Here is a 144179-nt window from a genome sequence, read left to right on the forward strand (position 1 = left end):
CTTTTAGTGGAGTTTTCAACCATTATACAGGTATTACTTTAATTTATGAGTTGTGCTTACCCCTGCAACCATGCTCTGTGGATAGTCATGTATCCAATACACAGAGTAAAGCGGCCATGGTATATTAAATTGACAGTGCCTATGTCGACATGGCTAAAACATCGACACGGTCAAAAGATCGACAGTCAAAAGGTCAACATGGTCAAAAGGTCAACATGGTCAAAAGGTCGACATTAAAAAGTTCAACATGACAAAGGTCAAGTTTTCATGGATTTTTAGGGTGTCTATGTCGGCATAGGTTGACGTTGATGCCGTATAAGTGTACCGCGTCCCCTCACATGGAATCGCACTATTGTAATCTAATGCAGGCTATGTAATTGTTTACCATCACATGTTGAACTTTGGACTGTCAACCTTTTGACCACATCAACCTTTTGACTGTCGACCAATAGTTGTTGACCTTTTGACTGTCGATCTAGAAAATTAATAGGATAAGAGATTCAAAAAGTGAGAGATTTGGTAAGAAATCTCCAGGTTTTTTTTAAACTGTAATCATTTACACTGCAAAACCAGTTTGACCTTGAGGTGTAAATGATTGCCGCTTTAAAAAAACTGGAGATTCTTCCAAATCTCTCACTTTCTAAATTTCTCATCCTATTAAATTTCACCCTGTAGATCTAATGACTAGATAATGAGTAAAGCAGCTCTGTGTCATATTCATGGGTAATAGAAATAAACACATGGCCATTTTAACAGGATAACCCTGTATCAACATCCACTACTAACAGATATATTCAATCCCCCGTCACTATTTCCAACAGGGGAAACAGCGGTGGGTGCCTATTCAATGCAGGCTTTCCCAACAGCATTGAAGAGGTATCCCGGCAGAATGGACCTGACTTTAAAAGCTGTTGGGCCCATTTTGCCGAGAACGGACGTGGATTGTCTAGATCAAGGCCGTATCTCAACAATCCATGGCTGTTTTTGCGGACCTACCCACTTTTGCTGAATGGCAGGCGGGACATTAAATCTCGTCTGTCGAGAACGAGCCAGGGTCATGACTGTTGGGACATCCTGACAGTTGTGACCCGGGATTGATTACCCCCTAAAACTGTACTTCAGTGCAATTTTTGTTGTTGTTGTTGTTGTTGTTGTTGAGAAAACAGACAATGGTGTCGATAAATATAATCATGTAGACATGCCAAAATCAATAGCAACTAATCAGAAATTCTTGCAGTTCAGCTTTAACTGATAAAAGCAATTGTTTGATCGCTCCACTTTATTCTCTACCAGTAGATTTATATACAAAATACATCACTAAAACCAACATACAATAATTAATGGAGCTTGAAACGTGCAGCTCACAATGAGCAGTGATTCCTTATTACCTGATTAAGATTTCTTTCCTTTTTATGGTGCTTATCTGGAATCAGATCAACAAGGAATTAGTTGGGAGCCTTCTCTTCAAAATAATAGCCGCAATAAATAATGTACTGTATATTATATAACATATAACAGCAGCACGGAAATGTCCTAGGTATCTACATTCTATGCCTGACAAATATTTTACTACCTCTGGGATAGTGATGAATCTGCAGTACCTGACAAATTAATCTTTTTGAATGATGCTATATAATACAGACATCAGCTCTGTTCCCGGGACATCCTATGATCCAAAATAGAAAACAATTCCTCGCTATTTATTATCGGACACTGTAATACATCACAGTTAATATGTGAAACCTAGAAGATAATTAGTGAATATGTCACATATTTCTATCACTGCTAGTGAAGCAATGCATTGTGGGATTTTTTCCTTTTTTTCTTTTGTAATGATTGACCACCTACTAGTTATCACTGTAGTGTGCCAAATGTGTTTATTTATGATGGCCTCAACACCATATAACAATCAGAAATGTCCATTTAAAATACCAATGCTTTGACCCCTTATTTGACTAAGAGGGATTATTTTACTGAACTTGGTAGATTGCTGTAGAAATTGGACATGCACAAAGGGGAATATAATACAACCATTTTAGGGGTCCTATTGTTAGGTGTGCCCATAACTTGGGTTTATGTAATTTTGTACAGATCAGAAAAAAAAGGCTTTAAGGTAAGGCGGGTCCCTAAATATACAGATAAAGGGGGCCAGGCACCAAACATATCTAGTTACTATTCATAGTGCCATACAAGCGATCTTCGCACCGTCGTAAGTTGCTCCACCCACTTAACCTGTGAACGCCTTTATTGCGTGAAATATGGTTAACATTATATGGAGGATTCCCTGCTGTGGGGGAGGGAGCAGGAGTGGTGTGGGTGGGGGACGGATGGGTGCATGAGTACTGCGGGTGGGGGATTGGTGGGTGTGGTGTTGCTGTGGCCGGGATCAGGGGTACTGCGTATTGAGGAGGTCCGGGTGCAGGGGCACCATGGTTGGGAGCATTAGTGCCACGGGTGGGGGAGTGGCAGGTGTGGGGATGCTGCAGGTGAGGGAGGTTATCTGGTGGTGCTGTGGGAGAGTTGGGTGCAGGTAGGCTGTGGGTGGTGTAGCTGCAGGTGCGGGCGTGCCGCATGTGGGTGGGGGAGGGGTGGGTGCAGGGGTACTGCAGTTGGGTAGAGGATGGTTGGGGGTGCTAATGGGGTGTTGGAGGGTGGGTATGTGGTTGGCATGGGTGAGGAACAGGGTCTGGGCATGCTTTGGAAGGGGCCAGTGTGTCGTGAGTGGGGGAGGGATGATTGTGGGTGTACTGCGGGTGGGGGAGGGGTGGTTGTGGTGTTACCGCAAGTGCATGCAAGGGGGCAGCGGGTGGTGGAGGGGCGGGTGTGGTGATGTCGCGTGTGGGTGTGGCAGTGGGGTGGGTGAGTGAGTGGGGAACTGTACAATATGGACCCGCATGCGCAGTCTAATCCCGAAATCCCGGGATTGAAATCCCGGCATTTTGGGTGCCAAATCCCGGGATCCCGGCGATCCCGGGATTGGCCACCCTAAGTACTATGAATGATAGAAGAAAGTTTGTGAAAAGCCCTATTGTGCTTGAATATATGAGTGACTCTCTTTGGATGAGTGCAAAGAGTTTTCAAATGATGACATGTGTCTTTGGGGAACTGTACAATATGGGCCCGATTCAGGATTGATCTTAGCAAATTGAATTAGGCCCCAGCACTGATGATCGGGGTTTGCGCATGCACATTTCTGCACATGTGCAAACCGCAACAGCGAATGGATTTGGAGAGTTACAAACACACCGGGCCATTCGCTTCTTGATATGAAAATGGGGCATGTCCATGGGAATGTCCAGAGTTTTATGGGCACCCCCTGGAAATGCTGAGCTTACCATAGGTACGTGGACGGGCCAATGACTGCAAGGGGCAGGCAGATGGTGTCACAGGGTATCAGCTGGCTGTCCCGTCTTCGTTCTAGCGCTTGTATAAAGTTGAGACTGACTTTTATTTGCGAAGGCAGAAGAAATTTCTGTGTTCACTGTGTCCATCAACTGCAGTGGCTGAGCTGACCTATCTGTCCACTGTGTATTCACCACAGTGCTGAGCTGACCTATCTGTATCTGTCCAAGCTGTCCTATCTGTACACTCCATTCCCTTCAGACTACTTAGTTTTGTTAATATTCACTGAGCTAGTTTCCAGTACAGGCAGTTAGCAAGTCATTGTTTATTATTTTAATTTTGCAGGAACTTAGTTACATCTTTTATTTAAGTGTGTCACAATGGTGTTGCACTGTGACTCTGCAGGTCCTACCTCACTGCGTTCACATAAATAATATAAGCACTGTGACTCAGCAGTGTGAATTTTCATTTGCGTAAAAAAAAGAAAAAAAGTTAATAAAGTTAAAAAAAAGGTTCAATTGTTTTTAAAACCTGAGTGCACTATATCTTACTGTGACTTTGTTCACATTAATATTAGCAATGTGACCTCCCATAATGTGGGTTTTTTATTTGCAGAAAAAAGTATGTTACTGTGCTATAATAAATAGAAAGTTTACTACAGACAAACATAAAAATGCTAAATTACCACACACAGTGGCAAGGAAAAGCTCAGACACTTAACTTTATTGTGGTGGTTTTATAGCTGTCAGTGAGGCATCTTCTGCCTCTCATTAGGATGCAAGCCCTTCTCACTCAGAGTGTAAAAGTGATGTCAAAAACTGAAAATCAGTACTGTAAACATTCATTAAGGCAGAAGAACACATTTCCCTGATGAGAGTCTATGGATGTCCAAAAGTGTTGTTCGTGAGCACACCGCACTTTCTGATACTGCAGCCTTTGCAAATATAAGGATAACAAGTACAAGTATAACTAATTATATAGAAATGGAAGATGCCACTGTGGAAGTGCAACATGATAAAGGGGATAATTGTCAAGGAGACACTTGTGCTAATGATGATGTTCATTACATCAAGCACTAGTGCAGGGGTTCCCAATCTTTTTTGATTCACGGCACCCTAGAGAATCAGAATTTTTTTCACGGCACCCCTAGGTCCAAAAAAATTAATTTGGTTGGGTTTATATGCGATTCTTAGTGGCAGTTATGTGGTAAAGGGCAGGATTTGCTTCTGTTTGTACACATTCTATGATTGGCAGCCACCAGCACTGGTTTTGCTCATAAATAATTAACCATTAACAATTTGAGTTGGTCCTGGACCACCAAGCCGCGGCACCCCTGCATGTGTCCCGAGGCACCCCAGGGAGCCATGGCACACAGTTTGGGAACCACTGCACTAGTGGAATCAGTTATTTTCTTGATAAGAAAGCCATTGTCATGCCTGGGCATAAAACCCAAAAATCCCAAACTTTTACCCAAAGTTTAAGGAATTATTTTTACCCAAAGTTTGACAACACTTGTTTAGCCATCTGTAATGTTTGTAAAGCCACAGTTAATAGAGCTAGTTATTGCTCTAAACCAGGCATGTCCAACGTTGGCCCTCCAGATGTTGTGAAACTACACATCCCTGCATGCTTTGCCACAGTTTTGCTATTAGAGAATGCTAAAACTATTGCAAAGCATGCTGGGATGTGTAGTTTCAAAACATCTGGAGGGCCAACGTTGGACATGTCTGCTCTAAACCATCTAGAAACCTCTTCCCTCATATCATTTGCAGCAAGTTCATCGAAAGCTTAGAAGAAAATCAGAAATGTATGCTAACGTAATAGCACCAAGCAGTACAGCATCAGCTATATCCCTTTTCTCGGCTAGATACCAGCACCAGCAATCTCCACCATCATCAATATATTCTCTAGTGTTCCGCATCCATTTTGATAGGGCTGGGTGACTCCTCAGAAGAATCCTTGAGCGCTAGGCATTGTGCTGCTGCTTGGGTGGATCTTCATCCCAGAAGGGTACCAGAAGATTACTAATATTTTTAAACAACATTTAACTGTTAAATAATCATTTGAAATAGGAAACAAGTATGGCGGCTGTCACCCAGCTGCATAATGGATCACTGATGCCATGATGTCTATACTAGTAATAAAGATGGAGCCACCTTTGTTCATCCTATGGGCGCACCATATCTTTCCATCTCAGCTCGCCATTCACTGAGAATGGGGCACTTATGCATGTGAGACACTTGCTCGGCCCATTTATGGCAATGGGACGCGTGAGCATTCGAGACATATCCCCGTCTCTGTGAATGGTGTGCTGAGACAGAAATCTCCTGCATGTCGGCTGGATGAACAAAGGCGTCTCTATCTGTAGATATAATATCTAAACCAATAATGCAGTGGCTTTTGGACAGTTATAAGAAGTATCAATGGTATCCCTGCTATAAAATTCCATCTCAGCTTGGTTCCATTATACTAGAAAAAAAAATCTTCAACTCTACCAGAATTTAAAAAAATAACTAATTTCTGGCCTACAAAATGTCATTGTTCCTGTACTTAACCAGACAAGCAGATCTGTGTAAACTAATGACTGTCACAGCCCATTAGCAGGAACAACAGGACCATCTAACAAACATTGCCAGGCCCTTCATAGTAATTCTACTCCTTTACCACAAGCTTTACTTAGAGGCATAATGTTGACCATCTGTTACAAAAACTATGGGATGTTTTAGCAAAATGGCTTACTACACTTTGACTCTGCTCAGGATTTGTGATTTCTTATAACATCACAAATATTGTGAAAGCATTACAGCTGGGTGAATATTAACACTACCCATATGCTGTCTGAGGACCAAGGCACTGCCACCGTGAGTCAGATGATTCTCCTAATTAGACTTTTAAAAAAGCAGCTTGAGAAATTGAAGTAACTTGAAGGAAATTGAAATGAACTCAGACTTTTCAGCACAGCGAGACCCTTTCAGTCATAGTTGTATTTGAACTACAATTTCCATGAGAAAGAACTTTACCAGCAATGACAACAAAGTACAGAGACTTCTATAATGGTGACAAGTAGGGTAATTTAATTTGTTTGAGGACAATGTAAATACTGATAAGGGTTACAGGGAGGATGATGATAATGATGATGATAGCTTGTTACTGTAGAGATCATTGCTAGCATGTTTAGCTTAGCTGCCTTTAGCCCATTAGCTTGTTTTGAGGGGGCTTAAACAAACCAAGCACTTCATCCACAAAGTGGCAGTCCTTGTTGTTGAAGTGCTTGGTTTGTTAATCTATGAATGTCCTTTTAAATATTGCAACTTGCATCAATTGCATCTTGCACCACTTTCATGCCACTGCTGTATGGCAATGTTTAATAGATATGCTATAAACTACAGTGTGTTTATGCAGGTGCTCTTATTCTTAGTAACCAGCAAGATTGCTGTAGCCTTTGGTCTAAAATGGACAAAAACTATATTGTGACCTGTAAATTCACTTGAAAGATAATTTTCCTGAGGTCAAAAATACTGTGAGAACAAAACAACTCCCAAATTATGTTTAACAGTTTGTATACATTCTTGAAGAAAATACACATCCAAAAGTCAGGGCGGTTTTGGCAAAACTAAAAGCACAAACTTAATAAAGATCCAAAAGCAAAACATGGGGGTTTGTGCACATATCTAGTAGGAAATTTACTAAAGATGTTACACAGAAAATAGACTTTGTGCAACATGCCAGTGGCACATGTGGGGATGGGGTAGTGGGATTGTTCTGAGTACATAGAAGGCCGCTCTGCCTGCAAATCCATTGGTGCAACTGTTATTTTTTGTGAGATGAAGAGCTTTTGCTTTAGAGTGCTTTGTGACTCAGTCACTGCACTCCTCTGGGGCAGTTGTATTCATTGCTGTGGTGCATATTTTGGGGGCTACGCTTGAGGCACTTTAAGCAATATGTTGTAAGTGAGCTCTGTTAATTGTTGTGGTATATTTTTTGGGGGTAGGGCGGGGCTGGGTATTTAAGCTGTAAGTGACAGGGCAGGCATCCAACCAGTGCTGTATAATGTACACACAGTTTTTTCCCATAAAATCAACCATATGGAAACTAGAGATGTACAGGCTCTGATTTACTCTGATTTACTCTGATTTCAAAGCATGATCTTATTGGCTATCAACTGTCAACAACTGTCATGTGATTTGGGATAGCCAATAAGATCCTGCTTTGAAATCAGAGTAAATCAGAACCTGCACATGTCTAAAAAGCACCTTAAAATCCTTCATGCCTCAAGAGTATAACCTCATTGATTATGAAAAATTTTTTAGCAGCAAAGTAGCTACCTCCACTCTGTAGATGATACTTACACATTGAATGAAAAACATTTTAATGCCCTCTAGGCCTTGCTATCCAGGTGCCTGCTTAAATGTGTCATTTAATCACAGCCTTGATGTGGAAAAAAATCAGGTAAGCAATCACATCTTTTCATTAATAAATATCATACCAAGCGATCAAGCATGAGTTAATACCGTGATGAAAAATCTGCTTTATCGTCTATGAGTAATAACTGTCCAGCAGCACTTGGTGATCCGTATATATTTTCTTCATGGAAAAAGTCTCTAAAACTCTGAGGCGGTATGGCTGGTTGAGTTAGATTGAAAAAAGATACAGTCCACAAAGAGGCAATAAAACAAGAGAGATCAAGAAGTAAAGAGAATTTATCAGAACCATTTGTCTTCGGGTGCTTTTTTCTCTACTGGGAATTTAGCCCTTTTGAACTGTTATCTAAGAATTACAGCATCCGCAGGATAGCGATCTTCCTATGAACTGCCTGGCTCGGCAAAGTGCACCCACAGCCACTAGTTCTAGAATATAAAGGAAAGGGAAGATATGATGTCTGGTGCAGCAGGCGCACATCATTATTAATAAAATACACTTTTTCTTTATATCAGATTTTCAAAGAAGGATTATTGAATAAATAGGAAAAAGCTAATGCACTGTTCAGCAGTTTCCCCCCATGATACAGCTACAGTAATTGTGTTGTGATGCAGCTGTGAAATTAATTCCTGAGATCTGTCATTGACTTGTATTTGCATAGAAAAAATGTTATACATTTTTTCCATTGTAGCAAAATAATTATTAAAAAGAGAATATTAACGGTTGAGGCATACTTGCCAAGTTATTTCACCCCTCCTGCAGGAGGGGCAAGCCTGTATAGGGGCGTGGACTGTGGGAAAGTGGGCGGATTGGGGCATGGTCACATGATTGTGTCATTGTAGCTCCGCCCCCTCTGTACACCACCAGAACAACAGGCTTGTATAGCAGGGGCAGGGCTAAGATGAGATTATTCAGTGCAAGCATGTAATCGGGTACCCACTAGTTTAATCACTTGGCACTAGGGTCCCTACTACTATCCTATAGTCTTGTGCTCATGTGCACATCTCTGGGACAATTCCTACTGCACTTTTTTGCCATTGAATTTCCTAGTGGACATTTGCAAAATACTGGGGAAATGGCTGCTACACTTCCAAAATTTCCATGGGAAGTCAGAGCCAAAAGAGGAGAGAAGGAGAGACTCACTTCCACAAGCAAGGTAGGAAGTAGGTGCCCTCCCCTGTCCTCTCCTTCCCACCCTGGATTAAAATGTGCCCCTTTTTGGGGTGTGAACATGCTCCCTTTTTAGTTCATCCCCCCCCCCCCCCGCATCCCCCCACCAGTAATTGCCAGGGCCCTGTGTGGCTTTCTATGCCCCTGATTATGGATCCTTGTGAACCAGCAGGCTGGATCTACTTCTCTGCTTTGGCAGTTTACATTTTTAAACGACCACCTGCATAATACAGAGCCTAAAATAGTTTTAATTCTTCCAAAAACTGACAATATCTTCTCTTTTTTTCTTGTTGATGGCAATGATATTTTCCATTTCTATGAGCCATATTTCCAATGTAAGTTTCTGTTCAGGGCTAGGGTTCACGGATAACTGTGGTTTTCAATTCGATTTTCATTCGAAATGCCATTCGATTTGGTCTGGCATTCAATTAAATTTTGCCTCAATTTCTACTATATAGTGTTCACTGGCAAAACTATTTATCTTTTCAAGTTCCACTAAACGTGAACACGTATCGATATCGAATTTGGAAAAATCATTCGATGTCCATTCAGTCTTGATTCGATTTTGCTTCAATAAGCAAAAATCGAATAGAAAAATAGTGGAAATATCACCATGTATACCAATCATTAGTGTTGCAGCTGTTTTTGGAAGAAATGTTCATGGGTGTTTATATCCTCTTCTCAGAGGTTCAGATGGAAACATATTTGGCAGGTATCAAATGAACTGCAGTTGGGGCCTGTTCTATCAATAGGCAAGTTTAGGCAGCTGCCTATGGTGCCATGATCCAGGGGAGCTACCACTGAGTCTGCCTATAACAAAAATAAGGATATCTATGATGGAGACATCTTTGTACGTAATGCAGGTGTACTTCTAAAATGCCACCTCCACACTTTCCCTTGAGGGGCTGGAAAGTGTGTATTGGTTGCAGCGTGGGGTTGGCGGGGGGGGGGGAGGGGGCAGTGGGTTAGTTTTGCTAGGGTGCCAAGAAGCCTTACTCCAGCCCTGACTGCAGCATTACTCATTCATTCACCAATATCCCAATACCAATATGAACCTTTCTGCCAGAGTGTGACTCCTCTGGGTGCAGGGAGTGTATTTGATGCCCCCTTTGCCTGCCTTCCTCTGCACCCAGCAGCAAACCTGTAGTTGCCTGTCTAGATTTTTGGTTAACATGTCTTGCCAGCGCTGTATTCCAAAACTGTGTTTTTGTCAGTCTGGACATTAACATTAGGATGTCATCATTTTGTTATTAAATTATAAAAATTGCACATTTCAAAATTTCACCAAGTTAATGTGGAGTTCTATTTTGTTGATAATAGGTAGTATTGCTAAATTAGTTTTAAAATTCATTCTTTGTATTCTTATTTTAGGTCCTGACATATTGTAAAATATTATTAAATTCTAGGGTCTAGAAAGTTATTTTATAAGGCAATGGAAAGATATATTTTAGATTATATAGTGCACAGCACTGTGCAGGCAATTTTCATTAAATTATATAAATCCCTTCTCCGGTGGAGTTAACAATGTAATTCTCCTGCTATATACATACCTGCAAATAACTACGCATACATTAATGATAGTGTGGTTAGGAGTCAGTAAAACTGCCGGTTAAGGTTTTAAGGTCAAAAAGGTCCACATGAGTTTTTTGTGGGATTTTTTTGGTCCCTATGTCAAAATATTTAGACATGGACATCATATAAGTTTATCGTGTCCCCTCACATGGCTTTCTGCATTCGCTATGCTTCGAGCACAGCGGCGTAACTATAGCACCGCAGCCCCCGCCACCGCGGGGGGGGCGCTGTGCATGTGGGGGCGCCGGGGGCTGTGGTGCTATAGTTAACCCCCCCAATCCCCCGCAGACTTACCTATCGCGCTGGTCCCGGCGGCTCCGTTCTTCTGCTGAGGACCACCAGAAAATGGCCGCCCCCATATAGCACATAGTTCTCTGAAACTGTCTGCTGTATGGGGGCGGCCATTTTCTGGTGGTCCTCAGCAGAAGAACGGAGCCGCCGGGACCAGCGCAATAGGTAAGGCTGTGGGGGATTGAGGGGGGGTTTGCATGGGCGGCGGCGGGGCGGCGGGGCAGGGGGGGGGTAGGGGTGCTTAGCGGGGCGGGGGGGGGCGCCCAAAACGTAGCTACGCCACTGTTCGAGCACTAATATAGTCTAACTGTATGCCCATGTGGATGACAAAGTTTGAACAATTCATGAAAAACTTATTTCCCTCATTTCACTGCCGACCTTTTGACCATGTCGATCTTTTGGCTGTCGACCCAATAGTTGTCAACCATTTGACTGTCGATCTAAACACTGTAGATATACCGACTTGATAACAAATATGCCAGTATGGATTTCTGCAGTAGGCAGCAGTGGGTCTCAGAAGTAAACTCTCAAGCCAATGCAAAAAGTACAGTATATACAACTCAACAAATATGTACCTACCTGACTTTTATGCCAGACTTTGGGCCAGAGGCACTAAGCTTCAAAAGTGATAAAATGGAGAGTGATAAACAACCAACCAATCAGCTTCTGCCTGACATTTTTCAAACACAGGACAGGATGCTCTATGTGAAAAATTTGGTTAAAAACCCCATTATCCATGCCACCCACGCCACCGGGCACCGACCACTCCTTAGCTGTGTCCAGGCAGCACAGTGCTGTGCTTCCCGGACCAGTGACCTCCTCCTCCCTGCACTGTAAATCCTCTTTCGGGTGCAGGGTGGAGGAGGTGGAGCCCACCTGCAGCAGCAGCATTAGCAGCAGCGGGGTACGGGAGGGAGGGGGAGCCACTTTATAGCCGCCTGGGACCCGCTGCACATCTCCGGCCACATTGCAAACGAAAGCTCTTAACTCAAGAGCTGTCCTTTGCAATAATTATCGCATATGTTAGGGCATATGCGATAATTATCTATGTGGTAGCCGGCAATGCGCGGCGGACTGGGGCAGCAGATGTTACTGCATCCCACCGATAGTCTGTGACATGACAGGTAGGAATTGATTGGTTGGCTGTTTATTCCTCTTCAATATATCACTTTTGAAGTTTAGTGCATCTTGCCCATTATCAGTTCTTCTCATAGTTCAATTTCCCATCATTTTAATTCCATTTACCTAAAAGTGACCAGCACTGGGGATATTCACTTTTTCCATTGCAGAATTGTCGGGTTTACCTAGTCCATACCGCTTATGCTTTTACATAATAGGCAAATAATGTATATACAGTAGCTTACTTATAATGAGGTAGAATCCCACCAATGGGGGATTGAGGTTAGCCAGGAAACCACAGAGTATTCAAAGTAGAAATACATAAATATTAGTGCACCTACAGATTCCAGTATACCCGCTATAGTTTTAGAAGAATCTAACAACAAAAAAGCCATGTCGGGATATACACATACTGACGTTCCACAGTAGCTGGAGCGTAACACATTGCATGCCATTGTTCTGTCAATTAACAGTCAATTTAATGTATATATATTGCTACATATCCTTTCCATTAACAACTCTGATTTGCTATAGGTTTCTCAGTAGAAACAGTTTATCTTTCACAATTTTCTCTATCTCAAAAGCCTTTAGCAATAGTTTAATATATACAACAGGCACACCTGAGGAAAGATTGCGTAATATGGAAATCAGAGCAACAGTGAAAATGACTGATGCATTCCCAAATCAGATACTGGAATTTTTATTCAAATGAAGACACAGTCACCTGTCACCTGTCCCATAGCGGGTGCAAAGAATTGGTAGCAAGAAGCCACATAATAGACTCTCTGCCAGATGCACTCAGTTTCAAAAAGTGATCAAATGGAAAGTGATAAACAACCAACCAATCAGCTCCTGCCTGACATTTTTCAAACCCAACCAGTGACATGGCACTTAGCTGATTTGCTGCCGATTTATCCCTCTGCATTTTATCACTTTTGAAGCTTAGTGCATCTTGCCCACAGTAATCTACCTTGCTTGCAGATGGAAATAGTATAACCATTATGTTGTGACAAGTGTCACAACATAACTTTGATACAAACTAAACTGCTAGCTGGAACATAGGCCACACATGGATTTTTAAGGTCAAAGCTACGGTAACACAGGGGGAAGTTGATCAGGACAAAAAGTCACAGACAAATATCACAAGCCACTAAGAAAAATGGGTGTAATGGACTAGCTTGCTGAGAAGAGTTGTTGGAGTACAGCAACAGATGCAGGGTCCCCATTAGACCTACCAGTGATACTGCTTCCAGTGTTGTCAATCAGTTCAAACATGCTGGAATTTATTTGAGCACTGCTCCATGAATACGCATTAAGTGAATGAGAAACAGACCAAGACAAACCATTGCACATATATAATCATCATTTTGCACCAATCATTAAATACTTATGTTTATCTTTAATACAAACTAATACAACTATAGTAAAATCTAAACAGAAACATGGCTTGGTATCCTTGTATAAGAACTTTACATCCACCTGTTAAAAAAAAAAAAAAATATATATATATATATATATATATAGATATATATATAGATAGGGCAAAGTCCGGCTACTGAACATTACATCCTGGGTCATGTTGGGAGGTGGGGATTGTGTTTATTAGATTTAAATTAGCATTTTAATAATGTCTAAATACTGTTTGAAGCACCACCTGTTTTATAAAGTTTTTTTGTAGTTAAACAACTTAAACTACCTTAAAATACACATTTAACGTAAAAATAAAATCTAAAATGTATCTTGTCACATACAAGAATAGCAGTAGTCTATATAATACAGGATACAAGCGGACTCTGGGGCCGAATAAGATACATTCCTTAAGGGGAGGGAAGGGAGTGGTCAGGGAAACAGCCTGCGATTAATGGGCATCCCCATAAAAAAACACTTGCCGTTCCCCTGCATATGACGTCAGCGCCACCCTGAATTCGGAGTACAGTGGCCAACTAAAAAGTATTGGCTTAATTTTCAGAATGCTGAAAAAAAATCATTCAAAATAATTTTGTGCAACCATCAAATGATTTCTCCTCTTGCAGCTGCATGTGGGGGAATGTGTCCGCCCCCCCCCTTTAATCTGGCTATGTTGCTCTAGCATCTAGTTTTGGACCTGGTGCTAACCATATACAATATATAGAGAGTGCCAGAACTTTTTCTACACCTGCTATGATCAGTAGTTGAACACCATCGAATGATCAAAGGATAAAAAATATAACCACGTGGAGACAAATAGTGCACAAAGTAGTACAAAGGAATTCATACATGACAACATTGAAAGTGATGCTGGAATCACCCTTAGAGGCAAGGATAAAGAGTCAATGAAACAAGAAACAGTTGTAAGAATATATATGTAGAAATGACTGTACAATAGCTGTTCATCTGCAATGAATAAGCTTATGGGGTACTTGTGAGTTATCCGGGCTCCCGATTTTGTACTTACGATTTGCATGCGATTTGCATGCGATATCGCATACGATATCGCATACGATATCGCATACGATTTGCGATTTACATGCGATTTACATCCGATTTAGCATGCGATTTGCATAAGATTTGCTATTCATTTCATTACCCCACTATCCCCAAAGTGTGTCTATCAACGTGAACCCGAAGCGTGGTGAGCGCAGCGAGCCCGCGAGGGGCGGCGGTACGCAACCTCCGACCTTTTCATGCCCTACTATCCACTAGGGCGTGGAGTGAGAATAGAATAGTGTGGCGAGCGCAGCGAGCCACCGAGCCCGAAGCGTGGCGAGCGCAGCGAGCCCCGCGAGGGGACGCGGACACCTGTGAAGCCCGCAAGGGCACGCGGATACCTGTGAAGGTGTCCGCGTCCCCTCGCGGGGCTCGCTGCGCTCGCCACGCTTCGGGCTCGGTGGCTCGCTGCGCTCGCCACACTATTCTATTCTCACTCCACGCCCTAGTGGATAGTAGGGCATGAAAAGGTCGGAGGACGCGTACCGCCGCCCCTCGCGGGCTCGCTGCGCTCGCCACGCTTCGGGTTCACGTTGATAGACACACTTTGGGGATAGTGGGGTAATGAAATGAATAGCAAATCTTATGCAAATCGCATGCTAAATCGCATGCAAATCGCAAATCGCATGCGATATCGCATGCGATATCGCATGCGATCTAGTACCAAAATCGGACGCCCAGATAACTCACAAGTACCGCTTATGGTTACTCCTGCCTGGCTATCTTTTCCTATTTCAGTCTGTCTGTAGTAATACGCTCACAAATTATCCCTGGATAGCAATCTTTTAAATTTAAATTTCCACAGCTGATAATTGTAATTAGTCACTTTTGCAAGATCTTGTTTAAGCTCTCAATTGCCGGACATTTTCTTTTCTTTTTACTCCTATTCCTCTTTCTAAATACAGTGTTGAATTTACAAATGTACTCTTTGAAGATTTTGTTGGAAGATTGCTTGTATTCTTCCGTTTTGTCATCTGGGCATATAATCTATTGCAGAAAGAACATCTCTGTTCAAGCATCAGAATATAAAATAAACTTACTATGAATAGAACAGGTAAAGTTCCCACATGTTGTCATGCAAATTGAGCTAGATGTGCCAGCACATACATACATGCATATTCAATGACCTGCTGGATTTTGCGTGCAAAAAAACCTTTGCAACACAATTCTAACCAATGCAGGTAATGCGCACTCCCACTTGTGGGGTGTTTTTCAGTCTATGCTAGTCGCTTCAGGCTCCCTACATGCTGAGTCCTCATTCAAGAATGCTGGGAGGGGAGACCACCGCTGGGAGAGGAGGAGGCTTATGGGGGATATAGTTCTCTTTGCTGCTAACACCAGACACACACGGGGGCTCACATACACTGGGGGTCACACAATGGAATAAGTAGATATTTTGTGCCCCCCCCCCATTAGTCTGTTATATTGTTTTATTTACCTAAATGCTTGCTGAAAGGGGTTTCATGCTCATTGACAGGAGATATATATATATATTGCTGCCTGGAATCTGTAACTTCTAGGTAGCGATATACGCTACCCCAGGGCCGGACTGGGACCAGAAATCAGCCCTGGCATTTTGAGCACAAAGGCCCACCTTGCGCTGTGAAGAGGGGGCGTGGTCTCTTGGAAAGGAGGCGTGGCATTACAAAAAGGAGGCATTACACACCGTTATGCCCATTACACATGGTGGCACACACCGTTATGCCCATTACACATGGTGGCACACACCGTTATGCCCATTACACATGGTGGCACACACCGATATGCCCATTACACATGGTGGCACACACCGATATGCCCATTACAGACTATGGCACAATACATTAAGCCCATTACAAATTTTGGCACACCTCATAATGCCCACTACACATCATGGCACCCACCATAATGCCCATTACACATTGTGGCACAGACTGTAATGCCCACCACAGAATATGACACAATACATTATGCCCATTACCCCCTCACACACACACAGACACACATACACATACATACAACAATTAAACACACTTTTGAAGCTTACTGTAAAAAAACCAGGATGACAGAGGGTTAAATCTTCCTGTCGTCTTTCTAGGCTCCCCTGTGATGTGAAGTAGCAGCAGCAGCTTGTAGAGGGGGAGGGCCGGGCTTGTAATCGGAGTGCAGACTGCAGAGTGAAAACTTCCGTGCTTAGTAGCAGGAAGAGAAATCCATCACGCAGCAGGCAGAGGACGCAGTTATTACTGCCAGCCTGTGCGGACATCTTGGGAGGTACAGATCAGCTCTGTAAGTGAATAAGCTTCCGGCGCTGCTGCCTGTCATACACACTGTGACAGGTAGTACTAGTGCAGCGCAGACCGGAAAGAGGACAGCAGAAATGATAGAGAATGCAGAGCGGGGAGCGTCGTCTGCTCTCTCTGTCTCCTCCGTGGGACCTGTCATTCTCTCTTACACTAATTACCGCGCTGCGCTCAGTATACAGAAAACCGGCCCACAAGGCCATCGGCCCTTCTGGCATTTGCCAGAAGTGCCAGATGGCCAGTCCGGCCCTGCGCTACCCAGACGGACCTCTAGCATATATTCATTTATCCATCTGGCCAGTAGGACCTCTATAGCATCTGTTTCCTCCAAGGTGGCAAACATTTTTGGAGGGACATTTTTAGCAGATTCCATACAAACAGCCAGATCCATTGGAATCAAGACGATGTGCCCCCCCCCCCCCCCCTAGCCGAGGCTGCAGTGTCATTGGCGTATGCCACTGGGTCACACAAACACACAATGCTGTTGCAGGAGACCAACTTGTCAGAATGTGGAGGAAGAAGTCAAGTTGCAGAAGGTAAGTAATTAAGAACTAGTTAAGCTATTTGAAGCTAAACTTCAAATTGCTTGATTAGTCATTGATTTGTCAATCAAGTCCTGCTAATGTTTCCTAAAATATAGATTTTAGGAAAAATGAATCATGCTCAGGAGGATATTTAGAAAAAATGTGAAAACCTAAAACACCACTTGATCCCAGAAACCTTGCCTCTGCAGAGGGAAATTTGGGGAAAACTTTCACCTAATTGAATATGCCCGACTGTCCCCCAGGGGTTATAATAACTTAAAAGTTCGTGCTGTGTTTGCATTCCTGTCTGGGATTGTCTTCTTGTCTGCAACTGACTTTAGCACCTGGCTTTGAAAAAAAACATAAGCTCTCCAGACTGAGGAGTTGGTCTTGTGGGGACGCCTCTCTCTATCTCAGATAAGTGCATTTCTTCTATTATCTTGTGACTGCATTTTATGAAGGATTGTTCCTGTTATAAATTGAAATTGGTTATATCGTATTGCAAGCTAGCATTCATTGTATGTTTATGTCAGATAATAAAGAAAGCAGGAACAACACAGGCGAGTGCGGATTATTAGACTAAAACTAGGCATTTACAAGCAATAGGTCCACATGAAAATGTCGACATGCATTTTTCACATTTTTGCGTCCATGTTGACATCTGTCAACATGGACCTCCTAATAAGTGTCATTTAGTGCAATACTTTGCTAGCCATACTTCGGGCATGCTGTCTAGCTTTGCTCTGCACACTTTACGTTTCCCAATTGTAGTCCACCTGGATCGTATGGACAAGTAATTTGCATAAAGACAAACTCATGGCAAACTTTTCATGTGTTGACCATTGGCATGGTGCACTCGGGTCCCGGAGTCTAACTCTGCACCCATTTTTGCAATACTCCCCTCTCCAGAGTCCCCCACTGTTGCAGCCTTTTTCCACAAATCTCCAGGTAAATGTTGCTGTGGCTATTTTCATGGAGTTTTGTGCATGCGTAAGAAGGAAATCTCCATGGAGATTTATGCATGCTCAATAGAGTCTGTGGCCCTCTAGTACTCCGACTATGGGGGTTATTCAGAGCTGATCCCTGCGAATTTGCCTAGCGATCGATTACCTCGATGATGCCAAACAGCGGCAAAAGTCTGTGATTTTTTTCCCATAACTCGGCCGCAGCTTGTTTGACAATAAATCGCCATTTGGGGGTGGTAACTGTCGCTTTTTGAGGATTGTGAGGAAAACGCCGGCATGCCCAAGTGTTTTCAGGGAGTGAGTGTGACATCATATCCGGCCTCGATCAGCCTCTCTCTGTTGCACAGTTGTGGAAGAGTCAGGGTTATGTACAGACTGCACAGAGTGGAAAAATCATTGGATGGTGAATGTTTTAGATATGGATCTGCAGCTGGCCACTGAGCAACGAGATTTTTAAAAAAGCAATTCGCAGCCTTGCACAGGGCGGCGGCTATCTGATTGGAGGGCTCTGCAAATTCGCTCAGCAGCAATCAAGTCTGCATCAGGCCATATGCCGATGGAGCGCCTCTCATGCAGCACCAGCTCTCACTTGATTCCCTGCACCCTGCACTGACAAGAGCTGGAGGAGAGGTGCTCCATCGCATACCCATCTCCGCTTCAGGGAGGTGGGCAGGGTTAGGGGGGGGGGGGGCTTTGGGCAGTGCCGGGGAGGCGGCAGACAGCAGCGGTGGGCTCATACAGAACAGGGTGCACAAGCTTCTCATGCACTCTCGCCCCCTTCCGTCTGATGGCGGATCCTGGTGGTTGGCGATAGAATCGCCAGGACCCGCAAGCATGAAAGGCGCCCCATCTGTTATAGTATTAAGAAAACAAGGCACTCAACAGTGACTTAAAATAAAACTTTTGCAAAATCCATACTGTATTAAAGGACAGTGGGACTGAATAACAAAGCGCTCCCAAGTAAATTTCATGACTGTTGTACAGGTATTAATGACGGAAGGGGTGTTAGAAGGGGCAGTCAGTTGATACTGGGCTTCAAGTAAAAGTAAGTAAAACAGAAAATTGACAAGTGTCACCCACAGCACCCCCTACTCTGCAGCATTGGCACTTCGTAATACCCTACCTATGGCCCTGATGATATATTTGTTTATAAATGGGTTTCATTGATTGATCGCTAGTTGCTATTTGTTTGTTTTCTCTTTGAAATCCCTCATGTAACCATTGATTCCCCTGATATCACCCCATAACAGACACAACTGTATTTAGAAAGAAGCAAGGTATGTGACATTAGTCCCTTCACTGTAGATACTGTAGGCTGAGCTCTGTACTTGAAGGTGGTCTGGGATCATCCATAAGTCCCATCTGAGGACATGCATTAGGTCAGTAGAACAATAGTTAGATATTTACATAACAGATACTTTGAACAGTATAACAAAGCTTTAGAAGAGAGCACTTTTTTTTTTCGCACCATAAAGTATCCTGGCCACTCAATCATGGAACCTATGATTACATGCACATGCATGAAACACGTTGGAAGGAAGGCTTTAAAACCAGCTACAGCAATGGACACTGGCTCCCAAAGGCAGACTATAGGGTGAAATAGCATATGGCCCACATGGCCCATGTTTGGAATCCTATATTTCAAGAAAACTGGTGCACAAAAAGAGCTTAAAACATTAACCCTTTATTTTATTTTATTTTATTTACTTATGGTATTGCAATAATAATTACAAATGCCATTCACAAACAGAAATTTCTTTTTTCATTTCTTAATAATTGAGCCAATTTTTTAGCAGCTATTTATTTATAATACATTTTAATATACAATTTAAAATACCTTTGCTTATATTCTTTACACTATCATTTGTGTCTCCGCTACAGCCTTGATATGTGAACTATACTTAAACCACTGTATGCATATAGGTTTTGTACATACAGACATTAATATTATGCATTCAACATACATTTTTAAAGCTTGCTGCACTCATTATAATGCTGATAATTGAAAAAACAGTGTATGGATCGACTTTTACAGACATACAGTACTCCTGATAAGCATTCACTAAAGTTTTATTGGTTCTCTAATGAAGTACACTACAGTATGTTGTATTAGAATATAAGAACACACTAAGAATGCTCTGTTAAAAGTTATACGTTGATGCAAGGGTGGATAAGTCATGAGATATCTTGGTTTGGCAGCTTAGCTGCGTTCAAGATGTCCATCCTGACAAAACTGATATATCTTTACCGTACAATACCCTATTTGCTTCCCCAGAAACTCCTTAGCCAGATCAGTTAGTTGATTTTTGAAGTACATTTGGAAGTCCAGGCCTCCCCGCATTGCTTACTTCCAATTGGCAAAAAATAGACGTTTTGGCAGGTTAGAAGTACCTGATTTAAAAGCTTATTTACACACCTACCTCGTAGCGCAGATAAGCGACTGGTAACTCATACCTGGCAATAATCCTTGGATGGATTTAGAGAAGGCCCCTAGAAGATTTACTTTGGAATCCGGTTCAATTATGTCCTATTTCCCAGTCCACCCCTAGAACTGTGACTCTCTCAGAGCTTGGGATGTATCAGTAGTTTTGACTAATTCTCTCTCCTTGCCAACCTGACTATGTCCTTATCAGCCCTTTCTAAACTCATACCTGACTTGAACGTCTCTAGGTGGTCATGATGGGGAATAACTACCATTGCTGATGTAGTGGATGTACTGCAACCACTCCATTCTCTTCCCTCCAGACCCAATACGACTTACCGCATAGAGAGCTGGTATCAGTCATTGGATCGTCTCTATGATATGCTCCATGGGCCCTATCCTCCATCCACCACCCGATATGCTGTCAAAATTAGTTTCAGGAAATGTAGAGGTTCTATTAGAGTTTGATACGTGTTGGGGCAGGGTAGGGACTTGGAGATTAAGACGCCTTCACAGGTGAACTGGGAGACTGATTTAAACTGTTTATTTTCCAATAACAATGGGAAACTATTTTCCTTACGGCCCATAGATTTTCTAAATGTAATAATCATCTTGAGATACACTATAAATTAATACATAGGCTTTATTACACACCATCCAGGTTACATCAAATCTGTCCCGCTCAGTCCAAGTTCTGTTGGAGAGACTGTTTGGAGATAGATCTTCCATGTGTTCTGGGCCTGCCCCAGGATCCATCCACTCTGGGAGTGTGTCTTGCACACACAATACTCCATGTTAGATTACAGTTGTCCCCATCAGTCGCACTTCTCCATATGTACTCCCCTGAGCTTTCAAATTCAGATTCTTATGTCTTGGGACATATTCTCATAGCCACCCGAGCTGCGATTGCACAGAATTAGAAAATAACCACCCCACCATCCCATTGCAAAATTCTACGTAAAATTCATCATGCTTTCCAAATGGGTACCCTGGGAATTCATTATTCTACTCATGCAACCTCCCCTATCACAAAATTGTTCATTTGGCACGTTAGCCTCCCCACTTCTAGAATCCAATAGATTTTTCTGAAGTGAGCTATTGTTGTCTCTCGAATACTCCTTTTGTTATTGGAATTTTGGGTACTTATGTAATATCTGGGCTCCCGTTTTTCTTATGAGACCGCGTCCCCTCGCGGGGCTCGCTGCGTCGCCACGCTTCGGGCACGGTGGCTCGCTGCGCTCGCCACACTATAAAATTCAACTCCATGCGTAGTTGGATAGTAGGGGTATGAAAAAATGGGGTGCATTTAACATGGGAGCCCAGATAATACATAAGTACCGAATTTTGTAACAGGCATATTGTCCATGTGTGCTTTTGTTTATCCTGTACTTTTCAACCGTGACTGATAAATTGGCGTGAATATATCAGTGTATATGCTCCTACGTTTCCAACTCCCGCTTTCTTTCTCTATTCTCTCCCCGTTTTTTCCTTCTGCCTTTATATGATACACCTTTGTTGTTTATATATCCTCTCAGGATGCTTCTCCATTTGTGAAGATTGCGGCATCCTCCCATACTATTGGACTTTGGTGACTCTATATTAACCCTTCTGCCCTGCAAATGGTTCATTGTTTTTGTCTAAAATGTATCCAGAGCCTCTGGTTATATATATGAGAGAGAGAGAGAGAGGCGGTAGAAAGCAGCACTCAGTAGACTTTCTTTAGTAGCGAAGAAACAACTTTATTGGTGAACCGATAAAGTTGTTCCTACATTGGTCTATTTCAAGCTCTAAGAGGGCACCGGAGCGTTTAACTGCAAAAACGGAATGGAGTGCAAGGACCCTTTTCTGCATATACTGTATATATATATATATATATATATATATATATATATATATATATATATATATATATATATATATATATATATATATATATATATATATATATAATATGGAAATGTGAGGCGTCACTCCGGGACTTTAGTGAAAAAAACTCTTTGAGATTTTGGTCCTGACGACGGGGTAACTCCCGAAATGGCATTGACTGCCTCACATTAAAAGAGTTTTTTTTCCATATTACATACGGTGGATTCCCCACCGTCGATGGCACCCGGGCACAACCGCTGTGAATGCAAGGAGTGCCGGACACCACTGCGACATATATATATATATATATATATATATATATATATATATACTCAAACACACAGAGGGGGGGAGGGGGGTATGCTTTACCCAGGCCCAGGTCTGTTGGAGGGGCCACCCCCCCCCCCCCCCCCCCAGTGGTGGAACTTGTGGGTGGTGGGCCCAGGTGCAAAAATATAATTTAAGCCCCCCTACTCTACCCCAACACAAGTTCAGAATATGCATCATGGCAGTGGGTGACAGGGAGAGGCAGAAGGGGACAGAAAGAGTTGCGGAGAGTACTCTTTACCCAGGCCCAGGTATGATGGAGAGGCAGAGGGTTACAGGGAGAGGTAGAGTGTGACAGGGAAACCTAGTGAATGAGAGGAAGAGGGTGACAGTGGCAGCAGTGGGTCCCTTAGTGCTCAGGATCCCCAGTGCACTGAACCAACTGCAGCAATGGTAGTTCCACCTCTGCCCCGCCCCATTACAGAGAGCAGTGCAGTGTGAAAGAGAGGACAGGTGGCACTGCAGCAGCCTTTCTCTCAAGCACACGCTGCTCAGTGCTGTATGCTGAGCTGGGGGTAGAGGCAGCTACAGCGGCAGCCTGTCCTGCCTCTCCCTGCAAGCGGGTGTGTAATGCCACCCGCTGCTAATAGTTTTTTTACAGGGGCGTAGCCATGTCACTCCTGCCAGTCATGCCCCCTCATTTTACCAGGGCACAGCAGAGCTGTCTTTCCCTGTATACATACAAAATGTGATTGGGTAATTCAAATTTTAGAATTTGCATTTGTTTCTTCTAAGCCATTTGTTAAAAATAGTTGTTTTAAGAACCTTGTGAAAATAGTTGTTTTAAGAACCTTGTGAAACAAATAAAGCATTTTTTAGAGAACAAAACTTAGAGTGTATTGTATTGTATTAACGTCAAAATCCTGTACAATTGCTTGCAAGTGAGAAACTGTTGTAGACCAGCAAAGTACTGTATGTGTTCAGAATCTGTCAGAAGCGATATTGAGAAATGTCATCAATGAGAAGGTCTTATGTCCATGTAGGCATTCCGAAACGCCTTTATGAATGTAGAAATAGACCCAAACAGCTCCTGAGAATCTTGATCCTCTGCTTCTCCAAACATTTGCTGTAGGGCATAAATAAAACAAGATGGTATTAGGTTTATATTGCACTCAAATTTTGATGGCGTTTAGACTAATTTCTTAAAATGCTACCAAGCTGATTTTTTAGTTTATCAAATTAAACTTATATATTTATTTTTTAGCCTAATATAGTATTGGCTAAAAAATGAATTGTGCAATACTCCACCATCCGTGTTTGGTATTAATTTGGCTAAATAAGAAGAAAACCCTAAAAAGGTGAAATTAATACAGGTGTAGATTATATAATGCGCCAGCATTAGGCATGTTAGGACCCACCTGATAAAGGTTCACCTTGGCGTGGTAAGTGGGCTCAAATTTTTGACCAAACATGTGCTAAGAAATCTTATTATTTCCTTAATGTCAAAGTGTAGAGTTTATTAGAATTATTCTGATTATCAGTATTCTTAGGGCAGTATTCAATGATGCCTTGTTCTACGGCGAATGTGTGCTATTTTCGTGCTCTAAGGTGAATCTTTTTACTGAAAAAGTGATTCACCGTATTCAACGTTCACTATTTGCCTATGGCGAACAGTGAATGACGGACAATTTGCCGTCTGATAGTCGCCACAATTTGCTGTGGTTTTTCAATGGGTTTTTCAATGTGATTCGCCGTGATTCGCTGTGAGTGTATTCAATGATCAGATGGCAAATTAATTTCAAGGTTATTTTCGCTCTGCTTCACCGTGTAGAAGTCGTCATCTTTTTAAGGTGAACTGGAATGTGAACTTATAAAATAAAGTTTTTTTTTTTTTTATTTGGTGTCAAAAAATCAGGAATTTTATTATGTGAAGGATCATGCTATATTTATTCATGTGCTTACTTTACATTTTTTTTTTTTTTTACACATAAGTCAGCAGGGGGCGGGGAGCCGCTCATTATATATTCATATGTTCAGTTCACACTGCTGCCGCTCATTACATATGCACAAGCGAGAGCAGTGCAGCGGCTCTCCCTAACCGCGTCCCCTGCTAGCTCTCCAGGGGGGGGGGGGGCAGCTTCTGTTACCTGTGTCCCCTGCCATTTCCACTACTTTTAAATAGAGTGAAATCCCAAACTTGGACATGATTTTGTATTATATATATATAATACACTAAGCATCGGCACTCATCGTTCCTAGTTTTGGGGTGCCCTATGGCTTGTGACCACATTGCTTAAACACAAATTGTAGGGGCTTCTGCACTCACTAAAATAACTGATATACCGTAAATAAATTTAGAGATTTAGTTCATGAATTGATCAATGCTTTTAAGCCTGCAGAAAGGTGAGTTCCGATGTTGACCATTTGCTCCCATCCAACACAGCTTACAGAACTGGTCTTTGGAGGGCAGAACCTTGGCAAAGGATGAAACAGCTAAAACGTAATTGTATGGACTACATTAACAGTAAGCTGGATGCCACATATTGTTACATACTGCCACTTCCATTATTTGGAGACCTGATATAGGGGGTTATTTAATCCTGATTGCACACATGTGAATTCACAGGCTGGGGAAAATCGAACGACTGCGCTCGTAGTATGCATGGGTGATGCCATCCTGTGGTAAAATCCTGCTACCTTTTTAACTGCTGGCGAAACACATGCAGAAAGACCAAGTTTGTGGGTGATAATCGGCCATTGTCTGGAAGTGCCAGGGAAAGTGCAGGTGTGCCCAGGTAAGTCATGTGACATCAGCTCTGTTTCTATCACAGCCACCAAGTCCTGGGCTACGCACAGACTGCACACACTGGAAAAATCATTTGATGGTGAGCGTTTTGCGTATGAATTTGCTGCTAATCACTGTTTGGCGTAATTTTTGCAAGTCATTTGCAAGCAGGGCATACCGATCTGCAGGCATGCACAAGGCGGGATTTTACTCTGGCTGGGTGGCAATTACCTGATCGTATGTCTGCGCAAATGAGCACAGAAACAATCAGGTCTGAATAACCCCCAAGGGACACTGATTATCGGTGGCCCTCCAAACAAGTCTCCCCAGTAGTTAGTATACACTAATAGAGTGACTTATATCTAATGTTCCTCCTTTTATCAAGTATTAGAGTTTTTATCTGATTAAACCTCCTGCATATACAGTTGTTATGTTGTATGGGGACACTGTGTACCTGAATTATGTGGTTTATGTGAGCATTAAAGTGTGACATACAGTATAAAAAATAACCCATTGATTTGATACATTATTAAACACACACTTTACGGTACATCCACTTATTTATGAATTACCAGAGTGTAGTGGCACTGTGGTGCTGTATACTACATTTATTGCCACATCCATTAAGGGACATTCATCGTAATGTAACACCTACTAATTATATTTTTGTGGGTTTAAACAATTACTGTTACCACCTATATTACTCACATGCATGTAGGTCTCCTTACAGAATCGCAAGTGTTATTAAAACCCAATGTTTACTAAACAGTGTAATTAATCAGTGGATAAATTAAATTTTTGCACTATTTCTAAGATGCATCTTATGTAAATCAGAAGCACGAGTATATTCTGCTGATTAAAATAATATGCAGCATGCCTACATTCTGTATGTAATTGTAACTATATCTGCATAAAACAAATTCTGCTACAGTATTTCCAAGTTTGATATTCAGATACAGTCGCATTCAATGATATGCTGCTTGTCTATATTTGTGTAATTGTGAATGTATTTGCAAACAAAATAATTAAAATTATACATTGTAGCATAAATGTTTTATACACATATAGACCCAGAGCCGGCGTTACCCGCTCAGCAGAGGATGCAAAGCAGGTAGGCGCTGGGCCGAAGAGGCGCTGACCCTGCTCTGCATCCCCTGCTGTCTCTGTGGCTACCGGCTGCTGCTGCGCATGTCACACTGCAGGGCACACAGCAGCGCTGGAGGCACAGAGCTCCCTCCAGGCTCCTCAACAACAGGTCAGCGGCATGGACGAAACGGGGTGTGGCTACACACGCGGAGGGGGGCGTGGCTACATGTACGGAGTGGGCGGGGCTACGAGGGAGCAAGTCTGAAGACCCAGGAGAGGCTGAGCTGCAGTGCCATTGCCAGGAGACTAAAGTGTGAGTGTACTATTTCGGCAACTGATCTGGTCATGTGTGTAGACAGCGCTACTAATGTTGGCAACTGGTGTGGGCATGCGTATAGGCAGCAATACTAATGTCAGCAACTGGTGTGGGCACGTGTATAGTCAGCTCTACTAATGCCAACTGGTGTGGGCGTTATGTATAGTCAGCGCTACTAATGTCGGCAACTGGTGTGGGCACGTGTATAGTCAGCGCTACTAATGGCAGCTGGTGTGGGCATTATGTATAGTCAGCGCTACTAATGTCAGCAACGGGTGTGGGCATGTGTATAGTCAGTGCTACTAATGTCGGCAACTGGTTTGGGCACGTGTATAGTCAGCGCTACTAATGTCGGCAAATGGTGTGGGCACATGTATAGTCAGCGCTACTAATGTCAGCAAATGGTGTGGGCGTTATGTATAGTCAGCGCTACTAATGTCGGCAACTGGTGTGGACACGTGTATAGTCAGCGCTACTAATGGCAACTGGTGTGGGCGTTATGTATAGTCAGCGCTACTAATGTCAGCAACTGGTGTGGGCACGTGTATAGTCAGTGCTACTAATGTCGGCAACTGGTGTGGGCACGTGTATAGTCAGCGCTACTAATGTCGGCAACTGGTGTGGGCATGTGTATAGTCAGCGCTACTAATGTCGGCAACTTGTGTGGGCATGTGTATAGTCAGCGCTACTAATGTCGGCAACTGGTGTGGGCACATGTATAGTCAGTGCTACTAATGTAGTATGGAGATAGAGACACCTTGTCCTGCTTTGTGGATATATTGCTCTGAGAATATACTCCTGAACAAAATGTATGCTGGATACACCGTAAGATTACATTGTTTTTATAAATTCAATAATTAATATGAAGAGCAATACACATTAAAAAATAATACACTTAATACAATAAGAAAAATATGAAAAAAAACGAAATTAGCGCTACTAATGTAGGCAATTGGTGTGGGCATGTGTATAGGCAGTGCTACTACTGTCAACAACTGGTGTGGGCACGTGTATAGGCAGTGCTACTACTGTCTGCAACTGGTTGGGCACGTGTATAGGCAGTGCTACTACTGTCGGCAATTGGTGTGGGCACGTGTATAGGCAGTGCTACTACTGTCAGCAACTGGTGTGGGCACGTGTATAGGCAGTGCTACTACTGTCTGCAACTGGTTGGGCACGTGTATAGGCAGTGCTACTACTGTCGGCAACTGGTGTGGGCACGTGTATAGGCAGCGATACTAATGTCGGCAACTGGTGTATGTATATAGGCATAGCTACTAATGTCGGCAACTGGTGTGGCCACGTGTATAGGCAGCGCTACTGCTGTCGGCAACTGGTGTGGGCATATGGTTACACAGTGCTACTAATGTCAGCAACTGTTGTGGTCATATGCTTACACAGTGCTACTAATGTCGGCAACTGGTGTGGTCATATGCTTACAGAGTGCTACTAATGTCGGCAACTGGTGTGAGCACTACGGATAAGCAGAGCAACTACTTTTGGCAACTGGTGTGGGCATTATGAATAAGCAGCCCTTCAAATGTGGGCATATCCAGGAGTACTCGAGGCAATATGTGTAGCATAATGTGTGTCAATGTCATATGGGCATTATGGTGCATGGCATATTTTGTAAGGGGAATTACAGTGTGTGGCATAATTTGTAATGGGCATTATGGTGTGCTGCATATTGTGTAAGGGGCATCATGATGTGTGGCATAATGTAAAATTTGCATCACTGTGTGTGATATAATGTGTAATGGGCATTACTGTGTGTGGTATAATGTATAATGTGCATTACTGTGTGTGGTATAATGTGTAATGGGTATTGAGGTGTGAAGCATAATGTGTTATAGGGATTACGGTGTAACTGGTATTTTTATGTGACCATGCCCCTTCCCCATGAAGCCACGCTCCTATGGCACGAACTTTCCCTGTTTTTTAACTCATGGCACCAAAATGGCTTGTTACAGCTGTGTAAGGTGATTAACATTGTGCTACTGTGTGGTGTAATTTGGAGTGGGAGTACTATTGTGTGCCCATTCCCCTTCCTTGCGAGATCACTTGTTTTTCTTTTGGTGTGCGCTGTCCATTTGTAAAGCTTGGGTGGGTGCAAATTTATAGTTTGCAGGAGGGCACCGAACCCCCTAGCACCGGCCCTGTATAGACCCTCATTCTGGTTGACTCTGTAAGCTGCAAAGAGGGCACCCCCCTGAACCCCACCCTAGCAAATCATATGTCCCGCTGGGGGATAAATCATTCGATGGTCGCCGACCATCAAATGATTTCTTCAGGCCACGCAAATCAGTGGCGGCTGACAACATGTGATGTTAGCCGTCCGCCCCAGGGCCACCTCCTCCCACCCGCATTCCCATGGGGAATGCCCAGCATTTTCATGGGGGTGCCCATGAAACACTGGGCGTTTCCATGGGTGACAACATGGCCTGCCACCCGCACAAGTCACAGAGTACATTCGCCCAGGGACCCTGCACATGCGCATACATCAGCATGCGCATGTGCAGATGGAAAACATTGCTCCCCCATGCAAACAAGCGGGGAGCGTTTAATTCAGAATGATCCCCATAGTCACAACTACATACAGAATATAGGCATGCTGCCTAAGATTTGATTCAGCAGAAGCTGCATGTGCATTTGACTGTTAATGAACTCAGCCACTATTACACTGGCTGACTATGCAAAATGTATACATTTACCAGCAAAATCAGACATTTCAGAAAACCAGACCAACAATGTCTATTGAATACATCCCAGCCATGGAGTAATTTACTGTATATAAAATGAACATGCTGTAGTTAAAGATTCAATTTCATGTCACTACATATTTACCAAAACATCAGAATACAGTCTCTTCATTTCATTGGTTTTCTTAGCCAAATCAGAATGCAGTGTTCCATATTTCTCAACAATATCCTAATGAAAATAGGAAATAAATATAAATTTCAAAGTATTTTGGAAACAGAAGCTAGTTTTTCAGGTTTACACCAAAATGGCGTCTTCTGCTCTCTGAACCAGGTGCTGCATGGCAGGGCCGTAACTAGGGGGGGCTGGGGGGTCACGCGCACCGGGTGCTGGGGGGGGGGGGGGGGGGCGCTGTCAGGTCCGGGCGCTGTCAGGTCCGGGGACAGCCAGCGGAGGTCCGGTGACAGGCAGCTGGGTTCCGGGTAGCCGCTGTAGTGGCAGCTTGACTCCGTCCGTCTCTCCTACTAGCGTGGCGGCGGGAAGCACTGATGACTTTGAAAAGACTTGCCGGACGCTGATTGGCTGAATTCAGCCAATCAGCGTCCGGCAAGTCTTTTCAAAGTCAGCAGCGCTTCCCGCCGCCGCGCTAATAGGAGAGACGGTCGGAGTCAAGCTGTCGCTATAGCGGCTACACCAGTCCCTGGAACCCCGATGCCTGTCCCCGGACCCCCGCTGGCTGCACACAGGAGGTATGCATGTTGTCAGCGGGGAGGGGGGGTCTCCGGCGATGTTCTCAGCGGGGAGGGGGGGGGGGGTCTCCGGCGATGTTGTCAGCGGGGGGGGGGGTCTCCGGCGATGTTGTCAGCAGGGAGGGGGGGTCTCCGGCAATGTTGTCAGCGGGGGGGGGGGTCTCCGGCGATGTTGTCAGCGGGGAGGTGGGGTCTCCGGCGATGTTGTCAGCAGGGGGGGGGGGGTCCTCCGGCAATGTTGTCAGCGGGGAGGGGGGGGGTCTCCGGCGATGTTGTCAGCGGGGAAGGGGGTCTCCGGCGCCAGCGGCTAAATTACTGCCTTGTCCCGGGCGCCGGAAACCATAGTTTCGGCCCTGTGCATGGTATAGAAGCCTTTACTGAAGTCTGCATCTCTCCTGGACCCCCGGATTGTGAAAACAGGTGTTGAGACGCAAAGGCACAGTCACTGTTACTAAACCAGACCCCTCACATAAAGCCACACCCCCTTCAGCATGTGCATGGACTCTGTAGGACCGCAATCGCCATCCCCTGCAAGGATGGAGCCGGCTCCATCTGTATACCTTCCACTGATTGATATTAATTACAAAATATAATGTATGGTAATTTAACAAAACAGTATTTGTAAACCATTATTAAAATAATAAACATGAATGTGTTTTGCAAGACGTGTCAGATATTATCACAGAAAAGTAGCATAGCTGTAATTGCAATTATCACTATTCTATACCATTTTTTCTTTATAATTAAACTTGATTTTCTTCAAAACATACATTTTAAGCCTTTGTTTTATGACTGGCCCACAGGGGTGAATAGGAAACCCCCAGTGGGCCCCACTGCCTGAGGGCTCTCCGCCTTCTTTAGGTCAGGATCCAGACTGTACACTTGATTTGAGCATTGTACATGTTACCTTATACTGCACTGGACTATGGTGTATTTTCTACAGTGCAGTCTTGTTATTAATCTGGTACATTATCAAGCATGCACTGTATACATACATTATGTTTATCAAGCGGCCCAATTCTCTACGGTGACTGGCTACACCCACGTTGAGACTAGCGACACCCCTTAACATGGGCCTCTACCACTGCATTCCGTCAGTGGGCCCTGAATGCCCCAGTTTAACACTGTCTGTAGGTAAGCTTTTTCCCTATCATTATCATCAGTAGATAATAAACATTTATTGTACCTTTAGGTCTTTCAGGAACTGGTCTTCTCTTGCACAATTCTTATATTTAGCCTTAAAAGATTTCCGATACATGTTAATAGTTTCTACCTGCTTGAATAAAACTGTAAATATAAATATTATTAATAAATGTATAATATAAACAAATTATAATTATGATTATATTATTATTATTGTTATTATTATTAACAAGTAACATCAATATCTAAAAAGGACTGATAATATATTAATACTGTACGTTCCATAACACGTCTTAAGACCCCCATACAATATTTTGAATTTGGCCGATTTGACCTGATTCCGACGAATCAGGCCATTAAATTGGGTGAAATCAGCCCAAATTGCATGTGTTTGACATCCGATCCGATCAGACACGATCCAGAGGTCGGGGACCCCCCCCTCCCAATGGCTGGAATACATCACATGTGAAAGGACCGCATGCGATCCTGCCGCCTGGGAAGAACCCAGGCGGCTCAAGGAGGATCGGATAGCTATACACTGCTGTAGACATTGCAGCAGTGTATGGACAGCTATATATAGATGCACAGTAGATATAACTGGGTGTGTAAAAACCCTGATAGAATAATGGACAATATAATTCAGTATTTAGGTAACAAACTGCATATATGAAATGAAGGGCTCCTCTGGGATCTGAAGCCGGTACTGCTCACACCTTTAAAGAGAATTCTTCCCCTAGCCTAGACCAATGAGCCATCCATAGAGTATACAACTTTGGGCCTGATTCAGACCTGATCGCAAATGCAAAATATTTCTCAAAATGGGCAAAACCATGCTGCACTGCAGGTGGCACAAACGTAAAACAGGTGCAGAGAGAGTTAAATTTGGAAGGGTTATATTGCACAGGGTAAGTATTGGCTGCTTTATTTTTACACTGCAATTTAGATTTAATTTTGAGCACGCCCCACCCAAATCTAACTCTCTCTGCACATTACATTTTCCGCTCCTGCAGTGCACATGGTTTTGCCCATTTGAGAAAGATTTTGCATTTGCAAGCAACTCTGAATCAGGCCCTTTGTTGCTTCATTTGACATCAAATAACAATTTACTTAATAAAATGGTAAAAACTTAAACATCAAAATGCCTCACATTTAATGGGCCTTATTCAGAATCACACTGATATGCAATTTGAGATTTATTCTGTTTTTAGCGATAATTTGTTGCGCGGAACATGCTTAGCAGTGCAGCTTTATACATACGTATCTTTTTTTCAGTCTCAAATGTGACTTGGGGTTTAAAAACCTGCAGTAGGCTGGAACTACAAAAAGTGGGTATGACTGTCCAATATGAGCATACAAAATAAAGTATAGACTCTCAGTTTAAGGTTTCATTTGCAGGCTTCTGAATGGGGTTGACTTGCGTCAACTCTGACCCTGGTACAGGTTGAGTATCCCTTATCCAAAATGCTCGGGACCAGGAGAATTTTGGATAACGGATTATTCCGTATTTCGGAATATTTTAATATTTCAATGATGTATTTTGAAGTATCTTGCATTTATGCTGTATAAACACATAATATACACACAAATATATTTTATTACCACATAAAATACACACAAATATATTTTAATTGTTAAAAAACAAGGTTTCAAAACGTGAAACAAAATGTGTGTACTATCTCAGCACTGAATTTGAATGCCAAGCAATCATTGTTTTGCACATATATAGTGCCAGTTACATATCATGTCCCCAGTGATGCTGTTACAAATGTCCCCAGTGAGTTTTTAGCAAAAAAATAATTTTTTTTTCACTTTCTGGAATGTCCGTATTTCGGAATAATTTGGATAACGGATATTCGGATACGGGATACTCGACCTGTATTAGAGAAGTTAAGTGTAATCACTGTGAAGCTACTAATGATGACTGTATCTGATCGTTCCCAAATGCAAGGGGCATACCTATTTATTCAAGTAAATAAAAAGAATAGGAGTACTGCTTTAAAAAAGAAACACTTTTCATGGCAAAAAACCCTTGTTTTACAGAACCAAAAATGATTTATGCACAATTTGGGTCGGGAACCTGAAGATATATTAATGAATGTTAAAATGGGCAAAAAATATATATTTACATTTGCTTTGTGGAACCATTCAGATGCTCCAAGCCACTGGGGTACTTATTATCTGCAGAGAATGGCTATTAACTTCAATATATTTCCATTGTGTGCTGCAATTTTTAGCATTTTCGATACTATTAGTGAAGCTATGCCTCCAGACTCAGTCCAGTCTAATTTTAGTTAGTTACAGCGGGATGCGGTCATTCGTCAGAATGCATTTAGGTCTACAGTCATTAGGTCGACCCCACTAGGTCGACTGGCAGGAAGGTCGACCTGACTTAAGGTCGACATGGGCCAAGGTCGACATGACTAAAGGTCGAATTTGCATAAAGGTCGACATGAGGAAGGTCGACTGGTCATAAGGTCGACATGGGTTTTTCACTGTTTTTTGAGCCGACATGTGCCGACAGGCGGTATTTCATGCCCTACCATCCACTAGGGCGTGGTGGGAGAATAAAATAGTGTGCCGAGCGCAGCGAGGCACCGTGCCCGAAGCATTGCGAGCGAAGCGAGCGATGCGAGGGTCCGATTCTCATTGCCAACTGTGTCCATGTCGACTGTGTCGACATTCGGATAAAAAAACAGTGAAAAACCCATGTCGACCTTATGACCAGTCGACCTTCCTCATGTCGACTTTTATGCAAATTCGACCTTAAGTCATGTCGACCTTGGCCCATGTCGACCTTAAGTCAGGTCGACCTTCCTGCCAGTCGACCTAGTGGGGTCGACCTAATGACTGTAGACCTAGAATCATTCTGACGAATGATCCCAACCCGTTACAGCAGGGGTGGGGGTGGGGGAAGAGGGTAGTATCATCTCAAGATGCCTAGACTTAGCATATACGTTGCAGAGCTGTGATTTAATAAAAAAAACGGTACTTATGTAGTATCTGGGCTGCCGATTTTTTGATTGTATGCCTTAAGTTAAGGCATACAATCAGATGCGATGCGATGCGATATCGCATCGCATCGCATCCGATATCGGATGCGATGACCCGATTTTTCCATAGGAATCAATGTTAAAATGATTCCTATGGAAAAATGGGTCCTTTTCATACCCCTACTATCCAAGTGGGCATGGAGTTGGATATAAACCTGTGGCGAGCGTAGCGAGCCACCGAGCCCGAAGCGTGGCGAGCGAAGCGAGCCCCGCGAGGGGACGGTATTCGTCCCCTCGCGGGGCTCGCTTCGCTCGCCACGCTTCGGGCTCGGTGGCTCGCTACGCTCGCCACAGGTTTATATCCAACTCCATGCCCACTTGGATAGTAGGGGTATGAAAAGGACCCATTTTTCCCATTGAATTCCATGTTAAAATGGACTCAGTCCATTTTAACATTGATTCCTATGGAAAAATCGGGTCATCGCATCGCATCGAATCGCATGGTCGCATGCGATGCGATGCGATCTCCCGATCCGACCCGATTTAGAAATCGGCAGCCCAGATACTACATAAGTACCAAAAAAACACATATATCACAAATTATGATTGCATTGCTGAATAGGTCAAATGATATTAGTATCACTAAGCAATATGGAAGAGATGACCGTGATTCACATGAAAACAGGTCACGCAGTTAGTTGTGAACGTCTGTCAGGTTACACATTCACCCGGTACAGGCAGGGACAGGGGCTCTGCATGACAGTCATGTGCAGTCCCTGCTGACCTCAATGCACAGTGGCCATTTCTGATGGAGGGTCCCTGGGGAACCATGCCAGATCTACATTCACAATGTGTAGCTCATAAGCTACAACGGGTTACTGCTATCTGGAGATGGAGGAAACTTTAGAAGACAATGGGGCAGATGTATTAAGCCTTAGCAAGAGATAAATGCAAGGGTGATAAAGAAAGATAAATGTCCAGCCAATAAGCTCCTTACTGACTTTTTTCAAACACAGCCTGTAACATGCCAGTTAGGATGTGATTGGTTGGACATTTATCTCTCTTTATCACCCTTGCATTTATCTCTTGTTAAGGCTTAATACATCTGCCCCAATATCGGGAATGCCCGGCATCTCGGGTATTGGTAAATTTTGTAGCATTGTATACCCCATAGAGACCTATTGGGGATGTGGGTAAGGGCATGATATATGAAATATGATTTAGCACATACAATGAGCAGTTAATACAAAATGGAAGCATTGGGTAACTGGCCTATATTTTATAACAATGAGAGAGTTTGTCCAAATTTTCAAAACCTGGGAACTGTTTCTGAATATTGGGGACTGCTTCCATCTATTTGTAAAACAAAAATGTGCACTGAAATAACCTCCACGTTTCACTGTTGCTTTGTTATTCTGCACTGTATTTATTAATTCCCAGTGTGCATAATTTATGCAGCGAAATGTACTGTAGTAGGTTCTTGTTTTGCAATAGCCACGGTTTTCTGTAGTAATCATATTAAAGGCAAAACCTGATTGCAATTTTAACAAACAGGAACCTATTACAGGTCCAACTCCGATTTTCGGAGGCAGTTAGGATTTGGGAGGTTTAGAGGGCAGCGGGAGGGAGGAAGTTATGCTGCAGGTTTTAATAGTGCGATGCTGACACTGGGAGTCCTGCTGCCATGGGTGGCAGGGGGAGAGAAGCGGCGCTCCTGGCTGACAGAGTGAGTCACGAGGGGAGACGGACTGCAGGAGAGAGCCGTGGAGGGTAAAACGGGTGCGGGGGTGCATGGGGGAGTTGGGATTTGAGCGGGGGCACCAGGTGCAGGGTGCAGACTCGTCACAGGTACAGCACAGATAATCCGCCAAAACCGGTAATCCGGCACATTGCTGGAACCGACGGTGCCGGATTATCGGTGCCTCTACCTGTACATGATTTCACTCATAGGAGGTCATTCTAGTTTGATCGCTTCCCTGCGTGTTCACACAGGGGAGTAATGTTTTGCTACTGCGCATGTGAATAATCATTTATGTGCATGTGCAGGCTCTGTTTGCGAATGGACACGGCGACTTGTATAGAGCAAAAGACCCATTTGTATGTGTGCGGGGAAACTCAGCATGCATGCGGCGGGTGGGTGTTCATGCAGGTGGAGGGCGGTGTTTAGTCAACCAGAATGACCTCCATACTCTATGGCCATAACTGAGATTATGGCAATCAATTAATTCTCCTGTATTTTGAGTTTGGAGTAACAAATACCACCAGACAAACATGAAATCATGAAAGCAGAGCTGTATTGTTTTATTTATTTGATCACAAGTGGAAGTTGCCATAATGACTTCTATATAAAACAAAGGAGCCTCTTCAGCCCTGTTTGTCAGAATTTTTCCCCTCCCCTGATGTTTGGGGTCTGCGTATGCGCGATTATTCGCATCGCAAACCACAGGTGTGAAAGGACTTCGCACATTTCCCTGGGAACGCAGGCATGTCGCTGCCTGCGTGGGATGGGCAGCTGACATCAAATGATGTCCGTGCCTGACCCCCTTTTCGACCTTCGAATCATTTTCCGTCCGGGCGGCCACATGCAAGCAAGGGGGATTCAGGAGGCCGGCTTTTACCTGTCCAATTGGCTGCCAATATGTGCAGCCTAGTGAACTGGTCTGAATCAGGCCCAGACTACATGCAGACTTCAGTGCTAACATGCTCCCATAGGTACAGAAGAGATGGATTCAGAATTGACAGCGTATGCATCAATTTCCATAGAAAACTTTTCCAACACAAATTGAATTGATTATATATTGTATTATGTTACCTTATATTAGACTACTAGACTACTATTGTTATGTTACGTTATATTAGACTACTCTCCTTACCAAACAAGCAAAGAAGATGAACTATGATACATGTAAAGCAGGAACATTCCTCTGACGAATGGAACCTTAGCCAGCAGCGCTACACTGGAGTTTTCTGCATTTATTGATTCTAGCTAAACACAGAGGAATCAATGAAAAGCATTTTTATGCCTGAAGTCAGCTTACTATTTGTGTGTGGTGATGATCAGCAGTGATATATAAGAGAGCTAAAGCATAACAATCGCACAGAGACCTCTCAGCATCCCTCGCTGTCAGAAATAAATCTGTTAAGCCATTGTTTGTTTAATATGACTTTGTAAAGTATATTTGCCCATATCACATTATCTACTGCTCTGATCTATGGGAATGTTAATGGAATAAAATGTTTCCTGATTGACAATTATACAAATAAATATAAAATATGATAACATATAAGTCATATAATATATATGCCATTTCTCTATGGAGAATTAATGATCGCTAACAAGCTGTGCACCTCTATTACCTGAGCTGCCAGTCACACTGACAACTGTATACAGAAACAGAGACTGCAGATATATAGACAGATAGATCATCTATAAATGTATATGTCTATTGTCAATTTGTGTCTCCGAAACACTACTATCTGTTGGCAGCAAGTGAAACGACATCTCTTTCTCTCTCACATATACACAAACACAGAGGCAATCACAAGGTAGCAGCCTAGCTTTCGATGCATTTGCTTCGAGCGGGCTTACTAGTTGATAGATAATTATTAATCATTTTTTTTTTATCTGTTTAGGCTCTATCATTATTGGCTTAGATTATAAACTGTGACAGTTATACAAATTGCAGTTAATTAACCCTTTGAGTGCCAATATCTCTGTGAGAGATGTGCAAAACAACCACTAGAAATGCCAGCTTCGCTCACATTTGTTATATAAATTCAAATAAGAAATGATGTCTAAAGATAGAGTATGGGGGGGTATTCAATCCAGGGTCACGACTGTTGATCCGTCCAGACAGCCATGACCCTGACCCGTTTTCCTCAACTGCATATCGGCAGACGGGATTCAATGTCCCTCTGGCCGATCTGCAAAAATGGGGCATGGCCGCGACATACAGGCTTGGATCGTTGAGATACAGCCATGATCTCAGCACAGCTTTTAAAGTTTGGCCAGTTCTGACAAGATGCCTCTTCAATGCTGTCGGGGAAAACAGCATTGAATCGGCGCCCGCCGCTATTTCCCCGTCATAAATAGCGGCAGGGATTGAATATTTCCTATATGTGATAAACATTACACATCATTTTGATGACTTCAAATGTTTGCTGTTGTGTTGTGTCGTGTGAGCACCGATCTATTCCATTACTATCAGCAGTAGGAGAAAACTCTTTGAAATGAACATGCAATTAAGTGATCCTTTGAGTTTTAGGAATTCCTCTGAGCCTATATTTTTCCACTTCTTTATAAACATGCATTAGTTACAAGATGTTATATAATTATGGATATATAATTATGGAAGCATGCTATATTTTTTCTCTTCTATCTCTAATTTTGCAGCACTTGGTGTTCCCTAACAACTTGCCTGAGCTGGTGTCATTAGATACATCTGATCGGACCAGTCAGACACCAACGGGGCAACTACTGGAACATCATTTATCTTCAAGCACCTCCCACTCTCAAAGGCCCCAGTAGAAAATGGCATCTCTAAAGGCCAATGTTTTGCTAATTTTTCAGGAGAGGGAGCCTTTTAATCAGCCCAGGCACATGTGTGGACTGGTCCACAAAGGTACAAGGAAAATCCCCTTGAATTATATTGTACATTATGCATATGCTACCTTATACTGCCTAGAACGATGTTGTCTTTTCTACAGTGCATTGCTGTTATTAATCTGGTATATTATCATGTATGCACTCAAAAATATTTACTATATATAGTGTTCATTCTAGCACCCACCAACTATGAAAACACATGCAGTTCCTCTCCCTGCCTGGGGTGTCGCTGTCTGCTGTAGTGCTTCTAACACAGTGTGGTCTGTATATCAACACTGATATGCAAACCAGACCTGTGCTAGAATCACCATAGCAGACAGCGACACCCCAGGCAGGGAAGAGGAACTGCATGGGTTTTCAAAGTTGGCGGGTGCTAGAATGAACACTTATATATATACCGTATATCAAAGTATATATCATGCACTATTTAATGGTTAACCAAGCCTCTAACTATGGGCCCCAACCACTGCATTCCCCTTTGGGCCCTTCATGCCCCAATATGACACTGCCCATTAGACATGCAGGGTGCAATCCCAGATGTGAATATTAAAATATGTGTTCAGATGCTGCTTTTCCAGGTATGAATATGGAAGTGAAGTGATATCAGAGCCTATGTCCAGGATACTGCCCCTTAGTTGCCCCAAAATGACATCAAAATATAATTTTTATCAAATAGGGGCCTATGGGGCAGATGTATTAAACCTGGAGAAGAGATAAACTGGAGATAAAGTGAAAGGAGATAAAGCACCAGCCAATCAACCCCCAACTGTCATTTTCAACCACAGTTCATTATCTCCTTTCACACTACTGTATCTCCACTTTATCTCCAGTTTATCTCTTCTCCAGACATGATACATCTGCCCCTAGGTGAGCAGGAGAACTGGTGATCTAAATCAGCTTGATTTTAGAGATTCATTTTAACTGCCAAAAGTAACAGCCTTCAAGTTCAGTGGCAGTGTGAGATTCCGGCCAATCACTGAGGTTTTTTTTTTTTTTTTTGAAGGGGCAGTCATTTACGAGGCAAATCCATGCCTTGTAAATTATAAACTCCGAGTTCAGATGGCATCCCACATGTCCGCCGAACTCAGAGACTATTAAATTTGGCCGCAGGAGTCCCAATTTGTCGCATCATAATCAACCCCCAACTAACATTTGTAGAATGTAGTTATATTTTAAAATAGATAAAAAATCATATTCCTTTCCTATAAACACTAGTTCTACTGTACGCCCCATTTATAGTCTTGTAGTTAAATCACCCATGAGGAGAACCATATTTTTCTTTATTGCTATTTCAATTTGTAATAGTAATTGGATTGTGGTACAATCATTTTTGCTTCATGGCTTCTAACAGATTGCAATCAGTGTTTCCATGAAGTCTCTACATTGTGATAATCTTCAAAAATACACTCGTACTTTCCGTTTGGTAGCACTTAAAGTGAGTTTATGAACCCTCCTGCGAAATCCTTCCAAATTCATTTGACTTTCAACAATCAAAGTCTCATTTACCGATAATTTGGACCATTTATTAATACAAATATATAATAAAATAGTAAGATAAAATGTGAATCAATTTAGAGCAATGTGCACATTGAGCTGCCGACACAATACTTGCTGACACCATCCTGACCTCCATAGCGACCTGTCCATCCCCTACTGACGTCAGAAACATCTGGATTCATATTTTTGGAATATCTGCATTGTCCCTAATTGTTCCAGCACAGAGGGAGATTGTCTAATTGGGAAGCCTGAGCCCATGCAACTATAGGGCAAACAAGGACTATTGGGTCACTACATCCTGGATACAAATCTCCACCAGGACAACCGGATGGTAATATAAATATTTTTGTCAGCCTGCAATATCTGGAAAGTATATGCTCAAATTGTCCATGTGACATACTGTAGATGCTCCAATATATCCAATTATAGGTGCGTACACACGTACAGATTTTCTGTCTGATCTGTTTGGTGGGAATAAAAACCTGAAAATGTATGGGAGCAACTGACAATCCAAAAATTGTTCCCAAACACTTGAAAACAGACAGTGATCAGTCAGACAAATTGTTTAATCGTATAACAAATTTATCAAAGCATATATTTATTTTCTGTTTTCCTGCTTTTGGGTGGAAATTTTTGATTGTCAGACGCTCCCCTACATTTCCAGGTTTTTGTTCCCACCAGATAGATCAGACAGAAAATCTATATGTGTGTACGCACCTTATCCCTGAGATAGAACTTCAAATTTGCATATTGCTCTAAATTGAATCACATTTTATCTTACTATTTTATTATGTATTTGTATTAATAAATTGTATAATTATCTTTGAGAATCGTCTGGTCCAAATTATTGGTACAGCTAGCGCTGGCACATCCATATATATCTCAACCATTTGTTTTTAAGGGTCTGACAACCCTGTACCAGCAGCTGCTGATTAGCCCACTCCACAATACAGTATATCTGTTTTTTCAAAGTCTCATTTACATTCACTATGGGGGGTTATACAGATCTAATTGCAGGGCTATGCAATCTAGCAGAGAAGAGATCAGGTCTGAATAACCCCATAAATCCTAAATTATCTTACAACACCATTAATTCCAATGTAATTATGTTAGTTGGCAGTCTCTCATTTGGTATCATACATAAGATATTTTCAGCTTTAATATGACATATATCTTCCAACCTGTCATCCATTAGGTATAAGAATGGCTAATTGAAAAAGGCTAGCTTGACAATAGGATGACAACATATGGTTGACACGGTCGTCGTACTTTACCATCCACGTGGTCTCCAAATGGGAATGGTAAATTGAGCAAGGGAGCCATGGGAGATGACACTCTAATTGCGGGTCTACATGCTCAATTGTCAAGACTGACATATTGCCAGCCTACACCACATTGCATCACACACTGTATCTATCTTTACTGAAGATTTTCAGAACTGTAAATCTGTTTCAAAATTCAATTGAATTTCACTGCACTGTTCTATTGACTCTAAGCATGTTTATGATAAAACTGTAAATTGGGCCTGATTCAGACCTGCTTGCTGGGTTGCGAGCACGTAAACGCCGCCCCTGAAGGGTGCCACACGGGGCCCAAAAACCCACGCCTCATGGATATCCAGTTGCGGCAGCGACCAGTCATGGATATCCAGTTGCGGCAGCGACCAGTGATTTAACTTGTGGGGCCCCCCACAAAATCATTGACCCTGGGCCCCCACCAGCCTTGATACGGCTCTGCTCATCCCTACAGCAACTTCTCAGCCACATATTAATATCCTTAAGTTCCAACCAAGCATCTGGGAGACAGGAAAATGTTATGTATTCATGGTAATATCAACAAATGATCTTTTATTTAATTATATTCCCTTCTCTACACTTTCATCTTTACTGGAACATTCCTCAAGTATCTAGTGCAATACTACTGCTAAACTCCAATCCCCAATATTACCTCATTTACATATTGCTGTGTGAAATCAGGACTAAAATTCCACTCTTTCCTTTACTCTAACTGTGACCCAAATACCTAATGTAACTGATGTTGCATTCTCCACTTCCTTTGTATAGTTGCTTCACCCTCATCTAATTGTTAACCATCTAAACACATTTCCGAATCCTGCGTTGACATGCTTCCACCCCTGCCAGAAAAAGTCTGCTTTGTGTAGTTAGTAGAATTCAGTGTAGTTACTGCTTCATTTATAACCTGAATCTAGTCTTATTGATGAGCAATTCACTTTCCCTTGAGCAATTCACTTTCCCTTGAGCAATTCACTTTCCCCTGTGCTCCAGGTACAGCAGCTCTTTTTCCCAAGGTTGCTTTGTTGGATTAATAACTCCAGCTAAAAGCTGGAATTGTGAATATTAATTAGGCAATGATGGAAACCCCAGTTACATTGAACATTAAATGCACTGTGTCAGCATTTACATCTTGAATAAATATGGCCCCAACTAACATACACATATTGTTTTGCTTATTTAATTTAGAAATAATTTATATATACTTAATATATAACTACAGCATAACAATATTTTATTATTTTTTACTAAAAAAGGCATTTGTCCTGTGTATACGCAATGCTATATAATACTTGCCCACTTTTGAAAACTAGTATCAGGGAGATTATATATTATTATTAATATTCTTTTTATTATTAATAATTTTATTTATAAGGCGACACAAGTGGTTCGCAGCGCTGCACATAGGGAACATATTAGAACAATACAGGGTTCACAGAACTAAACAGAACAGTAACTGAAGAACTAAAACAGGTAACAATTATAAGCACAACTCTTAGTACACAATACAGCTAAGATGTACTGAAGCAGAGGAGTTGACGACAGACTACCAGTGGCAGGTTGTCATTGGTAGAGATAAATGAACACAAGTGAGAAGAGATGCAGTTATAGATGGTGGGAAATACAAGAATTGGGCTGTGAGAATAGAAGGAAAGAGGACCTTGCTCCAAGGAGCCTACAGTCAACCCAAAGTGCCTGACTAGCTCCACACATGGGCATGTCTAAAGGCCCCCATACATCAAGGCGAATTGGTCCGATTTTGGCCGATTGCGACCAATCGGCCCATTAAATCGGACCAAATTGCCTCTTCCTGACATGCCGTCGGATCCGATGCGCGGTCCCGTGCGCATCGGACCCAACCAGGTGGTCGGACCGGCAGGCCGGCCGACCACCCGTTCCTCCAGGCGGCGAGGCGGGCGGGAAGCAGGGACGCATGCGATCCATCACAACGGATTGCATGTGTCCCTACGGCCCGGAAGGTCCCGGCGGATCGCACTCTGTCGGGTGTCCGTACACTGCTGCGAGACGTTGCAGGCAGTGTATGGGCACCTTAAGCTTAAATGCTTGTTGCTAAATATTTCCATATTGCATTAGTAACAATATAGTTTGGGAAGTTTTGAAATTATTAATACTAACATTGCTGTATGTAATACTGGATTTCTTGTTTTGATATTTGCTTTGATATTTCTTTTCTTCTCACTCAGCACAATATACTAATAAATGTGATGCCTAATTCATTCCAATAGCAATTTGACCTTGTTCAAAAAACAAATTTTGAAACTTTTTTTTCCTATTTGTGTGTTTAATTAAAGATTACTAATAAAAACATCCCACAACTCATACAGACTAGCAGCAGCACACTGAAAGAAGAAGACATATATCACATGGGTTGGGCAGGATGTATTTTCTACTGCCAGAGAGCCCAAGGTTTTGCTGAGAGTCTATAGCAAAAGCTGAAGATTCTGGACAGAAACCAGCAAAGTGACTGTATCAAATCACTGTTCTTGCCCAGAAATTGTTTAGTGGAACCCTGATTGTTGTTTAGAATCCAAAGAATCTGTAAATTTGAATAATGATGCCAGACAGGAGGAGAAAAGAGCTTCAAACACAACTCTCCCACAGGATCCAGGAGGGTAAGTCGATATGTGCTACAGGCTTCAGTGCCCGTTTGATACATCACTGTCCATCCAAATTAACAATGTAACAGTTACAAAGATCATGCTACAAACCTCCAAACTTGTAGCTATGGCGAGGAGGGACAAAGGCGTGTGCCCGATATTAGGGGGCGTGGCTTGCCACGTGATGGGGTGTGGCATATAATAGCATTGGCCATCAAGGCCACACCCCCATTTTTACATTGAGAGGGCATGGCCCAGAGGCTCCGTAAGCCTCTAGCCATGCCCCTCTGGCTATGTCTATTACCGCTGGGCAGCAACTGACAGGGGGGACTCCCAACTGCCCAAATCAACCCTATATTATTTACAGGCTATCTATTTAGTTCTCCATCATTTATCATTCACCAATCCTATGTCAACAGGTAGCAGGTCCCACAGAGTTCTCTCCTATTATTTAAGGCCCAAATCTGACACTAGCAAGGGGGTAAGTTCATCCCAAATTGAAGTTTGTGGCCCCTCCTTAAAGAAAAAATGGAAAACAAATATGGTGTGTGAATGTGTGTGTCAGCATTCACCAGTGATTCCCATCTCACAGTACAGTAGCAGCAGGTGCACCATCCCTTTCTGCAGGACAGGTTGATCGGGTGGCGAATTACCTCCTGACAGTCGGAATTCTGACAGTCAGTAGACCGACATCGGTATCCCAACTTACAGGGGCTATTCTCCCTAGGTACTGCACTGCACTGTACCTCTGTTGGGATTCCCACGTCGGTCTAATGCTTGACAGAATCCCGACTGTTGGACCCTCCATACCGCACCCTGCTGAGCGGTTCCAGACAGGAGTCACACTGTCCACTATTGCCGGTGTTTGGATGGCTGCTAGTATAAAGCCAAATAATTACAGTATGCAGCAACAGCTCTGTGCAACAGAGCTCCATTGAAAAAGCAACGGTCACTCTTGGGTCTCGCTGTGAACCACACAATTGCTGCTGTACATAGAAATGTCCTTCAGGGTTTGGAATCCAGAAACAGGTGCCTCCATTGACCCTGGAAAGTACGCCTCTGGACACTAGTGACTGTTTTAAAAACAAACGTTAGTTCCACTCAAGTGAAAACATAGACTGAAGTTGCCCTTTGACCCATATACAATTGTGTAGTAATGTCACATGACCATCCTCTACCTTGAGCCCCAAAGTCTGCTTTTTGCTGCCATTTTTCAATAGGTTATGGAGGTTCTGTAATATAGAACAAATTTGCAGTAACTGAAATATACAATATGTAAACTAATGGGTTTGTCTTTTATTGTCTATTTCAAGCAGATCTTAAGTGTTCAAGTGTAGAAATAATAATAATAATAATAATAATAATAATAATAATAATAATAATAATAACATTTATTCAAGTGAGTCTAGATAAATGCAGAAATATAGCATACAAGGTCCATGGTAAGACAGAACTAAAAATATCCTCTATGTAATCAGGTCATCTAACTCTCATGGATAAATAATGTATTTTATCCACTGAGTGTGACATGATCCCTTCCTTCTGCCTCGTCTCTCAGGATTTGCACAAGATTAGGCCTAAATTCATGGGGGAAAGATCTTGAATGGTTGCATTTCAATTCATTCTAACAGACCTGTGCACCCTGTGTAACTAAAGGGGCAGAATGTAATATTGGAGCTATAAAATCAGTTCAGCTTTAAAATGTATTAAATTCTAATTAAAAATGTCAGTGATGCTGAAAAATGTCTCCTCATTTATACAATTTTTACTGCTGAGATCAAGTAATGTATGGATGCGTAGAAAATTCATGCAAGTAAAGATTTGAGATCATTTAAGCATTCTCAATGGCTACACAGAGTGAAAGCAGCGGCTTTCTAAGCTGGATTTTCATGAAAATGTAGCCAGTAGGAACTACAGTAGTGATATTACGGGGTATTGCACAGAGGCAGACATTGTATGGGCTGACCAATGCACACAGAAATCTAGACTTTCAGCGTACAATGGACCATTGGTTACATTCTCATCAAAAAAATGTTTCAAACTGCAAAGTGGCTGTCTCTACTGTGTGTTGGAAAGGATCACATCACAGTGGGTGATGTGACAGACGAATGTCCCTCCCATTGGCACTGTTGATCATTTTATGGGAATACTTTCATAAGTTTTTACTTTTTCTTTTATATTCAATGTTTTTCCTTTTTTTGGGGGGAGGGGGGGGGGGTATGCTTGCAATATTAGCTACCTCAAGTATAAGCAGACCTCCAGGTAAAATCCATCACTGTAGTGAATCCAGATGCAGACTGCACTGGCTTCACTGTGACTGGTAGTGACTTCCTTATGGAAGTCTGACCTGCGAGTCGTCCAATGCAGTCCAATTTGGAGGTGTTCCCTTCATCCGGGATGCCTCTATGTGCTGCTGACAGTCTACTGCATGTGCAGTAACTACGTTGGTACTGCTAATGCGCTGGTCCCATTGCCAGTCGTCTTCATTGTACAAGCACCGGGACCGTGATTTCATTTCTATGGGCTGTTGCCAAAGCACAATTGTAAATCCAGTGGTGCAGCACTCCTTTAACAACTGAAAAATGTATTAGCGTTAAAAGCAACGTTTCAATGCCTACCAGGCTGATGAACATGCCCTAGTGCCGCATCTTCTGTCCGGTACAGTGCCTTGCTATGCTTCGCACACTATTTTATTTTCCCACCACGCCCTAGTGGATGGTAGGGCATGAAATACCGCCTGTCGGCACGTCAGCTCAAAAAAAGTTAAAAACCCCCAGGTCGACCTAATGACCCTGTCAACCTCATGACCCATATCGACCTAATGACCCCGTTGACCTAAGCCGATTCAACCTAATGACCCTGACAACCTAAAGTCTTGTCGCCCTTACTGCATGTCAACCTAATGTCATGTCGACCTAAACTAATGTCGACCTAGTGGTGTCGACCTAATGCTTGTCGATGTACTTGGTGGTGACCCAATGACCGTATTTTTATATAAATATATATATATATATATATATATACAGTGGCAGAACTCTGGGAGGCAATGGAGTCATCTGCCGCCGGGCTCCTGCTCCCAAGGGGGCACCTCTCCTACCCTGCTAAATCAGTTAATTGAAAACCGTCAATATGGCCTTTGTAGCCGAGTTCTGAAATATGTGTTCTCTCTCTCTCTAAATATATATAGCTACACATATATATAGAACACATATATTTCATATATTATTTAAGGTTGTGTGTGTGGAGGAGGAGGGGGGGGGGGGGGCACCAATATATATCTTGCCTCCGGGCAACCGGGACAAACTTATGCCACTGTATATATATATATATGTGTGTGTGTGTGTGTGTATATGTGTGTATGTGTGTATATATATATATATATAAGACCGAAAAACCCAACCGCGCCTCACGGAGAGAAGGCAGCACCTCTGAGGGGCCCCCTGTTAGACAGGACCCGAAGGTTTAGAGATGGAGAAAAAGGAGTATCAGAGTGCGCCAATTCATTTGCATACACAACAAATTTGTTGAACAAACAGTATAGTAATCCAGAAAAGAGTCATAAAAAGTTTATTCAGGAATCTTCCAAATGATGATACAGGCCCAACGCGTTTCGTCAAAAGCTTGACTTCATCAGGGGCATTGGAAGTAGAGCAGTACAAAGTGATTTCACACTATAAATTTTCCATTGTTTGAAAAAAAAAACAATCAGCAGAAATGTTCATGCGAAACAGTACTGGAAATGGTTTACGCACTAAAGATCAGCGACAGTGGTAGAGCACGGTATAATAGTAATCCAATGGTATCCACAGTTAATCACAGTTTAGGGGGAAAGGTAAGTAACCCCAATAAATAATTAGAGCAGTGCAGACCGGAAGTGAACTCCTGCATTTGGATCTCAGGAGTTCACTTCCGGTCTGCACTGCTCTAATTATTTATTGGGGTTACTTACCTTTCCCCCTAAACTGTGATTAACTGTGGATACCATTGGATTACTATTATACCGTGCTCTACCACTGTCGCTGATCTTTAGTGCGTAAACCATTTCCAGTACTGTTTCGCATGAACATTTCTGCTGATTGTTTTTTTTTTCAAACAATGGAAAATTTATAGTGTGAAATCACTTTGTACTGCTCTACTTCCAATGCCCCTGATGAAGTCAAGCTTTTGACGAAACGCGTTGGGCCTGTATCATCATTTGGAAGATTCCTGAATAAACTTTTTATGACTCTTTTCTGGATTACTATACTGTTTGTTCAACAAATTTGTTGTGTATGCAAATGAATTGGCGCACTCTGATACTCCTTTTTCTCCATATATATATATATATATATATATATATATATATTTATAGCTTGGAGAAGGTGGTCCGGCACTCCGCTCTGTTCAGTGTGTGCTCTGGTGCCAGTAGCCAGATAGGGATAGTAGCTGGGTGGGTTTGCTGCAGCACAAACGGAGGCGAGTCAGCTTTGCAAAAAAAGACGTTTTTTACTGAGTGACAACACAAATCTCTGTGCCGACGTTTCGGGGTCCCGTGTGCCCCGTTTTCAAGGAAAGACGAAAACGGGGCACACGGGACCCCGAAACGTCGGCACAGAGATTTGTGTTGTCACTCAGTAAAAAACGTCTTTTTTTGCAAAGCTGACTCGCCTCTGTTTGTGCTGCAGCAAACTCACCCAGCTACTATATATATATATATATATATATATATATATATATATATATATATATATATATATATATATTACCAGCAATAAATAAATTGTATGCTGTGAAAAAGAGTCCAAAATTACATTATAATGGTTTTATATTGTGAAAGAACGGTGTTCGCAGTTTGAATGAAAAGAAAAATAGTGACGCCATTTTTATTATTTATACATGTAATGTAGCTGTGTTTAAAATCATTTCAAAACCATAATTTGAATGCAAATGAAAAACGTCAATTGTAAACATGAATAATGAGCCTGATACTTTAACAGCGACTACAACCTTCAAATATTCAAAATTCAAATTCAAATTTATTGACTACTGAACTGCATAAATGTTCATGTCTATCAGTGAAATCTGATTGCACAAACTGAGAGTCATTTTATTAGCAAAGGGACCTAGTAATTGTGGCATAATTTATACATACATACATACAACTATTTTGATATTTGTAAAGGGGAGGTGGTGGTGTTGTCATATTTATGCATATTTATAGAATAAATATAACACACTGCTAGTATAATTGTCCAGGCATTTTATAAACATAACAAGATGATTTTGCATGGATAATTGCTAAGCTGTCCATATTTACATACCATCTACCTCCGCGTTCAGGCCTTTGATGGAAGCTGGAAGAGAAATGAATACAAAGAGAGTTTTAAATCAATGCACTTTGTTCTTTGAGATTTTATGAATGTGATTGAATAATGTTTTTTATCTGCTTACCACCAGGAACCGCTTCAAATTCTGTCAACTCCTGAGAAAATTTTGCCAAATCAGGCTCCTGTAATATGATCTGCTCCACAAGGGCATGCAAGAAGGTGAACCGTTTCTCCTTACTCACAAGCTGGGACATCTACCGGCAGAAAACAGAGGTAATTGACAGGATGAGCAATCAATCCACAAGTAATGCAAGTATTAAAGAAGATTGTGTCCATCAGTTATTGCACAACATGACAGATAAAAACACTCTGCTAAGACAGATATATATCCCCTGAGCATCTCCTTTCACTCTGCATTTTAAAAGAGATGTGGATGTTTCAGAACTTAGTATTCACACATTAAAATAATACTGAAATGTATATTGCAATTGAATGAAACTTGACTGTTGTTGCATAGCTATGCAGTTTTAATTCCATGCTTTACCATTCATACTAGGGGGGAAGCTAGGCTTTTTGTCACCCAGGGGCAATGGCTTAGCATGATGTTCCCCATAAATAGCAGTTACCAGTGATTTGCTGAAATACAGACATTAACATTGGAAAGACTGAAATATGGACCTAATTCTGGACCTAATTCTGGTCCATACATAGCGGCTGCTTGTTCGCATGGGGACCAATGTTATACTTATGCGCAGCCACATTTCTGCACATGTGCATACGCCTGGTGCATGCGGCCACAGCGAATAGACTGTTCGCCGGGTGCACGCACCGAAGACTGTGGGTGGGGGAGCGGTGGCGGATAGTCGCACCCATGGGAATTGCCAGCGTTTCATGGGGGTTCCCATGAAAACGCTGGCCGTTCCCATTGAAATCGTCCAGTGACCTGGGCGCCGGGGGTGGGCAGCTGACATCACCAGATGTCAGCTGCCCACACACTTCCTTCCGAATGTCCACGCAGATCTAAGGGTACCTTAGAGTAACCTTAGATGTACGTGGGCCTTCGACATCAGTCGATGGTCGGCGACCATCAAATGATGTGGGCGTTCCCCCACAGCCTGCAAATGGATGTTTATGTTAAACATCAATTCTCAGCCCCTGCATATGAATGTGGCGTGCGAATGGGGGGGTGGGGCGTGCATATTGGCATTCGTAGGGCAGTTCTGGTGGACTCGCAAGGCTGCAAATTTGCAACCTTGTAAATCAACCAAAATAACCCCCTATGTGTATGATACGGGCAAAACTAATGTTTTGCGCCATTAAGGTGCAATCCCCTGCTGCATTTATTCTGTGGTTCTGGAGTGACTTCTTGTTTAAATGGAGCATTCAAGCTCCACTGTCTCAATATTCATATGGAAATACAGGGGCTGATTCAGACCTGTTTTTTCATTAAATATGTGCATATTTAATTTGCGGCTCATTAGGTATGCACATATTGAATGAGTCGCTAATATGCGCATATTTAATGAATGGCTCCGCTATTTTCCCGCCGATGAAATGACAATCTCCTAATGGACCTTCCTCTGCGTCCTCCTCCTGAGCACTGACGCGCTGCCCGGATCCCCAGTGCCCCTGCTGTCTGGGCTCCAGCCTCCTCCTGCATGCTGCTTTCAGCAATCAGTCTGGGACCTGCCGACTAGGAGACCTTGAATGCCCGCTGCCTACCCTGCCTACCATGCTGCCCCCGCTGCAAGGTACCAGCTGCAAGGTACCAGGGGAGGGGGGAGCAAGCTACCAGGGCAGGGGGGTACCAGGGCAGGGGGGGTACCAGGGCAGGGGGGGAAGCGAGGGTACCAGCTGGCAGGTACGGGGGGCAGGACAGGTACCAGGGGACACGAGGGGTTTAAACGGTATTACTGCAATGTGGATGGTACTTAAACGGTATTTAAAATGGTAATCTACTGCAATGTGAAAGCTAATACCGTTTTAAATACCATTTAAAAATACCGGTTCTTTAAACGGCTTGGCAGTGGGAAAGCAGCATTAGAGATCTATGCAAAATAATGGAGCTAACAATAAGGTATAAAAAAGCTACAGGAGGTAGTGACATGATTCACTGAGAGGGACTAAACAAAGAACGCCCGCCATCTAATGTGATGAAAAGGATGACCAAATAAGTGTAGGTTTAATTTGGGATACCAAAACACTAAAACAAAACAAGTCACAGATGATAATCTTATTCTCAACAGACCTAGTATTAGTGTAAGAAAATGCCACAACAACCCCCTGATAAGTTTCCAAATGGGACAAAACCTCTGAGACCTCCTTAAAAAACTATTGGCGACATTGGATCTGTTTTTGACAAATGTAGGAGCTGATTGGCTGGTACTCTACCTCTCTCCAAGGCTTAGTAAATAGACCCCTATAGCATCAGGTATTACTAAATCATACATTTTGGGATTTTTGCCCATTTGGTAACCCCTATTATTGGCAAAGCCAAATACTTTAAACCTTCCTTATTCCTGGATAAGTCATGCTCCCCTTCCACAAATCTTTGTTACTTGATACTCTTTATTTATGTAACTGGGATATACCTTTGACATGCAAATAAATGTTTATGAATACTAGCATCAATGGAGTAAAACCAGATCTGTTCCTGCCATCCATGGTAACCGCAGGCCCAATTTTTTATTTTTTCCTTTTTAAAAGGACTGCTGCTTCTGCTTCACAGAGCTAATATGTTGCCACACAGCAGCCCTTAGCAGAGATCATTTCTTACCTAATTGTGTCTCACTGTTCATGTTGTTCAACTTCATACACAAAAAAATCAATGAGAAATCCATAGATGACAATTAACTGAATAGTTATCTACCATCGATGGTTTTGTAGCACCATGATGAGAACCTTTGATGAAAGGCAATCTCTAGCAACAGCACTCTGTCTCTGCAAGGTTACCACTGGTAGAAATAAAGAATATCTGGTCCTCATTGGATTGTGTGGTGAGGGGAATGTATTCTCTAGGTCAGTGGTTCCCAAACTGTGTGCCGTGGCTCCCTGGGGTGCCTCGGGACACTTGCAGGGGTGCCCTGGGTTGGTGGTCCAGGACCAACTCAAATTCTTAATGGTTCGTTATTTATGAGTAAAACCAGTGCTGGTGGCTGACCATCATAAAATGTGTACAAACAGAAGCAAATCCTGCCCTTTAACACATAACTGACCCTAAGAATCGCATATAAATCCAATCTAAGTAAAAAAAAATTGGCGTAGGGGTGCCGTGAAAAAAATTCTGATACTCTAGGGTGCCGTGATTCAAAATAGATTGGGAACCCCTGCTCTAGGTAAAGAACAAGAACAAGAAAAGAGAAGGATGTCCTGTGTTGGTGCACCAAAAAAGAGAATAAAATATAACCTTTATTGTTTTCTTTTAAGAACTGCGAGATAAAAAATACATATAATAACAAACAAGGGTAGGGTAACACACTTTAAAACTAAGGTGGCAGGCAGATGTTTGTAACGAGATATGGTATATGTGCTGATTCCACTTAGAACAGTGTGCTCTTGGTCTGTACAGAATGGAGTGGACCAACAGACCAGGTGTGAGCATTAAGAGTGGGTAATGAACCTCTTTTAGTAGATGCTCAAATTGCCGCAAGTTCACTTGTGCCAGTTAGAGTTTAGCACGTTTGTGAGATCATTTGTGACAATCAGAAGGGATTGGCATACACTTAATAATCGCACAGTGTATGGGTGAAAATCACTCTAACTCCCGTGGGAGAATCCCTTTCTGAGTCACTATCTCTAGTGATATATGCCCAGTGTGGAAGCACTCTACCAGTTAAAAACGTGAGCTCCTATCGTCTGCAGTGTCTGCCTGGTATAGGAGTCTGTTTGGTAGGAAAGAAGTGCCTACTGGGTATTTTTCACTGTGCTAGTCCAAAGGAGTCGCCTCCAAGTGGACCATAGCTGGCTGCAGTGAACGCCCTTAGAAGGGCTATTGCGGCATGGCACTGTTCAACAGGTAATCAAAATGCATCAATAAGAAAAATAACAAACAGCTACAAACATCTGCCCGTGCACCACTAGCCGCACGTGCTTCGCAGATTTTAGCTTCCTCAGGGCCCTTCTATCCTACCAAACAGACTCCTATACCAGGCAGACACTGCAGCCGATAGGAGCTCACGTTTTTAACTGGTAGAGTGCTTCCACATTGGGCACATATCACTAGAGATAGTGACTCAGAAAGGGATTCTCCCACGGGAGATAGAGTGATTTTCACCCATACACTGTGCGATTATTAAGTGTATGCCAATCCCTTCTGATTGTCACAAATGATCTCACAAACGTGCTAAACTCTAACTGGCACAAGTGAACTTGCGGCAATTTGAGCATCTACTAAAAGAGGTTCAATACCCGCTCTTACTGCTCACACCTGGTCTGTTGGTCCACTCCATTCTGTACAGACCAAGAGCACACTGTTCTAAGTGGAATCAGCACATATACCATGTCTCATTACAAACATCTGCCTGCCACCTTAGTTTTAAAGTGTGTTACCCTACCCTTGTTTGTTATTATATGTATTTTTTATCTCGCAGTTCTTAAAAGAAAACAGTAAAGGTTATATTTTATTCTCTTTTTTGGTGCACCGACACAGGACATCCTTCTCTTTTCTTGTTCTTGTTAACTTTCATGTCCGAGGTAGCACACCCCCACATATGTAATCATTATTCCAATATACTATAACCCAGGGGGTCCACCCATCATACCAATGTGTCTTGTGCGACCTACCACTCCCCTTTGTATCCCTTCTAGGTAAAGAACCAAATTTCATTCATATGAATATATTCTTAATGTATTTTTATTATTTATTTGGTTTTTGCATGCCTAAAACATTCCATATGTATTGGTGGCCGATATATACCATCGTTCAAATATAGCCTGTTTACACAGGACCTTATTCTCTGTCACTTTTACATATGCCCACCACATCTTCTCAGAGCCTCAGACAAACATTGGTCACACTATAGAACCGCTGACCAACCCTATGGCAGCTCAGAATTTCCGTTGCAAATTATATCGCTGAGTCCATCCAGTGATGCGGTGTCCAAAGACACAGTTACATGCTGCAATATCCCCCCAAATGGTTGTTACATGTCTGCATTTTATTTGGCACTCCCCCGTTATCTCCCCAAAATGGTCACTGTCTGTCAATCACTCTGTATCCTATCCTCACTACGACCAGCATTGCATGACCTTGGTGGGACATGCACAGAGCGACTGAGATGAACATGCAGTAGAAAAAACATTGCCCATTTGCGAAGATATCATAATTGTGTCCACTTCTGCATCTTGCCCATTATCAAATTTCCCAGGACACTCCCAGAATTTAGCAATGAGTCCTGTAGGAAGTCCACAGGTCAGGAATCATTTTATTGGGTGCGGCATGACGCTCCAACAGGGGGGATCCCAACAGTTAGTATCCCAAAGTTGGAATCCCATCTGCCAGTGTTCCGACAGGGGGGATCCCGACTCCCAGGGGCTATTCTCACTTGTGGGGGTCCATTACCCCTATAGAGGGAGAATAGAACCCGTGGGGCTTCTTTGGGGGTTTATCTGCACAAGTTACATCTACCCCACCTGCAGTGCACATGGTTTTGTCCATTTCAGAAGGAATTTGGCAGAAGTGAACCAGAATAACGTAAGAGTTTAACCCCTTACCGCCGCAGCCTGTTTTTGCCTTCCTGACAGAGCCCTTTTTTTCAAATCTGAATCTAAATCTCTATGCACATGTTACATTTCCCCACCATGCAGGCATTTGGTGATGAGCAGGGTATATGTGTGTATAACAATTAGATATCTTCACCTAAGTGGTTGTATTGCTATATACAGCTATTTTGATCTACTATATACTTCTATGTACTCTCACTCTCCTGATTTTTCTGGGCTGATTGAGTAAGAAGCAAAGTCTGTAATAATGTCTGAACCTTTATATGGAAAATCAAAATGAGGGATATTGCTTCCTGCTGGTTTAAATCTTGTAGCAAAGATAATTTATGCTTAATTACCTTTAAAAAATGGAGATCTTCATCTGCACAATGTGTGTCATGCACACAGTAGCTATCTTTCTTTTATTCCTGTTAGATAAGGATGTGAGGGTAGCAATTGTATATCACTCTATGCTTCAAAGTAAGCAATGAGTTAAAAGTATTGTTTCCATAATACTTTATTTATGTCAGTTCTTGTGAATGGCTTAATTAATTCAATCTCTCTGTATAAAGCAGCAAGCTACAAGCACACACATACATAACTGCTTGTGATTTTTCCAAAACAATAGAAAGTGATTTTCATTTGAAACATTTCTTTTTAGATTTGAAAGGATAATTACAGGTAGATTTGACTTCTATGCACTGAAGAGCATATGCCACAGCTACATATGATTCACTTATTTGGAGAAAGAAGGAACAATGAGCTAATCGGGGCTCATGATGTGCCAACTCAGGGCTTAATTCAGAGATGGGCGAATATACAATGTTGCATGCAAGCAGTATTGTATTGCCATCCGATCTCCAGGATACAGTAGACATGTGAGTATAAGAGACGCCTCCGGCCTGTAGCTGCAATCCCAGCACTGCGACCAACATCACAAGCTGGGATCCAACATGATGACAGTCGGTTCAAAGCAGGTGGCCAGCCGAATAAGCTCCAGCTTATGACGGAAGTGTGGGCTGGGAAGCCAGGAAGTCTGCATTGTAACACACTCCCCTGGCTCTCCATTGTCCCAGGAAATGGCTGCAGCACCCTTCCATTTCTGGGAACAGAGGCCTCCCATATCCCCTCCCTGCAGTGTCTGATTTTCAGGTAGCAGCAGATGGAAAGTGCGTATGAGATCGCAAGGCTTGTTATGCACATGTGCAGAACAGACCTTGTGTGGCGCAGATTCCCATGACTCTTGAATCTGCATGCAGCTCAGGCCTGAATTAGGCCTTTAGTTGGATGATTTAATGATTCATGATTTAATGAAGACTCCTTCATCTTTATAAGGATTATACTATTTCCATAAAAGTTACATCTTTTTATTGGACTAATTTTATTATAAATATAACACATATTCCTCTTGCCTTCAATAGTATTAAAAACCTCTGTCCTGCAGGCAAATAAATAACCTCTATTTTGTGACACTGTTTTATTATTTTTCTGTTTAGTAAGTGGCGATAAAGATTAAGTGGCGATAAAGTGGAAGGAGATAAAGCACCAGCCAATCACCTGCCAACTGTCATTTTCAAACACAGTCCATTGGCTGGTGCTTTATCTCCTTTCACTTTATTTCCACTTGATCTCTTCTCAAGGCTTAATACATCTGCCCCCTTATTTGCTGGACATCAAAAGAAAAAATGCGATGTATGACTAGGATTGGTTACAACAATCATGTAACGGCATATTGGGTCACCATACGGTGAAGCGTACAGGGTAGACCTGATTCAGAGATATACACAAATCCTTTTGCACATATGATTTTGGTTCTGTGAAATTGCAAATATATATGTTGATAACTCAGATGCCGTCTTGTGCATAGGGATTCCACTGCTGACACATGACTTGCACCGCTTATGTACAAAATCAGAAATCTCGGACATACATCAGTCAGCCATCGAACTTCTGAGTATGTCTATGCTGTCCATACAGAGCGGCTCTTTTAAATCCAGGTACAGACTAGATGACAATGGGAACAATTTGCCTGATAACGAGGAGTCATTAGGAAAAATTGTTTACATCATCTTAATATGTACATCGTCCTAATATATACCCATGTCATGCTATAGATGTCCTCCATCATCTGTACGTGCAGCTCAATCGGGGGATGTTGCTAGCAATGCCATGTTCTTGAATGCAGCATAGCCCCCACAAATCCTCCCCAACCACCACCATCGATCCATCACTGCCGGCATCGGCAAGTGTGTATGCACTTGGTGATACCTGCTTCCATGCCATGACCCATCGTCTAGTCGTCACTCACTTGTGCGAGCACTATCACTAATCAGTTGGGTACGTGTGCAGTGCTTCTTCGGAGCATATAAAGGAGGAAACGATCGCTCCACTGTGTTCAAAATTTACATTGTGTAAATCTCTGAATCCAGACCTCTAAGAGAATAGTTGAAGTGTGTACCCAGGGCCGGTGTAAGGCTTCTTTGCACTTTTGGTAAAACTTCAACCCATTGCACCCCCTTACACTGGGGGCCACCAATAACCATTTTCCAACCCCTTAAGGCACACTTGCCTAACATTACTGGATTGGTAGGGAGGCTCCCAAAATTCAGTACAAGGAAGAGGGGCAGCAAAGTAGCCCCCCACCCCTCCCCAGATCCTGGCAAAATAATATAAATTCAGTCAGGATTGTGATAACCTGTTTTTTTTTTAAATAATAACAATACTGAGAGAAATTTAACTGTGTTCGTGCTAGTACCAAAATATGTTCTGTATGTTAAAGTACTGTAATACCGCTTTCAGACAGCGGCAGCCAAATAACCCGGCAATTACCCAGCTTTTCAAGGGCCGGGTTATTAGGTTGCCACTGTTTGACCCCCCTTCACACATGAGAGCAAATTAATTAGACCCAGAGATTTGCTCGATTACACAGGGTTTTTCCCTGTGTGGAAGGGACGATCCGGATATTAAACTCCGGATCTCCGACCCTGCTCATTTGCAGCGTCGGAGACCCAGAGTTTAAGATCGGGATCGACCCTTTCACACAGAAAAAAAAAACCTGTGCATTTAATGAATTTCACCCGGGAATTTAATTTTCTGTGTGAAAGGGGTATTATTAAAATGTTTACTATATCAATGCGGTAGAGTGTCTCATATCTTAGTGATCTTGGTAGTCCATATGGATTACTGCAGTCCTTTGTAAGAGATAGGTCCATTTTAATATCGTCTAACTACACCACTTATAAAATGTGCATACTCAGCGGTTGTCATCCTACCTCCCTGACACTGCATACTGAGAAAATATCTTGTGTTTTAATGATTTCGGAGATCCTTGCAGAGCTCTTGGCCTCCGCTGGGAAGTGTGGTGGCAAAAATTGATTTGGTCGACATTTCTTTTAGTGATGAATGAGTATTAGGACGGATATCAAAAAGACTCTGGCTGTGCTCGACAATGGTCTCTTGCAGCTATAAATCATTGACTCATAAATAGCAGACTCTTTAAAATGCAGTAACTGGGCATCTATGAAAATCAAATGATAGTGTAATTCCTGGTATTTGTCTGTTTTGTACATACTGTAGATTTCTATCAGCCCAAATATTCATATATTCAAAGGCTTTCTCCAGGTTTGAGCTGGCTGTAAATGTTACCAGATAAACCATTGTTAATCAATGATATTTAAAATGATTTACTCAAAAATGTGGAACGCATTGAAATTATATTTTATTTCTACTACACATCATTCTATGTGGCACTGTAAACGTGTCTAGATGGCATCAGAAAATGTAGTGGGCGTCCCTGGGTGGTGGGAGAGAAGGGACCTAGCAGATGCACAAAGATGGGCCATCTTATGGTCATTTTATGGGAGTTTCGCTAAAATTGGTTGCATACAAAGATACTCAAACGCTTGTATAGGTGGCCATACTTGGATCTAGAAATTGCTCCTGCCATAGGGATGATACAGGTTTTGGAAGACACAACAGTCAGTATGCCAGCAATTATGGACTCTGACAGTGGAAGTCACAGTCTTTGCACATTTTGACACATGGATGTACACCAAGCGAGGGCTCTGTATTGGCATTTGCATAAAATCATAGATGGAAGATGGTCGCCAAAAGACAGCATCCAACTCAGAATCAGACCTAGAATTTATACCAAATTTAATAAAGAAAATAATCCATAAAAAATAAGCCAAGCGAGGACCACACAAACTCCACCCGGATCTACCCAATCATGCCCACGTGTGCTGTGAAAATATGCCCATTAAGCCAACACCTCCCTCTATGCCCACAAACTATGAAACACTAAAAATGGTTCTACTACGCTCATTAAATATAAGGACCTAAAGAAGGCATTACCCACCAGGAACTAGCTGAAGAATGTAATGCATTCCATTGCTTATGTGAACTTTTCAAACCTATGAAAACTGAATTTTTGTAGATTTTACCACAAAAGAGGGCATTGTTGCATCCTGCCCTTTTTATCTTCTAGCCCCATGTAAATTATGCATTCAACTGGCAGTAAGTAGTGGCAATTCAGCATGAGTTTGGTGTGTGAACAGCTAGCTGTCCGCAAGCCCTATCAGCACTACTTTTGCAGCCAACTGGTAGTGGCAAGTGCTTACGCTACCAGGCAGTATTAGTTACCAGGTAGGAAACTAGTTCACACTCTAGCACAAAGCAAGGACCAGAGTAGGCTGGGGGATCCAAATGGCTTATTCTTCACACTTTCGGATATCCTTCAAATAGGAAGGAGCAGGTCTCAGTGGGAGCTTGATGATGGGTAAATGGATTTAATAAATAATGTTTAGGGCCATCACTTACCTAGGCCTACTTTTTATCAATAGAGGGGGTTTCCTGCTGTCAGGCAGACAAACACTGCTCAATACTGTATACTTACTTTAGTGTTACAAGCAATCTATAGAGCAGCGTCTTATAAATTTTAGCCAATTCCTGATCTACAGTACAACGCCTCCAAACAAGATAAGACAATTCTATCTCACGAGCCCCAGGCTCTCCCAGACTCATGTTGGCCATCATCAAGCATTTGCTCCATAAATATGCTCAGGAATAGTCCGAATAGGATTTGGGCTCTCCCCACCACTGTGTAGAGGGGGTGCGTGCTATTATTCATAAAAAGATTTTATGTATTTTGAGTTGGGTGCAATACAGGTATCAGAATGGCTGTATGGCCAAAATGGCAGCCCAGGCATGCTGTCATTATGGGAACCACAAGTGCCAGCATGACCTGGCACATCTAGTGAAAAATGTAAAACAGACAAATAACAAATCCAGAACTATTTTCACCTTTACTTTAAAACAAAACCATGATAAAACCCAATGCATTGAATAGGAAGTAAATTAATCTATCTGGCTCACATTTTTATTAAAAGGCATGCGCAGATACTAGGGATACTAGCAGGTCCAGAGGAAGGCTTAAGAGGGGGGGGGGGGTTGTTATATACTACTTATAGTACCTCCCAACACTGCCCATTCCAGGAGGGTCAAAATGCTCTTTATCTTTATCTCTTACATTGTCATATATGATTAACTTCACCTGTATTAAACTATGCATTTTTTTAATTAAGGAATTTCAACAAAGGTGTTCGTAATCATAAATTAAGAGGGTAGAGTAAGTCCAGGTAGAGAGGATTTTCTCCCTTCTGGCCTAGGTCATGTTGGGAGGTATGGCCTCTGTATATTAGATTTAAACTAATAGCTTAATAATGTCTGGGTAATATTTATAGCTCCACCTAATTGAAGGACAATTATTTTATAAAGTTTTCTTGTTGTGGAACAAAGACAACTTAAACAACCTTAAAAAATAAAAAATCTACAGATGTAGCGCCACTCATCCAGCGCAGAGGCTCACCAGAACGCCCCCACTGGCGAGCGGACGCTACATCTGACTGGGACACACGTGCCTCCCACACACACGTGCGTCCCAGTTTCCCGTCCCAGCAGAGACGGGCAGGGTTAGGGGGGGGGAGGTGGGGGAAAGTGGCGGGGACCGGCGGTGAGGTGGTGGAGGGAGCTTCGTTGTAAGGGGACGCACACGCATCTCATGCGTGCCCATCCCCTTCCGAAGTCTGGCGGGGGCTGGCGCGTGGTGAATCCACCGGCAGCCCCTGCAACGAAGAGAAGCGTTACACCTTTACTGTATCTATCTTGATACATGCATAAATAGCAGCAGCCTCTGTACTATTTACAAATTGGGACATAAATCAAGAGCAGGGTTGCCTACTTTCAAAGTCTCCCCCCCCCCCCCCCCTAGGCAAATCTCATGATTAGAGGGTCTTCGGGGAGGGGCAGGGTCTTAATGACAATATTTGCATATTTAGCCCCACCACCTCCATGGGGGGTGGGATGGGGACATGGTTTCCAGGATGCTCCCGGCCAAACCAGGATGGTAGGCAACTATGATCAGGAGAACTAGTGATATCACTGTGCTCAGGCTTGGAAGGCAGTTCTGTTAAATCTGAGTTTATATATTTTTAAAGGACTAAAACTAAAGTGATTTTGTTTGTAACATGGGATATGTAACAGTGGGATCGCGACAGTTTTCTCATTCGGTAGGAGGCAATCCTGCTGGAAAGCCACCTCAAACCCACCAGAAAAGAAATATCTGCTGCTTAGTAAATTGCTTCAAGTTCATTTTTTGAAAAACTCTACCCTTTCAAAAATACAAAAAATGTGACTTTCTAGTGGAAATAAACACTGTTTAAAGGAATGGTGTTGCTCATGGTAACCAAGCAATTTTTATGTACAGTGGATACACATTATGAAAAGATTGACAAGCAGGTTTATTGAGTTCTACATTAATATAGAAATGTAATCAAGTATATCAGAGTTGTACAAATTGCTGCTGACAAATAAATGGCTGCTAAACCATCATTCAGTGGAAATAATCAGCTGCATTTCTTATTTTCTCTCCTGCACAGTTCTCAACTGGTTGCATAAATTGTATTTAAACTTCGAACATAAACTTATAATTGTTCCTTATATGAGCGTTAGCATACCTCCCAACTTTTTCAGATGTCGGGGAGGGACAGGGTGCACGCCGGAGGCGCGCGTCAATTTTTCGGGTGCGTGGCCTATCAGAAATGGGGCGTGGCCTTTAGTCGCGGCGCTGCCGCGAGGCGACGCCCCCGTTTTTTGCGCTGTGGGGACATGCACAGCAGCTCTGCTGGCCAGCCCCGATCACCTCTGCCTGCAAGAATAGACACTGTGCGCATGCGCACAGCGTCTATTTATGGACTACAGGGGGGGACTCCTGCCGGCCACGGGGAGGGATGCAGGAATGTCCCAAAATATCGGGACATTCCCGCGATAAGCGGGACAGTTGGGAGGTATGGTATTAGGGATAGGGAGGAAAGAGGGAACAATTAAAAGGGAAAACATAGCAGTAGCTGCAAGGAATAAGAAGTGAGTCACCATACATCTACAGCATCTGTGGAGAGGTTGGCAGGGCTGTCAAGAGCTGTGATGGGCTTGGGGACTGTTAAGGGAAATGTACATGGAATTGGAGAACTGTACAATATGGGGCAGCTCCAGGGGCGTGGATAGGACACCCTTCCCCATTGATTACTGCCAATGTCTATGCCTGTACAGCAGAACAGTGTATCAATGCATAAGGTAGTGACAGGGGCATACCTCCCAACATGACCCTCTCCAGGAGGGATACAATGCTCTGTTCCTGGACTTCCCTCTTAATTTAGGAATACCATCACCTGTGTTGAAACACTTTTCTGAGCAATTTACCTGTTTAGAACAGGTGATGGCAATTGTACATTAAGAGGGAAGTCCAGAACAGAGCATTGTGTCCCTCCTGGAGAGGGTCATGTTGGGAGGTATGGAGGGGGCAGCATCAGTCTCCTTTCTCTCACTGTCTAATGGGCTGCTTGGCTTTCGGACGGTGGCTGTCCGAAAATACGCATCCGTCCGAGTCAACTAGAATAAGGGCCTATGTGCGGAGAGAGTAAAGCTGGCCACAAAATTCTGACAGATTGGGCTGAGAAATCGGATGTAAAGTGGCCGAATCACAGGTGTTCTGATCCAATGCACGATCTGATGCGCATCAGAGAGATCTGACCTGCTTGCCTGTCCGGCTTCTGACTCGGACAGCCTCCCATCAATGGTAAATGGGATTGCAAGCAATATATCACATGCAAAAGAACCACATGCGGTGTATCCTGCTGCCCTTGAAGCTACCAGGTGACTCAAAGGGGCTCAAAGTCACAGTATTGTTTGGAGGGGGGAGGGGAGATTTAGATTTGTGTGGGGTGTGTTTAAACTGAAATTTAAATTGCAGTGTAAAGCTGGGTACACACCTACAGATTTACCTGTCCAATCTGTCTGGTGGGAACAAAAATCTGATAATGTGTGGGAGCATGTTACAATCAACCATTCACTCCTAAATGATGGAAAATGAACCAAAATGATTGTACGGATAAATTTGTTAAATCAAATGGATTTAACCTATTTTGAGTGTCCATTGTCACTTTTCTTGTTTTTGGGAGCAAATGTTGTATTCTTATATGCATATCCCATACATTACCAGATTTTTGTTCCCACCAGAAAGATTGGACAGATAGATCTTTATGCGTGTACCCAGTTTGAGAATAAAGCACAGGGCCGGCTCTACCATTAGGCAGCTTTAGGCAGCTGCCTAGGGTGCCAGGATTTGGGGGGTGCCCCCAAGTCTGCCCAGCAAAAAATTAGAAGCCTTACACCAGCCCTGATAAGGCAGCCAATACTTACCCTGCACAGAAACAAAATAACTCACGTTACATCTGCCCCTCTGCAGTGCACGTGGCTTTGTCCATTTGCTAAAAAAGCTTTGTGATAAGATCTGAATTAAGCCCTAGGAGTAGAACACTTTGTGAAAGACTCTAAACATTTAACTAAAAAATACGTGTTTATAGCATTATACAGATTGGAAAAAATATATATTAATACTTACTTTTGTGAGAGAGGATAGTTGGAACCCTTTGGCTTTTCCTCTGCCAGCATTTTCATTTAGACAGTTGCCCATAGCCAAGATATAGCTCAGCACTGCCAGGAAACCTGGGCTGTTCAGCAGCTGGTTACATGCTCTGATCATCTGGCACAGGAGCTGAGGGCACACATTCCATTATCATTTATTTGTTATAGGGTACAAAGTATTGCTGATTTATTTTACTCTGTGCATAATATAAGGAAACATCTGAGCATTGGCACAATTATTTATATATAAATTACATGAGAATATATCATGGGTCTTCAAACTGTGGCCCTCCAGATGTTGTGAAACTACAAATCCCAGCATGCCTTGCCACAGTTTTGCTATTAGGGAGTGTTAAAACTGTGGCAAGGCATGCTGGGATTTGTATTTTCACAACATCTGGAGGGCCACAGTTTGAAGACCCATGGAATATATCATTAAAGCTGAATCAAAAGCTACTGAACATGTATGGCTTATAGTGCCACACAGGACCATCTCAACAGCTGAGAAGGCCCTCGGGTAAAACAATTCACTAGGTCCCCCACCCCACACAGTGTATGCTGCTGGGACTTGAAGTTCCCATAGCTGCAGTACATACAGTATAACACCCCCTCCCTCCCCCATGTCCTCACCGATGGCGCAAGCGCCAACACCGGGTAAGACAGCAGCTGGCCAAGCCTGTGGAAGGTCATGAGACTGCCGCTGGGTCAGTGCATGCTGGAAGTTCGCCCCCAGGGCATGGAGCTTAGCCTCCTCCGCCGCTGGGTACAGGGGCTGCCGGATTCCCACCTTGTACAAGGCTGGGTGCTCTCACAGCAGCAGCATGCTCGTGCCGCCCGCCTCCCACAGCGCTGTTTGGCCCACACAGCTCCTCCCATGGCAGGGGGGCAGAAGCCGGGGAAGGGGGGAGAGAGACCAGGCGGAGCGCTCCCCCTGTGCCCGAGAAGGGGAGACACCACAGAGCGCAGCCGGGGAGCGACGACCTCCCCCCACACCGCAGTTTCAGCCCTGCACTGACACCCTGCCGGCTGCTCAGCTGCAACCCCCCGGGTGCTCCCTGGCAGGTAACTAACCTGCCAAGGAGTTGTGTTGGTCATGGGCCCTTGTAATCCTGGGGCCCTTGGGCAACTGCCCATTGAGCCCAATGGAAAAGATGGCTCTGGTGCCACAGGCAAGTAATATCCCTTTTATACCAAAACGCCAGGTCGCAGGCGGGTTTTTGGACTCAGCTTCAAGCCGAGTTCGATCCGGCGTTTGGTCCCTTTTATACCGGCACCCCACCCCCTCCTGGCGCAGGAGGTTCCTGAGCCGCCGCTTGGAGATTACATCATCTCCAAGTGCTGATCGCCACCGCCGGGACCCGGACCGCTGCGCTGGGGGCAAGCCCAGCACTGAGGTAATCTGCTGGGCTGCCCCCAGTCCCCATGCACCCCCCCAGCCGTCGTCCGGGATGTGAATGGATGCAGCATAAAGGCATCCATTCACCTCCTCCGCTGCCGCTGCTGCCTGCAGGGTATAGCAGACAGCAGCGCAGGCTGTCTGTGCCCCCCCTCCTGCAGTCCGCAGGTTGTACGTCCCCCATTGATGTAAATGGGAGTCGGGTCTGACCCGCTGAACACCCGGAGTTTTGCCGTGGTGTAAAAGGGGTATTAGTGTTGAAGTTATTCCTCTTCATTGAGTGGTGTTTTACACTTCAGTATTATATGCTATCATAAATCCCAACATTCTTGATAGGAAATTGGGACCAATAAGCCAGGAACACAACTAGACAATTTACATATCACTGGGCCGCATCAGCAGTGATAATACTCCCCAATATTGTATGCCATGCACCACCTCTAGTGAACTCACCACCACCACAATACTCTTTGGGCTAGGGCGATTATTCAGATTCAATCGGTCCCCCACACATTCGCACGGGCAACCGATTGTTTGCGCATGCGCATAGGTTTTTATGCTTATGCGCAGCCTCTGTGTCCTGGCGAGGGGCGTGGCAGTCAGGCAATTTGCTTATGGGAACGCCCAGCGTTTCATGGGTGTTCCTATGCAAATTGCCCAGTGACGCGGGTGCAGGGGGGGCAGCTGAAGTCATCGGATGTCAGCTGCCCACTCTGTCCTCGCACAGGGCGTCTGCAGGTCTGAGACAACATAGAGGTAACTCAGATCTGCGAGCACTGAAAAAAGCATTTGATCATCGATGACCATCGAATGATTTCTCCCCTGCACCCAAGGCTGCAAATGGATAATTATGTGAATCATTATGCAACATTTGCAGCCTCGTGAGTCAACCAGAATAAGAGCCTATATGTAATAGCCAGGACTTTTATACGAGTCTGTTTTCATTTAAAGCAGTAATCATTAATTTCTATGAGCAACAATTGGAGCATGTTAGTAGCAGCATATAGATATAGACAGCATAGACATAGTTTACACATGTAGCTCCTCCTCGAGACTAAAGGGAATCCCACCAAGGTCAGTAAATGGGGTTACCCTCAGACCTCAGAGTTCGTCTGGCATTCTGCACAGCTGCCGGAGGCTACTACATTTGGCCCTATATGTCATCGCTATAAAGAAAAGATGGGGGGGATGTTGAATGATCGTAACACTGTTCCATTAAACAAGAAGCAACTGGTAGAAAATCTATAATATGGATTCTTGACATCGGGCCTGATTCATGTTGGCTAGCCAACACTGCCAAAGGACCACCACCCCCAGCACCCGAATACCTTCGCTACCATGCAAGGGGATGTGTTCGCCAACACATCCCCTCACATGCGGTCGCTAGCAGGAGAAGTCATTCGACGGTCGCTCACCATCTAATGATTTCTACCGCCTTCGGTAATAAAAGTCAGTGTAAAACTGACTTTTATTACAGCCGCTATCCACCGAAAAGGGGGTGGCCGCTGATGTCACATGGGCCGAATTTGGCCAATACAGATTAAATCTGAATCAGGCCCATACTACACTAATGTTTTTTTTTTGTTTTTTTTTGCATAATTTGCTCTATGAGAAATTTAACCAGGAGGATTTAAGGACCAATCTTCATTAATTGTTCTTTTTCTGAAGTAGATTTCTAATCCCTAAAAAGAGAAGGTTTAGTTTTTATCATACATTGTAGTGCTGTGGCACAAAGAAAGAAAACAATTTGGAGCCCACCCAGGGGAGGGGAGGGGTCTATTGGGGCGCTCGGCAGGAGTGGACTCTCAGCAGCTGCTATAAACAGGTTAGTTAGTCCTTGGACATCAATTCACCTCTTTTGCACCTTGACAAAGGTTGCCCAGGCCCCGAAACATTGGTACATTGCACAATACATACATATATATATATATTAGTGGTGGTCAACATTTAAAAATTTTAATCGCGATTAATCTCAGGAAAATTTTTGCGATTAACTGCGATGAATTGTATTTTTATGCTAAAAATTCAAGAACGTGTTCAAAAGTAGTGTATTACGCACTTTTATTAAGAAGTGCTATAGGAACAACAGTGAAATAACATTTGGTTTGCAAACACTAGGTAGAATGTGCTTTTTCACAGCAGTATTTACCTATACTGTAGCATTTAAAAGAATAAATTAATTCTAATATTTCCTCACAGATTAGATCTAAGACAGGTGCTTCACCACAGATGATGGTAATCATAAATTAAGAGGAAATCCCAGGAATAGAGCCTACTGTCCCTACCGTAGAGTGTCATGTGGTGAGGTATGCTTTAACATCAACATTAGCACGTAATATTTCTTTAGCATTAACGTAAAATAAATTGTAAAATTTAAATGTATTATAAAACCAAAGCTATTTGCCATTGGCATTGCATTAATGTTTGCTAGCTTTTTAGAGAAACGTTACCCTCAGAGTCCAGAGTCCATGATCATAATGTAGCAATATAAACAGTGTATGGGGCAGATGTATTAAGCCTGGAGAAGGGGATAAAGCATACCTCCCAACATGACCCTCTCCAGGAGAAACATAATGCTCTATTCCTGGACTTTCCACTTAGGGAACACCCTGGACGAAACCTGGGGTTGTCAAACAATGGTGCCAAAGGGCTAGGGAGGGGGGCAAGATTGAATTGTCTGTTGGTCGCATTCCAGACATCAAGAGTGTGAGAAATTATCGGATGGGACCTGGTATTTTTGGGTCGGGCCATTCTAGGTATCTACAACAGTGAAGAGATAGAGTGCATCTTCAGAACCTGAGACTCAATCCCTACCCAAACCCTCTCGGAGTTGGGTCTATTCCAAAGGACACATTGAGCCATCTCTCTCTCTATTTTTATTCTATCGATACACCCCCAGACACAGCATTCCTGGACCTATTTAATCCAGAATATATATATATATATATATATATATATATATATATATACATACACACACATAGTACATATAAACATATGAACACAGTATACATAAATGCATGCATTCATATATGCACACAATATGCATACACACACAGTATACATGTATACAGCAGATAATTGCATACACACAGAACCCAGCCACCCTTTTCCTGTCCCTCTTGTAACTCACCCAACCATCTCAATATATTAGTTACTACTGGCCCCTCCTTCCCCCAAAGCCCACTTACGTATGTGACACACACCTTGTTCCTGCAGGAGACAGGCACTGCTTTACCCAGCTCTGTGTCTCAAAGTCCATACTCAGCCTGGGTGGAGTCTGTGTCTCAAAGCCCATGCTCAGCCTAGGAGGAGCTGCGCGCTGACACTGAAGCTACCCCTACAGGTGGCATCCAGCAGCTACAGGCACAGCCAGCTTGTCAAAAGTAGTGAGGGAGCTGATGCATTACTGGTGTAGCCCTGCCCAAATACATAAACTGATCAGCATTGCCAATTCATTGGCTGCCAGCGGGAGTTTCTAGGTACTCGGAAACCCCCAGTGCGCAAGAGGCTTAAAGAACACAACTTTTGTCTATAGATGCAAAAAGAAACATGTATTGAATTAATCCAGATAAACTGGAAAGACACCAAGTAATTGCCCATGCATTTTTAGGAGGTTATATAGGTCCAAGTGACATTTCACATATTTTTGTTCTATAATTTTATGGTTTAACTTACAGGCTGCAAGTCTATTATATATGTAGGCAGCTCTCTTATTGCAAGTAACGTGTCCAGCCTGGGGCACAAGTCAGGGATTTTACACATCTGTAAGAAACAGTTGGAGAAAGATTAGTGAGTAAATGAAACCGATCACAACCAGAGTCTGTACAGTCTGATGATTAGAAGTTATGTGTCTTCTTTCAAGTTTCAGGGATCATCAAACACTTGAGTCATTTTTGGAATGATTAAATAATGAACTCTCCCCTGCTTACTACACAGATGCTTCCTATCTGCTTTTATATTGATTTACTTGATCATTGGTGTTAAAAAAGATCTGACAAATTTATGGTAATCAATAGATGAAAAATGCTTTTGGACGCACTCTTTGATTGTAAATGTGATTAATTTAAAACTTAACTTTTTAAACTATATTCCTTTAGAACAGCGGTTCTCAAACTGTGGGTCCTGACCCCAAAGTGGGTCTCGACCTTCTCAGTATGGGGTCGCGACTCAGGCTGATGACTTCTCTAATCTCAGTCAGTGATTCAAGGAGTCTGAAAGATCTGTTGAATTATCTGTTATTTTAGACTCCTTCCATCATTTTGTGCCTCCACAATGCTGCCATGTATGTGCTGTTTGCTGACTACACATGTGATGTGATAACCTTCAGCAGTAACTTGCTGGGGTCCTGTCGTTATTTTTATTTTCTGATGGGGTCCCAGACCAAATAGTTTTAGGACCCCTGCTTTAGAATATATGACAAGAGCTTAGAAGGAAAAGTATAAATAAATAAAAATATATAAATATAAATATATGTGTGTCATGTGAGTGACTCCATAGCCCACTCAACCGTGGATCACACTTTTAATTTATTTCATTAGGTGCATATCATCATGTCAGCATTGATGGTAGTTCAATGCGATTATTGGCGGAAAATGAAATGTAGATAGTCCCTTGACAAAGTCGATACAAACTTAAATGTATATAATTAATGGGACTGGTTACCCTGTTGACGATATTATGAACACTGCTGTATTGCCTTAGTAGCTATAAACACGGTGGCGACGATCCCTGGGCTGGTTGCTAATGCAGTAGTCGGCTCCGTTACCACTGCCTGTTGTACAACATACCCAGGGGTGTCCCAGGGGTGTCCCTCCTGGGTAAAGTCCTGGACCTTCACTGCTTAGCTTCCAAGTTTGGAAGGAGTTGGGCAGTCCAGTGAGGTGTGATGTTATTATAGATACAGAGGTTGAAAGCAGAGTAAAGGGTTAACTGCTTAATTAGCTATGCACAATATATAAGTGTCCAGAGATACAGGTTCTTGCTGTGTGACATATAATGATGAAAAAAAAGGGAAAGTACAAGTGGAATCACACTAAAAGATGTTGCTTGTAAATATGCATCAATGTTGCAATCTACAGACAATTTAGAACCTGTTCAGGGACCCAAAAAAATGTAAGAACAGGTTCTAAAGTGTCTGCCCAAAAGCATTTTTCGTCTATCGTTTGCCTCTCTGCAAACAAACCCCCAGCTACACAGTTACGCTCACTAGATGCTGGGCGCACCACCAATCGACAACTACAGGAATTAGTTGCTAAGTAGTTCTTCACATTGGTTTCATACTATTTTTACACTATTATTTTGGTTAAGTCTGTGCAGCTCCTTCCACACCCCATACATATTTATGGTTATGTCAGACAGGTGAATCAATTTTAAATAAAACTATTTTAATATAACATGATATAATTATCAACATAAATAAACTTTAATTAAGAACAATAGTATGGGATTCCAGATCACTTGTTAAAAGAATGGGCCCAAATAAATTGGGTATGCATATAACCTGCACTGTACCAAATAGCAGCAGTCCCGATAAGGACGGAGTCCACAAGGCACGATAAGTCCAGAACACCGCCAGAGGGATGGGTTAAGTGTTGAATAATGGCCAACCCACAACCTCACAGCGTTTTGTATCTGTTTGAATCAGGAATCTTGAGCCAAAGACATCCAGTATGTGGGACCAAATGGTCAGATGAATAAGCACGTAAATCCAGCAAAAGTAACCTCTGATCTAAAAAAGCACCAACGCGTTTCACTGGTCCAAACGCCATTTTTATCAAGGACTGGAAAACATTGTGTTTTCATATCTAATGCTGACCACACATCAGACAAACTTTCCTCCAACCATCCAACTAGTTGCTTGGATGGAATAAAAATATGGTTCTGGATGGGAGAAAGGGACAATCAGAAATGTGCTCACAAACCCAGGAAAATGGACAAAAACATTCAGTCAAATTTTTTAAATCCAACAGGTTCAACTACAGTACATTTTCTTAACAACAGTTTTTGTCCTTTTCTGGATTTTGGGAGCAAATGTATGAAGTAAATATTACATTTGCTCCCATCCAGTACCATGTTTTTATTCCATCCAAGCAACTAGATGGATGGTTGGAGGAAGGTTGGTCTGATGTGTGGTGAGCATAATCAGTTTTAACAGATACCATTTTAATCCATGCCAGTTCTGAAATCCTGTTTGCATTTCCAGCCCTACATAGGCCTTGATGAAGATGGAAACATAATTGTGACATAAAAACCCTGCATTTATGAATGTAGCAGATTTTCAATTCCAAACAGATTTTTGGGGCTTTCACTATCTTTTTCTCCTTCATCCACTAGGTGACACTGGGGTTTACAGTGGGGAATAGAAGGGTAACTACAAGGAGCATGGGCACTTTAAGGAATTAAAGACGTGTGGCTAGCTCCTCCACTTCTACTTCCCCTTCCCAGTCAGTCTTAGACTGTGGCCCTTTTTCTGGTTCACTCGCAAAGGCAAATTCCTTCTCAAATGGACAAAACCATGTGCACTGCAGGAGGGCAGATGTAACATTTCAGAGAGATTTAGATTTTTGTGAATTTTTTTGTTTCTGTGCAGGGAAAATACTGACTGCTTTATTTTTACACTGCAATATAGATCTCACTTTGAAAACCCCACCCAAATCTAATTCTCTCTGTACATGTTGCATCTGCCCCACCTGCAGTGCACATGGTTTTGTCCATTTGAGAAGGAATTTGCCTTTGCGAGTTAACCAGAATAAGGGCCTTTGTCCTGCCGGAGCTGGGCACTTGTTTGCTCTGTCCAGGGCTTATCTGTCTCCACCATGGGAGCTGCTTGGAATAGGGGGGGACCCCAGCGCTACTGCTTGTGGTTTGCACCAGGGCCCCCAACTCCTGAGAACACTGTCTCTCGGTGACGAACACTGCTGCACGCAGCGTGGTCCTCCAGCCATACCGACACCGGCCAGCATGGCAGTTGTAAGCATATCCCGGCTCCCTGTTAGCAGGGGAGTCCGGGATAATTGTCGTTATTAGGGACTGATTGGCCATATAAAATGCACGCTGTTCAAAGGGACGGAGCTTAGTGCAGCTGACTCCCAGCTTCCCCACACTTCCCCTCATATGCGGTGGCCATTTTAGCATATGATCTGTTGCTGCTTGCCTCAGACAGGATCCGTTTGCCGATGGCTTCACATACAGCCCCAGATCTGTGAGTTACACAGTTGGAACTTAGAAGCCATTTCAGGAGAGATAGGCTGTGTTTCAAAATTGTAAGTCATATCGATCCAGTGTTATATGCCATTGCACATAACTGACTTGCATACCTCCCAACTTTCTGAACATTAGAATAGGGACACTCGCGCGTCGAAGCCGCGCGAGCGCCTGAAAAGGGGGCGTGGCGTATATAAATGAGGGCTCCGCTTATGCAAATTAGGCTGCGCCCTCGTTTTCGCCCATGAATAGACACTGTGCGCATGCGCACAGCGTCTATTCTGTGATATTTTGGGGACTCTCAACTGCTCCCCCCCGCCGCAGCGGGACACTGCCGGCCATGGGAGGGACGTGGAAACGTCCCCAAAAATCGGGATGTTCCCGCGTTTAGCGGGACAGTTGGGAGGTATGGACTTGTGGCAGCCTCCTTTTTCTACCTGTCCTGTTCAGTCCTTTTCTAACCCCTTTTAACCTATTGCTCCTCAATTGTGTGCATTGTATGTTCTGTGTGGGGTATACTATAACAGGAGATAACTCAAGGGCACCTCACAAGGTGAAATGTAACAACAAGAGATGTAACAACATATTTACACCACAAAGGGTATTGTAATATGTTATAGTTGTACAGAATCCCTGGTGTTACCTCCCCAGCAGGAAATTCCTTCATGGGCTTCACAACTAACAGAGGTTATTTCTCATTTATCCATAGTTGTCTACCCTCCTGCATTCTGCAGGAGACTCCCTGAAATAGCAGCAATCTCCCTCTCTCCCTCATTAGTCTAACAATCTCCCTCATTTCTCCTAGCCCATATTACACTGTTACATTTTTGAGGAAAAAAGGAATGAAAGATAGATACATTTACATTGAATCATCAGAGCCATTCCCCAGCACTTAACCAAGTATAGTAGCTCTTACTAACTGCTTTGTGTCTCATCTACATTTGGATCTACTGTAAGTAATTTTAAAAGATTCCTCTCAGATGTAGCAGTACACACCCACGCTTCTAGGTGCCACATTCACAATCTCTTTTCACAATCTCTCCATATATTGAACTAGATGCACCCTTTTGGTGGAGCATGACACGCCCCCTCAATGGGGCGCTGTGCAAAATTTTACTACCAACTATAATCTCCCTGAAACTAGTTTTCAAAAGTAGGCATGTTTGCATTTATCCTCTAAATTGTCTGCGTCACAGAAAGATAGGGAAACTGCCAGATCCCAACAGGCAGATTTAACATTGGCTGTGGAGTCTCTTACCAGGGCTCTAGCACCAGGAGGCCCTGAACCTATACCCCCTTCGGTTTTTCCTAACGCAAAAATACATAGTGTAAACAGGTAATTTGGATGATAACATGCACCTTTTAAAAGAGGGTGAGCCTATCGCATTGACTTATTAGAGGAACAACCAGCTCCAGAGCCAGTTTCACAGGGTTAAATCTACCTTAAAAGTAGAAGATGAGGCCTTATTGCCAGCTCATCCACAGATGTTTGGTAAAAGACGCAGACAAGCAGCTGCTTTTCCTGTGTCTGAGGAACTGGACCTTCATATAAAAAATGCTTGGCTCCATCCTGATAAGCGTTTTCAGGTATCAAGCTAATTCTTAACCTCATATCCTTTTCCTGCTGATAAGGTATGCGAGACTCCACCCTCAGTGAACCCGTCAGTCTCTCATCTCTCCAAGAAGGAAGTACTTCCTATACCGGGTGTCTCTTCCCTTAAGGACACTTCCGAAAGAAAGCTGGAGACTAGCTTAAAAACCATCTACACAGGCGGGGTATTACACCATCCTGCACAGGTGTTGGATAAATAAGGCAATGGAGGCCCCGGCAGTCCAGATTTTCAAGGAAATTCAAAAAGACCCAGCTGTGGGTGAGTTGGTGGCTCTGTCTGACCACATTAAGGAGGCTGTAAGTGTGTTGGCATCACGTATCTCAGCCCTGTCCTTTCCCGCACAGAGGGCTCTATGGCTGCGTCAATAGCAGGATGATTCTGAATCCAAAAGGGCAGGGTAATCATTACCTTTTCAGAGAGATTTTCTATTTGGTCCTGAATTGAACAGAATGATTGCACAGGCTACAGGGGTAAGTCTTCATTTATTTCCTCTGCAGCCCCTCCGCCTCCCCATAGATGTCCAATGACAAGATACTGTGGCCGCCCCAGAGCCGGTTCTTTCTCTGGCCGGGGTACCAGGGGTCTTGGTAGGGGCCTCCACGGTCCATCAGGCTAAGGCTAAGTCTTCCTCAAAAACTTCATCATGACGTGCTTACAAAACACTTGGGGGATCCCATAGTGGGGGCACCCTTGGGTCAAGGATTTACTGGCCTTCGGCTGCAAATAGATTTTCAAAGGAAGCCCCTACACCATTTTTGTTTACAACCAGTTTGGCAGCTTCTCTAGACAAAAGTGCTGCCCTGATGTCAGCAGTTTAAAAACAGGTAGGAGTATTGACACCATTTACTAACAACCAGCAAATGCAGGGTTTTTATTTCAGCTTGTTTCTCGTGCCATGATGCAGTTACTCCCATCCCAGGGGATAATGGTAGTAGCTTATCTGGATGACCTTCACCTGAAGGCGTCTTCTCTGAAAATTCTAGTTTCCAATATACATCAGTCCTTCTACAACCTGGGTGGATACTCAACTTTCAAAAATCGCAGCTCCAGCCCACACAATGATAACTGTTCATGGGGATGATCCTGGATACAGTTTGCAAGGTCTTCTTACCGCTGGACAAAATTTCCTCACTCCAACTCTTAGTTTGGTTGGTCTTACAACACAGACGAGTGACAATACATCTTTGTACCCGCCTGCTGGGAAAAATGGTGGCTGCATTCGAGGCTGTCCAGTATGGTCAGTTCTAAACCAAACCATTCCATCTCTGTCTGCTTCACTAATGGTCAGGATCTCATCTCACTCTTCATCAGAGTCACACTTTCTCCATGGGCTCGACTCTCACTAGCTTGGTGACTCAACTCCCGGAACCTCCTACAGCGAAAGAGATTTGGGGTTTGGGATTAGACCCTCCTCACCACGAATGCCAGCCTGTCATTGGGGATCGATCATGTTGGAATGTCAGTTCCAGGGCCTGTGGTATCCACAGGAAGCGCGTCTCCCAATAAACATATTCAAACTCTGTGCTGTTTACAATGCGTTGCTGAAAGCCACAAGTCTCCCCTTGGGAAGATCTGTCAGAGTACAATCCATTAAAGCCATGGCTGTGGCATACATAAACAAACAACGAGGGACAAGTAGCAGCACCATGATGAAGGAAGTCAGTCTGATTCTGCTCTGGGCTCCAGATCACCTCAAGGTAATCTCAGCGGTCTTCATTCCCAGGTAGACAATTGGGAAGCCTACTACCTCAGTCGGCACAATGTGCATCATGGGAGAATTGAAACGTCATCCTCAGATCTTCCAAAGACTGATATGTCAGTGGGGGTGCCCCTAAATAGACTTGATGGCATCTCGCCACAACCATCAATTTCCCCTTTACTGTGCATGGATAGGGAATCTGTCAGCAGTGGGGGTGTATGCTCTCACAATCCCCTGATATTACCAGTTTGTCTACCTATTTCCTCCATTACCATGAAAACGCTGGGCGTACGTATGGTAATGCAGCCGTGACGCACGTGTAGGGGGCGGACATATGACATTTCCGGATGTCATCTTCCTGCCCAGATCCCTGCTTTTGCACGGAGAAATGCCCGAGTGGTCTGAGCTCGCGGGAGCTGCCTGACCGCTCGGTCCTACATTTGATGGTATGCGACCATCGAATGATGGGGGAGGTTCCCAGAGATGGAGGAGGTGTATACATGAGAAATCCACTCGTACTCCGTGCGGTCAGCGGCTTACCGCATTCGGACGGAGTGAGCGATCCGTACGGAAGGCGGGGTTTAGGACACACGGTCCTGGCCGCATATTCCGCTCCGGCCGCACAGACCAGAATAAGGCCCACAATTTAAAAATTGTATGACATTGTATGTGGCAAACAATGCCATAAAATTCGATGCGATGCGAATAAAAATTGTATAAGCACCCCCACGCCACCCCCCCAGTATAATCGTGGACCCAAAGCGTGGCAAGCGCAGCGAGCCCACGAGGGGCAGCGGTACGCATCTTACGACCTTTTCATAACCCCATTATCCACGTCGGCTTGGAGTTGAGAATATAAAGTGTGGCGAAGGCAGCGAGCCACCGCGCCCGAAGCGTGGAGAGCGCTGCGAGCACCGCGAGGGGATGCGGATACCTGTGAAGCCCGCGAGGGGACGCGGATACCTGTGAAGGTCGTAGGACGCGTACCGCCGCCCCTCGCGGGCACGCTGCGCTCGCCACGCTTCGGGTTCACGTTTATAGTGGGGGGGGTGGCGTGGGGGTGCATTTAACATTGTAAGCACCCATTTGGGTGCTTAAAAGCACCCTTTAGGGTGCTTATACAATTTTCCATCGTTTACGGGGCAAAATCGCGTCGCATCACATGCCATCGGGTGTATGGCATGCTAATGGGATTCAATAAAAACATTGTACGACCAACATCGGGGGCGCCGCTATAATACACAAGTACCATATGTTTTAAATATTGTGTCACTAATAAATGAATTGTAAACAGGGAATCCCCTATATGTGTTAATTTTTTATGTAGCGCTGCCACTTTTTTATATTTTTTTGTTATTGGTTCCCACTTTGGACTATCGGTGTTGGCAGGATCTCAGCGCTGTCCCGCCCATGATGGGAGCTGTGGGACGTCCCCACTGTGAACTTCAGTGTCTCCTAGTGGATAAAAGGAGAAAATTGAATTTTGTACTTACCATTAAATCCTTTCTCCGATTCCACAGGTGACACTGGATATTCAGGTTACCTTCTTATGAGTTGAACCTTCCTGCCAGGGTTAATTCCGGATGTCTGTTGGAACACCCTTGTTTTTTTATGTGCGGTTATTCTGTTTTCAAAATATTTGATCTCACTGTTTCCTGCTCTTTCTGGTATTTTAATATGTGTGCAGTTTAAACCTCCTCTTCGAAAGTATGCTTTCTTCCAGCTCCCGCCAGGCACAATTACTCAGACTGCCTGGGAAAGTTAAGTAGAAGTAGAGGAGCTAGCCACACTTCTTTAATTTCTTAAAGTGCCCATGCTCTTGGTAATCGCCCTTCTATTCCTCACTGTAAACTCCAGTGTCATCTTTGGAATTGGAGAAAAGGATTTAACGGTAAGTACAAAATCCCATTATTGCTCTCCAGTGGCAGATTTAGGGGGGGGGGGGGCACACGGCATGTGCCCCTTGTCATTTCACCCCAGAGTCCACCGCTGGGCATGCAGGTAATGGGGGGAATGTCACAGCTATTTCAAATCTCTGCACTGCTAGCTGCAAGGTCCAGCAGCCAATCAGGAGCCACCACTGCCACTCCTGAGACCTGGCAGGTGGCAGCGCAAGATTTCAAATAGCCGGGATGTACAGCTCTCTGAATATAGCCGGGTAGCCCCCAGCTCTCTGCCCTGCTGTCAATGCTTACAGTCCTTCCTGGCGGTGGCTGTCCCCCTGTTACCGCGAGTGGCCATGCATGCCTGACAGTGGTCTCTAAGGTAAAAAAAAAATGTCAGAATTGACAAGGGGGTCAATAGCTGTCACTTCTGCCCGGCGGTGGCTATCCCTCTGTTACCGGTAGCATATATTCCCCTTGGCAATAAGCATGTATTCATACATGGTAACAACCATGTAACCCCCATGACAATGAAAATGCAATCCCACATGGCAACGGACATGTATCCCCCCTTGGAAACAAGCATGTATTCCCACATGGCAACGAGCATGTAATCCAACATGGAAATGAGCATGTTATCCCACATGGCAACATCCATGTAACCCACATGGCAACAATTATGTAACCCCCCATATCAATGAACATGTATTCCCCCTTGGCAACAAGCATGTATTTCCCTTGGTAAAGAGAATGTATTCCCACATAGCAACAAGCATGTAATCCCACATGGCCACAAGCATGTATTCCCCCTTACCATCAGCGGGCGCATAACTACATCCTTCACTTTTGACACCAAGGTGGGCCTGTGTACTTTAAATGCCAGGGCCTATTTATAATCCCAGTCCCACCCTCACTCTGCTCTCCTCCTCTATCTCTCCGCTCCCTTCCCCTCCCCTATCATGGTGCCCCCCCTCTCATTTTCTCCTAAATATGCCACTGTTGTACTCCCCATTTAGTTCATATATGCTGGCTGCCAGTTTCAAAGTCACATAGAAACACAAGATTGGCATAAAGTCGTTTTTTTCTTGTTTGTATTTAATTAGGGGCCTGAGACCTTTTATATTTTGGACTCAAAATGTAGAAAATAAATTTTCCACATATTGCAATTGTAAGAAATTATTCTCCATACAATTTATCAAAAGAAAAAAAAAACCTGCAGGCACAGTGACTCTGATAACAAACCTGTTAGACTTTTGCTTTACCTCATAGTTCTGACCTGGCAAGTGTACAGTCTAGTACAGTTGTTTCCAAACTTTCTTGAATAACAGCATCCTAGAGAATCAGGGGTAAAATTACTTAAGATTCTAAAAATGAGGTGACATTGCAAATAGTGGGGACAAAACGGTCTGTTCCTGGATTTCTTTGCCAGTGGCAGTAGCAGAGGTGGGGCAGTCCAAAATACAAATAGGGGAGCCACACCTACTGTCAGTGACTTCTGGACTGTGGTGTTTGGGGAGGCAATTGGTGTAATTCACCTGCTTGAATTTTGGACTATGCTACAGCCATTACCTCTGGCCAGGAAGTTCAGGAATGGAGCATTTTGCCCCTCCTGGAATGGGTCATATTGGGAGGTGTGCCCTCAGTCTTTTTTTAATGCCATCCCTGCGATATGTTTTTTTAATTGTATATCTAGAATAAAAATGTTAAACTAAGTAAATAGTGTCTATCTGTTATTCTTATGGTCAGTTACACGGTGGTGTACAGTTGTGCTTCTGATTGTCTACATGCTTTCTGATTTGCAGCCACTAGTACTGGCTTTGCCTACGACTTTGACCAGAAAAGAGGTTCTTTTTGCATTTCCACTTCTGGCCTACAGTACATGCTCACTGAAATGTATGTATGTGTCAACTTTAGCCATCTGCTTGCACTACTCAATGTCTTGACATATCATGGGGGAATACTCTTCATGTTACCACCACAGCAGTATCTTAGATGGCCCAGCTGGCAAAGGAATCTCACCATTTGTACACACCATTAAGGTGCTCATACATGGATCCGATTTGGGTTATACCCGATCCCGATGGATCGGGCCAAGAAATCAGCCCAAATCGGATGTGTTTGACATCCCCTCTGACCCAATGCATGGTCCCATGAGCATCTGGTCGGACCCTACAGATTAAACCTGCTGCAGGTTCAATCTATTGGATCAGGTCTATCAGTGGCACATCACAGGTGCTTTTTAGCACCCACGATGTGTTGGATGGATCCATAGGTGTGTGCCAGTGGTGAAGTATGGCTGGCACACACCTATGTGCAGGGGCAGGCAGCGGTGGGGTCTGGGCTTTGCTGAGAGTGGCAAGGCTGCTGATAAGCTGAAAGAGCACTCTCAGCCAATCAGCCTGGCTTTTGAATTTTTAAAAAAAATTCCGCCTCTGCTGGCTGCAGGTCTGCTCAGCGCAATCCTGGTGTTTATAAGCGATACATCGCATGCCAAATGGTAAGTGAGCCTCCAGGGGAGACTCCGGGGGAGCTCAGGGGAAATTGGGTCTGGCTTGTCCTCCGAACAAGTAGGAATAGTTTATGGGGGCCTTAAGGGGGTGGGTACTGAATTCATTTTGAAGACTTCTTCCACTGTCTCTTTGACTGTCGGTTATTATTGTCATTGTTGCCAAGTGGGATAAGTGGTTACATTTTGGAAGAGTACTCCACTCACCAGCACCCCCTGAGAACTATTTCTACATACTGTATCTCGTAGGGACGTAGTCATGCCACCTCGGATTTGGGCACACTCCGCAGTACCCAGGCACTACACATCTCTCAAAATTTCTCTGTTCTTTACTGCACCTTGATCATGTTATATCTATTTTCTGCATGTCTATTTGTGTGTTCATTTTTGTAAGTACTCTGGTTCTTCTACTTGCCTTCCCCCATTTTCTTTTCTTACTGTATCCCTTCCGATAATTGCTTGTTTTGTAAAACTCCATAAAAATATTGATGGTAAAAGTGTCTCCTTATACAAATCAATGACATTAATTCTATTATATGTCATGTGTTCCTCTTTTTCATTCCATAAAAAAACAAAGAGCTTTGAATCCTCTGCCAAAGTAAAGTTTTTATTACACCATAAAGATGAACTCTTCATTCCTTTGTTTCATAAAAAGAATGACAGGTTATGTAATTCTGCAGACGGCCTTTGCAGCAGTTTCTTCCCTGTTTTTTTTTTTGTTGTTGTTGTTACCCGAGTTTTGCTCAGAATTGTTTAAAAAAGTCAGACCTCTTCTATACAGTTCTAAAAATGACATTGTGTTGTTGTAGCACCTGCAGGTCTACTAAAACATAGATCGTGATTCAGCTAACAAAAAACGTCTGTCTTTTCACTTCACAGATGTGATTCCTTCTTTTATGTGCAGCTCAATTAAATCACAGGCAGTGACAACAATTACATTGAATTGTGAACCTGTGTCATTCTACAGTACTTGTCTGTCTGCGTCTAGAACACATAATGCAGACTCTAACTTCGTGTACCTAGAGTCATGGACTTCCTCTGGCTGGTACCAGGACAATTTATTCTTGTTTTCTAAACATTTAAAGTTTAGTTAAACAGGCTGCATCAGTCCACATTGCATACCTCTCAACTGTCACGATTACAGCGGGACAGTCCAGATTTTCGGGTCCTGTCCCGCTGTCCCACCCACGGCAGACATTGTCCCGCTGCGGGGGGTGGCAGTTGGGAGACCCCCCAATCTAATAGAATAGACAATGTGCGCATGCGCACAGCGTCTATTCTCGTATGAAAATGAGGTTGCGACTAATTAGCATAAGCTGCACCCTCATTTGCATACACCCCACCCCCTTTTTGGACGCTCGCGCGGCGACGCCGCGCGAGTGTCCCTATTTCATCAGCACAGAAGTTGGGAGGTATGCCATTGTAACATTGCTTTTGTTCAATAATTGCAAAGTTATATTGTGTACTTGTCATGAACTCAACATTGTACTAATATTGTGGAAGATTATGCATACCGAGCTATACAACTCCAAAAATGTTCACTGTTACCTTGCTGTGGATTTATTCCATATTGGGGCCAATTCAGATCTGCACATAGAGCAGCGAATTCAGCCCCTCCGTCGATGGTTGGGATCTGAGGTAATGCGCATGTGCAGAAGACCACAGTGAGCGCCTTTGATGATATTTTTAATCGTTGGGGTGCTCGCTGCCTGACTGCCAGGTAGGGGGCATTCCAGGGTGGAAAAGTTTGATATGAAAATTATCGACATGAGTTTTTTCACATTTTGATGCCTATGTCGACATAGATCGCTGTGCTCGCCACTGTTATATTCCACCTCCATGTCCACTGAGATGGTATGAACAGAGGCTTTTAAAAAAAAATCACAAAAAACTCATGTTGACCTTTTTCATGTAGACCATTTGTTTGTGTCGACCTTTTGACCATCTCGATCTAATGCATGTGGACCTTTTCATGTGTCGATCTTGTCACTGTTGACCAATAGTGGTCGTCCTTTTGACTGTCTACCTAGACACTGTCGACCTAATGACGGCATACCCATGCCAAGTTTAGTTATTAAAACCTTTGTCTTGCCAGTTCTATGATTCATTTGCAGGTATATTGGAATTCATTGAAAATAAATATAAAATAACCATGATTAGCACATTTGGTTTTTTTAGATTCCACAATATGAATTACAAGGACCACTGCCAATATATCAGTAGGGGGAACCACCATTCTGAGATTTCACTTCTTCACATTTCCCCTCATGTGCTCCACATGCACCTTACATGCCATCACATCCAATATCCCATGTTACATTATATGCACCAGAGCTCCATTGTAACCTTATAAGCAAGCCCTGAGCCCTCTCATGCCCATATACTGTATATGCCTCAGAGCTACTTTATATATATGTATCACAGACTCTTTTTCACCTTAATATGCCTCATGGCCCAATCATGCTCTCACAGTATATACCAGTTCAAATCCCCTTCATATGCCTCAGAACTGCCTCATGCCCCTTTATACAGTACGTCACACAGGGGGTTATTTTGGTTCACTCTTTCTGACAAATTCCTTCTTAGATGGACAAAACCATGTGCACTGCAGGTGGGGCAGATGTTACTTGTGCAGAGATAATTAGATTTGGGTGAGTTATTTTGTTTCTGTGCAGCGAAAATACTGACTGTTTTATTTTGACAATGCAATATAGATCTCACTTTGAAGTAAAACCCCACCCAAATCTAATTCTCTCTGCACAAGTAACATCTGCCCCCCTGCAGTGCACATGGTTTTGTCCATCAAAGAAGGAATTTGTCAGAAAGAGTGAACCAAAATAACCCCCATAGTTCTATCTTGCTGATCTATATGAGCCATCCCATGCCTCCTTATGTGCCACAGACTCCCCTAATGCCCATTTATGAGTCTCAAAGCTTCATCATATACATGACAATAGAGCCCACATAGGTGGGTTTGTGTTTCCTGTGTGATAACTGTACTGTCCCTGCTTATATTGTTATCTACCTGGCTGCTGCACTGACCAGTGGCACCGCTGATGGCTTACTAGGGGCTGTGCATCTCATTGGGCATGTGCTCCCTGTGTGATAACCATACTACAATTTACTGCTCCTGATGAAGACGCGTTAACACGTCGAAATGCGTTGAGCCACCACCTGCCTCCTTTCACCTGCACCTGTTACCAGACTACCCGGACCGGCTTAAATGACAAACAGGATTCCACAGTCTCAGCTTTCCTTGATACAAGACACTATCTAACCCGAATAATCTTGCCGTCTACTGAGTTAATCCGGATCCCTGAAATGCTGGACAATCTTCCGGGACTCTACTAATTCTCCTTCAAACAAAATAGGAGATAGACCGTTTAACTCCACATCTGGTAACTATCACATCAATACTGGTGCATTTGTTGTTGGCCTAACCCTCTCACTGGAGCAATACCCGTCCAGACTGTTTTTTATACACCCCCCAATTTTTTGCTGAATAAGAGAATTCTCTTTAGTCAATATTTTTAATTGTCTTTTTATTGGTGTCTAATAAATGTACTTTATTGGTTAATTATGTTAGCCTTTTATTCAGTCAAACCTAGCGCTGTATACTTCCTTTTTTCTGATAACCATACTGTCTCTGCTTATTTTGTTACGCACCTGGATGCTGCAATAACCAGTGGTGCCACTAATGGCTGCCTAGGCGCAGTGCAGCTCAGCTGGTAAGTGCTCCCTGCATCTATATCCCCGAGGGTACTTCTAGCATATACCTGTATGTGTTCGTATATCTGTCCCTGTTTAACTGTACCTAACTGGCTGTTGCACAGCAATCTAAGTAAAATTCCTAGTATACGCATGGCAAATAAAGTTGATTCTGATTGATTCTGATATGCCCCTTATGTCATCATTGCCCCTACTCTTTTTTTTAGTGCCTGCACATCCCCTTTGTATCCCCAAATGCTTCTTTATATGCCATTAGTGTCTGCACATGTCCATTTTGCCATCAGGCTTTTTGACATATTGGGATATTGTAATCTTTTCAAAGATTGTGAGGAAGGGTCCAATTGCTGGGTTCAACGGAATTACCACTGACCCGGGTCTGACCTGCCGCTGACTGGTTTTTGCGGCAGTGTAAAAGGGGTATTAGCTGCAGATGCTCTTAACCCCACAATGAGTAGTTGCAGCCAATCAGGAGGTAGCAAACACTGACTACACTGGGAGGAGAAGAGTGGCTCCTACCTTTTTGTCGGAGGGGGCTGCCGTTGTCCATGATGCCTTAACACCCGCCTCCCTTGCCATTGCTGCCGCTTCCCTGCACAATGCAGGTGACAGGCACTGGGACCAACGCATGTGCAGTATCGTCCTCGGTACTGTGCATACGCATACCCCCAGCTTCTATGGGCTGATTCGGCTGCAACCCATAGAAGCCAAAGAGGCAGACCCGGAGGGAGGGAACGCCTCCCAATGGGACTGCCTTGGGTGACTGTCAGGTCAGACTTCCAATAGGAATTCACTGCCAGTCACATTGAAGCTAGTGCAGTCTCTCGGACTTCATCTGGACTTCATCTGGCTTCACTACAGATTTAACCTGGGCAGACTAGAGTCCTGCAGCCCATAGGTGAAAACCATAACTGTTTTAACTTACAAATCAAGGTATTCCCAATGGAAATGTTGATTGCTTTAACAGAGATTTTTCTTTTCACATTGTCTGAAGCAATTCTGGACATGTGGTAACCCTATCAATTGTGTGCATGCACACACACACTCACAGACATACACCTTACCTGCAGCATGAACTGATCCACAATATGTAATTCTGATGGACAACCTTTATAATTTAGATACATTTTTATATCTTTTAAAGTTGGGACATATCTGTAACACAAGATAGATAATTGGTATTGTTTAAGTTATTATTTTATTTTTTTAAGTGAAATACATCCATGTATTGCTTACTTTATTTTCCTGACCTAAAAATATTTGGTAGAATAAAAGATATCGATAAGGTTTTTTGGGGCACGCTTGTAAAGAAATCATGTAATAATAGAATGATAGATGGTAAATCTTAAAATATAACTTTTAATGGTAAGCTTTTAAAATAAATTGCTTTTAGAACTCATATAAGCACACCTTGTGAGTAACATAAATGGTACTTATTTCCTAGCACGGCGCCCATTGCATAAGATTGTATGCCTTAATTAAGGCATACAATCTATACAATTGAAAAGATTTTTAATTGTATGTACAATATCGCATCTTATGGATCTCATCTTATGGATCTCATGGATCTTATGCATCCATAAGATGCATAAGATCCATGAGATCCATAAGAAGCCATAAGATAAAAGATCCATCAAGGGGATGCATAATACCTGTGAAGTAATGTGGATCCGCTCGCCACGCTTCGGGCTCGGTGGCACGCTGCACTCGCCACACTATATAAAATCAACTCCACACCGACGTGGATAGTGGGGGTATGAAAAGGTCGGAGGACGCGTACCGCCGCCCCTCGCTGGCTTGCTGCGCTCGCCACGCTTCGGGTTGGCGTCAATAGTGGGGTGGCGTTAACAATGGGCGGGGGCATTTCACCCATGAGGGGGGGTATCAATAAAAATTGGGGGTTTTGGGGCTTTTTACATTGGAATCAATGTAAAATTGGGTCTCAGGGACCATTTCACATTGATTCCAATGTAAAAATCTTGTCGATCGCGTTGATTGCATCGCATGCATCTTATGCCGCACAAACACATAAGATGCATGCAATGCTTGCGATATCGGCCTGACACATACAATCTAGATTGTGGGCACCGTGCTAGGAAATAAGTACCACATAAATATATCCCGCCGAATTTCGGCTAATCACTTAAGGATTGTTAAGAGCGAAAATGATTTAGACAAAAGTTTGCCAAATAACCTTACTCATATATAATTTGGTAATTAGTGGGTGGCAAACGTTTCTCAAACAGGACACATCCCACCACCACTTTAACTTCTGACCTATAATTAGGTGTCGGTACAGTTGGGATCAGGCAGTGTGAAGAGAGGGAGGAATCAGATGATTAGGAAGATGGTGGGACTGCACCCTTAAGAACACAGCATTTGTATTGTCCTAGTCGTTGAATACAGCACCAGATATGCCCTATTGGTCTACCATATAGGTACTGATCCAGCCTTTCACTGCTTAGCTGCTGAGTTTGGGTGGATTTCAATTCGAAACCCCCCCCCCCATCCATTTTTTAGACGTACCAAGTCCCCCTGCGTCCATGGCAGGCTTTCAGCGGTCCCAGGAGTGCTCTGCGCGAGTGTGTGCGTGCAACGGTGACGTCACCGGCGCGCCTGGGAACTTGCGCAGAGCACTTCTTGGACCACTGGAGATGTCAGAGATGGTGCTGGGGGCCTGCTGTGGACTCCGGGGGACAACGTGGACGCCGAGGGACCACCGGGCACCACCAGGGGACAGGAACGTATGCCTAAAAAAAGTTTTCCAATAACCGGAAAATTCCCTTATCCGTAATGCTCATGGTCCCTAGCATTTCAGATAAGGGATACTCAACCTGTATGAGGAAGCAAAATGTATATCTTATTCAAGTAAAACATCGAACTCTACATAAACCCTTATGGCTTCTAGTAGGATTGTGCCTGTTTACCATGTTCTTAAGGGTAGCTATGACTGCTGTCCAGATACTGCACTGAAGATAGATCAACAATGTATTGGTCGATAGTCAATAGTAGTACAACATATAGTCGATATGCATATAGTCGATAGGTAGAAAAAGTCAACAGATAAAAGGCCAACTTAAGGATGACATGTAAAAAAGGTTGACATGAAAATAGTCGACATGTAAATAATTGATGAATGTTTGAAGCGTTTTTCACGTATTTTTTTAACATTTTCTTGGGTCACTAGCCACATGGACATCTGTTGGGAATAGTAACCTGTGTCGAGCAAAATGAGGCCATGAGGGTACACGTTTGTACTGATAGTGGTCACATCACACGCAATATAAAAGATTTGAGACACCCCCCCCCCAAAAAAAAATGTATGAACCATTGTCATGGCAACCTTGACACTCTTGACCTTTTGTTAGGGTGACCAACTCATCCCTTTAATCCGGGACACATATTAATTACACAGGTTCTGTGGCTGGCTTTCACCTGGTTTTAAACTGCCACAGAACCTGTGTAATAAATATGTCCCGGATTAAAGGGATAAGTTGGTCACCCTACCTTTTGTACCTGTGGACCTTTCATTTGTCCACATTTTGTGTACTTTGTGCCTTTTGACCTAATGCATGTCGAACTTTTGGCATAATGACTATCAACAGTAACATTGTTGAACCACTAATCCACACCCAAAGCTTTCCTACTAGTAATAGTAGTAGTAGTAGTAGTAGTAGTAGTTTGTTTATTTATAAGGCGCCACAAAGTGTCTGCAGCGCCGTACATAGCAAACAGAGAGGTGCTACTCATTTAATGTTTGGAAAATGACTAGCTTTTTTTTCTAGCTACAACAACTTACCTTCTAAGGTTTGTCAGATGTTTATCAGATAACCCCCCATCACATTCTCGGATAATTAATAACTTCTCATTCAGCTGCTCAGGTTTTATATTAAAACTTTTCAGAACAATATCTATAAAAAGAGCTATTTGATTAGACACAAAAAGTCACACACATTTATTACAGCAGTGCCCGACTAAAGCCCAGATGCCGTGGCTATTTGTTTGCAATTGACGTATGGTTTTAGATTTGTGCAGATATGGTTCTGCAATATTGGACACATCGGGGAAGCAGATATCATTTGATTTATAGTCTACTGTCATTTGGGGGTGGGAAACACTTAAGAGAACTTGGGATGTTGCTGCAATATTTGGGATATATATAACTTGGGATATAACTGCAATATTTTTGAGGTATGCTGATGCCGGTGCATACATATTTGGATGGAGAAAATCTGGCCTCGGAAGTTTAGTTGTTGCAAACAATCTGAGTAAATCTAGGGTTACCCGAGGAATAATGCCAAAATGGCAGCTCCTGCACAGCTATAGGAACTGGGTTCTGCTTTGAAACATTATGTGCACCCAACAGCTCCTGTCACAGTGTAGGAGCTGGCACTGCAACCTCAGTAGTCTCAGGGGCAGCGGCATCTCCCGAACCCCCGGAGTAACAAAAATGGGGATTTGGGACACAATCCCCACCCCTTTAGGAAAGTCCCATTAAGGGAAGCCCTGGCTCTTTTGCTCCTTCTGGTCACATATATATCACTCATGACTGCACTGGGTGTCACAGGTAGAAGTGACACCCTGTTGTTTTTTTATGGGAGCAGAGTTATCATTATTGCTTAGAAGTGGCAGAGACTGAGCAGCACCTCTGTTTCAGCCTGGCACTCTCAGCCAATCAGCGGTCTCCCATATTTTAAATTCTGCTGCCGCTTACCAAACACCCTTTTACAAAGAATTCCCAAACTTTGGGATACATTCTTGGGCAGAAAGATAAACAACAGAGACCATTCATTATTGAGGTTTAGAGTAAAAGGAAAACGCCATTTCTACAGTTCGTGGTAAAATATAGAATGTGTAATCATGTTATGTTTATTTTTATACTGTTTTGCATCTTTAACGAAAAATGTCATCCATTGTTTTCAAACAACAGAAGGGCAGATTCAATTACCAGTAGGGCTTTAAGATAATTACCTGGCTAAAGGAGGGATTCAATCCTGGATTTTGACTGTTGGAACATCCCCGACAGTCAGAATCCCCGGGCCATTTTCGCTCAGCTCGACTGTAACTTGACAGTCGCAATTAACCCCTTCCTGACACAGCATGTTTTTGCCTTCCTGACAGAGCCCTTTTTTTCAAATCTGACATGTATCACTTAAGTGGGGATAACTTTTTTTTGCTTTTACTTATCCCAGTGATTTTGAGATTGTTTTCTCGTGACACATTGTACTTCAAATTAGTGGTAAATTTGGGTCGATACAGTCTGTGTTTTTTTGTGAAAAATACCAAAATGTCGTAAAAAAATGGAACATTTAGCAATTTGCAAAATGTTAAATTTTCTGCTTGTGAGACAAATAATCATACCACTCAAAATAGTTAATAGCTAACATAGACAATATGTCTACTTTATGTTTCCATCATTATTTCAACTTCCTTTTAATTTTTTTGGACACTAGGAGGCTTACAATATGAATAGCAAATTTTCAAATTTTCAAGAAAATTTCAAACACTGATTTTTTTAGGGACCAGTTCAGTTCTGATGTGACTTTGAGGGACTTGTATGTGAGACACCCCCATAAATGATGCCATTTCAAAAACTGCACCACTCACAGTATTCAAAACAGCATTTTGGAAGTTTGTTAACCCTTTAGTTGTTTCACAGGAATTAAAACAAAGTGTAGGTGAAATTTCAAAATTTCATTTTTTTTGCAGATTTGCAATTTTAATACATTTTTCTAAGGAACACAGTAGATTTTACTAGAGAAATGTGACTAAAAATTGATTCCCCCAATTCTTTTGTTTTCATAAATATCCTATATGTGGCCCTAGTGTGCACGTTGACCAAACCACAGGCTTCATAATAGAAGGAGCACCTACTTGATTTTGGAGCCTCCTTTTTATGAGATTATTTTTTAGGCACCATGTAGGTTTCTAGGCACCATAAGATGCTAAAAGTTAGGAACCCCCCCACAAGTGACCCCATTTTGCAAACTACACCCCTCAGGGAATTCATCTAGGGGTATAGTGTACATTTCAAACCCCCAGGGGTTTCACCAATTGTGGTACAACTGGGCAGTGAAAATGAAAAATTTATTTTTTTTACACAAAAATGCAGTTCTGGCTCAAAATTTTTCATTTTCACAAGGAATGAAGGAGACAAAGCACCCCAAAATCTGTGCCCCAATTTCTCCCGAGTACGGCAATGCCTCACATGTGACCAAAAAATACCATTTGGGTGCATGGCAGGACTCAGAAGGGAAGGAGTGATTTTTGGATTTTGCAGCTCAGATTCTGGTGGAATGTTGGTGGGTGCTATGTTGCATTAGCAAGACCCCCGAAGCACCAATACAGTGGAACCCCCCACAAGTGACCCCATTTTGCAAACTACACCCCTCAGGGAATTCATCTAGGGGTATAGTGTACATTTCAAACCCCCAGGGGTTTCACCAATTTTGATACAACTGGGCTGTGCAAATGAAAAATTACATTTTTTACACAAAAATGCAGTTCTGGCTCAAAATTTTTCATTTTCACAAGGAATGAAGGAGACAAAGCACCCCAAAATCTGTGCCCCAATTTCTCCCGAGTATGGCAATGCCTCACATGTGACCAAAAAATACCAGTTGGGTGCATGGCAGGACTCAGAAGGGAAGGAGTGATTTTTGGATTTTGCAGCTCAGATTCTGGTGGAATTTTGGTGGGTGCTATGTCGCATTAGCAAGACCCCCGAAGCACCAATACAGTGGAAGCCCCCCACAAGTGACCCCATTTTGCAAACTACACCCCTCTGGGAATTCATGTAGGGGTATAATGTACATTTCAAACCCCCAGGGGTTTCACCAATTGTGGTACAACTGGGCAGTGAAAATGAAAAATTAAATTTTTTACACAAAAATGCAGTTCTGGCTCAAAATTTTTCATTTTCATAAGGTATGAAGGAGAAAAAGCACCCCAAAATCTGTGCCCCAATTTCTCCCGAGTATGGCAATGCCTCACATGTGACCAAAAAATACCATTTGGGTGCATGGCAGGACTCAGAAGGGAAGGAGTGATATTTGGATTTTGCAGCACAGATTCTGGTGGAATGTTGGTGGGTGCTATGTTGCATTAGCAAGACCCCCAAAGCACCAATACAGTGGAAGCCCCCCACAAGTGACCCCATTTTGCAAACTACACCCCTCAGGGAATTCATCTAGGGGTATAGTGTACATTTCAAACCCCCAGGGGTTTCACCAATTTTGATACAACTGGGCTGTGCAAATGAAAAATTACATTTTTTTACACAAAAATGCAGTTCTGGCTCAAAATTTTTCATTTTCACAAGAAATGAAGGAGACAAAGCACCCCAAAATCTGTGCCCCAATTTCTCCCGAGTACGGCAATGCCTCACATGTGACCAAAAAATACCATTTGGGTGCATGGCAGGACTCAGAAGGGAAGAAGTGATTTTTGGATTTTGCAGCTCAGATTCTGGTGGAATGTTGGTGGGTGCTATGTTGCATTAGCAAGACCCCCGAAGCACCAATACAGTGGAAGCCCCCCACAAGTGACCCCATTTTGCAAACTACACCCCTCTAGGAATTCATCTAGGAGTATAATGTACATTTCAAACCCCCAGGGGTTTCACTAATTGTGGTACAACTGGGCAGTGAAAATGAAAAATTAAATTTTTTACACAAAAATGCAGTTCTGGCTCAAAATTTTTCATTTTCATAAGGTATGAAGGAGAAAAAGCACCCCAAAATCTGTGCCCCAATTTCTCCCGAGTATGGCAATGCCTCACATGTGACCAAAAAATACCAGTTGGGTGCATGGCAGGACTCAGAAGGGAAGGAGTGATATTTGGATTTTGCAGCACAGATTCTGGTGGAATGTTGGTGGGTGCTATGTCGCATTAGCAAGACCCCCAAAGCACCAATACAGTGGAACCCCCCCACAAGTGACCCCATTTTGCAAACTACACCCCTCAGGGAATTCAAATAGGGGTATAGTGTACATTTCAAACCCCCAGGAGTTTCACCAATTGTGGTACAACTGGGCAGTGAAAATGAAAAATTACATTTTTTTACACAAAAATGCAGTTCTGGCTCAAAATTTTTCATTTTCAGAAGGTATGAAGGAGAAAAAAGCACCCCAAAATCTGTGCCCCAATTTCTCCCGAGTACGGCAATGCCTCATGTGTGACCAAAAAATGGCAGGACTCAGAAGGGAAGGAGTGATATTTGGATTTTGCAGCACAGATTCTGGTGGAATGTTGGTGGGTGCTATGTCGCATTAGCAAGACCCCCAAAGCACCAATACAGTGGAACCCCCCCACAAGTGACCCCATTTTGCAAACTACACCCCTCAGGGAATTCATCTAGGGGTATAGTGTACATTTCAAACCCCCAGGGGTTTCACCAATTTTGATACAACTGGGCAGTGAAAATGAAAAATTACATTTTTTTACACAAAAATGCAGTTCTGGCTCAAAATTTTTCATTTTCAGAAGGTATGAAGGAGAAAAAGCACCCCAAAATCTGTGCCCCAATTTCTCCCGAGTACGGCAATGCCTCACATGTGACCAAAAAATACCAGTTGGGTGCATGGCAGGACTCAGAAGGGAAGGAGTGATTTTTGGATTTTGCGGCTCAGATTCTGGTGGAATGAATGGTGGGTGCTATGTGGCATTAGCAAGACCCCTGAAGCACGGTGAAATTATGAACCTAATAATCCATAGATGTGTGGTATATTTTAAAACACTCCTTTATTAATAGGCCGGGTTTGTCGGGGCAAGTGTCACACTGGAAAATAGTTTGCTTTCTTATTACCTTTTTATAGCAAACTTTGCACCTTTTTTGTGTCCTGCCCTTTTTTCCAGTGGAGGGGATTTCATCAGGAAAATGCTGCCCTGGTACAATACGGGGGCCAGTACTAGAAGTACTGGGGCCCTCTGCCTGCTGGTTCCCAAATATTAGGCCCTTTATGACTTCCTCTTGAAAGTGCATAAATGTCCCCCTCTGGCTGGTAGAACGGAATAGCACGTAAGCGTTATACAGTGCCATCTGGATGATATACACGGCCAGCTTCTTGTACCAGATTTTTGTTTTCCGCAGGGCACTGTACGGCTTCAGTACCTGATCTGAAAGATCCACTCCGCCCATGTACCTATTGTAATCCAGGATACAATTAGGTTTTGAGGTGTGGGTACTGGTACCTCGTACAGGGACGGAGGTGGTACTGTCTCCGTGAATTGTTGTCAGTATAAGGACATCCCTCTTGTCCTTATATTTGACCAACAACATATTTTCGGTGCATATTCCCCTGCTTTCACCCCTTCTCATTACTTGGGCAATGTGCGTTTTTGGGAGGCCTCTTTGGTTCTTGCGCACAGTACCGCAAGCTGTTGTACCTCTTGAACAAAGGGCCTTAAACAGGGGGATGCTGGTGTAAAAGTTATCCACATAGAGGTGATAACCTTTATCCAGGAAGGGGTGCACTAAATCCCAGACAATTTTTCCACTAACACCTACGAGGGAGGGGGGGCATTCTGGCGGTTCAATTCTTGAATCCTTCCCTTCATATACCCTAAACCTGTGAGTGTACCCTGAGGTGCTTTCACACAGCTTATACATTTTTATGCCATACCTTGCCCTCTTACTGGGAAGGTACTGGCGGAATTTAACCCTTCCTTTAAAATGTATAAGGGACTCGTCTATGCAAATGAATTTATCTGGGATGTACATCTCTTCAAATTTGGCACTGAAGTGATCAATGACCGGCCTGACTTTGAATAGCCGGTCAAAGGTGGGATCATCTCTGGGTGGGCACTGTGCATTATCGTTGTAATGGAAAAATTTAAGGATTAACTCAAAACGAGTCCGGGTCATGGCCATACGGTAAAGTGGGGTGCTGTACAGAACATCTGTACTCCAATATTGCCTAATTTCTGGCTTTTTTACTATGCCCATATGAAACACCAGACCCCAAAACGTCATCATCTCTACTGCATCTACAGGGGTCCACCTAGCAAATGATGACGTGGGGTTTTGAGCAATAAACTGCTGGGCATATAAATTAGTTTGGTCCACCATTAAATTTATAAAATCATCAGAGAAAAATAATTTGAAAAAGTCAATTTCTCTGAGACCTGTGGAATCAAATTGGATTCCTGGGATGGCCAAAAACTCAGGAACCTGGGGCTTAAAATTGTCTGGTGGTGGGGTCCATACGAGATCAATTATTGGGGGGGGGGGTCTCAGCTGCTCTACGGGGGCGTCTTTGAGGGGGTCCCTCATCACTAGAGGAGGAAGAGGAGCTTAAGATGAATCCTTCAAATTCCCCGCTTGCCTCACTGGCTGTGTCAGAGTCAGAGGCAAGCATGGCATATGCCTCCTCCGCTGAATACATTCTTCTGGATGACTGGGATGACATTTGGGATGACATTTGGGATGACATTTTTATTTTTGTGTTTCTGGTAGTGAAATGTTTCAACACGTGTATAGTGTAGGGGGGGTACAAACTTTATTTCAATGTAGTATGTAGTGTGTAGTGTGTATGTAGTGCAGAAAAAAAAAAAAAAGGTCCTGCGCCAAAAATTGAGCACAGATGTTGGTCAGTAACGTCCGTCACTGAACAGCGCTCAAAGGCAACAGGAATTTGATCAAAAAAAATTGATAAAAAAAAAAAATAATTAAAAAAAGACCCCACAGCACCCTCAAAAAAAAAAAAAAAAGGTGATCAGTGATGCGACACTGATTACCAGTGAGGGGCAGCAGGTGCACAACCTTTGGTGCAACTGACAGTGCAACTGGCAGGTATATATAAAAAAAAAAACCTCTGCACCCCCAAAAAGTTGCTGATCACCTCAGATATAGTGATCAGCACAAAAGGGGGGGGGGCAGCAGACACAAAATATAGCACTCTCTATCACTCTCTGTCACTATCTCTCTCTATCTCTCTCTATCTCTCACTATCTATCACTCTATGACACTGCAGCAGCAGCACTGACAGTTATATATATAAAAAATAACCCCTGCACCCCCAAAAAGTTGCTGGGGGTGCACAAAAGGGGGGCAGCAGACACAAAATATAGCACTCTCTATCACTCTCTGTCACTATCTCTCTCTATCTCTCTCTATCTCTCTCTATCTATCACTCTATGACACTGCAGCAGCAGCACTGACAGTTATATATATAAAAAATAACCCCTGCACCCCAAAAAAGTTGCTGGGGGTGCACAAAAGGGGGGCAGCAGACACAAAATATAGCACTTTCTATCACTATCTCTCTCTATCTCTCTATCTCTCACTATCTATCACTCTATGACACTGCAGCAGCAGCACTGACAGGTATATATATAAAAAAAAACCTGCGCCCCCAAAAAGTTGCTGATCAGTTAATTTATTCTGATCAGCACAAAAGGGGGGGGGGGGCAGCAGTCAGTTGCACACGCAGTACAGCTGTATATATATAAAAAATATATAGCACAATCTGTCACTATCTCTCTATCTCTCTCTATCTCTCTCTATCTCTCTATCTATATCTCTATCACACTGCAGCAGCACAAAATATAGCACTCTCTGTCACTAGCCCTCTCTATCTCTCTCTATCTCTCTCTCTCTATCTCTCTATCTATAACTCGAACACACTGCAGCAGCACAACACAGCACAGCACAACACAGGAAGTCACATGAAGTAACAAGATCCAGGAACGCTACAAGCAGTGATCAGGTAAGTGTTTGCAAGGATCAGGTCAGTATATCGCGGCAGATAGGCACGGTGACCGCACTGCACGCAATTCCAGACCGGAATGGCATCTGCAGTGCAGTCACCGTTAGTTTAAATCACCCTCCATGGCTGTGATTGGTTCGTCGGTCCGACGAACCAATCACGGCCTTTGGGGGCGGGTGAAGTGAGGTGGGGTGACACCAGTGTCACCCTTACACCCCGTGGTGATTGGTGCTGTACTTTACAGCACCAATCACCACCGATCCCTGTGTCACCGGCGAACGTTATTCGCCGGTGACACAGAAAACGCTGTAATTGGCTGTTCACACTGAACAGCCAATCACAGCGATCGCCGATGGGGGGTGGCATCGCAGCCCCCCCTGGGCATGCAGGGACATGTCTGCTGTCAGGGACAGCAGACATGTTTAAACTGTCACCGCGTCTATAGACGCGGTGACAGTTAAATGGCATGACGTACATTTATGCCATGTGTCGGGAAGTACATCCCGGCCATGACGTAAATGTACGTCAAATGTCGGGAAGGGGTTAAATGTTTCGGCTATCGAGTGTCGAAAAGTTGCCGTGTTGGCAATCCATGGCCGTTTCTGACAAATCGGTTCTGACTTATTTTAAAGTCCAATCTGTGTTGTCGTGATCTGCTTTCAATGCTGACGGAAACAACAACTTTGACCAGGCCACTATTTTCACCGGCAGAAATAGGGGCCCAGATTGAATAAAGTATTTTAGTGTTCAGACTCCAGAGCTAAACATTCAATTGTTGGGCATTGCAAGTCAAGGCTTAGTGTCAAAAATATGCAATAGAATATCCCCAGCCATTTAACCCAGGAACTAAAGTGTTGAATTGAATCTGCCCCACAAACTATTCTGGACTTGGCTACTTATTTTGTTTTGAAATATTATTTATCAACTTAAATTACTAGATTACTGTTTTTCTTGGTTTATTTTCAGTCAACATTGACATTGAAAATTTTTACAAACTGTAATTGTTCTACATATAATGAGAAATGCTACTTACTAAAATTATGTGCGATCTTCTTATCTAAAAGAATGTTTGATTCTTTTGAGATATCAGATTCTGAAACTGCTAATACATCGCCACACTGGAATTGATGCATAATTCTTTGGGCATCAATTTTCTTCTGAGTGAAGTTCTGCGCCCACATCGATTTACTGATCTGTGGGAAATATATGCATAACATAATTAACTCACAATTTAGCTTTTTAGGTTTTTCTATAGTTTTTAAGAGGTTATTTTCAGTTATATTTTAAATAATTAGGGTCTTAATTAGGGTCATCTACTAAGTGCAGAGTGTGAGTTTATTGCAAGAGGTGGTAACAAGGTAGACTTCCACCCTTTATGCTTCTCCAGACGGAGAAACAATCATTCAAAGCAAAACACAACACAGTGGAGACTATGGGCATTATTCTGGTTGATTACCAGCAGGGCTACCGTCGCACGGGGACCAATGTTTTTGTACTGGACATGCGCATTTCTGTGCATGTGCATACGCAGGGTGCATGCACCCACGGCGAACAGACTGTTTGCCGGGTGCATGCACCGAGGACAGCGGGGGGCGGGGAGCAGAGAGGGGTGTGGGGCGGCGATGCACCATTAGCATATGGGAACGCCCAGCTTTTCACCAGATGTCAGCTGCCCGCCCATTTCCTTCCCAGCATGCACGCATATGTAATTGACTTGAGAGTCACTTTTATATCCATGCACCGTCCACATCTTTCGATGTTCGCCGACCATCGAAAGATGTGGGAGGTTCCCCCAGCCCTGCAACTGGATGTTACTTTGTAACATCCATTCGCAAGCCGCTGTGAGTGAGTCACCCTTGCAAATGGGTGGCGCCAGCCAACCATTCGCAAGGCGGGGTTTGGTGGACTCATGGGTGGACAGCCTTGTGAATCAACAAGAGTAACCCCTTATTTTCCATGTTGTGCAAGGTGCTGAAACCACTCAAAATAGTTACCTGTGAAGTGAGGGCAGAAACTGCTGGTTTCAGTCAGGTGATTCCTATAATTCTACTGCAGCTGCAAGTAATGTGCCAGATGGGAGCACTAAAGAGCTCAAAATACAAAGACCGTGACATCCATTTGTCTAAATCAAATCCCAGCATCTCCTCAGTTATCTGCATTAATAGTTATGTCTAGTGTTATGAATAGTGGTTTACCTGAGTATCTTGACATTCATTTATTGTAAATAATCAGAAACTAGTGGAAAATCTGGTCTTGACTCTTTGGGTCTGCTTTGTTGTGTCTGACACAGGATGCGTTGAATCTGTGCAAGACACAATGAAATCTCCAAAACCTACCTTCCAATGTCAGAAAGCAGATGTACTTGGCAAAGCATATAAATTAGAAAAAGAATTTGGGTAGCCCAACACAGAAATAAGTCCAGTAACACAGTAAGAAACATTGATGACCCGGCCCTTAATATTGTGATCAGGCAGATTAAATAGGCAGTGTCCATGCTGGTAATGAATAATGAAAAGGGCAGCACTTTTCTACACAAAGTTCTACAAAAAAGGAAAATACTATTACTTAGCAAAGCGAAACTGCCTTTTTTTCAAGTGGCAACATCTGCACGTGTTTATCCCTGGTATGTTCATCTGACCAATAATACCAAGTGAAACTAAGGGCCTTATTCTAGTTCACTCTTAGAGGCAAACTCATCCTCAAATGGACAAAACCATGTGCACTGCAAGGTGGGGGGGGGGGGGGGGAGAGATATAACATGTGCAGATAGAATTAGATTTGGGTGGGGTTTTATTTCAAAGTGAGAGCTATATTGCAGTGTAAAAATAAAGCAGACAGTATTTTCCATGCACAGAAAAAAATAACTCACCCAAATCAAATTCTATCTGCACCTGTTACATCTGCCCCCTGCATTGCACATGGTTTTGTCCATCTGAGAAGGAATTTGCCTCTAAGAGAACTAGAATAAGGCCCTTGTGCTGAAAAAAAGGGGGGAAATGCTCATGTAAACAAGAATAGAAAGCAGTAAAAGTAGAGGAACAAGCCAGGCTGCATAATATAGTATAATATTATAATAAATTATTTTTTTCAAATGAATTAGCAATGCAAAAGAAGTGATGTGTAATGAACCTTAATGCTTCTACCAACCTTTTCCTGAGGTACAATGGTCCAATGAAACGCTTTTGTTTTGCTTGGTGTGTTCGATGCCGGAGTCCGTAAATATATTGGCAATGGTGGTGGGGGAGTATACAATGGAACCTTGTCTTGTAGAGAAGCTGCATTGCCTTCACTAGTTTTGGTATTTTTTGTCTCTGAGCTAGTATCATCTGAAATCTGTGGACTTGTGATGGGAGTACATATTGCCTCATATATATTGTTATCTGCAGAAAAGGCTTTTTGACCATCATATGGGTCCATCTGAGTACACTGTAAGCCTAAAATGGCAGGTTGTTTAGGTGCCGGCGAAGGACTTAGTTGACTTTGCACACAGAATTCTTGCAGAACCGATACCCAGTCATCTCTCATGGTTATACTTTCCTCAGGATGTCGGCTTTGTATGTTTGATGGTATACGAAATCTTAAAAAAAAAAATGCAAAACAAAAATCTATGATATACTATATAATTTACCTTATATTTATATATTTTCAATTTTCACTTTATAAGGACTTTTAGTACTAACTAGGGTTCCCTGTTCACCCCAGAACAACCTCAAGTCTTCATGTCATGGAATTATACCAACTTTACATATAAAATGGATATAAACATTGTTAATAAAACATGCCAACCCATACCACAAAATACTTAATTATCCAATAGTGTCCAATACTTATCCTACTGTATGCTAATAGTCCTATTTTGCCTCCAGTTCATAAATATTCCAGGCAAATATTGCAGGTAGTCCTCACTATGTCAATGAAATAAACCATAAAATAGCATACTGTATACTGTAGTGTAATTTTAGAAGTATACCATCTCATGGAGATATAATAGGATTAAAGGCTGAAAAAGCCTTAAAAAGCTGCCCTCTTATGGGCCCTTATTCAGATCTGATCGCAGTGCAAATTTGTTTGTAAAATGGGCAAAACCATGTGCACTGCAGGTGGGGCAGATGTAACATGTGCAGAGAGAGTTACATTTGGGTTGGGTTTTACTTCAAAGTGAGATCTATATTGCAGTATAAAAATAAAGCAGCCAGTATTTACCCTGCATGGAAACAAAATAACTCACTCAAATCTAACTCTCTCTGCACATGTTACATCTGCCCCACCTGCAGTGCACATTTTTTTTCCATTTACCAACAAATTTGTACTGTGATCAGATCTGAATAAAGGCCATGGTGCCGAAACACATTTGTAAGACCTGTGGGGCTTGTATTATTCATTGGACATTCACCTGCTTACTACGCTGCCCTTCCTTCCCCTCAATTTGGAGCATCCTCATACCATCTGGAACCAAGCCGCATTCTAGAGAGGATCCATTTACCCTTCTTGCGTCCATCATTGGACTGGAATACCTCCCGCGACATCCAGTGTTTGACATTCCTGGGGTGAAATGTAATAGGATGAGAGATTCAGAAAGTGAGAGATTTGGTAAGAAATCTCCAGTTTTTTTAAAGCGGTAATCATTAACACTGCAAAATCAAACTGGTTTTGCAGTGTAAGTGATTGCCGCTTTAAAAAAACCTGGAGATTTCTTACCAAATCTCTCACATTCTGAATCTCTCATCCTATTACATTTCATCCCTGGACTCCTCACATGGGGATATATCCATCCTTCCAGAGCAAGTTAATTCTTGTTTCTACATATTATCATACACTACTTAGCTCTTTCAATTGACTTTCTAACAACTAGAAATATTGCCTTCTTTTTAATAGTGTGTGTTATTAAACTTATCATTTTTTATGCATCCATTTGTTATAAATCAGTGGTGTACAACTTATGGCCCTCCAGCTGTTGTGGAACTACATGTCCCAGCATGCCCTGTCACAGTTTTAGCAATCCATTATATAAAATCTGTAGCAGGGCATGCTGGGATGTGTAAATCCACAACAGCTGGAGGGCCATGAGTTTGACACCACTGTTATGCCCCTTTCAGACCGCACTAAAAAAAACTGTATTTTGCCGATTTTTAACCGCTTTAAACCGGTAATAAATGAATGCACTGGCTCAGAGCAGATCAGCTACTGCTCACTGTCAGACCCCCTACCCTTACCCTTCCATCGTCCTGCAACTCTCCTCCCTGCCTGCAGTGCGGGAGCTCCTGCTGGCAGTCTAGGTGCGGGCTCTGGTGCCTGATCCCCTCTCTCCCCAACGCTGCTTTCCCACCGCAAACCTACTTTAGACCAGGTATTTACATGCAATGTGAAAGAGGTTAAACTTGCTCTGACCCATTTAAAAAAAAAAACATTTTAAATACCTGGTCTAAGCAGGTTTTGTGGTGTGAAAGCAGCATTATAGATTAATTTTAGCGCTGCTATTCTGTTCTGTTTTGAAAAAATGGAACTCAGACAAAATGTATACAGGCAGTAGAATCAGTGGCGTAGCTTGTGTAAGGCAGCCCCCGCCACTGCTTGGGGGAGCGGGGGCTGCGTGGGCGCCTGCTCCTGCACGGAGAGGCCAGACAGAGAAGCCGGGAGGCTGAGCAGTCCTCAGTCCGGAGGGGGCCTGCTCATGATAATTATACACAGCCGGCCACCGCGCTGTGAGAGGAAGTCCGTGCAGCTTGAGGAGCAGGAGAGCCGTCACTCAGTCAGGGCTTCCTGATGCTGGCCCCGCCCACCACACTGATGGGCTCCGTGCAGCAGACCTCAGCCCTGCTCTCCCTGCTCCTGCTCAGCCCTGCTCCCTGCTCAGCCCTGCTCTCCGGCTGCCCTGATGCTGGCCCCACCTACCATACTGCTGGGCTCCCTGCACAGTGCTCCTGTAACCTGCTGCTGCTGCCGCCCTGATGCTGGTCCCAAACACTCACCACACTGCTAGCTCCCTGCACCTCCAAGGAACGGGCAAGCCAGGTGAGTGTTGTATAGTGGGGGAGTGAGGGGGCTGTGTTTTATCTACTGTAATGTGGTACTTTTATTACTGTGGTGCTGTGTGTGTACTGGGGGAGTGGGGTCTGTAATATGATGTGAATCTGTACTTTAGTGTGTGTGGGGGCTGTTTATCATGTGGAATGGGCTGTGTATAATGTAATATGGGGGGGGGGGGTTGTGTATAATGTAATATAGGGTGGGCTGTGTATAATGCAATATGGGGGGGCTGTGTATAATGTAATATGGGGTGGGCTGTGTATAATGTAATATGGGGTGGGCTGTGTATAATGTAATATGGGGGGCTGTGTATAATGTAATATGGGGTGGGCTGTGTATAATGTAATATGGGGTGGGCTGTGTATAATGCAATATGGGGGGGCTGTGTATAATGTAATATGGGGTGGGCTGTGTATAATGCAATATGGGGGGCTGTGTATAATGTAATATGGGGTGGGCTGTGTATAATGTAATATGGGGAGGGCTGTGTATAATGTAATATGAGGTGGGCTGTGTATAATGTAATATAGGGTGGGCTGTGTATTATGTAATATGGGGAGGGCTGTGTATAATGTAATATGGGGTGGGCTGTGTATAATGCAATATGGGGTGGGCTGTGTATAATGCAATATGGGGGGCTGTGTATAATGTAATATGGGGTGGGCTGTGTATAATGTAATATGGGGTGGGCTGTGTATAATGTAATATGGGGTGGGCTGTGTATAATGTAATATAGGGGGGCTGCGTATAATGTAATATAGGGGGGCTGTGTATAATGTAATATAGGGGGGCTGTGTATAATGTAATATAGGGTGGTCTGTGTATAATGTAATATGGGGGGCTGTGTATAATGTAATATGGGGGGACTGTGTATAATGTAATATAGGGGGCCTGTGTATAATGTAATATGGGGTGGCCTGTGTATAATGTAATATGGGGTGGGCTGTGTATAATGCAATATGGGGTGGGCTGTGTATAATGCAATATGGGGTGGGCTGTGTATAATGTAATATGGGGAGGGCTGTGTATAATGTAATATGGGGTGGGCTGTGTATAATGTAATATGGGGTGGCCTGTGTATAATGTAATATGGGGTGGGCTGTGTATAATGTGATATGGGGGGCTGTGTATAATGTGATATGGGGGGACGGTGTATAATGTAATATGGGGAGGGCTGTGTATAATGTAATATGGGGGGACGGTGTATAATGTAATATGGGGAGGGCTGTGTATAATGTAATATAGGGGGGCTGTGGGGCGGGAAGCTTCCGGCCCGGCCCCACAGGAAGCTTCCGGCCCAGCCAGTCTTTTTCAAGGGACATGAGTAGCCACAGAGAGGTAATGTGTATGGGGCATTATGGGGGGGGGGGGGGCGCCTAAAAATATTTTGGCTTGGGGGAGCATAATTTATAGTTACGCCACTGAGTAGAATCTATATATATATATATATATATATATATGTATCCCCAATATTCCAACTCGCGCTAGTGCCTATTTCACAAAATAAGCTTTACAAAGTGATAGAAATTTATATGTATGGCAGCCTCACCACTAAGTTCCCTGAGGGATAGGGAACGAACAAAGCCCAATGTTTTTACCCAATAGTGGTATGGCGCCTATAACAAAGTCCAAATGCAAATTTGCAAAATCCGTATCCAGTGAAGTAATACAAGAGGTCTTTTTCCAATGTTTTTTTTTTTTATTTCTTATTCTTCACAGGATAGTCAAGTAAAAACGCTTGTTGACAATCCCTTGCGTTTTTACTTGACTATCCTGTGAAGAATAAGAAATAAAAAAAAACATTGGAAAAAGACCTCCTGTATTACTTCACTGGATACGGATTTTGCAAATTTGCATTTGGACTTTGTTATAGGCGCCATACCACTATTGGGTAAAAAAAAAAAATATATATATATATATATATATATATATATATATATATATATATATAAAAGGTTAAAGCTGCTCCTTACCTCTGTGTGAGGTGGCATCTTGTGCACTCTCCTTCCACACCCCACACAGGCCATGCCCAGACACCTCCTTCCAGGAACATCCCAGTACGAGAACACATTCCCTTGCATGCCTCCTCTGGCTGGAGAAATCATTCTCCTGCCTTCACAAATAAAAGTCAGTCTCAACGGACTTCTATTTTTAAGCGCTAGGACGAAGATGGCTGGCATCTTGTGACATCAGCTGCCCGCCCTCGGCAGGTGTCATCCCATCCATGTACCCATGGGAATGCCCAAAATTTTCATGGGGCCACCTATAAAACATTGGGTGCTCCCATGGGCACACCCCATTTTTTGACCTGTCCATTCCCGGCCCACCCTCCCTGTTTTCGTCCCCGTCTGCCCCTGGCCCTCTATATGCGTTCGCTGTTGCGGTTTGCACAAGTGTAGACATGCGCTTGCACAAACCCCGACCATCTTGGCTGGGGCCGAGTTCTGTGTTTCTTATGCATTTCTAAGGGAATCCCATAAGAGCCTGAGGGGGAAATTTACTAAGATGTGTATTCTACTTCACATGTGATGTTGCTATGGGCAACCATTCAAAATCTACTTCTTATTTAGCACCCTCTAGAACAGTGGTCTCCAACCTGTTTTGGGGTGTGAGCTACTCACGGCAAAATAAATCACCAAAGGGCTACTAACATTTAGAAGGAAAAAAATCTGCCTAATAACCAAATACTGCCCTTTACACATTATGCCACAAACTGTAATGCTCCTGACACATTATTTATGCCACATAAGCAATTGTGCAAAAAATGGGTGTAGCCACATGCCACATGGGGTGCGTCCAATGAAAATGGGATTAGCATGAGGATTGATCATGGTCTGGTTTCCACAGAAATCAAGTATCAATATCCATCCATGCTCCTGTTCTACCAGGTAGCTGGCCCCCAAAAGTAAAATCACATTACATTGTCTGGAACCTGACATTAAAGACTGTAGGTCTGCCCATGCCACACTCCTCATTAAGCTAGCATCCATCTAGAGCATCAGAAGGGAGTTGCAGTCCCCACCCAGGTGTCACTCTCAGAAGGAGTGACACCAAAATGTCAGTGTGCATTGCTGCAGTGTGACATTCATCTATATTAAGGTAGTGCTACTATTAACTGGGACTGGTGTAAAATGTCATATATAACGTTTCCAGTGTACGTTTAAACAAATGTGTTTTCGTTAATTGAATTCTCTACTATCTACTTAGTATTTATTATTTATATTTTATTCCGAGAATGCAGTGTTCTCAAATGAACCAACGTCAAAGTGAAGGACTTGCGGAACGTGTTTTACAGTTTTATAATACGGTGGCAAACAAAGACTCGAATGTGACCTGGCAGAATTTAAAAAAAGAGAATTTCAAAAAAGCAACTATCCACAGGTATATAAAAAAGATCCAGCTTTCCAATGAAATAAGTTTAAAAAAGAATCCAGGTCGTACACTGAAGCTAGCGACCCAAAGAAACATGGAGGAGATGAAGAAGCTTTTACAGGAAGTACGTCTCCTGTACTGTGGCTGCAGCGGCTAAGAAAATGAAAAGATATTGCGTAGGAAGAATTAAAGTTGATAAATTGAGCATTAAGGCCATAACAAAAAAAAACCCTCTCCCAAATACACCCAGTTTCAAGAACCACGCATCACAACAGCATGCAAAACACTTTATTGAAACATGCAACAAAAAATCCTCATCATTGATGATGAGACATACGTCCTTGTGGACCCATCAGAGCTCCCAAAAAGGGCTTTTTATCATTCAGAGAAGGGTGCTGAAGTTGAATATCAACACAAATTTAAGACCAAAAGTAAATTTCCTAAGAAATTCCTTGTTTGGCAAGCTCTTGACTCTGATGGAAATGTTTCAAAACCCTTTGTTAGTAACACCTCCATGGACCAACGGGTGTACCTTGAAAATTGTATTAAAGGTATGTTAGTACACTTCATCCACCAGCATCATTCTCTAGAATCGGTACTCTTCTGGCCAGACATGGCAACATGCCATTTTGCAAATGGTGTCGTTAACCATCTTCAGGACATTCAGCTTGAATTTGTACATCGACAAGCAAACGCTCCAAATTTGCCCCATTGTAGACCTATTGAACGATTTTGGACTCTATGTAAAAAGAGATATTCAGACTATCCAAGAAACCCCAAGTTTTAAAGTTGCAGCTTCTCATGGAAAAACGCTTATGTAGGGGTCAGGGCTGTGGCCAACAAAGGAGTAAAGAAGGATGGTGTTTTGTAGCTAAGACCTTTGACTACTTGTATCTGAAATTGTAATTAAATATATTTTGTTGTATAAGAGTTATGACAAAATTTGTCCAGTCTTAGTTAATAGTAGCACTACCTTACATGCCTGCTGTCATAAAGACATCCTGGGTTGCCATTGTAGAGATTTAATAGCTTTCTTCTGAACCCATGCCCTCTTTTCAGCTGTGAGAAGAAATGCACAAGGGGGGATTGTGCATAATTTGTCACTAGATTAAGTGGGATTACAGACTTGAGGCTACATCCAATAATGATCAAGACACTCTCTTTTTGGACAGCAATCACACTGGACCCCTCCTCACTGTGTGGAGGAGCACACCCCGAACCACTGACCAGAAATACAGTATTGCCAGGGCAACTTGGACCTCATTATGTTTGAAGACCAGGTTGTGTTACCTGAGTATCTGACCCTGGTCACAACCACGGTCAAAACCAGCACAGACCTACAGTATGTAGCCCGCAGCCTCTGGTTCTCCTATCTGGATCACTCTGAAAGTAAGAAGATAGAAGGATTACCAGCAATTAACGATGATGTCATCTTCAAATAGATGACCCAGCAGACTGGCGCCTGATTGGCTCCCGGCCCACGAGCTCGGATTGGATGATGGCGGCCCAGTCACAGGGATACACACTGAGGGGAAGGAGAGACGCGCAATGCACTCTCCTCCCCTCTGAATTAGTGGTGGCGGCAAATCACACTGGCGAGGGAGGGAGAGATGGGAGGGAGAGATGGGAGGGAGAGATGACAGGCATGCGGCAGTGGTCGAGCCACCCGGATCAGGTTGGTGATCACTGCTCTAGAAGATAGTAGACAGGATCTGATTGGTTGCCTATAGCAACATCACATGTGAAGTAGAATACATATCTTAGTAAATTTCCACCTGAATCTTTTCCACTAGGAGATGCTTTCTAGTTACAGTAATTTTGTCAGGTGTTAGCAGTGCATCTTATGCTGGCCACACATCAGACCAACTTTCATCCAACCATCCAACTAGTTGGTTGGAATAAAAATCTGGTACTGGATGGGAGCAAATGACAAAGATCAATTTGCTCACAAACTCAGAAAAATGTGCCAAAACATTCAGTGAAATGATTTAAATCAAACAGATACAACTACATTACTTTGTCTAAGCGACAGGTTTTGTCCGTTTCCAGATTTTCAAAGCAAATTACTGAATTACAAATTACATTTTATCCCATCCAATATCAGATTTTTATTCCATCCAACCAACTAGTTGGATGGTTGGAAGACAGTTGGTCTGATGTGTGGCCAGCATAAGAACTCAAACTGCACTAGTCAGAGAGGGTAATGGAATACTGTGAGATCATTCAAGCTACACTCCAGTTTAGTTTTGTAAAGCTTACTACTGTATAGTATGGCATAAATCCTGATGCAATTTCTGGGAGTTTTGTTAACATGGCACTGCCGGCTCTCCAGGGCCGGATTATAATGGAGGCACAAGGGGTCAGTACCACTGGGCCCCCTTCTAGCTAGGGGCCCCCTGTGGTTGGAGCAAATAATTTGAAAGATATGCTTGTTAGAACCAACATCTCCGGATTGGGTCTTCCTTCTAATAAAAAATTCTTACAATCCAAGGAAAATGGTTGTTTTAAGTGCGGTTGCACAACATGTATTTACCTTACTCCTGGAGAAACCTTTATGCACCCGCATTCAGGTTTTAAAAATAAAATTAGACATCATCTAACCTGCGAAAGTACTTACACAATCTATCAAATTCTATGCACATGTGGGCTTAGCTATATCGGCAAAACCCAAAGAAATATTAAAGAATGCATGGCTGCTCACCGCTCATCTATACGAGCGGCATTAATTAGTGGAAAAGTGACCAACCAGTAGCCCAACATTTTGCCGAAGCTAAGCATTCTATGGCTAACTTAAAGTATAGAATGATCGACCATATTCCTCCACTAAGACCTGGTGGTGATAGGGGTTTGCTGTTATTAAAACGTGAGGCTGAATAAATTTTTTGCATACAAGTGTTAGCACCGAAGGGATTAAATGAAACTTTATCTCTCTCTATGGCCCTTATTCTAATCTATGCGGTACGGCCCGCGTGCGGCCGTACCGCCGATGTTTTGACACTGCACATGCGCAGAGGTCAATCTGCGCATGTGCAGCCCCCTTCGCCGCAGACGGATTTCGTCCGCCGCAAAGGGGGCGTATAGGGGCGTGAGGGGCTTCATGCCCTCATTTCCCTATGTGTACGCCCCGCGTTTCATGGGCGTTCCCATGCAAACGCGGGGCGTATGCATGGTAATGAGGGCATGACGCAACTCATGGGGGCGGAAAGCTGACGTCGCCGGATGTCAGCTCTCAGCCCCCATACAAGCTACCACACGGACGATTGTCCGTGTGGTCTCAGCTTGCGGGAGCTGCTGGGGCGTGCGGACCTGCCTTCGATGGTCGACGACCATCGAATGCAGGGGGCAGCTCCCACCATGGTGGAGGCGTACGCCTCCACCATTTTTATGCGGATCGCCAGCCGTCCGTGTACGGACGGCCGTGGCGATCCGTCTCGTGGGCGGGGCTTGGTTTGTGCGGCCGGGGCACCGTGTGCGGCTCCGGCCGCACCAACCAGAATAAGGGCCTATGTTTTGATCCATTTAACTGCTGTTTGGGATGATGTTGAATAATGCCATAATATTTGCCGTTAATACTAATTAATAACCTTGTAGTTAAACTTCATTATTAATTATAGGCAATTAATTTATAGGCTATTTAATCAATTAGACTCTCTGTAAATAGTATCCCGACGGAAGTAAAAGTTATCTTTGTTGGTTCACTCACATTTAATTTTGCTATTATATTGGAATGATTATATATGTTCCATATTATTATTATTATTATATGGGTAGTTGTGTATTCGCAGGGCACCCATTAAGCTATTTGCTTAGGGGGCTATTCTGCGTAGTGAAGTCGCATCGCATGGCATGTTTTCGTGCCGTGCAATGTGATGCGATCTCATGCGATCTCACAAGTTAATTTATTAACAAAACCCCAGTGTACATGTCTATGTGATGCAATGATATTTAGCACACCCCCACTATGCACGTCACCCCGAAGCGTGGAACGCGCCCTCCCGACCTTTTCATACCCCCACTATCCACGTTGGCATGGAGTTGACTTTATAAAGTGTGGTGAGTGCAGCGAGCCACCGAGCCCGAACCGCGAGGGGACACGGAATACATGTAAAGTAATCCACGTACCCTCGCGGGGCTCACTGCGATTGCCACGCTTCTCGCTCGCCACACTTTATAAAATCAACTCCACGCTGACGTGGATAATGGGTATATGAAAGGTCATACACCCTATGCTTTGGAGAACAAAGAGAAGCTCAAACAGTATCTAAAATTCCCCTTTCCCACTCCAAAGACATTCAGAGCAATTATCTAATCTAAAACAAAAAGATGATTTTTTTGAAGAAACAAAAAAACTGGAGTATGTCTCTATGCGGTGCACCAAGGGAAAGATACATAAAATATAACTTTTATTTAATATTTCATAAAATTTAGCGAAATAAAAGGACACAATACATATACACACATACATACATTGACATGTAATTAAAAAGGATAATTAAATCCTCACGACGTGGAGCCCCCCTGTCCAATGGGAGTTTTAATCAACTTTTTTTGTTTACTTATAGTGTGATGTTTTGATCTGTAACTTAGTGCTGGTTAATTCAAATATTACCAGTTTTATGTATTATACATAGTTTTTCCTTATATAAACGGCATTCTGATGATAATCACCTAAAGGTGTGCTACCTAAATGGCTGGAGATTGTCGGATAGTGCAAGTGTTGTAACCGGCACACATCCGCAATTTTATACACAAGTAATAATAATGGCCCTGGAGGGATCAGCGTGTATACGCCTTGGCTATATACTTAGCTGTGGTCCCCACATATATTTCAATATGGTGCCCCTAAGGAAGAAAACAGATCAAAATACATTCAAAGTGGGGAGGGGGAGCAGGGGGTGAAGCCACGAAGTGTACAGTTGGTGTACGCTTCGCCAAGGAGCTTCGTCTGATCCTGACGAAGCATTCGCCGACTGTACACTTCGTGGCTTCACCCCCTGCTCCTCCTCCCCACTTTGAATGTATTTTGATCTGTTTTCTTCCTTAGCGGCACAGTAAGCGGCTCTCGTACATACGAGTCCGTCCAGCAGACAGGCGCGGTGTATGACATCCGCACCGCGACCGTCTATCTCCTGGCCAGCCAGTTGTCACTACGGCATCCACGCTGCCGCATAGTGTGCTATCCTTAGGCGGCACAATAGCGTACGGATCGGGCTGCCGCACCACCGGTGCGCTGTGGCTATACTAACAGCATTTAGCATGCTTGAAAAATCACTGGCTAGTGGGAATCATATTGAAATATATGTGGGGACCACAGCTATGTATATAGCCAAGGCGTATACACGCTGATCCTCCAGGCAATATTTTAGCAATATCGTTTGCCTCTTGACCTGGCCATTATTATTACCTGTGTATAAAATTGCGGATATGTGCCGGTTACAACACTTGCACTATCCGACAATCTCCAGCCATTTAGGTAGCACACCTTTAGGTGATTATCATCAGAATGCCGTTTATATAAGGAAAAACTATGTACTGTAACTATAAGACTGGTAATATTTGAATTAACCAGCACTAAGTTACAGATCAAAACATCACACTATGAGTAAACAAATAAAGTTTATTAAAACTCCCATTGGACAGGGGGGCTCCACGTCGTGAGGATTTAATTATCCTTTTTAATTACATGTCAATGCATGTATGTGTGTATATGTATTGTGTCCTTTTATTTTGTTAAATTTTATGAAATATAAAATAAAAGTTATATTTTATGTATCTCTCCCTTGGTGCACCGCATAAAGACATACTCCAGTTTTTTTGTTTCTTCAAAAAATCATCCTTTTGCTCTAAACTCATGTCCAGTGGTAGCACACCCTTACTGTAATGGTACATAATCCCGATATTATAAAAATTTAAGGGGTCACCTAACCTATTTAGAATCCTACTCTCCTGTGCGATTAACACCTTCCTTTTTGTGTGTTATTCTAATCTAAAACATTATTTAACAGACAAAAATGGAAAAGCTAAAAAACATGTTTATTTGGTTCAATTTTTTAACGCAAAATAAACAACTATATATTTTTTACTTTTCAGTTGTCAATTTTAGCATGAACTGCTCACAAGTTCAAGGCCTGTCTTTTGTTATGCAAAAAGTCACTTAGCAGCACAGTTATGAAAATATGTTTAGAATCACAGCACTAGATTATCGATACGTATTTAAGTGCATTTCCACAATTCAGATAAATAAATGGTAAAAGGCTGTATGTAGAGAAGAAGACAAAAACACGTCTGCACCAGGAAACCAGTAGAACTAAAGAAGAGAAACAAAGTGCATTATAGCGAACTCTAAATCAATGAACACTTTTTTGCAGTGAAAGAACTCTTACCGTTATCAGAATAGACCTTTTAGAATGTACTATTATCTTTTTTTTTGTGTACATATTGGTGTTCTTAAAGGTAATGAAAAGACTGCATTATTCCATGGTCAGAGTTGGATGAAAAACCCAGTAATTCTAGGAAATGGTAACTTATAGTTGATAGCAGAAATATCTCCGGTATAAACAACGATTTTGAGTCCAGTCAAGGTCCCCATACACGGTACAATTTAATGGGTGCGATGCGCGCTCCTGTGCACATCCCATTGCACAGCGAAAAAAGGATGTGCTGCACACACTTCTTGTACTAGATTGCATCTCATTGCATTGCAAAATGTATGCGATGCGATGCAATCTATGTAGTTCAAATTGCATACAATAATTGCACCTTCAAGATCTCACAAATCTGTGCAAAATGTTGCAATAATTTTTCTTGAACATTTGATTCCTTTAATAATTTACAGAATAACCCCAGTAAAGGGGTCCCCCCTAGACTTCACCCATCCAGGTTTTTTTTTTATAGTTTATGGTGAAAAATAGAACTAAAATTTAACACTGGGTTGTGTGATGTGAAACAACAAGTCCCAGCAAGCTTTCCCCAAATGCAGGGACTTGGAGAACCATAACTTCCAGCATGCTGGGCATTAAAGGACCCTCTGGAACTTGTAATTCCACAGCATGACCAATGGAACAATAACAGTACAGCTTTATTAACATACATGAATACACCAATTTACGCACACAAACATTTATACTCACCTTGCCACATGCCCGCCCCACCCGATTACATGTCACCCAAGGTTCTAAAAGATACATTTAAGTACTGTAGGTGGGAACTCCTAAGGTTTAGAGAAAAAACATATAGTGGCCACCGGGAAGCGGTCATCTATTAGAATGAACTTAGGTCTACAGTCATTAGGTCGACCCCACTAGGTCGACTGGCAGGAAGGTCGACCTGACTTAAGGCAGGGCCGTAACTAGGGGGGGGCTGGGGGGTCACGCGCACCGGGCGCTGGAGGTGAGGGGCGCTGTGAGGTCCGGTGTATGTGGACGCTGCTGTAGTGTAGCGGCGGGCATGTTACTTTGACTCCGTCGGAGTCCGTCCATCTCCTTCTAGCGCGGCTGCAGGAAGCTCTGATGACTTCGAAAAGACTTGCCGGACGCTGATTGGCTGAATTCAGCCAATCAGCGTCCGGCAAGTCTTTTTGAAGTCATCAGCGCTTCCTGCAGCCGCGCTAGAAGGAGATGGACGGTGAGAGCCGTGCGGGGAGGGGGGGGGTCTCCGGCTGTGCGGGGAGGGGGGGGTCTCCGGCGCCAGGGACAAGGCGTCATTTGGTCGGTCCCTCTGTCAGCTGCTAACTAAGCAGCGGGGAATAAACGCTGTGCGCATGCGCACAGCGTCTATTCCCGCAGCCAGGGGGCTGGGGGCATGGCTAGAGGCTCACAGAGCCTCTGGGTCATGCCCCCATAGCGGCAAAATGGGGGCGTGGCCTCGCGGGAGAGCAGCGGTTATAGGCCACGCCCCCAAATTAGGCCACGTCCCCGAAAAATTTCGGCGCGCCTCCGGCGCGCAGCAGCATTGCTGGGGGGGGCACCAAAAGACTGCATTGCCACGGGCGCCGGAAACCCTAGTTTCGGCCCTGCTTAAGGTCGACATGGGCCAAGGTCGACATGACTTAAGGTCGAATTTGCATAAAGGTCGACATGAGGAAGGTCGACTGGTCATAAGGTCGACATGAGATTTTTCACTGTTTTTTGAGCCGACATGTGCCGACAGGCGGTATTTCATGCCCTACCATCCACTAGGGCGTGGAGGAGGTTATTAAAGCTGTGGCGAGCGAAGCGAGCCACCGTGCCCGATGCATTGCGAGCGAAGCGAGCTATGCGAGGGTCCGATTCTCATTGCCAAATGTGTCCATGTCGACTGTGTCGACATTCGGATAAAAAAACAGTGAAAAACCCACGTCGACCTTATGACCAGTTGACCTTCCTCATGTCGACCTTTATGCAAATTCGACCTTAAGTCATGTCGATCTTGGCCCATGTCGACCTTAAATCAGGTCGACCTTCCAGCCAGTCGACCTAATGGGGTCGACCTAATGACTGTAGACCTAAGTTCATTCTGACAGATGTACCGATTCCTGGCCACCTTACATACAGTATGTCTGATCAGACTGTTATTATTTCTAGCCCTTACAGCCTTATTCCAGGTTAGGCCAATCTGAAATAACTAATCAATTCTTTTTTGATAACCCCTGTTTCTCTAAGAAATTATTTTAATTTTAACCCAATTAGTGCCAGTGACGTGCGGTGAGGTTAGTGGCTGGTGAGGCACCTGGCCGACACCTCGCACCGTAATGCCCATTACACATCACGCCACACACCATAATGCCCTTTACACATGACGCCACACACCGTAACGCCCATGACACATGACGCCAACACCATAACGCCCATTACACATTGTGCCCCCCACCAGAAAACCCATTACACAGTGCCACAGCCAGTTATGCCGCTGACAACATTCTATGTACAAAATGCCCCTTATATAAAGTACACCACACAGTAAAGGCCTCCATAGACTGTCCCGATTTGTCCCAAGGACAGGTCGGACCAGTTTGCCCAGAGCCCTCCGGCAGCTCCCCGGGAGGCTCACATGCGATCTGGCACTTGATGTGCCATTTTTACATGCATTAAATCGAATACGATTAACTGCATGTAATACTCCGGGGGAGCTGCTGCGGTGGTGGGGGGAGGGGCAGCAAAGTCCGGCCAGCTGGTGGCGGTGGCAGGGGGTGGGCATCTCATAGTGGTGGGCAGCAGGGTCCGTCTGAGCAGTAGCGGGGGCTGGGAGGCTGGAGCTTGTAGCAGCATTTCTCCGGGAGATGGAATGCGGCTGATGAATATTTTGAAACGTCTGTCATTTCAAAATATTCAGTAGCCGTATCATGCCGCTTGGCAAAATGCCGCTACAAGCTCCCAGCCACCTGCCCCCCCACCACCACCTGGCCGGACCCCGCTGCCCGCTGCATGGGGAAGGCAGTCCCAGATCGGGTGGTCAGATGGCCAGCAGGTCCAACCACCTGCTCAGGTCCGATGGGCACGGCACCGTTCATTGGATCTGAGGGGACATCAAACAGACCAATTTGGGCCCGGTTCGTTGTAATTGTCCCAAATCGGCTCAGTATATGGACATCTTAAGGCACCTCTGTTCAACCTTTTCCCCTCCCAACCAGCACTGCTCCTTCTACATGCTTTAAGTTTACCCCCTTAGCACCACTCTTACACATCAAGGCTCCTTTCACCCCCTCCTGTGCCTCCACCTAGTGTCATTCCTCCAAGTTTCTTGGCCCACCCTCATCCTCCACCAAAGCATTGTTCCTGTAAGTTTATTTGACCCCTGAGGTACTGTTAAGTTGGGCTCCTTCACTCCCAGCCCTCAGCAGCCTTCAAAGTGATCCTCCACCTCACACCCAGAAGCAACGACCAATACTTTGTTACCAATACTTTCTTACCAGTACGGCAGTCCCCACCCGCTGTGTCCACTGCTGCTGGTCTCTGCTGCTGTTCTGCGTGTGCTGGACTCTATGAGCTGGTCTCCGCCGCTGGGCTCAGCGTAGTGGGTTCCATGTGCTGGTCTCTGTGTGCTAGTCACCGAGTGCTGGTCTCAGTGTGCTGGTCTCTGCTGCTGGTCTCCACTGCTGGGCTCCGTGTGCTGGTCTCTCCTGGGCTCCTTTCATATAGGCAGAAAGCACATCTCTGCCACTGGGGCACTTGTAACGGTGCCGCTTCCAGTAGTTTTTACAGGCCTCTGCTTGTCCCCGCCCCCTGCCTGCCCTCTGCTCCCAGCTTTTTGTAATAGGCAGCAGGAGGCATTATGCTCAGTGCCTCCGAAATCACTTTAAACATATTGCAGCATTAAAAATGTTTAGATTAATATAAAGAAGATATAACACAGAAAATGTGTCATAAGAACCTTCTTTGTATTATTTTAAGAATTAACCCCTTCATGACAGAGCCAGTTTGTGCCTTCATGACAGAGCCCTTTTTTTCAAATCTGACATGTCTCACTTAAGTGGGGATAACTTTTTTTTGCTTTTACTTATCCCAGTGATTTTGAGATTGTTTTCTCGTGACACATTGTACTTCAAGTTAGTGGTAAATTTTCGTCGATACAGTCTGTGTTTTTTTGTGAAAAATACCAAAATATCGTGAAAAAATGGAAAATTTTGCAATTTGCAAAATGTTAAATTTTCTGCTTGTGAGACAAATAATCATACCACTCAAAATAGTTAATAACTAACATAGACCATATGTCTACTTTATGTTTCCATCATTATTTCAACTTCCTTTTAATTTTTTTGGACACTAGGAGGCTTACAATATGAATAGCAAATTCTCAAATTTTCATGAAAATTTCAAACACTGATTTTTTTAGGGACCAGTTCAGTTCTGATGTGACTTTGAGGGACTTGTATGTGAGACACCCCCATAAATGATGCCATTTCAAAAACTGCACCCCTCACAGTATTCAAAACAGCATTTTGGAAGTTTGTTAACCCTTTAGGTGTTTCACAGGAATTAAAACAAAGTGTAGGTGAAATTTCAAAATTTCTTTTTTTTTGCAGAGTTTCAATTTTAATACATTTTTCTAACGAATACAGTAGATTTTACTAGAGAAATGTGACTAAAAATTGATTCCCCCAATTCTTTTGTTTTCAAAAATATCCTATATGTGGCCCTAGTGTGCACGTTGACCAAACCACAGGCTTCATAATAGAAGGAGCACCTACTTGATTTTGGAGCCTCCTTTTTATGAGATTTTTTTTTAGGCACCATGTAGGTTTCTAGGCACCATAAGTGCTAAAAGTTAGGAACCTCCCCCACAAGTCACCCCATTTTGCAATCTACACCCCTCAGGGAATTCATCTAGGGGTATAGTGTACATTTCAAACCCCCAGGGGTTTCACCAATTTTGGTACAACTGGGATGTGAAAATGAAAAATTACATTTTTTTACACAAACATGCAGTTCTGGCTCAAACTTTTTCATTTTCACAAGGAATGAAGGAGACAAAGCACCCCAAAATCTGTGCCCCAATTTCTCCCGAGTACGGCAATGCCTCACATGTGACCAAAAAATACCAGTTGGGTGCATGGCAGGACTCAGAAGGGAAGGAGTGATTTTTGGATTTTGCAGCACAGATTTTGGTGGAATGAATGGTGGGTGCTATGTTGCACCAATACAGTGGAACCCCCCCACAAGTCACCCCATTTTGCAAAGTACACCCCTCAGGGAATTCATCTAGGGGTATAGTGTACATTTCAAACCCCCAGGGGTTTCACCAATTTTGGTACAACTGGGATGTGAAAATGGAAAATTACATTTTTTTACACAAACATGCAGTTCTGGCTCAAAATTTTTCATTTTCACAAGGAATGAAGGAGACAAAGCACCCCAAAATCTGTGCCCCAATTTCTCCCGAGTACGGCAATGCCTCACATGTGACCAAAAAATACCAGTTGGGTGCATGGCAGGACTCAGAAGGGAAGGAGTGATTTTTGGATTTTGCAGCAAAGATTTCGGTGGAATGAATGGTGGGTGCTATGTTGCATTAGCAAGACTCCCAAAGCACCAATACAGTGGAACCCCCCCACAAGTCACCCCATTTTGCAAAGTACACCCCTCAGGGAATTCATCTAGGGGTATAGTGTACATTTCAAACCCCCAGGGGTTTCACCAATTTTGGTACAACTGGGATGTGAAAATGGAAAATTACATTTTTTTACACAAACATGCAGTTCTGGCTCAAAATTTTTCATTTTCACAAGGAATGAAGGAGACAATGCACCCCAAAATCTGTGCCCCAATTTCTCCAGAGTACGGCAATGCCTCACATGTGACCAAAAAATACCAGTTGGGTGCATGGCAGGACTTAGAAGGGAAGGAGTGATTTTTAGATTTTGCAGCTCAGATTCTGGTGGTTTTTTGGTGGGTGCTATGTCGCATTAGCAAGACCCCCCAAGCACCAATACAGTGGAACCCCCCCACAAGTCACCCCATTTTGCAAAGTACACCCCTCAGGGAATTCATCTAGGGGTATAGTGTACATTTCAAACCCCCAGGGGTTTCACCAATTTTGGTACAACTGGGATGTGAAAATGGAAAATTACATTTTTTTACACAAACATGCAGTTCTGGCTCAAAATTTTTCATTTTCACAAGGAATGAAGGAGACAATGCACCCCAAAATCTGTGCCCCAATTTCTCCCGAGTACGGCAATGCCTCACATGTGACCAAAAAATACCAGTTGGGTGCATGGCAGGACTCAGAAGGGAAGGAGTGATTTTTGGATTTTGCAGCAAAGATTTTGGTGGAATGAATGGTGGGTGCTATGTTGCATTAGCAAGACTCCCAAAGCACCAATACAGTGGAACCCCCCCACAAGTCACCCCATTTTGCAAAGTACACCCCTCAGGGAATTCATCTAGGGGTATAGTGTACATTTCAAACCCCCAGGGGTTTCACCAATTTTGGTACAACTGGGATGTGAAAATGGAAAATTACATTTTTTTACACAAACATGCAGTTCTGGCTCAAAATTTTTCATTTTCACAAGGAATGAAGGAGACAATGCACCCCAAAATCTGTGCCCCAATTTCTCCAGAGTACGGCAATGCCTCACATGTGACCAAAAAATACCAGTTGGGTGCATGGCAGGACTTAGAAGGGAAGGAGTGATTTTTAGATTTTGCAGCTCAGATTCTGGTGGTTTTTTGGTGGGTGCTATGTCGCATTAGCAAGACCCCCCAAGCACCAATACAGTGGAACCCCCCCACAAGTCACCCCATTTTGCAAAGTACACCCCTCAGGGAATTCATCTAGGGGTATAGTGTACATTTCAAACCCCCAGGGGTTTCACCAATTTTGGTACAACTGGGATGTGAAAATGGAAAATTACATTTTTTTACACAAACATGCAGTTCTGGCTCAAAATTTTTCATTTTCACAAGGAATGAAGGAGACAATGCACCCCAAAATCTGTGCCCCAATTTCTCCCGAGTACGGCAATGCCTCACATGTGACCAAAAAATACCAGTTGGGTGCATGGCAGGACTTAGAAGGGAAGGAGTGATTTTTAGATTTTGCAGCTCAGATTCTGGTGTTTTTTTGGTGGGTGCTATGTCGCATTAGCAAGACCCCCCAAGCACCAATACAGTGGAACCCCCCCACAAGTGACCCCATTTTGCAAACTACACCCCTCAGGGAATTCATCTAGGGGTATAGTGTACATTTCAAACCCCCAGGGGTTTCACCAATTTTGGTACAACTGGGATGTGAAAATGGAAAATTACATTTTTTTACACAAACATGCAGTTCTGGCTCAAAATTTTTCATTTTCACAAGGAATGAAGGAGACAAAGCACCCCAAAATCTGTGCCCCAATTTCTCCCGAGTACGGCAATGCCTCACATGTGACCAAAAAATACCAGTTGGGTGCATGGCAGGACTTAGAAGGGAAGGAGTGATTTTTGGATTTTGCAGCTCAGATTCTGGTGGAATTTTGGTGGGTGCTATGTCGCATTAGCAAGACCCCCCAAGCACCAATACAGTGGAACCCCCCCACAAGTGACCCCATTTTGCAAACTACACCCCTCAGGGAATTCATCTAGGGGTATAGTGTACATTTCAAACCCCCAGGGGTTTCACCAATTTTGGTATAACTGGGATGTGAAAATGGAAAATTACATTTTTTTACACAAACATGCAGTTCTGGCTCAAAATTTATCATTTTCACAAGGAATGAAGGAGACAAAGCACCCCAAAATCTGTGCCCCAATTTCTCCCGAGTACGGCAATGCCTCACATGTGACCAAAAAATACCAGTTGGGTGCATGGCAGGACTCAGAAGGGAAGGAGTGATTTTTGGATTTTGGAGCACAGATTTTGGTGGAATGAATGGTGGGTGCTATGTTGCATTACCAATACAGTGGAACCCCCCCACAAGTCACCCCATTTTGCAAACTACACCCCTCAGGGAATTCATCTAGGGGTATAGTGTACATTTCAAACCCCCAGGGGTTTCATCAATTTTGGTACAACTGGGCAGTGAAAATGAAAAAAATACATTTTTTTACACAAAAATGTACTTCTGGCTCAAAATTTTTCATTTTCACAAGGAATGAAGGAGACAAAGCACCCCAAAATCTGTGCCCCCATTTCTCCAGAGTACGGCAATGCCTCACATGTGACCAAAAAATTCCAGTTGGGTGCATGGCAGGACTCAGAAGGGAAGGAGTGATTTTTGGATTTTGCAGCAAAGATTTTGGTGGAATGAATGGTGGGTGCTATGTTGCATTACCAATACAGTGGAACCCCCCCACAAGTCACCCCATTTTGCAAACTACACCCCTCAGGGAATTCATCTAGGGGTATAGTGTACATTTCAAACCCCCAGGGGTTTCATCAATTTTGGTACAACTGGGCAGTGAAAATGAAAAAAATACATTTTTTTACACAAAAATGTACTTCTGGCTCAAAATTTTTCATTTTCACAAGGAATGAAGGAGACAAAGCACCCCAAAATCTGTGCCCCCATTTCTCCAGAGTACGGCAATGCCTCACATGTGACCAAAAAATACCAGTTGGGTGCATGGCAGGACTCAGAAGAGAAGGAGTGATTTTTGGATTTTGCAGCTCAGATTCTGGTGGAATGAATGGTGGGTGCTATGTGGCATTAGCAAGACCCCCGAAGCACGGTGAAATGATGAACCTAATAATCCATAGATGTGTGGTATATTTTAAAGCACTCCTTTATACATAGGCCGGGTTTGTCGGGGCAAGTTTCACAGTGGAAAATAGTTTCCTTTCTTATTCCCTTTTTATAACAAACTTTGCACCTTTTTTGTGTCCTGCCCTTTCTTGCAGTGGAGGGGATTTCGTTGGGAAAATGCTGCCCTGGTACAATACGGGGGCCAGTACTAGAAGTACTGGGGCCCTCTGCCTGCTGATTCCCAAATGTTAGGCTCTTTATGACTTCCTCTTGAAAGTGCATAAATGTCCCCCTCTGGCCGGTAGAACGGAATAGCACGTAAGCGTTATACAGTGCCATCTGGATGATATACACGGCCAGCTTCTTGTACCAGATATTTGTTTTCCGCAGGGCACTGTACGGCTTTAGTACCTGATCTGAAAGATCCACTCCGCCCATGTACTTATTGTAATCTAGGATACAATTTGGTTTGGAGGTGTGGGTACTGGTACCTCGTACAGGGATGGAGGTGGTACTGTCTCCATGAATTGTTGTCAGTATAAGGACATCCCTCTTGTCCTTATATTTGACCAACAACATATTTTCGGTGCATATTCCCCTGCTTTCACCCCTTCTCATTACTTGGGCAATGTGCGTTTTGGGGAGGCCTCTTTGGTTCTTGCGCACAGTACCGCAAGCTGCTGTACCTCTTGAACCAAGGGCCTTAAACAGGGGGATGCTGGTGTAAAAGTTATCCACATAGAGGTGATAACCCTTATCCAGGAAGGGGTGCATTAAATCCCAGACAATTTTTCCACTAACACCTACGAGGGAGGGGGGGCATTCTGGTGGTTCAATTCTTGAATCCTTCCCTTCATATACCCTAAACTTGTGGGTGTACCCTGTGGTGCTTTCACACAGCTTATACATTTTTATGCCATACCTTGCCCTCTTACTGGGAAGGTACTGGCGGAATTTAACCCTTCCTTTAAAATGTATAAGGGACTCGTCGATACTAATACATTTATCAGGGATGTATAGCTCTGCAAATTTGGCACTGAAATGATCAATGACCGGCCTGACTTTGAATAGCCTGTCAAAGGTGGGATCATCTCTGGGTGGGCACTGTGCATTATCGGTGTAATGTATAAATTTATGGATTGCCTCAAAACGAGCCCGGGGCATGGCCATACGGTGAAATGGGGTGCTGTACAGAACATCTGTACTCCAATATTGCCTAATTTGTGGCTTTTTTACTATGCCCATATGTAACACCAGACCCCAAAACGTCATCATCTCTACTGCATCTACAGGGGTCCACCTAGCAAATGATGACGTGGGGTTTTGAGCAATAAACTGCTGGGCATATAAATTAGTTTGGTCCACCATTAAATTTATAAAATCATCAGAGAAAAATAATTTGAAAAAGTCAATTTCTCTGAGACCTGTTGAATCAAATTGGATTCCTGGGATGGCCAAAAACTCAGGAACCTGGGGCTCAAAATTGTCTGGTGGTGGGGTCCATACGAGATCAATTATTGGGGGGGGGGTCTCAGCTGCTCTACGGGGGCGTCTTTGAGGGGGTCCCTCATCATCAGAGGAGGAAGAGGAGCTTAAGACAAATCCTTCAAATTCCCCGCTTGCCTCACTGGCTGTGTCAGAGTCAGATGCAAGCATGGCATATGCCTCCTCCACCGAATACATTCTCCTGGATGACTGGGACGACATTTGGGATGACATTTGGGATGCCATTTATATTTTTGTGTTACTGGTAGTGAAATGTTTCAACACGTGTATAGTGTAGGGGGGGGTACAAACTTTATTTCAACCCAGGGGGTATGTAGTGTGTATTGTGTATGTAGTGCAGAAAAAAAAAATACAAAAAAAAAAAATTGAAGGGTTCAAAAAAAAAAAAATGGAAGGGGTTAAAAAAAAAAAAAATGGAAGGGGTTAAAAAAAAAAAAAATGGAAGGGGTTAAAAAAAAAAAAAAAGGTCCTGCGCCAAAAATTGAGCACAGATGTTGGTCAGTAACGTCCGTCACTGAACAGCGCTCAAAGGCAACAGGAATTTGATCAAAAAAAAAAAAAATAGATCAACCCTGTGCCGAAAAAGCTGATCAGTGATGTACGTCACTGATCAGTGCACAGTGGCCACAGGACACACACAAAATCACAGTGTGTGTAAAAAAAAAATGTAAAAAAGACCCCACAGCACTCACAAAAAATAAAAAAAGGTGATCAGTGATGCGACACTGATTACCAGTGAGGGGCAGCAGGTGCACAACCTTTGGTGGTACTGACAGGTATATATAAAAAAAAAAAACCTCTGTACCCCCAAAAAGTTGCTGATCACCTCAGATATAGTGATCAGCACAAAAAGGCGGGGGCAGCCGACACAAAATTTAGCACTCTATCACTATCTCTCTCTATCTCTCACTATCTATCACTCTATGACACTGCAGCAGTTATATAAAAAATATATAGCACAATCTGTCACTATCTCTCTATCTCTCTCTCTCTATCTCTCTCTATCTATCTATAGCTCTATCACACTGCAGCAGCACAAAATATAGCACTAGGCCTCTCTATCTCTCTCTATCTCTCTCTATCTCTTTCAGTTATATAAAAAATATATAGCACAATCTGTCACTATCTCTCTCTCTATCTCTCTCTCTCTATCTCTCTCTATCACACTGCAGCAGCACAAAATATAGCACTAGGCCTCTCTATCTCTCTCTATCTCTCTCTATCTCTTTCAGTTATATAAAAAATATATAGCACAATCTGTCACTATCTCTCTCTCTATCTCTCTCTCTCTATCTCTCTCTATCTATAGCTCTATCACACTGCAGCAGCACAAAATATAGCACTAGGCCTCTCTATCTCTCTCTATCTCTCTCTATCTCTCTCTATCTCTCTCTCTCTAACTCTCTCTAACTCTCTATCTATCTAATAAATCGCAGCAGCACAAGATGCAGCACAAGATGCAGCACAGGATGTCACAAAATGTCACAATATCAATGATCAATGATCAGGTAAGGGTTCTGGTCAGTATAGGCGGCAGGTGGGGCACGGTGACCGCACTGCACGCTTTTCCAGACCGGAATGGCGTCTGCAGTGCAGTCACCGTTAGTTTAAACCCCCCTCCACGGCTGTGATTGGTCCGTCGGTCCGACGGACCAATCACGGCCTTTGGGGGCGGGCGGGGTGAGGTGGGGTGACACCAGTGTCACCCTTACACCCCGCGGTGATTGGTGCTGTACTTTACAGCACCAATCACCTCCGATCCCGTGTCACCGGCGAACGTTATTCGCCGGTGACACAGGAAAACGCTGTGAATGGCTGTTCACACTGAACAGCCAATCACAGCGATCGGCGACGGGGGGGCGGCATCGCAGCCCCCCCTGGGCATGCAGGGACATGTCTGCTGTCAGGGACAGCAGACATCGTCCCTCTGTCACTGCGTCTCTAGACGCAGTGACAGTTTTAAGCCATGACGTATATATACGTCAACGGTCGGGAAGTACTTCCCGGCCATGACGTATATATACGTCAATTGTCGTGAAGGGGTTAATGAAAGAGTAGGCATGCCTCCCTTGATAGCATGTCCCTGTTTACCGCCTAATTTATTAGTACTGGCAGTGGTTTACTGTCCCAGCATTGCTGATGAAAAAATATGAACTGGACTGTGAAATTTGCTGAAATACAATGTAATTTATCAGTTCACAAATATATCCAGTTGCAGTAAAATAATATTGGACGGAGAGGGATGCACAGTGCTGAATCTGACCTTTTCCAACTACGCTAATTGCTCACACATTCTTAGCAAGGGAGTTGAATATTTGCCATGATTTGGCTCTGCAATGTGTTCTCTGCTCTCCTGAAGCCCTCGATAACTTTTCACAAACATACGTAGGTGAAAGATCAGATTTTTCATTACTATGCTCCTGTTTAGGTGTTCCAATCTCCATAACTACATTTATACATTTGCCAAAATTATTGAAATTTGCTAAATAAACTGAATTACAGATAGTGGTAGATGCTCAATTAGTTCAGTAATATTACTCAGGTGCATGAGGGAGGGGTTAAATACTGAGTGAGTAAACAAGACATTTTTTCCCTCAGCACACTGAGTAGTATTAGTAACCAATCTTGAACACTACATGATAATAGAATTCAGAGATATTGGTTACATATACCTGCGCAGGTGTATGCTATGCCCCCAAGCCATGTCAAGGCTTCTCTGTATATTGGGGGTCCCTAGCGCTATATCTAGGTGCAGGGTGCGGCACCCCAAAAACTATCATAAGCTAGGAGGCCCAGTGCGGCACGCCAGTGATATACTAAGTGTTAATAATTCGTGATAAGAAGCCGAAGCTATATATAAAGAGAGAGATAGATGAAATGTAATTAAAATAAGAGAAATATAGTGTTAGTGAGGGAAAAGCGTTAATAGAATGTAAGGGCATGCCGTACTAAAGCCACCCAGCCCATCCAGTCCAGGAGCACCGCACCCCACACCACCGTTACCCTAAATTGGGGCTAAGATTAACCAGCAAGGAGCCACATTATAATGGCTCCTTACTTGATATATCCAAACTAATGCCCCGTACACACGGGGGAGATATATTGCTCAGCAATATATTGCTAGCAATATATTGCTGAGCAATATATTGCTCAGTGTCTCTCCTGTTCATCAGCGACCAGAGATGGTCGCTGATAATCAGGAGACTCTGCCGGGGGAAGAGGCAGGGAAATAGCTGATCGCAGGAGCAAGATTCATCGCCGACAGCACACACAAATCATTGGCAATATGGTCGCTCAGCGACCATATTCCCAGCGATATTTCCTGAAATTGCACCCGTGTGTACGCACCTTAAGAGATATCTACCTTGGAGCAACCCCAGACTACTCCATGTGGCATACCAGGACCCACATCTCCTCCTAATATGGGCTCCCTTCTGCCTCTAACAACATACATACAGATAGTGGTAGATGCTCAATTAGTTCAGTAATATTACTCAGGTGCATGAGGGAGGGGTTAAATACTGAGTAAGTAAACAAGAAATTTTTTCCCTCAGCACACTGAGTAGTATTAGTAACCAATCTTGAACACTACATGATAATAGAATTCAGAGATATTGGTTACATATACCTGCGCAGGTGTATGATATGCCCCCAAGCCGCTTCAAGGCATCTCTGTATATTGGGGGTCCCTAGCGCTAGATATACCTGCGTAGGTATATGTAACCAATATCTCTGAATTCTATTATCATGTAGTGTTCAAGATTGGTTACTAATACTACTCAGTGTGCTGAGGGAAAAAAATGTCTTGTTTACTTACTAAATAAACTGAATTCCCAGAACGCCTGACAAACTCAATCAACTCACTTAAATAAGTCATTTGGTGCCCCCCCCCCCCCAAATGACTGCCGCCCCTTTGAAAAGTCAGAGAGCTACAGGTATAATAGCGCCAATCCAGCACATTGTATTATCACTATATGTACAGTACACCCGCACAGACAAGGAGACACTGATCGCAGGGTATGCTGGGACTTGTAGTTCCTCAGCAGCCACACGCAGACTCAATGCATGTTACGACACTATATACTGTATATATATGTGGACAAGGAGATACTGATCACAGGTTATGCTGGGACTTGTATTTCCTCAGCAGCTCCAATTTACACACAGACTCAGATCAGGCACCAGCAGCCTGAGGTAGGGGGGGTCATCATGCTATATTGCGATACATACAGCTCCATGGCCGCAACCTACACCGACCAAGGGGCACAGCAGCCCTGCAGCCACCGCTCCATGTCGTGACAGACGCTGCGCCGGAATCGCCGAAAGGGGGAGACGCGGCCTCTTTACCGTGAGCAGCTGCCGAGGAAAACGGGGGCTCTCGTCGCGGGGCAGTGATGTCACCGTTACCACGGGAACGGCGGGTGGCCGGGCTACTCGCGCTTGTAGTAGCTGCACACGGTGTCAGTGCGCATGCGCGCTGACTGGCAGGCGCCGGTGTCCCAGTCCCACACAGTCACAGCTCTGCTCTCAGCAAACAAGTAACAAGCGGGACCCCACTGCCCGTCCCCGGGATCCCGCTGCCAGGAGTCCCAGGACCGCACACTAGCGCCCCCTCCAGTGCCCGGTGCGCGTGACCCCCCATCCCCCCCCTAGTTACGGCCCTGATTTATGCGTAAAATAATTCATTAATTTAAACTAGGGATGACCGTGTTCGGATTTCGGACTTTGTGTTCCGAATACTTTTGGGTCTTCCTGGACAAATTTGGATCCTGGAACAAGGCAAAACATCATCATCCCTCTGTCGGATTCTCGCAAGATCCAGATATTATATAAGTCCCACGGCTTGGCACCAGTCCTGGAGGGGGTAGTGGGAGGACGTGTGTTAGTCTGTGCATTAAAGTGGCATGGGGTGGTGACCTGCTCTGCTGTATCAGTCTGGGGTGGCTCTGCTGTATTATTGTGGGGGTGACCTGTACTGCTCTATCAGTCCAGTCCAGTGGTGCAGTGCTGTTATATATTATATATCAGTCTGGGGGTGACCTGCTCTGCTGTATTCTGTCCAGTCCAGTGGTGCTGTTCTGTGCTGTATCATAGCTGTTGTATCAGTCTGTGGGGGGGGGGGACCTGCTCTGCTGTCAGTCTAGTCCAGTGGTGCAGTACTGTTAATTAAAGTGGTACCAGTGCAACCGTGTGCTCCTGTGTGTTTGCTCAATTTAATGAAGGGGCTCTGCCCTGTGTTTGCTCCAGTCCATTTAATATTAATTTAAAATAAATTGATAAAATTAAAGGGTTACCAGTGTACCTGTATGCTCCTGTGTGTTCGCTCCATTTAAGGAAGGGGCTTTGCCGTGTGTTTGCTCCAGTCCATTTCATTTTATTTTAAAATAACTCAAACATTGCATATTTTTGCCGCCAATATAATACACGATTGTAAGCTTGCAAGCAGGGCCCTCCTACCTTTATATCGGTCTGTCACTAGTACTACCCAGTTATTTTATCACTTTTGTTCCAATTGTTAAGCGCAACAGAATATGCTGTGCTATATAAGAAACTATAAATAATAATAAATGGACTGTCTGACATGCCTACTTGGATACTGTCACTGAATGAAATTAATAATCCTCCACCGTTCTTTCAGTGGGGACAGCATCATATGCAGTCACATGTCCATCTTTGTAGCGGGTGTGTTTTGAAAATGTGGTTTTCTCTTGCAGTTGCTGGAGAAATTAAAGAAGGAGATGTTGCCATGTCATGTTCTGCTTGAGCTGACAATTTTCTCACCAACCACTCTGCACCCCTGCAGATTTATGTTCATCAGAAACAAAGATATAGGTTTATAATGCTGTACCTGGAATTAAGTACAGTGTCCAAATACAGTGATCTGATTTCAAAAGAGTGACCATCCTTTTCTAGACTCTGATAGAATCTCCTGCATGTCCCTCTCATTTTTGGGAATGAAAATAGCCTACGCTATCAAATAATGATGTCAGAAAAATATGGTCATTTGAAGTTATTTGTCTCCAGACATAAATTATCCCTACAATGAATGTGTTTGTGTACAATACATCAATACATGTGGTAAGGGAATATGGATAATAAGCTCCTCTGGGGTAGTGACTGATGTGAACATACAAATTGTCTTTGTAAAGGGCTGCAGAATATGTGTGCGCTATATAAATAACTGGTAGTGAATACAAATAAATAAATACTACATATTCCCAGGAGAATCCAAGTGGGGTAAGATATTCTGCAATGATGTCCCTCAGTTTCTCTAAAAGTTTCTCAGCTTTCCTATCTTACTGAAAATGGTCATACCCAGCATAGCCTGCCTAGGATTGAGTTCTTGTTTGTGAGATGCTGCTGCTGCTGCTGCTGCTGCTGTTGGTGGTGAGCCGTCACAGTCATTTAGTTCTAACTTTGTTTATTCCACTTGTCCACATGTCGGTGGTTAAGTGGACAGTGGGTACAATGGCATTTCTGAGTGAGGACACTAATGACACTTTTTTAAAATGTCCCTTGTACAGTCTGGGAATTACTTGTCTAGTGAAGTGGAATCTAGAGTAGGGACACAGTACATCAATCAACTGTGTAAATCCTACTGCACAAATGGCGGATATTGGACGCTTGTCTAACACCAGCATAGTTGCTATGACCTCAGTAATCTGTTTTGCAACTGGGTGACTGCTGTGATACTTCCTCTTCCTTGTTCTTTGTAAATAGTATAATTGTAGATAGGTTGAACTTGATGGACTGATGTCTTTGTCAACCTCACAAATCATGTCGTTATGAATCAGTCATGCCTATGACATTGCCGAGAGGACTACTTCCGATCCTGATTGAGGAGGCAATTACGATGAGGGTGTTGGTAGTGGGGATTTCTGGTGTTTGACATTAACTTTTGATGAATGCACTGAGTGATGAATAAGGGAGGATGTTACTTTATATGTGCTTACCCCTTCTTATTATGGATGTACAAAGGGTATATATGGCTTGACAGTTGTAGTCTAGATTTGGGTAGAAATTAAATAAATAATTCCAGACAGAAGAGGTGGATTTTTGGGGCTTTTTCATCCCATGGGCAACAACTGTTTCCAATGTTGCCATATTTAAACAAACCACATTCCCTCTACCTTACTCTACACTGAAATCACCTCCTGTTGTGCAATTTCTTCTAGGGGTAACCTATTCTACAGAGGGTAATCCCAAACAGTGCATCCAAGATGACTGCCTCACCTGGTACCTTGTTAGTGAAGAATTCACAACTGGTTATTATTAAAAATCTTGTATTTTGCTTACTCTCACGGTTTTCTCTCATGTCTCTGTAACCTACACATTGCTGTACTACCCAAATCCTATGTATAGTGTGTCAGGAACCACGGTTCTCATGCCGCTTGCGTGCGCCCCTTACCGGCACGCTGGGGTAATATACTCCCTAGATCTGCTGCCGGTACAGTCTGTAATCCCTGGCATGATGTCTTCTGCTTCCAAGTCATCCCCTGCATCACTTAGAGCTCCAGGTGTATTCCCTGATCAGATTGCGGGTCACATGATCCAGGTAAGCTCCAACTCACTTCCTGGACTGTGTGCTGCTGCTGCGGCTAATTCCCACACCTGCATCTGATTCCCTCATTACCTGGAGGGTTAAAAGCCTGTCTCACAGTCTCCTCCCCGTCTTAAACAACTCGTCAGTTTCCCCTGAGAGTTCTCCAGCGTCAGCTCCTGTCAAGACTCCCCACTTGCTCCAGAGGTCCAGTTACCTGAGTCCACTGTTGCCTGTTCCATCCTCAGCGTCCCTGGTTATTCCACTCCTGCCAGAAGCCTCCACGAGTTCCATCTGCCATGTGATCAGCCTTCTCTGTACAGCCCAGGTTATCTCCTCAGCATCCGGATACTAGTGGGTTCCCATGCCCGATACCTCTCGGCTTCCAGGCCGCCCCAGCGACCCCCAGTGATCTCCAGCAATCCCCATTGTTCACCATCGAATACCATCGACCGGCTCCCAGGCCGCATCTCGTGGTACTCAGTCCCCAATACTGTGTACATCCTGCTAATCATAATCCTCTGTGCCCTCCATGTTGCTTCCAAGCATTCAGTGCCATCGATCCCCATTGATGGTTTTAGTACCCCAACAAACATCATTGCTCTAGAGATCCCAGAGTATCAAACCCTGCCAAAGTCACAGAGGAACCTGGGCAGATGGCCGCGACCTGGTCGGCAGTTGCAGCTCCATATCCCCCTGTGGGGGTCCCTGGTGAACACCGCTGTCGGCTTAGACCCCGCGCCTCTGCTTTAGGTCTCAGACAATCCTCTGCATCCCCAGCAGGTCATTCACAACTATCCTCCGTGCATGAGCTCCAGCTACCTCAAGCCTCCACGCTTCCGGTTCCCTGCGCCCTCCACTGGCGCACCCAGGTCAGTGCCGGGAACACAGATAGTCCAGGCCGTGACATAGTGTGCATTGTTATAATGTCTGTAAAAGTGAGTCCTGTTGGAGAAAATGTGCTCTATAAATAAAACTTACTTACATCACCCTCATCAGAATCCTCATTGTCAACATTCTCTTAGTGCCAGGTACATCAATATCCTCCTCATCCTGGTGTGCTTCTACAGAAACAACCTCAATCTCAATGTCAGCATGTTGACTGGCACTACCCCTCCCAACACTTGCAGAGGATGTGCAAAATCTATCTAATCTCCCCTGATTTGCCACCATCAGTATTGCTCCATGTCTCTGAATGCCTTTCTGCCATTTCATCTTAGCTGTCAACTCGCCACCTAAAACTCAACATTTCCAAAACAGAATTAATTATTTTCCCACAGCCAAGTGTAATTAATATACAGTATTGTTAGGGTCAGGCCTAGACATCGCAAACCACAGACACACTTGGACTCTGCTTGGGGATATGTGATATCTGAATGCACAGTTAGTTCCTGTGCTTTAACAAGCTTTATTTTTTTAATTTTTAGAGATGGAGGAGGGCTTACATCTTTATGAGATGCTAAACCACCAGTCATGAAGATTAGGGCTATTTCACACACTCCGACTCCTGCCGGACGGTGAAACTCTGCATGGCCAGGAAGCCGTGCCGCACACAGCAGTTAATAATGGGCACAAATGTGTCCATTCACACGGGATGGCCATGGCCCAGCCGTCCGGTTGTAGCTGGATCCCACCATTGGAAGGGATTTCTTCTGGGCTGTGGCCATCCCTTTCATTGTAACTTGCTGTGTGCGGCACAGCTTCCAGGCCATGCAGGATTTCGACGCCCAGCAGGAGCCGGAGCATGTGAAATAGCCCAGATCCTTTCCTTGCCACTTGTAAATTGCATGTTGCCAAGTTAGCGTTTCTCTTTAGGTCGTTAAAATTGTTTTGGATTATATTATCAAGTTTAGGTTGTTGGATTTTACATTCCCTCTATTACATTGTGCATTGGCCAGAGCAGAAGATGTTAATGAACTTGCTTGTCAGTGTAATGACTAATGCCAGTAGCTTCAGCACTAGTAGTAGGAATTGTTTACTGATCTTTTATTGTTTGTCCTCCATTTCCCTCAATACAAAGCACCCCATGGCTTATACAACAGACTTAGCAGTACCCCTGGGCTTATACAACAGACATAGCAGCACCCCAGGGCTTATACAGTAGACAGAGCAACCTTTTTTTTGTGGAGGCCAAAAACAAACCAATTATTTCAGCCAAAGTTATGGCAGACCCTGTTCCTGAAATGATCTGTTAAACTGTGCATGAGTTAGGAGTCCCAGTGGACTGCAAGACTAGTGGAAATAATACTTGCTGGAGTAACAGACAATGGAGGCAGGATGGATGTTAACTCACTGTATTCTTAGGATAACAAATCAGGTACAGGTACAGGTATCAGGTCCAAGAACAGGTATCAGGTTACGGTTACAGGTACAGGAACGGGAACAGGTACAGGTCTCGAGAATCAAGTTTCAGGCAAGGCAAGGTACAGGACTACAGACCAGGCTCGGATGGCTAGTAGGACTATAACTGGCCCTGAGCTCAGGGCAAATGCAGCTTTTTAAAACCAGAACAAACCAATCCCTGCAGCACACAGAGACAGGCCCCTTAATCATCAAAATGTGCTGCAGCTGGGAAATTGTATTCTGAGAACAGCCCAGTCCAGCTGATTGTACCAGCTGGGACTGCTCTCAGAAACCACAGTTCTGCAGGTAGAACCCAACAGCAGCACCTCTGGCCACCCATAGGTACTACTGACTAAGCATGACAGCAGCACCTCTGGCCACACAGAGGTACTGCAATCTAAATATAACACAACAGCAGCACCTCTGGCAAACCAGAGGCACTGCAGGCCAAAATCAATGGCAGTCCTGACAGCATCTCCTGTTTCTACAGACTAATTCCATCTTGCACCTCTTTTTGGTGGGGGTCCAAATGAAACAATCATTTCACCCACAGTTGTGGCAGACCCTGTCACTGAAATAATTGGTTTGTTAAACTGTGCATGTCCTGTTAATACAACATAAGGGTGGGTGGAAGGATCCAGGGACAATTCCATTTTGCACTTCACTTTTTTTTTTTACATTATGTGCTCTTTGGGGCCTAGTTTTTAAAACTGCCCTCCTGTCTGCCATTGTAGTGCCACTGCTAGATGAGTCAGGTATTTGTGTCACCCACTCGTGTCACTTTGCATAGTTATCAAGTTACCTCTGTGCAACCTACTGGCCTAAAAATAATATTGTGAGGTGTTCAGAATAGACTGGCAATGAGTGGAAATGAATGTTATTGAAGTCAATAATAGCGTAGGAGCAAAAAAAAACACCCACGTTCTGTGATTTTAGCTTTTATGGTTTTTTAAGAAAAATACAGATCCAAAACTGAAACCTAAACCCAAAAGGGTGTTTTTGCCAAAACCAATCCAGATCTAAAACACAACGGGAGATACAGATCCAAAACCAAAACACGAAAAATGCCTGTGAACATTTTGTGAATGTGCCGAAGCTCTGTGCGTGAAACTTTGAGCATTGCTGCACTTTATGCCCTGTTTTGCGTCACACTATGGGTGTGCTTTGTGTTACCCAAGTGGCTGGGTTGTCACTGCTAGTGTATTCACTGCTGCTGCAGCTGATAGAAACCTCTCAACCTTCCCACCCAAGGAAGAATGCTTCCCACTGGTGGGACATCAAAACTGCCCCTTCAAAATTAGGATAGTTTATAGGTCTGAGTAAAGGCCTTCATGCAGTTTTATTATCTATTCAGAGATCAAGCCTAAGGGGATGTACACCATAACCCCATTACAAGAGCCACCAGGAGACAATTTAAACTGAGCATGAGCTCCCTTTATATTTATGGAACTTAAATATTTAAGCAATGAAAATATATAATATGATTGTTATCTGACAAGTTCTGTTGATGTTGCTTGCAGAAACCACAATGTATTACTGTTCTGCTACTTTCTTTCTTTTCACTGTCTTCTACCATTGTCAATCTAACTGAGGTGTGATATCTCTTTCACAAAATACAATAGCGTGTGCTTGTAGCCTAATGAGAAGGGACATGTTGACATTATTAGGATCACAGAATGACATATTTAATAGAAAACGACACAATAATAGGATACACGCCAGTCAAAAGACACCAGTCATAGCCACCTATGTCAGCTCAAATAAATAATAATGAACCATGTCCAGCATATACAGCATTGATGTGGAAACCCTTATCTACTACATTGGGGTTAATTGAGCGATGAGAGGAGTATGTCCAAATGTGACATTATTCTGGCATTCATGTATTCGCTATCGCTGAAAGTCTGCATCAATAGTACTCAAGCTATTAATAAAATCCTTTATTAATAAAATCAGACACCCACAGAAACCACCATTAGTAAAATCATACCCCAAATAGATACCCCCCCAACAAAAAAATATATATAAGAACAGGCCCTAGATCTGATAATCCATGAGCAACCCCCCCCCCCCCCCCAACAAAAAAAGAACCACAAAATAAGATAAGGAAACATGGCTTCCATCTTTTGTGCTCTTGCACTGTCTCATGTTTCTCCACACCCATATGAGATGGGAGGTTTGTACTGAACCATCTAGTTAAGCACATATAGCTCAGCACAGATTGCTGAGCACACAGCGCTGCACCAGCGATGTGTGCTGAGCGATCTGTCACTGCCGTGTTCTCAATAGAAAGAACACGGACAATGACTAGATATTTCAGGCATGCTTGAAATTTCTGGCCCGGCGATAGCAATGCTAGGGGTAGAAATGAGACCAGGGCTGGCGCCACCACTAGGCAGCCTTAGGCATTTGCCTAGGGCGCCAGCCGCTGGAGGGCGGCAGTTTGGAGCAGGTCCCCCATGCTCCACATCGCTGTCCCCAAGCCGCCCCCTCCCCATCCCTGGGGAGCATCGCGGCGACCTGCATCACCCGCCAAGCCCCCCCCAGGACATCACGGCATCGGGCATCCCCCTCCCCTCCCTGGGGAGAGTCACGGCAGCCAGCGCTGCATCGCATGGCAAGCCCCCCCTGGAATGTCACAGCGCCGGACCCCTCCCCTCTCTGTGGAGAGAGGCGTGGCGGCCAGCACCACATTGAACGGCAAGCCCCCCCCCTCCGGGATGTCACGGCGCTGTGCACTTTTTTTTTTTTAAATCAGAAGGAGGAATTGCACTTTAATTATCATTATTAATAGTAGATTATAAAGGCCTAAAGCACGGAATATAATATATACAGTAGTTTGTCATTTGTAACCGAAACGTGACTATATAGGACACAATCATTAAACTGTGACGGAAACACAATTTTAGATGCAGTAATAATATATATTTTTTTCATCACATGAAAGATAACTTAGAGATGCTTTATCCCCGGAGGGTTTCATATTTACACTGAACCTGACACTCTAATTACCTGGGAAAGAAACAGCTTGTGGGTATGTTGAGAATGATGTGTTATTTTCGAGGAATGATCAGTGCAGTTTCTGTTCCACATATGACATTTTCTATACAAGCGGCGCTGTCCCTGAGGCAGGTAAGCTGCACCTTACTATGCACAATTATTAAAGCTGAGGAAAACATTGCTACAGCTAGTAGTTCAACCTTCAATCTTACTGCTTTACAACAAACACAATATAGTTTATCAATACAGTATACATATTGCTTATACAATTTTAATGTCAAATCACACAGTATTTGTTATCTCTGACCCATTTTCTCTATACTGTAAACTGATGTCAGACCAGGTGAAGGCAGTGGTAGGAGCGCAAGCTTAGGGATGTGGTCACAGACAGATGGGGGGTGGGATGCAGGGAAACATATCCCTGGTCTCTCACAGTGATAGTGCACCACTAGCTACATCCTGGCACCTGGGTGTCAGCTGAGTTCTACACACTGTTGACAAGAGGGAGAAGGCCATATGATTGGGCAGAGCCGGCCCTAGGCATAGGCAAACTAGGCAAAGGCCTTGGGGCACCAGCAGCTTCTGCCGATTAAAATGATATGCAGCATGCCTATATTCTGTGTGTGAGTGAGGCTTTATCTGCATATGAAATAGTGTATTCATGGAAATCACTGTAACATAGCATTCCGTATGCAGGTACAGCCACAGTCGCACACAGAATATAGGCATGGTGCATATCATTTTAATCATCAGAAGCTCCTTGTGTGTCCTGGTCACATAACAATGCAAATAAGACGAATTTTCAGCAAAAAAAGAACGTTAGCAGAACTGGCCAGGAGCTGCATGGCCTATTGAGGCAAGATGTATGAGGAAACATCTGTATCCAAGCAGAGGCATAGGTCACAGTGTTAGCGGCTGTGCGAGTGCTGTCTGCGGGTGGGTTGGTTGTGCAATAGTGTTCGGCATATGTGTAAGGGGCATTATGTGTGTACAAATTACCCAGTCCAAAGTCTGATGGAAGGGCCCAGTGGGGGCCATGGGCCCCCTCCCCTTAAGTGACAGCAGCAGCTGCAGCTCTTCTCATCTGTCTTGTGCTGGGTTGCAGTGTGGCCATGGAGGTGCTGAAAATACAATATTTTCTCAGGATTTTTTTCTTAGGATATAATGTGAATAATGTGAGGAGTAATGTATATAAGGTAAAGTGGTACTACTGTGAGATGTAATGTGAATAAGGGACACCATCGTATGTGAATAAAGTTGAACTACTGTGTGGCATAATGTGAATTGGGGGTACTATTGTGTGGCCATGCCCCTTCCCAGCAAGAACACACCCGTTTGGGCTGCGCACCGAATGTGTGCACTATTTCTATTTAAAATTTTGTGGGTAGGAGCACCAAAATGATGACTGCTATGATGAGGGTTGATGGTGCTGGGAAAGGGGAGCAGGGTCAGAGGCGGAACTAGTGGCGGTGCTAGGGGGCACCAGCCAAAATCTTGCCATGGGCATCATTTAGGCTAGGGCCGGCTCTGTGATTGGGTGTGGGCCCCCCTGTCTTAAGTGCCCGGCTCTTGGTGTAGTCAGCCAACACAGAGACTAGGCTAACAATTAATGAGTGTTTCTACTGTACCCCTTTGGTTCACTCCAACCATGTGCATATTTTGGACTGAACCATATGCACAAATGTTTACTGTATCTCAACAATTCATTGAAGTACAATAAAGTGAAATTAATCTATGCTACCTTAACCTCTCCCCCAATTAGGCAGAGACAGGGCCAGTGGTAGAGTTTTTTGGAATTTCCCTGCAAACTAGAATGCTTTTCTGTGAGAATTACTGTGCAGGGCCAATTTGTATGTTAAAATGTTCCACTTCACCATTAGAGGTGGTGGAACTCAGTTCCACCCCGTTTCCCCTCACTTCTGGTGATAGGTCCTCATTTGTTTCCAGGCCCAGATTTCCCACAAGGCAATCTAGGACAGGCCCACAAATAAATTCGGTCCTATTAATTTCCCACCTACCATACACAGTGAATCCTATAGTTATTGTACTTAAAAAGAAAGAGAAGGGGGGGGGGAGGCTATCTCCCTGTATGCTTATACCAACATCTATAATTTGCAGAGTTATTTCATTGGGTAGTCAGTGTCTTGTTAGTGAAATAACTCTGTCACCATAGTAATGTCACTGTTATATTAAGCAGGCACCCAGTACTTACAGTGTGAAAATACAAATGAAAAGCCATTCAGTTTCCTGCCTTAGTCAGTTTAGGTATATACTGTAGATAGGGCATCCTGACTACCATAATCTCAACAGATACTAGCCACTAAACCAACCCTAATCCTAACCCTACCCCTAACCTGCCCTTCCCGCAGCCTAACATTTACTCACTTCAGCATATTCACATTCAGGATTACAGCAATGGTCTTCTTTTGGGATGTTAACTACATCCCATAGATAGTTAATACAACTTAAATGAAAGGAAAATACCTATGGCTATAAGAAGAAGTTTACAAATAATGATGATACTCACATTTATACCACTTTCACACTTCCAGCCCTTAACCGGTATATTGCCATTTTTTTAGCCTTTTAAACTGGTTAGAGCTGCAGTGTGAAAGTGCCAGTCTGCATTTACCACTTGCACATAACCGGTATTTGCAAATGGGTAAAAAGCAGAGCCCTACATGGTTCAGAGCCGTTTATTACGCTGTGTGAATGGCTCTGAACCGGTATATAGGACTCAGGCAGCAGTTAACACTGGGCTGGTAATCAGCGCAGTGAATATTTAATGATCGGGAGCTGCTCATTACATATGTGCATATGTAATGAGCAGCTCATTCATATGCACATATGTAATGAGCGGCAAATTCATATGTGCATATGTAATGAGTGGGATCCGCTCCCTACTAGTGACCCGTGCACGCCTGCTGCCCGGATCCAGGGCCGGCGCTAGCCGCTCAGCAGCTCCTGCAAAGCAGGGAGGCGCTGTGCTGGAGAGGCGCTGTCTCCCTGCTCTGCAACTCCGCTGCTGTTCTCTGTCCCTGCCGACAGCTAGGTATTGTAACTGGCCAACTCTATGACGAGATACAGCAGCGTCTGTAGTGTGTTCCTGAAGTGCGACTCTCACACTTTGCAGGAGCTATCTGCTGCTTTCTCAAGCAAAAGAGAAGCTCCGGAGACCAGCCATTACAGGGCAGGAGCTAGGACGCAGCTATTCAACCAGGAGATCTGCCTCTCAGAAGATAACATAGGCCCTTATTCTGGTTGGTGCGGTCAGAGCCGCACACGGGGCTCCGACCGCACAAACCAAGGGCCGCCCACCCGACGGATCGCCACGGCCGTCCGTACACGGACGGCTGGCGATCCGCACAAAAATGGTGGAGGCTACGCCTCCACCATGGTGGGAGCTGCCCCCTGCCTTCGATGGTCGACGACCATCGAAGGCAGGCCCGCACGCCGCGGCAGCTCCCGCAAGCTCAGACCACACGGACAATCGTCCGTGTGGGAGCTTGAAAGGGGGCTGAAAGCTGACATCCGGCGACGTCAGCTTTCCGCCCCCATGTCATGGTAATGAGGGCGTCATGCCCTCATTACCATGCATACGCCCCGCGTTTGCATGGGAACGCCCATGAAACGCGGGGCGTACACATAGGGTAATGAGGGGCTGAAGCCCCTCACGCCCCTATACGCCCCCTTTGCGGCGGACGAAATCCGTCTGCGGCGAAGGGGGCTGCACATGCGCAGAATGACCTCTGCGCATGTGCAGAACAAAAACATCGGCGGTACGGCCGCACGCGGGCCGTACCGAGCCGAGTAGAATAAGGGCCATTAATTGGACACTGACACTATTCTCCGGCAGCAGACGGAAAGGTCAGCAGCCAGGTCAGAAACAGGAGTGCAGTCAGAGGGCATGCTGTCGTTACTGTACCTCCACTGAAAGCAACAGTATTATTTCTGCCTCAGCCTCGCACCCTTAAAGTCCCAGTCCACAGGGAAAAGTAAGTTTTTGACCATGAAAATGTAAAAAAAAGGGAGCACTATATTTTTTTTGTTCCACTTTACATTGAGCCTGGAAACTATTATATATATATATATATATATATATATATATATATATATATATATATATATATATATATATATATATATACACTGTGTATATATATATATATATATATATATATATATATATATATATATATATATATATATATATATATACACACTGTGTGTGTGTGTATATATATATATATATATATATATATATATACATATATACACACACATCACCTTACCGCTGTGCCTCTCTGTGTTACTAAAGGACCTGTTATTGTGAAGACATGTTCTAGCTGGGGGTCTGGAGGTGGGGCAATGGGGCCTCCCCTTTCATCATGCCATGGCTCCTCTTTTCTGTCTAGCCACCCCACAGCCCATTAAAGCCAGACTAATCTGCACACAGTCCCAGAAGTATGTAAATGTATAAAGGTCTCTGGATGTAGCCAATTCATGGCAGATACCCTTATCCCTGGCACCAGTCTCCCATCACCCATTATTTCCCTGTCACCTCTGCATCCTCAGTCACCCACTATCCTTATCCCTGTCTCACCCCTGTCACCAATTATCCTTATCACTTACACCGGTCTCCCATCACCCATTATATCTCTGTTACCCCTGCCTCCTCAGTCACCCACTATTTCCCTATAACCCCTGACTTACTTTTCACCCACTGTGACCCATTGACCACTATCTGTTTTTCACCCTCTTCATCACCCTCTATGCTCCCTACGGCAGAAATGCAGTAAAATACCCATTTTCAGTGATTATACTATTTTAAAATTAACTAAAGCCCTACCACCAGTAGCCTATTGCAGCGGTAATACCAGCTATACATGGCATTACCCTGTAAAGGCCCATCTGCTTCTTTCCGCAACACTGGGAGCATTCATAGAGGGACTCCCAGATCACAGACCCGGAAGTCCAGGCACCAGAGTGCATCACAAAGGGCATCTCTTTTTGGGAGAGCTGTCCTTTGCATTACAAATCGCATATGTTAGTGTCTATGCGAAAAGTATTGGCACAATGGATGGCGGGATGTACCGCAAGTGGTTGGTACATCCTGCTCCCTGTCTCCCTCTGCCTTGTGTCACACTTTTAACTGTCCTTAGGTCTCCTCTATTGTATCACCTCACCAGTTTCTTTCTCCAGTGACTCCTGCTGCCTGTATGCTGACAAGTGTGTGTCCAGACTGACGTTTGATGTTATGGGCATGGAGAAGAAGCAGTGAGGTACCTGTAACATTACCATCAGCTCTACAACACTCGGGGACACTGGTCATCACAGGAGCAGGTGAGCAGAACATAGTGACTGGGGAATATGTCTCTCTCTCTCTCCCATATGTCTCCCCCACTCACTGACCCTGGTAAGAAAATGTATGAATGTTTCTGGATGCACCCACCTCATAAGAGTTACCCACTGCCTTCTTTGTCATCCTCTGATTCCTCTTTCCACCAATATCTCCCTGTCACCTCTGTCTGCCCTGACACCCAGTAGTGACCTGGGAACATGCCCCCCTTTCTCTCCCCATGTCTGCCTTGCTCTCTGCCCCTGGTTTCTCTCTCTTCCCCTGTTCTCTCCCTCTGTCCCTGGTGTCTCTCTGCCCTTGGTATCTCTTCTCCTCCCATGTCTACCTCTCTCTTTCTCTCTCTGCCCTTGTTCTCTCTCTCTCTCTCTCACTATGGGCGAGATGTACTAAAGGGAAAATGCGGTAAAACCCCCGTTTTACCGCATTTTCCTATGTACTAAAACCCGTTCGCAGCGGTTTCGCAGGGCAGGGTATCGCCACCTTTGGGTGGCGATACCCTATAGAAGCCTATGGGCTTCTTTTCGCCGCCCGCCGCGTCGCCGCAACCCGCCGCCTCGCCGACCCCCCCTTTCCCCCCTCCCTTGGGCTTACCTTCTTGCAGGTCCTCCTGGACCCCGGAAGGTAAGCCCTTCCTCCCCCTAGCAACGCAGCCGGACGTCCTTCCGGCTGCAGGGGGAGGAGGAAGCGCCGGGGACAGCTTGCTTAGCTGTCCCCGGCGTGTAGGCAGCAGAAGCCGGCTGGGAGGTGACGGAGACCCCCCGCAGACCACAGTACAGGTATCGCGGGGGGCCTCCGTCACCGCATCGCGATGCCAGCCGCATATGTTAGTACATATGCGGCGGCATCGTGGCGGGGGGGGCGCGAAGGGCGGCGATGTATTTTAATACATCCCGCCCTATGCCTGATCTCTCTCTCACACACTCTGCCCCTGGTCTCTTTCTCTCATTTCTCTCTCTCTCTATGCCTCTGGTCTCTCTTTATGCCCCTGGTCTCTCTCTCTCTCTCTGCCCCTGGTCTCGACTCTCTCTCCATTTCTCTCTCTGTGTCCCTGGTCTCTCTCTTTTTCTTTGCCTCTCTGGTCTCTCTTTCTGCCCCTGGTCTCTCTCTCTCTCTTTCTCTGCCTCTCTGCCCCTGGTCTCTCTCTCTTTCTCTGCCTCTCTGCCCCTGGTCTCTCTCTCTTTCTCTGCCTCTCTGCCCTGGTCTCTCTCTCTTTCTCAGCCTCTGGTCTCTTTCTTTCTGCCCCTGGTCTCTCTTACCTACATAAATGCACAACAGGGTATGGCACTGGACTGGATAGGTGCTCTCCATGTTCTGCTGCTCTGCTGCTGTCCACTGTTGCGACCCGTCAACAGTGAACTGAATTACAGGCAGCCAGGCTGGCAGTATAAAGCACGTTCCCAGCAGCAGGCCCAGAAGTGTCCCAGGTTTGGAGGGCAATCCCCGGGAGGACCTGTACTAATGCGGTGCAGTCACAAACACCAGTCGCACCAGGAGAGACAGCAACTACAGCCATGCCTCTTTACTGCCCAGTAAGTGTACAAGCCAGACACCCTTCAAAATGCCATCCCAAAATGGCTCAGGTTGGGGGGGGGGGGTAGTGAACACCCACTGAGAGGAAAGGGGTTGGGGTGAGGGGTGTTTGCTGCACATGCACTTGAGTCCTGTTGGAGAAAGTGTGCTATATAAATAAAACTTACTTACATGCACTACCAATGTGGACTGTAATGTGGATAAGGGATACTACTATGGCCCTTATTCAGATCGGTGCGGATATTCCCGCATTCTTACGGAGCGGTCCGCACGCCACGGTGTTTTGCCGCATGCGGCCATCGTCCGTAGAAACGCCCACGTGTACTCCGCATTCGGACGGACTCACTCGTTAAGAACAGGGCGTGTTTACGGACGACATACAAAGCATGCGTGTGCGGGAGAAACACTCCGATTCGGCACGGTATCACAGAGTATTACAGAGTATGCTCGGGAATACCGCATCCGAACGGGAGCCAAGCGGTGCTACCGCACGTAAGCGGAGTATTTCCGCAAAAAAACCCACTATGAACTATCTTCTGCAAAACATCACATGACCCACTTATTCAATTACCTAGCCTCATAAAAAACAGCTTATTTGGAATTGGAATCAATTAGATTCCAATATATCCTTACAAGCATGCCTAACACATGCATAGCCCACATTAACCCTTACAGCAATGTAAGTGCAATGGTTTCAATTAAAGCACTGACAAGCGTCCTATTAGTGAGTAATGAGTAAAGGAGTAGATTCTATTGGGTTCAGGTGTTAATGGTTGTAGTCATTAGGCGTACGTTCGCCTACCGCATGAACGAGTGGTGTCCGCAAAGCAATAGTACACTTGTGGACACCGCACATTTCTGCCCTTTTTGCTCGCGTGCATTCGGAGTGGTTTCCGAATGTACGCCCCCCAACATAAGTGTACTCCCCCGTGTCCGCCCATGTTTCCGCCCCGTTTTGCCCACTTTGAAACTACGCCCATGTGTCATTCCGCATGACGCCCATAATACGCCCCTATTTCCCGACTGATTGCGGTGACCAGTTTTGGACGGGCTTTGTCCGAACTGGTACCGAGTCAAGGCGTGGCACATGCGCGTAGCGTTCTACACGCATGCGCAGACGCCGTAAAGACGCAATCCGTAAGAACGCGGTAAAGTCCGCATCAATCAGAATAAGGGCCTAAGTGTTGTAATATGAATCAGGGCCATTATGTGTGGTGCAATATGAATAATATTGTGTGTGGAGTAAATTAAATTTGGGGGTTGTAAGACCACCCTCTTTTATGGTGTGCTAGCCCTTTATTAAATATGGGAGGGAGGGCGCAAATTTATAGTTTGCAGGGAGGCGCCGAACACCCTAGCCCCGGCCCTGCCCGGATCCACAGTCAGGTACCAGGGGAGGGAGGGGGTGTTACTAGGTTCTGGCTGTGTGGGGGGGCCCTGCTGCTTTACCGACACCTGTGGCTGCCACCCCCGGGTCACCCCTGAACCCGCTCTGCCTACTGCATGGTATATTACTGGTTAATTACCGTGTACCTTTCACAACCGGTTCAATGTGAAAGGTACAAAAACGGTAATTAACCAGTAATATACCGTTTACAACATGCAGTGTGAATGGGGATAAACTTGTTCTGACCCGGTTAAAGAAACGTTTAAAAAACCCAGGTCAGAACAGATTTGGCAGTGTGAAAGCAGCATTAGTGTGCAAGAAGAAATATGGCAGTTTTATTTACTTGGTGTATGTAAGTAACAGTATGTTGAACCAGTTGCCACATAATAAACACAAGTAGATTCAAACGGATTCGGTATAAAATACAGACGGTCAAAATACCAACAGCTATTGACCGACGGTCAAAATCCGGACAAGGTCAAAATCCTGACATGCTCAAAATACCGACATTTAAAATCCTGACAAGGTCAAAATCCCGACAAGGTCAAAATACTGACATTTAAAATCCCGACAAGGTCAAAATACCGACATATAGAATGTAGACAGGTGAAAAAGTTTTTGAAGCTTGATACATCTGGCCCAGAGACACAAAAATATGACAACTAAATAAGCAATTGTTGCTATTTCAGCCCTTGGTATAAAATATTTCACCTATGCTTACTGGGGAGTGTCTTCACTTACAGCTTGTTAGTTGTAGTTATAG

General features: G+C 43.8%; 1 protein-coding gene across 1 annotated transcript; it reads right to left on the reverse strand.

The window, feature by feature from the left end:
* Positions 1-23564: 23564 nt before the first annotated feature.
* LOC146009617 (uncharacterized) lies at positions 23565-101428 on the reverse strand. Its single transcript, XM_083150065.1, has 12 exons — positions 101421-101428; positions 99355-99784; positions 97241-97400; positions 88298-88409; positions 85563-85653; positions 69544-69630; positions 64447-64599; positions 49915-50044; positions 49785-49817; positions 31525-31625; positions 29737-29820; positions 23565-23831 (listed from the first exon to the last, which is right to left on the reverse strand). Exons 1-12 carry the CDS (start codon positions 101426-101428, stop codon positions 23721-23723), a joined length of 1500 nt encoding a protein of 499 aa, XP_083006191.1. The 3' UTR covers positions 23565-23720.
* Between the last annotated feature and the right edge of the window lie 42751 nt (positions 101429-144179).

The sequence above is a fragment of the Crinia signifera genome, chromosome 6 (assembly GCF_055691185.1).
Source record: "Crinia signifera chromosome 6, ASM5569118v1, whole genome shotgun sequence".
NCBI lineage: Eukaryota > Metazoa > Chordata > Amphibia > Anura > Myobatrachidae > Crinia > Crinia signifera.

Excerpts from the sequence above, each read along its gene's own strand:
- LOC146009617 (XM_083150065.1), bottom strand. Across the intron at positions 85,654-88,297 it reads CATCTGACAAACCTTAGAAG|ATATGTCCCAACTTTAAAAG; the intron begins GTAAGTTGTTGT and ends CTTGTGTTACAG. Across the intron at positions 64,600-69,543 it reads ATATAATAGACTTGCAGCCT|CTCCTGTGCCAGATGATCAG; the intron begins GTAAGTTAAACC and ends GTGTGCCCTCAG.